This window comes from Phascolarctos cinereus, unplaced genomic scaffold (assembly GCF_003287225.1).
Source record: "Phascolarctos cinereus isolate Bilbo 61053 unplaced genomic scaffold, phaCin_HiC Scaffold_5;HRSCAF=322, whole genome shotgun sequence".
Lineage (NCBI taxonomy): Eukaryota > Metazoa > Chordata > Mammalia > Diprotodontia > Phascolarctidae > Phascolarctos > Phascolarctos cinereus.
In genome coordinates, this window is record NW_027555958.1 from 253,282,931 (window position 1) to 253,392,511 (window position 109,581).

At 43.7% G+C, this 109,581-nt stretch overlaps 5 protein-coding genes, 1 non-coding gene and 1 pseudogene across 15 annotated transcripts; 3 read left to right on the forward strand and 4 right to left on the reverse strand.

Annotated features, from left to right (window-relative positions):
• Nucleotides 1-5,453: 5,453 nt before the first annotated feature.
• CHD3 (chromodomain helicase DNA binding protein 3) lies at nucleotides 5,454-36,158 on the forward strand. Its single transcript, XM_078155648.1, is given in 41 exon segments — nucleotides 5,454-5,749; nucleotides 8,804-8,866; nucleotides 12,405-12,517; nucleotides 12,829-12,999; nucleotides 13,230-13,351; nucleotides 13,993-14,264; nucleotides 14,521-14,651; nucleotides 14,820-14,970; nucleotides 15,151-15,344; nucleotides 15,707-15,940; nucleotides 16,277-16,480; nucleotides 17,217-17,428; nucleotides 17,917-18,048; nucleotides 18,431-18,530; nucleotides 19,226-19,417; nucleotides 19,735-19,935; nucleotides 20,361-20,498; nucleotides 20,775-20,896; nucleotides 21,252-21,425; nucleotides 21,541-21,682; nucleotides 22,093-22,224; nucleotides 23,113-23,230; nucleotides 23,690-23,814; nucleotides 23,978-24,209; nucleotides 25,395-25,561; nucleotides 26,313-26,490; nucleotides 27,031-27,096; nucleotides 27,567-27,637; nucleotides 27,639-27,653; nucleotides 27,809-27,942; nucleotides 28,512-28,656; nucleotides 28,912-29,074; nucleotides 29,228-29,349; nucleotides 29,461-29,587; nucleotides 29,991-30,119; nucleotides 31,221-31,329; nucleotides 31,591-31,723; nucleotides 32,111-32,352; nucleotides 33,461-33,624; nucleotides 33,871-34,000; nucleotides 34,793-36,158. Coding segments are annotated over 41 exon segments (6,270 nt in total). The 5' UTR covers nucleotides 5,454-5,484; the 3' UTR covers nucleotides 35,028-36,158.
• On the forward strand, nucleotides 28,090-28,242 carry LOC144458129 (small Cajal body-specific RNA 21). The gene has a single exon (XR_013487681.1).
• Nucleotides 36,159-37,571: 1,413 nt separating the features above from the next.
• Nucleotides 37,572-39,653, reverse strand: RNF227 (ring finger protein 227). Its single transcript, XM_078155653.1, has 2 exons — nucleotides 38,998-39,653; nucleotides 37,572-38,020 (listed from the first exon to the last, which is right to left on the reverse strand). Exons 1-2 carry the CDS (start codon nucleotides 39,485-39,487, stop codon nucleotides 37,968-37,970), a joined length of 543 nt encoding a protein of 180 aa, XP_078011779.1. The 5' UTR covers nucleotides 39,488-39,653; the 3' UTR covers nucleotides 37,572-37,967.
• A 1,549-nt stretch (nucleotides 39,654-41,202) lies between these two features.
• LOC110194366 (large ribosomal subunit protein eL21 pseudogene) lies at nucleotides 41,203-43,638 on the reverse strand (annotated as a pseudogene).
• Nucleotides 43,639-48,945: 5,307 nt separating this feature from the next.
• On the reverse strand, nucleotides 48,946-58,415 carry KCNAB3 (potassium voltage-gated channel subfamily A regulatory beta subunit 3). 3 transcript variants are annotated; one of them, XM_020966499.2, is made up of 15 exons: nucleotides 58,013-58,415; nucleotides 57,601-57,851; nucleotides 55,860-55,903; nucleotides 55,719-55,756; nucleotides 55,275-55,354; nucleotides 54,288-54,332; nucleotides 54,136-54,180; nucleotides 53,536-53,579; nucleotides 53,173-53,259; nucleotides 52,747-52,832; nucleotides 52,429-52,549; nucleotides 52,145-52,239; nucleotides 51,870-51,990; nucleotides 51,002-51,090; nucleotides 48,946-50,873 (listed from the first exon to the last, which is right to left on the reverse strand). In XM_020966499.2, exons 1-15 carry the CDS (start codon nucleotides 58,124-58,126, stop codon nucleotides 50,796-50,798), a joined length of 1,338 nt encoding a protein of 445 aa, XP_020822158.1. In that variant the 5' UTR covers nucleotides 58,127-58,415; the 3' UTR covers nucleotides 48,946-50,795. The 3 variants fall into 3 exon arrangements, with proteins under 3 accessions (XP_020822158.1, XP_078011777.1, XP_078011778.1); XM_078155651.1 differs by lacking the exon at nucleotides 58,013-58,415 and having other exon boundaries at nucleotides 57,601-57,983; XM_078155652.1 differs by lacking the exons at nucleotides 54,288-54,332; nucleotides 58,013-58,415 and having other exon boundaries at nucleotides 57,601-57,983.
• Nucleotides 58,416-58,721: 306 nt separating this feature from the next.
• Nucleotides 58,722-64,621, reverse strand: TRAPPC1 (trafficking protein particle complex subunit 1). Of its 3 annotated transcripts, XM_020966502.2 has the most exons (6): nucleotides 64,491-64,620; nucleotides 64,235-64,333; nucleotides 63,806-63,876; nucleotides 63,143-63,281; nucleotides 61,194-61,222; nucleotides 59,001-59,113 (listed from the first exon to the last, which is right to left on the reverse strand). In XM_020966502.2, the coding sequence occupies exons 2-6, from the start codon at nucleotides 64,331-64,333 to the stop codon at nucleotides 59,092-59,094; spliced, it is 360 nt and encodes a 119-aa protein (XP_020822161.1). In that variant the 5' UTR covers nucleotides 64,491-64,620; the 3' UTR covers nucleotides 59,001-59,091. The 3 variants fall into 3 exon arrangements, with proteins under 3 accessions (XP_020822160.1, XP_020822159.1, XP_020822161.1); XM_020966501.2 differs by lacking the exon at nucleotides 61,194-61,222 and having other exon boundaries at nucleotides 58,722-59,113; nucleotides 64,523-64,621; XM_020966500.2 differs by lacking the exon at nucleotides 61,194-61,222 and having other exon boundaries at nucleotides 58,722-59,113; nucleotides 64,491-64,605.
• Nucleotides 64,622-64,786: 165 nt separating this feature from the next.
• On the forward strand, nucleotides 64,787-94,567 carry CNTROB (centrobin, centriole duplication and spindle assembly protein). 6 transcript variants are annotated; one of them, XM_020966491.2, is made up of 20 exons: nucleotides 64,788-65,789; nucleotides 65,954-66,234; nucleotides 68,524-68,608; nucleotides 68,797-68,878; nucleotides 69,294-69,450; nucleotides 70,715-70,831; nucleotides 71,297-71,413; nucleotides 73,799-73,897; nucleotides 74,568-74,804; nucleotides 75,126-75,272; nucleotides 80,085-80,218; nucleotides 80,471-80,596; nucleotides 80,744-80,897; nucleotides 91,062-91,320; nucleotides 91,708-91,838; nucleotides 92,090-92,153; nucleotides 92,308-92,478; nucleotides 92,642-92,773; nucleotides 93,212-93,284; nucleotides 94,379-94,567. In XM_020966491.2, the coding sequence occupies exons 1-20, from the start codon at nucleotides 65,759-65,761 to the stop codon at nucleotides 94,518-94,520; spliced, it is 2,739 nt and encodes a 912-aa protein (XP_020822150.1). In that variant the 5' UTR covers nucleotides 64,788-65,758; the 3' UTR covers nucleotides 94,521-94,567. The 6 variants fall into 6 exon arrangements, with proteins under 6 accessions (XP_078011775.1, XP_020822150.1, XP_020822151.2 ...); XM_020966492.2 differs by having other exon boundaries at nucleotides 68,815-68,878; XM_020966493.2 differs by having other exon boundaries at nucleotides 92,642-92,777; nucleotides 94,379-94,492.
• The last annotated feature ends 15,014 nt before the right edge of the window (nucleotides 94,568-109,581 follow it).

Sequence of the window (109,581 nt, forward strand, 5' to 3'; positions counted from 1 at the left end):
TGAACAAAGTTTGGTATATGAATCTAATAGAATATTGTGTCATGAGAAATGATGAAAGGGAACAGTTTTAGAGAAATATGGTAAATCTGCATGAACTGATGTAGAGTAAAATAAGCAGAACCAGGAAAACTATTTATACAATAATATTGTAAAGAAAAACAACTGAAGCACTTAAGAACTCTTAAGTAGTGCAATTAACAACTACAATTCTAGAGGACTGATGAAGGATGGTACTTGCTTCCTGAAGAAAGGTGATGGCCTCAAGGTGCAGAAAGAAAACTACATTTTTGGACACAGATGATGTGTCAAAATACAATTTGTTTTGCTTGTTATACATACTTGTTAAAAGGAGTTCCCCTCCCCAATTGGAAGACAGGTATAAGGGAGAGGGAGCTATTGATAGGATCACAGAAAATAAAGTAACTCAAGGACTTTTAAAAATGCACAGAAGAAAAGCCAGAAGGAAATGCAGAAAAAACAGTTCTGAATGCTTCTCAAAAGGAAAATCACCTTCAAAATAAACTGCAGCCAAAACAGACATGGTACAATAGTAAATAATAATTAAGACTTGCAGTTCCGTGTACAATCCTTTTTCTGTTTTCCTTTGTATATAGAAATGCTCATTTTATTTATCATGTATTAAGTTCAGAATAAAAAATATACAATTGTTATGTGTTACATAAAGATAAGGAACACATATATGTGTAGATATAGGGCACCTTTTCTTTTTTTACTTCCTGGGGGGGGTATATGCCCATTAGTGGAATTGCTAGGTTCAACTGTATGGACAGTTTAGTAACTTCTCTTTTATAATTACAAATTATTTTTTAGATGGTTGGATAAATTCATAGCCCCCAAAGAAGTATATTGGTGTGTCCGACTTCCTAAAACCTCTCCAGCATTGACTATTTCCATCTTTTATCATCTTCACTAATTTGATAGGAGGTGATGCCTCAGTTTTAATTTCAACATTTTTGTTATTGTTCATCTTTAGGACCAATTTTTGTATCACCACCATCAAGCAGTTTCACTGATTCTCTAGATGATTTTCCTATCTTTGATTTAAATTAGCTTTTACTATTAGCATTGTAATCCCATCGAAGATAATTGTCCAATTTCTAGTTTCTACTCACTGTTATACTTGTGGGCTTCCCTTTTCTCTTCAGTTGGGCTATTTTCCCATTTTTGATAGAGATTAATTTCCCCCGTCATAGCTTTTGTCACGTAGATTTTGGGAGAAGCACTGACAAACATATAGAGGCAGGTGATACTGACAGAGAAACTGGCAGCCAGGTAAAGAGAGATAAGAAATGGGCCCATGGGTAGACAGAATAGAGGGACAGATGACAGAAATACTATCTCTAGCCACTTACATGGAAAGAGAGCAGGAGAAAATTGTAGAAAACAGAGAAGTAGAGACTACAAGAAACAATAGAAAATACGACTGTCAGAGGCAAGCAGACAGACACTGAGAAAGTGAGACAGACAGATGGACTGACATACTAGATAGGCAAAGTGACAAGCAGCCACACAGAGAGACTATAAGGGAAGAGCAGAAAAGAAATGAGAGATACAGGAAAACTAAACAAGACAGGCAGGCAGAGATAAACAACAGAGATAGCAGGTAAGCAGAGAGATTAAAAGATTGAAAGAGACAGAGGCAGGTACTCAGGAGAGGCAAATCCAAAGTCAAATGAATAGACTGAACAGAAGAAAGCAGAGAGAAAGAGAGGCAGGTGAGCAGACAGGTGGGCAGAGAAAGTGACAGACAGAGCCAAGGACATCAGAAATTATATACCAAAAGAAAGGCAGACAGACAGATGGAGAAGGCAGATGCAGAGAGGCAGCAGGGAGAGGGCAAGCAGATGGGGGTGGTTGGAGGGATAGGCAGAGGATTAAAACAGAAATGGGGGACATGGACTGGATGAAGAAGACAGGCAAGTGATGGGGAAACTGATAGGAAAGGTAGGAGGGAAAGGGAAGAGAAGACAGATAGCCAGACAGGTGAGGGAGAAAGACTGAAGAGAAGCAGATAAATGGGAAAAGCAGATATAGAATGGGGAGGAAGAAGCAGGCTGATGCTAAGAAAACACAGACCAAAAGGCAAGGCTGAAAGGCACAGAGTAAGAGAAACAGAAAAGTAAAGCAAAGGAAAGGAAAATAGTCAAGCAGAGAGAGATGTTTGCTGACTAAAAAAACCTAATGAGGAATTCTGGTAAAAAAAAAAGACACTGAGAATTATAAGAAATAGGTAGTCAGACAGACTAAGAGATGCAGGCAAGCAGACAGTAGCTAAATGAGGGCAGGAAACAGACAGTGGGATGCTAGCAGGCAGGTGGGGAGACAGAATGAGAGAGAGGCTGACAGACAATAGACACAGACAGACACAGATTGACAATAAGAGTTTATCAGGCAGAAAGAGAGACACAGAAGCAAGTGGATAGGCAAGCAGAGGAGAACAACCAGAGGCAAGGCAGAAGAGAGACCAAGAGATGCAGGCCAAGAGGCAGACAAGACAGCCAGGGAGAGGAAGGCAGGCTATATAGTCACAGGAAGAGAAAGAGGCAGCCAGACATGATAATAGAAGCAAACAGGAAAGTAGGCAGGCAAATAGAAGGATAGAAACAGGCAGAGATCAAAAAGACCAGGAAGCAGACCTATTGGTGGAAGGGAAGAAACATGTAAAAGAACAGAGCCTACTCACAGATCTGTAAGTACAGACCTACATATAAAGATGCGTATATTCACAGAAGTGTTCCCACAGAAACACCCTGAGACATACACTCTTAAGCACCCATACCCAGAGATCTTGACATTTCACCCCAGACACACAGGGACAAGTAAATATACATGAACACACTTAAAACCAGATGCATACATGCAAAGGCAAAGGAGACAGAATATAGTATACACACATGCTTTTGTGCACACTATGACCCATATGCACATACACACAGCCAGAGCAAAATGGTAAACAGATAGTGAATCCAAGAATCACTGAAAGATAACAGTTGAAGAGTTACTGAGACAAGAGACAGCATGTGAGACAACCCATGAATGAAATAGAAACAAAGGGATAGAAGCCCACACAGAGAGACAAAAAATGAGGGATAGAAACTCCCCACACTGAGAAAAAGTGAGAAACACATATATTTTACACAGATATACAAAAATAAACAGAAACAGAGAGCTCGAGACATAAAGAGAATAGGAAGAAAATAAAACCAAGAGGCTAGAATGGAGAATAGGACTGAGGCTAGCAGAGAGGGAGACAAAAGACATTGAAACCCAGATTAAGAAAAAAAGAAAAATTAAGGCCCATAAAGTGAAGGACAGAACCCTAAAATAACACATTCTTGGCCCTCAAGCAAAATTATGCAAAAGTCCATCCTAGTACCCCTGGGAACATTTTTTATGTTCATCTAAAGGGAAGCTGCTATCTTAGGTTTACAGGGGTTGCCTGAGATGGAAAGTTACGCACGCTTCAGGAAAAGGTGCAGAAAAGACAATCCATAAGGAAGGGGGTAAAGTGAGGTCTCAGGGAAAGAAGAGAACTAAGATTGGAAAGGGGTGACTTGGGAAGTTGAAGTAATTACTAGTCTCATTCCTTCCTCTATACCTCCATAATGGCAGTCCCTCTACCAGCAAACATTTCAGAGGAAGTACTTCTCTTCTTTTACTGATATCCCAAGGATAGAGATGCTTAGTGCTTCCTCCTACCTGAGTCCAGGGCTCCCTTCCTACCCCAATTGACAAGCTTTTTTGAAATTTAACTTAGCTTCCTTGTTTGATTCACTTAGGTAGTCCATAAAAGAGAGGTCTCTCCTGACCCCTTTCCAATTTCCCCCATCAGTATCTCATTCCCATTTTAAGGGGACATTGAGGTTGAAGAATTGGATGAGAAAATCAGATACAAAGGTCTGATTGCATCCTCTTCTCTTTCATTTTTTCTTCACCTTAGCTAATTTCCTCTCACCTACAGTACTTCAATTTCTCCCACTTTGATGGAACTGGAAATGGGGGTGAATGAAAGAAAAAGGAGTCTGTATTGGAAAGGAGCAAATAATTTTTTTTTCTTTTTCAGATCTTGGTGCTCCCCATCCACAGCAAAATCCATTCTCTGTATCAAGATTTCATAATCAAGTTTATCTGGGAGAAAAGGAAAATGAAATGAAAATATAATTTAAAACAATTGTAAATTACTGAAATGATTCAATAAAGAATAATCAAACATAAAACTCTGAATGAAAAAACTCAGATTGCTTTCAATTCTCCACCCCCAAAGGGTTTCTATCATTAAAAAAGAAAAAAAATCTTATAAAATACATAAAGTTAAATGCATTTCAACTTTAACAAGGTGTATGTATATGTATATGTATGTATTTGGCCAGATATACATATATAAATATATGTATTTCATCTTTTTCCTTGACAATGCCTGAAGGGAGAAAAAAAAACCCTTCACATCAAACCACTCCCTTTCTGAAGTACTTAGGGAAAAAAAGCTTTTCTTTTGAGGAGGGAGGTGGAGAGTGAAGAGACTAGTATAGAAAAGAAAATTTTAAAATCTAGTTGGACTAGTATCTAACTAGTTAACCTTTAACAATTTATGCTGATGTCAGACTGAGCATGAGTACTGATTAATGCCCCCCCCAAATATTTTTATAGGTGTGTGTTGGGGGGGAGGTTAGTCAGCAGCCATTTTTGTTTTATGCAGAAATCCTTCATGTTTCTTCCCCCCCTTCAATACACAAGGAAAATATCTATTAATCTGTTTACTAATCAGCTATGAAAAAAGGGAGACTTTTGTGGGTTTCTGGGTATAGAGGGTTTTAGAGATGAGAAGGGGGGAACTGGAAGCATTTCTGTTGGTGGGGGTGTTAGGGGATGGGGGGTGAAAAATGAAATATTAAGCCAGCCATTTTGTTTTAAAAGCAGATTTTTTTTCCTCTCTCTTTCTTCTTGGAGGGGGTGGCGATGCTGGAGGGGGGTTGTTTTAAAAATAATTTCAGGGCGGCCATCTTAGTGCTTCAGCTCTAGGAAATATTTCTCAGCGCCCCCCTCAGAATTTAAATATATTTAAAACAACGGAGAGGGGAGTAAGGGGGGGAAGAGTAGAAAAACTTTTATTTATAATATATATATATATATATATTTACCCCCCTTTCTCTGTCTTTTGGTCTCCCAGGGAAGGGGAGGAGAAAGTCCCCCCCCTTTAATTTTTCTCAATAGTAAATTGTTTTTGGGAGGTGGTTTCGCCCCCTCCTTAGACAGAGGGGTGGGGGTAGGGGGTGGCCCGGGGTTTGGGGGGCTGGGGGAGGAGGTGAGTTGGAGGAGGAGGACGACGACGACGAGGAGGAGGAGGAGGAGGAGGAGGAGGAGGAGGAGGTGGTGGTGGTGGTGGTGGTGGTGGTGGTGGTGGTAGTGGTGGGGGAGGCAGGCGGGCGGTGGGTGGGGGGGTGGTGGGGGGGCCAGAGCTACAGGATGGCTTCCCCTCTGAGGGACGAGGAGGAGGAGGAGGAGGAGATGGTAGTGTCTGAGGAGGAAGAAGAGGAGGAGGAAGAAGAGGGCGAAGAGGAGGTGGAGGCGGCGGATGAGGACGACGAAGAGGAAGACGACGAGGGAGTAGTCGGACGCGGGCCGCCGGGGCACGACCGGGGCCGCGGCCGCCACAGTCCCCCCAGCTGCCACCTCTTCCCGCCACCGCCCCCGCCCCCGCCGCCCCCGCCGCCCCCGCCCCCACCGCCAGGTAAAGACGCGAACGGAGGACACCCGCCGAACCCCCCCCCTTTTGCTCCTTATCGCCGCGAGCCCAAAGTTCCGAAACCGTTGGGCGCGAGAAGGGGCTCGGGGGGGGGGTGCCGGGCAGGCGCGCGCGGAGGAGCTGGGGGTGGGGGTGGAGAGAGGAGGGCAGGGGAGGGAGCGCGAAAGGCACCCACCGCGCGGACGGAGAGGAGTCGAGTCCGGGGGCGCGCGGACGACGGAACAGCCGGCCCGCCTGCTTGCCGGCCCCCCCACTCCCTCCCTCCCCTCCCGCCCCGGGCCTGAGGCCGGGAAGCTTTCCGGGCCGGTGGGCCGACCTGCTGGCCGAGCGGGCCTCGCCTCCCCTCCCCCCGGCCAGCCCCCTCCCCCCGCTCTGGGGGGAGCCTTGGGCCGCGGCCGCGGCGGAACGCCGGGCGCCAGCTGAGCGGGCGCGCGGACCGAGGAGCCAACTCTTGGTCGCAGTCGTAGGGGGAGGGGAGGGTTGGTGGTGTGTGTGTGTGGGGGTTCCCCTCTTTTTTTCGTCCCTTCTTTTTTCTTCTTCGGGGGATTAGGAGCGATCGAACCCGAGACAACTCCCCCCCCAACTCCCGCCGCGCTTCGGGCCCGCTTGAGCTCCAGACGTCTCCCCCCCCCCCCGGCTGGCGGGAGGCGGGGGAGGCGGCGGTGGAGAGTAGCGAAGGTGGCTGTGGTTCTGGGATTTCAAGCCCATTTGGGCTCTGACTCAATGTAAAACTAGATGGTGTCTGTGTATGCATTGGTGAGGGTCGGCGTGATCCTAGTCCTCCTCCTCGGGGCATGGGATGGGGGAGGGGTCCCTGCTGACCACCTGGGGACGGACACGCTGCTCGCACGGGAGCTCCTGTCCGTGAGGGAACGGGGCTTGTTTTGCGGGTGGCGATGGGACTTTGTACACAGACCTGCCTGGCAAATAAATCACCCCCCCCTCCAAGATCTTAGAAGTGGAGGTGGGCAGGATGCCTAAAGGGGAAACCAGATATACTCGCCGACAACTCCACCTCTTTCTATTCCTTCCGTTTTTCCCCCCTGCATGTGATGCTAGGCCCCTCTGTAGCAAAAGGGTGTGTATTCACCCCGGGACTCCCCCCTTCTACCCTGTGAGCCATTGACCCTCTTTTGTCCCTGAGTGACCCCACTGCTGTGGTCCTGGGGCCCCAGTGGTTGTGATTTCCTTGATTGCCCCCACCACAACCACCTCTGTGAGGGGGTGACTGAGGGGATGTGGAACACCTTGCCTCCTGTGGTGTTTGTTACAAGAGGTCCAGCACTCCCCTCCCCGGTTTTCTCACACGGGCAGCTTTAATAACTGTAGCCACTGTTGCGAGATAACAGTTGCCTCGTCAGGGACCCAGTAGCCATCCCACCTCAGATAGCCTTGTGTGACTAGTTCTAGAAATGTAAAAAAATAACGTAAACTTTACATGTATTCATACCTTATATGTAGAAAATGACAGATGGGACACTTTCATCCCCATGCCTGGTAGCAGACTTCAATAGCCTTATAGATTTAAAGTTGGAAGGGAACTTAAAGGTCATGGAGTCTAACCCCTTCATTTTAAAGATGAGGAAACTGAGTCAAAGAGAGGTTAAATGACTTGTCCAAAGTTGCGAAGGTTGTAAAGGGGTCTAGCTGGGCTTCTAACTCCAAGTCCTCTTCACTACACCTTGCTGCCTTACTTGTGTTTTTTCCAGCCCCTATTGATGAGATATGCCCAGTGTTCTTAATACTGAAATATAGATTAGTGCCATCCATGTATGGCAGATGTGCCTGTATATACACTTCAGTTGAACAACAAAAGAAGTGTGTGCCATAGGAAGGAAGAGGGTCCAAAAGAGAGAGAGGAAGGGAGTGTCTTAATGAAAATGAAATAATTATTTTCCCCTAGGGTCTGTGAAATAGGAAACAAGTAGAAAAAATTACCTTGAGGGGAACACATTTTTTTTTAGTGCAAATGGGAGAATTTGGGAGACAGGTGTCAATTAAACATTTATTAGACACCTACAATATATCTGCAAAGTGAGCAAGAAAGGAGGAGGAAAGAGGGATTAGGGGATGGATTCTTTCCTTGTCTTCAGAGTTCTCAGGTTAGGTAATCCTCTTTGGTCATTTTCAAAACTAGGCTAATAAAAGAGGGGATTGCTGGGAAAAAAAGAAACCGTCAGAGATTGAGGTGTGTCTTTGTTTGGCTCCCATTGCTCCCCTCTTCTGTAGCATATTTCTCTAATAAATAAGCAGACATTTGAAGATAACTTGTTTCATTTTGGATTTGAAATTAAAAATACTCCTTATTCCCCTTCTACTTAGGGCAGTTTTGCCTCTGCCTAAACCCTCCAAGTTTGAGTGATTAAAACATCCTTGTTGGGTAATTTTCTGATATTAAAAAAACTTTGGGGAAATATGTATTAGCTCTCCCTCCTTCTTTGTCTCCCCAGGTATGAGGAAGGCAAATACCAATCCCAAGAAGTTTGCCTCATGTATTTAACTCTCCCCTTCTGGCCCAAACTCCCAAGTGGAATATGGATTTGTATATTCTGCAGCTCTCTATTGTTTTTCACCCTGACTGATTTTCCCTCATCCCCATTTTGTTTCACATTCTTAACTGGGTCCAACTTTACCTCTTTCTCCTCCCACCAACCTCTGTACATTGTTCAGTATTTCAAATCCAAAGACTCCTGCAGGGGGAGGGGAAAGAAGGGAGCCAAAACTGAATTTCTTTCCCGTCCCCCTTCTGGCAAGTATAAAGAAATAATATAATATTTAGATGTGATTGCTTAGGGTGGGGGGGGGTAGGATATGGGTGGTGTGGAAAATTCTAGTAGTTTCTTCGCAAAAGGCTTGAAAATAAAAACCCACCCTCTCCTTGCAGTACGCATGTGCAGGGGCCCTATTATGGTGGTTCGTTGTGGGGGGAGGGAAGGGAATTTGAGAAAAAATAAATATATGTGTGTGAGAGATTGATGGTGAGATAGAAAGGAAAGGGGAGGGCAGGCCTTTTTCTGAGACTCCTCCTCCTTTTTCTAGCTTGCCAGCCCCCTCAGGGATCAGAGCCAGAGAAGTGGGAGAGCCTGGGCTTCAAGCCAGCGGGTGAGACAAGAGTTGAGACTTAGTCTCTCATTTCTTTACCTCTCCCCTTCTATCCTTGATTTTCTTCCCCAATCCAGCTTTTCCCAGGATCAGGTGGAGGTTAGCTGGATCTTCACCTGTAGCTGGAAAGGGTCAAACAGATTAGAGTTGCTCAGGCCTATGTCCTGTCCCTCTTGCCCTCCCCAACTAATTCATGCTGTTCCCCTAATCCTAAACCAGCTGGCCTGTCCTTACCATTAACCCCTTTCCACTTTCATATTAATGAAGCCTCTGGGTTTAGAGAAAACCAGTCAAAGGACTTCCAGCAACAGTCCTCACTCTATTCTCAGTATTCAGGCAGGCATTCTGTTACTCTGTCCCCACACTTTCCCCTTTCCTGCCCCAAACATAAATTAAGAACTTTCATGTAAAAGGACAAGGCCTTAGTACCTTGATCTTTGAAGGAAGCGGGAATTATGGGGAAGAAGAAAGAAGTAGTGGGTTTCTGGGACAGAAAAATTTTGGTATTTTGGTGCTAGTTGTTGCTATTTGCCTTTGGTTATGGAAGGTAGAAAAGTGTGACCTTAAAGTAAGGGGGTTGGGCTGAGCTGGGTTTCACTAAGTTGTCCCCTCCGCCTCTGCCCAAGCATGACAGGTCTGGCTGGTTGGACTGGTACTAGAGGGCTGAAGAAAGCAAATTAGAGAATGATGTTCTTGTGGCATCAGTGCTTCCCAAAATTTATGGTGAACAACTTCTCACTGAAAAAAGGAGGAATGGAGACTAGGTAAGGGAACACCAGAGCTAGTCTCATTCTTCCCAAATAGGCTTTTGGTGCAAAAGCCATGGTTTTTACCTTGATACTGGCAGGTACTACATTTATATTCATGAGGGTGTGGGTGGGGCTGTTGATGGAGTATGCTTGTTACTATATATGTAGCTTTAAGTAGATGTAAGCAGCTTTATTTATTGTGTATGTAATAAATATGTCAGCCTTTGTCTGAGAATTTCTTTATGTTTCGAATATCACTGAGCATGTGTTGGGGCGTATGTGGAGTCAGAAAACCTGTATCCCAAGATGGAAAGACTACAGGACTCAAAGTCAGACCTGAATTTATTTGTCAGATCCAATGCCTATACTTTCCTAGTGTAAGCGAAAGTCATTTAACCTATTATCTCAAATGGGTATTTGTAAAAAGTGCTTAGTATAGGGCCTGGCACGTAGCACTTTGTAAATGCTTATTCCCTTCCCTTCTACCTAGCTTCAGTTTTCCAGTCTATAAAATGGGGATAACAATGTACCACCTACCTGGTAGGGTTTATTATAAAAACTTTGCAGACTAGGAAAAATATTGACTCAGGGACAGAATGTCTACATTCCCTAAGGGAAGCAGGAACATGTAAGACTGTGATGCCAGATAGCCTAATTTGGAGAGAATACCTTGGAGCAGAAAGTGGTGGGAGAACCTGTGAGTTGTGGATAGAGTGCTAAACCTGGAGTCAGGAAGACCTGAGTTCAAATCCTGGTTTAGATATTTCCTAACTGTATGTGACTTTGGGCAAGTCATTTAACCTCTCTTAGTCTGAGTTTCTTATAATAGCACCTACCTCCCAAGGTGGTTATGAGGATAAAATATGTGTAAAGTGCTTCTTAAAGTACTACATAAATGCTAGCTATTATTATTATTAATTATTACTATGACTAAGATCAAATTTATGGTAGAAACAGGCAATTGTGATAGAAATGGGATTTTAAAAAATATTCGTTTTTAGTTTTCAACATTCACTTCCATAAGATTTTGAGTTCCAAATTTTCTCCCCCTCTCTCCCCTCCCCCCCCAAGACAGCGTGCAGTTTGAGATAGGCTGTACATATACTTTAAGATTGAACCTATTTTCACATTAGTCATATTGTGAAGAAGAATTAGAACCAATGGAAGAAACCACAAGAAAGAAAAAGAGCGAGCAGATAATATGCTTTGATCTGCATTCAGACTCCACAGTTCTTTTTCTGAATGTGGACAGCATTTTCTGTCATGAGTCCTTTGGAGTTGTCTTGGATCCTTGCATTGCTAAGAAGAGATGAGTCTATCAAAGTAATAGAATATTGTGGCTGTTACTGTGTACAGTATTCTCCTGATTCTGCTCAGTTCACTCAGTATCAGTTCATTCAAGTCTTTGCAGGTTTTTCTGAAGTCTGCCTGCTCATCATTTCTTATAGCACATTCCATTACATTCATATACCACAATTGTTCAGCCTTTCCTCAGTTGATGGGCATCCCTTCAATTTCCAATTCTTTGCCACCACAGAAAGAGCTATTATAAATATTTTTGTGCATGTTGGTCTTTTCCCATTTATATGATCTCTTTGAGATACAGACCTAGAAATGATATCGCTGGGTCAAAGAGTATGTACATTTATATAGCCCACTGGGCATAGTTCCAAATTGCTCTCCAGAATGGTTGGATCAGTTCACAACTCCACCAACAATGCATTTTCCCACATCTTCTCCAGCATTTATAATTTTCCTGTTTTTCATGTTAGCCAATCTGAAAGGTATGATGTGGTACTTCGTAGTTGTTTTGATTTGCATTTCTCTAATTAATCATGATTTAGAGCATTTTTTCATATAACTATATATAGCTTTAATTTCTTCATCTGAAAACTACCTGTTCATATCCTTTGACCATTTATCAATTGGGGAGTGACTTGTATTACAAGTTTGACTCAGTTCCCTATATATTTTAGAAATGAGGCCTTTATCAGAGACACTGATTGTAAAAATTCTTTCCCAGTTTTTTGCTTCCCTCCTAACCTTGGTTGCTTTGGCTTTGTTTGTGCAAAAACTAGAAACAGGACTTTTTAGATAGGGCCAAACACTTAGGGTCTCATGGGTAGGAAGTGAAAGTGATCAATCATTTCCCAACAGGGACTATAGTTCGGAGTAACAATAGGCTTAGTGAATTGTAGGAGAAATAGAAATAGATGCCTAGCATTTTTTAACCTTGTATCTCCCAGACAGATAACCAAAACTTCCTTGATTAATCATAAAATTCTATTTTTCTAGCTATTGACTCTCCCTTCTCAGCATCTGACTGAGGGACCTGCCTGCTTGTATTTCCCCCCAAGCCTTGGGATTATGCCAAGCAGGCAACTGGGCATGGCTTCCCCGGCTTCCAGGCAGAGGGCCAACTGGCTGGTTTGGGGACTGTGGTTGGGGCTGGGTCACAGGTGAGGGCAGGAGGAAAGAGCCCTGTCATGGTCTTGTGAATCAAGGCCTATAACCTGGAACCTAATCCTTGACTGGGGGCATGTTAATACTATGATTTGTCTACACTTTCCTTCTGACCTCTCTCCTCATTTTCAGAACAACCCTGTACTCAGTGTCTCTTAAGTATTTGAAAAAAAACTAAGTTTTGCATTCAGTGATGGGAGACAGGGCTGGGATAGGTCAAATGCCTCAGTCCCTGGAGAAAGTGGGAACTGGGTCTCTGGGAGGCATAAAATCTAGAGGACTAGATGTTTAAGTTCTTTAGTATGACTTTGTTCTTTGTCCCAAAGATGAAGATGAGATTGCGCTCCCACCTTCAGCTCTTGGAGTGAAGAAGAGAAAACGAGGACCCAGAAAACAGAAGGAGAACAAGCCAGGGAAACCACGAAAACGAAAGAAGCTTGTGAGTATAGAGGAACCTGCAGCAGAGCCCATAAGTGCCATCTTTTTCTTTAATTCCCCTATCCCTAAAACTCTAAGACAAGATGTCAGGAGAAGCTTTGTTCTCTCTCTGGACCCCAAGAGGAGTACCACATATCTAACTCTGAAACCTGGGCCCTCAGGAGAGCCCCAAAACCCTGTCTCCTATCTTGTTGATGACTTGTAATCCCTCCTCCTCTTAGCAAGTTCTAGCTTTCCTTGCTGTTGCCTCCTATTGCTTATTATGAAAAGAGGCACTCAGATTTTTAGGTATTATTTTCTTTCTCCACTTAGGACAGTGAAGAAGAATTTGGCTCTGAACGTGATGAATATCGAGAAAAGTCAGAGAGTGGAGGCAGCGAGTATGGGACTGGACCAGGCCGGAAACGACGTCGGAAGCACCGTGAAAAGAAGGAAAAGAAGACAAAACGGCGGAAAAAGGGGGAGGGAGATGGAGGCCAGAAGGTAGGTAAAGTCATATAGAGGACTAGGAGTGGGACAGTGTAATGGAGATGTTGGTACGAAAATTGGTACCAGATTGGTACCAAAAACAAATTTTGGAATGGTACAGAAAGAAAGAGAGAGACAAGATAAGCTGGTTGGGAAGGTGGAAAGGGAGACAGCAGGAGTATTTCCAGGAAATGCTAATAAGGGTGAGTCCCTTTCTTCACTCTTATACCTCCATCCCTAACTAGGTTGAACAGAAGTCATCAGCCACACTGCTCCTAACGTGGGGTTTGGAGGATGTAGAACATGTATTCTCTGAGGAGGATTACCATACATTAACCAACTACAAGGCCTTCAGCCAGTTCATGAGGTGGGAAGGGATAGTGGGATATTTCACAAGTGGTCACCAGGGATTTCATTAAAACTGTTCCCAAACTCTGGTGCTAAGGGGGAATCTCCCTAGCAACAGAGCAGAGTCCTCTCAGAGTCCTACCCTCTCCAAAATGGATTTTCTCTATTAATTATGACAGAAAGCACTTCATTTAGTGGATCCCTCCACTCCTTCCCAGGGTTTTTGCTTTTCCCTGATCCTTTCCCTAGCCTTGGGTGAAGAAAATGAATGGCATTTTTACGGGGCAAACAGTGCCACCTTCTGGTTAGAAATAGAGGCCCCTGATAAATGCTGGCAGGGATACCTCTTAAGTCATGAGATGTTCATATCTCTTTGAATAGAGCAGAAATATCCTTTTCACCTCAGCTACTCCAGTGCTCACTTTGAGACCTGGGTTCCTTCTGTCTCTCAAGGTTCTTATCTCCTATTCCAGACTAGAACTTCAGTATCTTACATCCCTAAAGCCCTGGTTGGCACCCTTCCTGTATGCCCACAGTTCCCATCATTAACCCGAGGAAGCCTTGCTGTGACCTAGCATTGGATTATCTTGGTCGCTGTCACTTTGTGGCTACGGATTGTACCAGATGGAGTGTCTGAGTCTCTGACATCCTTCCCTACAGACCCCTGATTGCCAAGAAGAACCCCAAGATTCCAATGTCTAAGATGATGACAATCCTAGGGGCCAAGTGGCGAGAATTCAGTGCCAACAACCCTTTTAAGGGTTCAGCTGCAGCTGTGGCAGCCGCAGCCGCAGCAGCAGCAGCAGCTGTAGCCGAACAGGTGTCATCTGCTGTTTCATCTGTCACTAGTACAGTTCCCCCTGGGCCTCTACCACCTCCTGCTGATGTCCAGCCCCCACCTATCCGAAGAGCCAAAACCAAAGAAGGCAAAGGTAAAGTACTCCTTCAGACTTCCTTCTCTAAACCTTTGGGACTTGAGGGGTAAAGAGAGGCATAAGGTAGTTTGTTGTAGAAAGATAGACTGGGAGGTTATCATAAAAATTAGTCAGCATTATATGGCACAGAAATACTGTTCCCTTCTAGTCCTGAGTGGTAGTATGAAACACTGCCTAGAAATGGATTTTGGTAAAGTCCTGGCCTCCAGAAAAAATTTCAGAAATTTCATCTTTGTCCTTTCTGTCCATCTAGGGCCTGGCCACAAGAGGCGAAGTAAGAGCCCCAGAGTGCCTGATGGCCGGAAGAAACTTCGGGGAAAGAAGATGGCACCACTCAAAATCAAACTTGGGTTGCTGGGTGGCAAGCGGAAGAAGGGAGGCTCGGTGAGTATCCCTGTCTTGTCCCCTGGTAGGGAGTAGGAGACCACTTGGAAAAAAACTGACATCCAAATGCTGGGGTCTTGTAGAGGAACAGAAACTGTGAAACAGTTGTGTAGGGTGGGAGTTTGGCTAGGTACTGTTCTGGCTGACGGGCCATGGGGCTATGGGCAGTATGTTTTCCAGAGTGATGAAGGCCCTGAGCCTGAAGCTGAGGAGTCTGACCTAGAGAGTGGCAGTATTCACAGTGCCTCAGGCCGGCCTGATGGCACCACCCGAACCAAGAAACTGAAGCGAGGCCGGCCAGGGAGGAAGAAAAAGAAGGGTGAGAAAATGGAAAGGGAATGTTAAGGGCATGTATGCTGTTAAGGGCATGCATGCCTTTGTATTTGTCTTTTTCTCAATATCTTGCTGTCTTTCTTACCATCTCTTGTGGTCTCCCTGTACTTTGTCCCTCTTTCTGTTTTTGTCTCTGTTTCTTTGTCTTCAATGGGGTGTTTGACAGTTCTGGGCTGTCCTGCAGTGGCTGGGGAGGAGGAAGTTGATGGCTATGAGACGGATCACCAGGATTACTGTGAGGTGTGCCAGCAGGGCGGGGAGATCATTCTGTGTGACACCTGCCCTCGTGCTTACCACCTTGTCTGCCTTGATCCTGAGCTCGACAGGGCTCCTGAGGGCAAGTGGAGCTGCCCCCATTGTGTGAGTAAAATTAGCACCCAGGCATTCCTTTACCCCAGGGACCTAAACATTTCCTTCCTTTTGGGACCCAAGTTCCCTGGTTCCTATCCTCAACTTCCTTCCTGTACCCATAAATCTGGTCTCCTTAGTCTCAAAAAAATGAGTACCTAGAATCCTTTTTTAATTACTCCTGCCCTCTATACCCTTGTATTATCCCTACCTGTAACATCACCTTCTCTCAGGGATCCAGGTGTCCTGTTTCTTAAATATTCCCTCCTTTGCCTCCACGCTCAAAAACCCAGGTGACCCTCTTCGATAAACAGTTTCTCTCCCTTTCTATTTGTCCTGGTGTATTTCTATGTCTGTCTGTCCTTGACACTCAGGAAAAGGAGGGAGTGCAGTGGGAAGCCAAGGAAGAAGAAGAGGAATATGAAGAGGAAGGAGAGGAGGAAGGGGAAAAAGAGGAAGAAGATGATCACATGGAGTATTGCAGAGTATGCAAGGATGGAGGGGAGCTACTGTGCTGTGATGCCTGTATCTCCTCTTATCATATCCATTGCCTGAATCCTCCACTGCCAGACATTCCCAATGGTGAATGGCTATGTCCTCGATGCACGGTAAGCATTGTTGTATCCATAAAAGCTAGTCACTTGTCTCAGCTCTCCCTTTTTATTCCATACTTCCCAGAAAAGTCCAAGCATCTAGCCCAGAGGTAGGGAACCTGTAGCCATATGTGTCCTCGAGGCCGCAGGTTCCCTGCCCTTGATCTAGCCCTTAGTATCTGTTTTCCACTGTTTTCCTGGTCTCTGGTCTCCTACTTTCCCATTTCTCACCCTTTCCTCCACCACCACTTCACTTGCAAGCCCCAGATTGTCTTTTTCTCCCCTGAGTCACTTCCTTTATAAAATGTCCTAGTGATATATTTTCTGTCTCTGTCATTGTTTGCTGTGAAGTGCCCTGTGCTGAAGGGCCGAGTGCAGAAGATCTTGTACTGGAGGTGGGGAGAGCCCCCTGTGGCAGCTCCAGCCCCTCAACTAGCTGAGGGGTCACCTGACATCCAAGTTCCCCGTCCTCTGCAAGGCCGCTCTGAGCGAGAGTTCTTTGTCAAGTGGGTCGGACTGTCCTACTGGCACTGCTCTTGGGCCAAGGAGCTTCAGGTAATGACTTTCATCCTCTCATTCCAGTGGCTTATATCCTTTGCTATTTACATAATATTTCACATTCTTGTCACCTAGCCCTCAAGCTCAATTTCTTTAATTTGTAACTATTGTTTCTAATTTAGTTTCTTCCTTTAGCCCCCTCTCTATCACCATCATTTCCACACTTTTCTCTTATATCATGTACCTATCACCCTGTGCTCCCAGACATTTGGGAAGCAGCTTGGTGTAGTGAAAAGAATGATGGACTTGGAGCAAAATGACATGGGTTTAAATCTTGGCACTGTACTCCCTGTGTGATTTTGAGCAAATCACTTCTTTAAGTATCCATTTTTCTCATCTGCAAAATGAGGAATTTGGGCTTAGATGACCTCTAAATTTCCTTCCAATACTGTCTCCTAACTTCAACACCCCTTCTTTCCAACATACTCTATTCATTTCCTCATTCTTTTTTTTTTTTTTGGTGGTAAAGCAATCAGGGTTAAGTGACTTGCGCAGGGTGACACAGCTAGTGAATGTCATGTGTCTGAGACTGGATTTGAACTCAGGTCCTTCTGACTCCAAGGCCAGAGCTCTATGCACTGCGCCACCTAGCTTACCCACATTTCCCTATTCTTAACTCCTACTTCACATGCCCCTTGAGCCATCTCTTTTTCCTTTTTCTGTCCTCTCCTATTCCCTACCTCCTTCCCTCTCTGTTCTTACCTAAGCTTGTTTGTCCTCCTACCCTTACCAGCTGGAGATTTTTCATCTGGTGATGTATCGAAACTATCAGCGAAAGAATGATATGGATGAGCCTCCACCACTGGACTATGGCTCTGGTGAAGATGATGGGAAGAGTGACAAGCGAAAGAGCAAGGACCCACACTATGCTGAGATGGAGGAAAAGTTCTACCGATTTGGCATCAAACCGGAGTGGATGACCGTTCACAGAATCATCAATCACAGGTAAATGTAGGAATCATAGGATGACCCTTCAGGATTGTCCTCTATATTGTTGTAGTAATGACCCCTTGTTATTAAGAATTCTTTTTAAAAGGAAAATACTGGATTCAATATTGAATAATTAACTGATGAACAAGACAGTTTAGTCATTGATGAGGAGTAAGATCAGAGAGTATCCGAGCCCAGTTCACCCTGTATGCACCCTTATTCCTGTTCATTCATAAAAATATAAGGCATACTGTAGTTCAGTTAATTGACCAAAAAGTTGACCCATGAGATATTTCATGTCTTTGAGGGTGTCAGCAACAAAAGTTTTGAGATATACTTAGAGTATTTCAACTTGTTTATGAATTGTTTGCATTTTCTGCCTATGTCACCTCCTGGGCCATTAAGTTATATATGTCTACTGCTTACTATGTAAGACTCTTTTCATTTATATCCCATTCCATTCCTTCTTATCCTTATCCCCCCTTCCCCCGAATCCCTCAAAGCATGGACAAAAAGGGAAACTACCATTACTTGGTAAAATGGAGAGACCTGCCATATGACCAGTCAACTTGGGAGGAAGATGAAATGAACATTCCTGAATATGATGCCCACAAAAACAGCTACTGGAGGCACCGGTCAGGGGGAAAAGGGGGTATAAGGATTGGGAAATAGAAAAATGGCCAATTATAGCTGGAGGGTAGGGAGGAGGAAGAGAGATAGAATCAACTAAAAGAAGGTGTGATTATATGGAAAAGGCATAAAGAAAAGGTTTGTAAAACAAGGAGTAAGGCCTAGGTTGGGAATAATGAAAGGGGATCCGTGGATGTAGAGAAATAGGATATAGAGATGGGATATTGGTTGGGAGATAGTGAGGGGGCCTTGGTGGTGGAAAATAGAAACAGAGTCCAAAGCTGTGGGAGATTAAAAAAAAGGGCCTGTGGTAGAAAGAGGAGATCAGGCTGTGGAATATGCCTTCAGGGTCCAAGCCTAAGGCATATACATTCTTCTGTCTCCTAGGGAGCTAATCATGGGGGAGGATCCTGCTCAGCCCCGAAAGTATAAGAAAAAGAAAAAGGAGCTGCAGGGAGATGGCCCTCCTACTTCTCCCACCAATGATGTGAGTCCCTTTCTTATCACAATCTGTGGCCTCAGAAAGTAAGAAGAGAAGGCAAATGTAGACTCTGACTTCTTGAGCAGTCAGTTCTCCAGCAATTATCCCTGACCCTGAGGCTGTTAGGAATTAACCTAGAGAAGGAGTTGTTTGTTCATTTCAGTCAGGGCCAACTCTTTGTGACTCCATTTGGGATTTTCTTTTCTTGGCAAAGGTACTGGAGTGGTTTGCCATTTCCTTCTTCAGCCCATTTTAGAGATGAGAAACTGAAGCAAACAAGGTTAAATGATTTGCCCAGGGTAACACAACTAAAAAGTGTCTGAGGGCAGATTTAAACTCAGGAAGATGAGTCTTCCTGTTTCTAAGCCCATGCTTTATGCACTTCACCAGCTAGCTGCCCTGTTCTAGGAGAAGAGGGGAGGGGTAAAAGAACTAGTGACCATAATTCCCATTAGCCTAAAGGTGGTACATTTTGATCTCTTCAGCTCTGCCCCATGATATTTTTGAGAGCTGTTTGAATAAAAAAAAGACAAAAGAACTAAATTGTAATTTTCAGGAGTTCACTTTGAAATAAAAAAAACGTGTTTTATATGCTACTGAGAGATACAGTCAACTTGAAATTATAACTGGAGAGGGAGGAGACAGTGGCCAAAGGACTAACTCTGACCATTTTTCTGACTTCTGACCTCTTTATCTCACAGCCTACAGTGAAGTATGAGAACCAGCCACGGTTTATCACAGCCACAGGGGGCACGCTGCACTTATACCAACTGGAGGGGCTAAATTGGCTACGATTCTCATGGGCACAGGGGACTGACACCATTCTTGCTGATGAGATGGGCCTGGGCAAGACCATTCAAACCATCGTCTTCCTTTACTCCCTTTATAAGGAGGTGCCAGACATCAGGGTCCCTGAGGGGAACAGACATTGGCCCTCGAGCCCATATTCCACCCCAGGACTTGCTGCCAGTTCTCCACCTTCCCTATCCCTACGGCCACCACTGATTTACAAATTGTTTTCTCTTACTCCTCCCAAATCAGGGCTCTCTGTAGTATTCCCCCTGATTCCCAGTTGCCTTTTCCTTTAAATCTTTGAACTAAACCAGGGCTGATTGTGGTAGAGGAGGGAGGAATAACTGGATGCCTGAGGGAGTATAAACTAAGAGGCTGAATTAATGAGTTGTGACCCAGTCTTCCTTTTATCCTCCAGGGCCACACAAAAGGTCCATTCCTGGTGAGTGCTCCGCTCTCAACCATCATTAATTGGGAACGAGAGTTCCAGATGTGGGCCCCCAAGTTCTATGTGGTGACATACACTGGGGACAAGGATAGCCGTGCCATTATCCGAGAGAATGAATTCTCCTTTGAAGATAATGCTATCAAGGGTGGCAAAAAGGCCTTTAAGATGAGGGTAGGTCCCTCAACATCATACCTCATTCCCTCCCATGCTGCTAAACCTTCACTATTCCTCCTTTACCCCATTAATATGATGCCCCTTTCCTGTCTAGTTCCTTCATGTCTTCCCTCCCTTTTTTCTCTCCCTTCCTCCATCAAAGAATATTTTATACTATAGCCTTGGAACACAGCAGGCACTCCCAGAGAATTCTTTTTGTTTTAAATCTTTGTATATGTGGGACTTCACATTTGAGTCCCTAATAAGGAATAGAAGCATTAAGAACTGTATTTATGGGTCTTTATGAGCTTCGAATTTAAGACTGTAGGATAACATACCTCATTCATTTTAGAGATTTGAAGGGAGGAAAAAAACCTAGGTCTTGGGCAGGGAGTTGGGGCTGTTCAGGCAGCATTTGGATGGATCAATTATTATGTTGGCAGAGGGAGGCACAGGTGAAGTTCCATGTTTTGCTGACATCATACGAATTGATCACCATCGATCAAGCAGCACTTGGCTCCATTCGCTGGGCCTGCCTTGTGGTAGATGAGGCCCACCGGCTCAAGAATAACCAATCCAAGGTGAGGATGATGACAAGATACCAAGGGACTTAAGCCTTCTTATTTCTTTCCTACTAAGAATCTGACAGCCTTTTGGGGGGGGCTAGAGGCAAGATACCTGGATCCCTGAGGAGAAAAAATATAGTAAAGGTGGGAAAGAGGTAAGGGGTGTGGGGGCAAAATAATTGTGTCTCTGAAGAAATGAACTAGAGAGTGAGAAAAGGTAGGTGTTAAAGGACCAGATACACTAGCTTGCTGATATACTTTCCTTGTTCTTTACCCTGGCCCTACTCCCAGTTCTTTAGGGTGCTGAATGGTTACAAGATTGATCATAAGTTGCTGCTGACAGGGACTCCTCTTCAGAACAATCTGGAGGAGCTCTTCCATCTGCTTAACTTCCTTACCCCAGAAAGATTTAAGTAAGTATCCCTTTTCTTCCCCACCCTACCTTACACCCAACATTCTAGCCCAGCTCCTTGGTTCTTATCCTCTAAACACTTAAACATCTTTGTCTACCCATCACCATTTCTAATTTCACCTCTCATTTTTCCCTTCTTGTTTTAATCCTAGGTAAGGGGGAGAATTATAAGGAACAATTTGGTTGGTATAATGAGGAAAGTTAGGGGTACAGAAAAGACTGTGGGTGATCTGGAAAAACAGTAATAAATCTATGGAGAACAGACTTGGGGTAAGGGATGGAATTAGTCCTGGAACCCTGAAGACTATAGGCCTTGAAGTTATGGATTTTCTCCTTTCTCTTCTTTCTCCTTCCAGCAACTTGGAAGGTTTTCTGGAGGAGTTTGCTGATATTTCCAAAGAGGACCAAATTAAAAAACTGCATGACCTACTGGGGCCACATATGCTTCGGAGGCTCAAGGCTGATGTCTTCAAGAACATGCCAGCCAAGACAGAGCTCATTGTTAGGGTGGAGCTCAGCCCCATGCAGAAGTGAGGCTGGGGGGCTAAACACCTGGGTCCCTGAGATGGGGGTAGGTGGGGATTTATTGGGGGTGGGCTGGTTTGTGACCAAATGCCTCATTCTAATCTTTCCCCCTCCTACCAGGAAATACTACAAATATATCCTAACTCGAAATTTTGAGGCATTGAATTCTCGAGGTGGTGGAAACCAAGTGTCACTACTCAACATTATGATGGATCTGAAGAAGTGCTGCAATCACCCCTACCTCTTCCCTGTGGCTGCTATGGTGTGGGACCTGTGGGGCTAGTAGGGAGGGAAGAGTTGGGAACCGAATTGGGGCTAGTAATGTAGGACATTTCTTTCCAAGGGAAAGAAAATCTGGGATGGGGGGGTGGGGAAGAAGGGTTATAGGGGATGCCTAATTCCATGTCTAATCCTACTTCTGACCCTAACTCTACCTTCATTTCTAACCTTAACCCTAATTCTGTTTCCCTTTCTAACCCTAATTCCATTTTGCTTTCTGGCCCTAATTCCATTTCTAACCCTACTTCTAATGCTAACCCTAAACAATGATTAGGTATCTGAGAACTGTGGGGATTAGGTTAAATTAGGCATTATCTTTTGGATTCAGTAGAGACTGGAGGATTTTAACATTATTCCTGACTCCTATCTCCTTTTTTCCTTTCTGCATTTTAGGAGTCCCCAAAACTCCCCAGTGGGGCATATGAAGGTGGGGCTCTTATCAAGTCATCAGGGAAGCTGATGCTGTTACAAAAGATGCTTCGAAAACTGAAGGAACAAGGCCACCGGGTGCTCATTTTCTCCCAGGTAACTCATCCCTTTTGATTGTTTCCTACCACAGCTCTCTTTCTGCTTGCTGTACTTGTGACTTCTCAAAGACTCTGAAATCTTTGGCATTGGGAACTCTTTCAATTAACATTTTTATGAATTTCTGTGTTATCCAGTTCATGTCTGGCCCATCAAGATCCTTACTCTAAGGGGTGTTGGAAATACCCCTTCTAAAATTGAATGTGGGGGTTAGAAGAGGAGGCAGAGATGGGACAAAGTAAGGCATTTCTGTGTTCTGTGTTCCAGCAAGACCTGGAAATTTAATCTTCCATTGTGCCCACAAGAAGGCTTGAGTGTTTCATTGTAATGCACACAATTTATCACAAAATACACATTAACATACAATAGAGAACAGAATTTTATGATACCAAATCATGTAAAAATTAATATTATAGAGAAAATTGATATTTAAAGGAGTCCATTCCATGCAGATTGTGTCCTAGATGGCTGCCTACCTTGCTTGGGATCTGTAAAGGGGTGACCTTTGCCTAATCTCTAGAAAAGGCATTTGGTGCCTCTTTGGAAGGAATAATCTAAGGGTGAGCAAAGGGAAACAACCATAAAGGAAGAACTAGTGTGTTTTGGAAGTCAAGTGGAGTTTTAGAAAGTGGAGATTATTTCAGAGGCCAAAATAGGACAACAATGGGTTGAAAACTAATGACAGATACTTTTCAGTGGAAGTTAAAATAAAATTTAGATTTTTTTTTTAAAAGAAAGAAAACAGGAGGAGGACTAGGACTCCTACAGAGGAGTAGGGTACACTAAGAATAGGTAGGTTCCTGTGACCCTTGTATTTCCTTACTATGTCAGACAACCCCTCCATTCTTCCCTTTTCCCCTTCCAAAAAAATCCTCCTTCCTTTTCCAGATGACCAAGATGTTGGATTTGTTAGAGGACTTCTTAGATTATGAGGGTTACAAGTATGAACGTATTGATGGAGGCATCACTGGAGCACTAAGGCAGGAGGCTATTGACCGATTCAATGGTGAGGGCACCAGAGGCTCAAGGGATGAATTTAATTAAGAGTGTCTAAGGGAAACAGTATCTTAGAGATGGGCTCATGGGTCCCTAAGAGTATCAGTGACTTGAGGGGATGGACACCTGGGATCACAGGATCACAGAATAAGAGACTTCAGAGCCCTTCTAACTCATACCTGAACAACAATCCCTGTTACAAGAGCCCCAAACTTTCTATGAAGACCTCTAGTGAGTGGAAATCTACTCTTTCCCAAGGCATCCCATTCTATTTGTGAATTGTTCTAATTGTTAGGATCAGTACCTGAGAGACGAACACTTTAGTTCCTGAGGAGTTATCTTGGTCCTTGACAAGAGTTGATTGCCTGAGTTTCTGAGGGGGTATAGGTTTGGATAAGAGAAGAGTCAGGGGCTTGGGAAATGAATTGCCTCTAGGTGGGTCTGATTTTCCAATTCTGTCCCCACCTAGCTCCTGGGGCCCAGCAGTTCTGCTTTCTTCTGTCCACTCGAGCTGGGGGCTTAGGCATCAATCTAGCCACAGCTGATACTGTCATTATCTTCGACTCAGACTGGAATCCCCACAATGATATTCAGGTGAGAATTTGAACTCATAGAGCAGGGGAGATAAAGGGGAGGATGACCTGGAGTTAGAGAAAGATCACCGTAGTGGTACTTTCTCTTCCACACTGTCCCTTCTCTGAGGATGTATGTTCTCTGTTGTTCCCCTGACTGGGCTTATTTCCTTTTGCCATTGTAGGCCTTCAGCCGAGCTCATAGGATTGGTCAAGCCAACAAAGTGATGATTTACCGGTTTGTGACACGAGCTTCAGTAGAGGAGCGGATTACTCAGGTGGCCAAAAGGAAGATGATGTTGACACACCTGGTTGTAAGGCCTGGGTTAGGCTCTAAGGCAGGTTCAATGTCCAAGCAGGAGCTTGATGATATCCTCAAATTTGGCACAGAGGAGCTGTTTAAGGATGAAAATGAAGGTGAAAATCTTTTCTCCTGCCCCTTTTGTAGCAAGAGCCTTCTTTTCTGAAGTGTTTTCCTTGTCTCTCTATTCACATAGCTACCACCCTGGTTCAGGATGGTATCACACATCCAGTAAAGATGGAGGTACTGAGGCAGACAGAGGTTAAGCAATTTGCCTAGGGTCACCCTAGTTAGTGTTTGAGATAGGATTTAAATTCAGGTCTTCCTGACTCCAGGTCAGCACTATCCACTGCACCACTTAACTGACAGTCTAAACTATTCAATAGATTTTTTTTTTTAATATGAGGCAATTGGGGGTTAAGTGACTTGCCCAGAGTCACACAGCTAGTGAGTGTTATATGGCTGAGGCTGGATTTGAACTCCTGATTCCAGGGCTGGTGCTGTATCTACTGTGACACCTAGCTGCCCCTCAATAGACTCTTAATTGGTCTCCTCATCTTCTATATCTCTTATTTTCAACCTCCTGAACTGCTCAACTGATACTCATGAAGCACACATCTTACTATGTTGTTGTCCTGTTCAATAAACTCTGAGTGGTTCCCTATTACCTATAGGATCAAATACAGATTCTTCTATGTGTCATTTAAAATCCTTCATAACCTGGCTCCAATCTCCTTTTCCAGTATTATTATATATGTTACTCCTCTTCAAGACTCTATAGAAGACTCCCATCTCCCCATCCATACCTTAAATACAGTCCCTCTTTTTTTCCACTCTTATTTTCCTTAGTTTTCTTCAAAGCTCAGTTCACATGCTGCCTCCTACCTGAAACCTTTCCTGATCTCTCCAGATATTATTGCCTTCCCCTAAAATTTCTTTTACATGTAGTTATTTCATACCTTGGTATGTAGATGCTGTCTACTTTAATAGGTTATAAGCTCCTGGAGGTCAGGAGCTGTTTCATTTTCATATCCCCAGTTACCTAGCATGGTGCCTGATACATAGTAGACACTTGATAAATGCTTATTGATTAATTGAAAAGCTTTATAGTTTTTGGGAGCCAAAGCATTTTGGGCCCAAGTCCCCAGGAGGAAAAGCATCTCCTGGATACCTCCCCAGAGGAGAAAGAAAGTCTTTTCTTCATTTTCCCTGTTCTCTAATCATTATAAGATCCTGCCTCTTGTTCATAGTTGTGGATGGTGTGTCAAACCCCATAAATCCATGTATCCCATTTACCTCAGGAGAAAACAAAGAAGAAGATAGTAGTGTGATCCACTATGACAATGAGGCCATTGCCCGACTGCTAGATCGGAACCAGGATGCAACTGAAGACACTGATGTGCAAAACATGAATGAGTATCTCAGCTCCTTCAAAGTGGCACAGTATGTGGTTCGTGAAGAAGACAAGGTGAGGGACTGGGAGCCAGACACTGGGGTCCCCTAGTTCTGCTTCTCTAGAATTATCAGTTCCCATAAACTTACTAGGTGGTGAAGTGAGACATAAATGGAAAGAACATTCTTCCCCTCAGGAAGATTTCAGTCTAATGCGGAAGGGAAAAAATGGGAATGACCATTTATTAACTGTTTACTATCTGCCATACTCAGCATTTTACAAATATTATCTCATCTGATCCTCACAACAACCCTGGGAGATAGATTATTATCCCCTTTTAAACTGAGGAAACTTAGGCAGACAGAAGTTAAGTGACTTGCCCAGAGTCACACAGCTGGTGAGTATCTGAAGTGGATTTGAATTCAAGTCTTTCTGACTCCAGGCCATGTGCTTTATCTATCCCACTTTACCACCAAGCTGCCTAATGGGAAAAAAACTAGCAATCTAATGTATTAGACAGGCCTTGCAAAGAGACTCAGATGTAGAGTGCATAATCAGTGCAGGGAGGGCATATGAATTCATAGGGCTACTGGAAAAGTAGAGAATGAAGGTGGGCTGGAAAAGAGTGGAGAGAAAGTGAGAAAGTGAGGCAAGTGACATGTTGAAGTTTTGGACCCAGGAGAAGGAAAAGATTTGTATACATCAGTAGTAGAGTGATGGGATGATGAGGAATGGTCACATGGAAACCAGGAGCTATGAGACAAGAATCATAGCATTAGGTAGGGAGACTAGGAAGCTGCTGATGTTCACTCTGCCTTCCCCTCAGATTGAGGAGATAGAGCGAGAGATCATCAAGCAGGAGGAAAATGTGGACCCTGATTACTGGGAAAAGTTGCTTCGACATCATTATGAGCAGCAGCAGGAAGACCTAGCCCGAAACCTTGGCAAGGGTAAACGTGTTCGGAAACAAGTCAACTATAATGATGCTGCACAAGAAGACCAAGGTGAGGATTAAGGATCACACTGCCCTTGTCTTGGTGAAGATTAGGGGATAGAAGGGAAGGAACATAGTAGGACATAGGGAGCCTGAGAGATCTAGGTACTGGTAGAAAGGGAGAAGAAAGAACACTTCCTTATGAAAGCTCAAGGGTTTGGGAATATCTAATAGGGAATAGAAGCTATATAGAAGTCATCCAGAGGTCATGGTGGGTCATCTGGGGATCACTACTTTAAGCAGATTGATCAAGAGTCAGGAGTCATGGGATAGAAGATCCCCCAAGAAGTCTCGTGTGTGTGTGTGTGTTGAATGGGGAGAGCTTCAGCATACTTAACATTGAAAATCAGATCAGGAGGGAGGGGGAGAGAGGGAGAAAAATCATCCATAGTTTGGGAGGAGACATAACTTGATATAGTTTTTAGTACTTAGGAGAACAAAGGCTAGGTTGGAAGTAGAAAGTTTTCTAGAGCTGGAGATTCAGGTGAGAGGAGCCTAGCACAGGCTTGGTGAGGAACTAGCTGACTTCACATACTTGTTACTTTCACAGACAACCAATCTGAATATTCAGTGGGGTCAGAGGAAGAGGATGAGGACTTTGATGAACGACCTGAAGGTGGGAGCTATCTATCTAATCCTCTAACTCAAGTTTGTTTTATCTTGCTTCCCAATTCCCTTCAAACCTACCATGTATTTTCTGTGATTTAATTAGGATATTAAACCTTGGGCCCACAGACCACTGAGAGGTTCATGCATTGATTTTATGGGGCTCATGAACTTGGATGGGCTAAAAAATTACATGTTTATTTTCATTAACTTCTATCTGAAATTTAGCATTTCTTCAGTGTAGGCATCAAACATTATTCTGAGAAGGGATCCATAGGTTTCACGGGACTGCCAAAAGAGCCCATGACAGAAAAAAAGGTTAAGAACCCCTTATTTGGGCTTATTTCATTTAGATCCACATAGCTTTGAAAAGTCAGAAGTACCACAGATAGTTCATAATCCCACTTTCTTTTGTGTCTTGGAATATCAATACTGAGGGGTGGAAAAGGTGGGCCTGCTAATCAAGTTCTCTCCTACCAGGACGTCGTCAGTCAAAGAGGCAACTACGTAATGAGAAAGATAAACCCCTTCCTCCACTGTTAGCTCGAGTTGGGGGGCAACATTGAGGTGAGAACTTAGGAACCCATATTCACTGAAATCCTTTTTGGACCAGAGGTTGAGGAGAAAGCCTAGCAGTGGGATCTCAGAAATTAGTCACTGAGAGACCCAGGAATGAGGGTTCATATGGGTCTTTGGTTACATTCCATCCCACTATCCGTTAGGTGCTGGGGTTCAATACCCGTCAGCGCAAGGCCTTCCTGAATGCAGTAATGCGCTGGGGGATGCCACCACAGGATGCCTTCACGTCTCAGTGGCTGGTACGGGACCTAAGAGGCAAAACCGAAAAGGAGTTCAAGTAAGTATGAGTTATAGAGGAATGGAGACTACTAGGATGGAGGTGGGATAGGGCTATCAACTTTGGGGTAGTTAGTATTTATTCTCCTTGGCCTCCATGTGATGTGACCTTACTCAACTGACCACCACTGCCTTTCCTCTCTTCCTCAGGACCCTATTTCCTGGGGGGTGAGCTCAGCCTACCTCCACCCCCCCTCAGTGGGTCCCAGAATAGAGAGCCAGGGTGGGTTTCACTGTGACCCCATGAGCAGAGAGGAGTGTGAGACAGACACCTGCTCTGGCTAGTACTGGCAACACATCTCATAATCATATTGTAGTAGGAGTGGGCAGAGGAAGATGAAGAGTCTAACTGATGGGGCCTGGGGAAGAGGGAGAGACTGAGGAGGCAGGTTTGGATTGGGGAACCTGGTGGTGACGTGATTAAGTGAGTTAAGTAGAATGCTCAGAGGACTGAAGGGAAGGACTGTATGAGGGGGTTGTGGCTCAGGGGGTTCAGTAACCCCTATGCCTCCCTCATTGCCCTGTATCCCCTCAAGATTCTCTAACCCTATCCAACCCTTTATTCTTTAGGGCCTATGTTTCTTTGTTCATGAGACATCTCTGTGAGCCTGGGGCAGATGGTTCTGAGACCTTTGCTGATGGTGTTCCTCGGGAGGGGCTGAGCCGACAGCAGGTGTTGACCCGAATTGGAGTCATGTCTCTTGTTAAGAAGAAGGTATAGACAACTCCCCGTCCTTCTGCCCTTTTGCTCAGGAATAAATATGGCCCAAATTTCATTTTCTTCTTTTGCTTCATGTTCTTCAGTCCCATACCTGGGGTAGTAAGAGAATATAGGGGATGAACATGGCTAGTTGCCAAGCACCTGGAGCCACACCCTCCCACCCCAAATCCTAATGGAAATAAACTCTCTGTCTCTCTCTCTCTCTCTCTCTCTCTCTCTCTCTCCTCATTCTCTCATTCTGCTTCTTAGGTGCAGGAGTTTGAACATATCAATGGGCGATGGTCAATGCCAGAGTTGATGCCCGACCCTAGTGCTGATTCTAAGCGTTCATCAAGAGCATCCTCTCCCACTAAGACATCTCCTACCACCCCTGAGGCTTCTGCAGCCAACAGTCCCTGCACATCCAAACCTGGTAATCCAACAAGATTCAATTTTTGGAAGGAGAAGTGGGAGGAAAATGTGTAGGAGAATTAAGACAAACTGAGAGTGTTAGCTAAATAGAGAGGAACAAAAATTCAATGGCAGTCTCAGTAATGATCTACTCACTTCCTGATCTCTTGTACAGCCACCCCAACCCCAAGTGAGAAAGGGGATGAGACAAGGATGCCTCCTGAAAAGGATGAAGCTGACAACTCAGAAGAGAAGCCAGATAAAGACAAAATAGGAGGGGAGAAAATGGAGACAGAGGTGTGTGTGTGTGTGCTTGGATCCCATAGAGGGAGAAGAGCAACAAAAGATTTGAAGACCAAATTACCTAAGTGCTTTATTTTACCTCCTAACCTTCTATATCCCCTCCAGCCTGATGCTCCCAGCCCAGCCCCTTCACCAGTAGAATCAAGGAGGATAATTCTAGGGGATGAGGAGTCTGGAGTCCCTGGAGAGTTGGAAGCTGAACCAGGGAGTCGAGGGGACAAGGAAAAACCAGGTAGGTGTTGGGCTTTAGAGTATTGGAGGAGAAATGATTCCTGAGTTCTCCTCCTTAAATCAGAAAGACAGGGTAATATCCTTTCTTCCTCACAGCTAGAGAGTCACCACCAGGAGAAAGGGGGGAGGAGAACTTCAGTTGGATGGACAGGAATATGGGGAGAGGCCAAAGGGGTAAATAGGAGATTTAGGCAAGACAGGTAATGGGTGGAAGGACTGGATGCTTGAGTCTATGAGGGAAGCAAGAATGGAATTGATGGGGTTGGTGATGGCTGTGGAGCCAGTTGCCTGGGTCCTGGAAGCGTAATTCTTTGAGCAAGGAGTATAGAAAGCAGTCCTTGGATTATTGGAAGGGTGTCTGGCTTGAGAGCTATCAGTATTCTCCAGACCTTTTCCCCTCACAGAAGAGCATAAAGGGGAGAGGGAACCAAGATTAGGATCATCCCGAGATGAGCCCCGGTCCAATGGACGTCGAGAAGAGAAAACAGAGAAACCACGGTTCATGTTTAACATTGCAGATGGTGGCTTTACAGGTATGGAATATCCTCACTGCCAGCAAAAGTTGTCATGTAGATTATTTTTTACCTGCATTTCCTTTGCCTAGAACTCCTATGGTGAACTCTTCTCTTCAAGGGGTTCCCTAAGATACTTTACTTTAGACTATACATACCTATGTTTATATATATATATGTGTATATATGTGTGTGTGTGTGTGTGTGTATGTATGTATATATTTGCCACATCCACTGTCTCCTGTATAACCGTTAAATGGCCTGCTCTGATTCTCATCCCACCCTAAGCTTACTTTAACTCAAACTTTTTCTGTCTTGAATTTCATTTATTACCTTAATCCTTAATTCTAAACAAACACTAACCTAATCTCTATCCTCAATTCTAATTTCATCATTGACCTTTCATTCTAGCTTCAGATCTACATAGAATATTCTAAGTGGACACTATTGTTAACATATATATGCTGTTTCACTTTTTGACATCTCTGATTTTTAGAAAGGTTTACCTTGTGTCAACCCCAACTAGCCTGTCTGTGAATTTGTCTTGTTTTGGGCCTACTTCTTTCCTTTGGAACCGAGTAGAACAATTCTAAGATGTCATAATAAGCATTTCGTCTTCTGTCTCCGTGCCTTTGTACAATCTATCCCCCATGCCTGGAATGTATTCCTTCCTTCCTTCTTCAAATCATTAACTTCCTTAAAAGCTTAATTCAAATGCCACTTCCTACATGAGACATTTCCCAGTCTTTCCCAGTGCCTCTCTACCAAAACTGCCTTGTATTTTACTTGGTATGTACATGTTAATTTCCTTAATAGAGTATGAGTTCCTTGAGGGTAGAATGTGTTTCATTTTTGTCTCTGTATCTCCAACACTTAGCACAGTGCCTAGCTTATAACATGGCATTTAATAAATGCTTATTGATTGATTGATTACCCTAATTCATCCTGTAACTAACCTATGTATTACTAAGCCTAACTCCTTTCCTTCCATCACTGATCTTTCCCATCTCCTAGAGTAGGGAGGTAGGGGAAGACATAGGGCTGCTGGAGTATGGTAAGGTGATCGTTACAGGAAGCCTAATGCTTCCTTCCTTTGTTTCCCCTGCCTGCCTCCCTTTCCAGAGTTGCATACACTGTGGCAGAATGAGGAACGGGCAGCTATCTCCTCTGGTAAACTCAATGAGATTTGGCACCGGAGACATGACTATTGGCTGCTGGCTGGGATTGTCCTGTATCCTTCATTACATGAAAAAAAACTCACACCCCAGGGAGAAAAGCTAGGGAAAAGGGGCTAAAATGAAGGAGGTTCTCACATAATGGGAAGAAGGGGCACATATTCTGGGGACAACTGTGGGAGAGAATGCTCTTACACCCTAGGAAAGGAAGTCAAGGGACAGTGGAGTGACAGAGAGTGCAAAGGAGGAGCTACTGTTTCACAGGCCATCCTCATTGGGTTCCTTGACAGAAATCTCCCTTTTCCCTCTACCGGTAGCCATGGCTATGCTCGGTGGCAGGACATCCAAAATGATGCCCAGTTTGCCATCATTAATGAGCCATTTAAAACTGAGGCCAACAAGGGAAACTTCCTGGAAATGAAAAACAAGTTCCTAGCCCGGAGGTTCAAGGTGGGTCATTGAAGTCAAGGTTTGAATAGTAAGGCAGTTGAGATCATTTTCAGCATCAGGATTGTTAAGGTTTTAGAAAGGGTTAGTGGTGAGAGCTGAGCCAAATTCTCTGTTTAGTTTGGGGGAGGGATTAATGCTGTTAAGACTGGAACCAAGATTTCAAAGTAAATTCTTAGAGGTGGAATTATTAATTAGGGTGTCAAAGTTAGGATCAAGGTTAGGTTGAATTTTTAGATATTAGACTGAGGTATAGATTCAGGTCATTTAAGTTCAGGTAATTTGTGTACTTTGGCACTCACATTCATTCATGAACACATTTAGTGAGGACTTACTTTGGCATCTCCTTGTACTTCTCATTTCTGTGCATTCATCCTGCCATGCCTGCAGCTCCTGGAGCAGGCGCTGGTGATCGAGGAGCAGCTTCGGCGGGCGGCCTACCTGAACCTGTCGCAGGAGCCGGCGCACCCCGCCATGGCCCTCCACGCCCGCTTCGCCGAGGCCGAGTGCCTGGCCGAGAGCCACCAGCACCTCTCCAAGGAGTCGCTGGCAGGGAACAAGCCGGCCAACGCAGTCCTGCACAAGGGTAAGGGCCGCGGCGGCCCCGCGCGGGGGAGGGCCCACAACGCTGCGTAAGTCTGCACCCTGCATCCCGCGGAACACCCTCTCCCACCCTTCTGACCCCTGTACCCTCCTTTTTAAAATTAAATTTAGTTTTTTCCAATTAACAAGAATCTATTTTCTCTCTTTCCTACCTTCCCTAATTGAAAAAAGAAAAACAAAACCCTTGTAACAAATATGCAGTCAAGCAAAACAACCCTTTACCCTCTTAAACCCCTGCCCCTTTAGCCTCTAACATTCTAACCTTGCTGCCCAACCCACATGGAACCTTTATCTTAAATATAAACTATATACTCTACCATGCACCATATCCTCAATACTAAATTTATTAGAACTTCCTTTAGCACTTTTGATTTCCAAACTCCTGATATTGTATCCCAGTGGATCTCCCTCCTCCACTCCTGTATACTGTGCACATCTTTCCTTAACTGTTATATCCCATGTAATCTTTACACTATTCCCTGTCCCTACCACCTACCTAACTCACCCCCCATGAACCTAATATTACTTTGACTTCTCCCCAAAACTATCATTCAAAAATTCTTTCACCTTTTTTGTACTTCAAATTCAAGAATCCTTGATTTGTGGACTGATTTCCTGAACCTGTAATCCTTTGCACCTCTGACCCCAATCTCTGAATTTCTAATTTTGACCCCCTAACACTCTTTCCCTTCTCCTCTCATCCACTGGATCTTATGCTCCCCAAGCTTACTTAATTCTTCTCCTATTTCCTTCTCATTACCCCCATCCTAAAATATGCCTTCCTCTCATCTGGGATCCTCTGGCCCCCCATGTCCTCCTATGACTTTTCCTACCTCCCTTTTCTTTACTTCCCTACTTCCTCCTTCCTTCTCAGTCCTTTCCATCTGTCCTCTATGGTAGTCTGACCTTCTTTTTCTCATTCTCTCTGAGTCCTTTGAACTATCTTTTTTTTTTTTCTGTGTCTTTTTCACTATTTTGGTCTCTCATTCTCTGTCTTTGTTGCAGTCTCTCTGTCATTCTCTGACACTGCCTTTCTCTCTCTGTCTCTCCTGGCCTCCATCTCTCCTGGTGACGGCCCGGTCTCTTTGTCCTTGTCTCTCTCTCTTGCTCTTTCTTTCTGTGCGGCCCGGGCCCCAGTTCTGAACCAGCTGGAGGAGCTGCTGAGCGACATGAAGGCAGATGTGACCCGCCTTCCAGCCACCCTGTCCCGAATCCCACCCATCGCAGCCCGCCTACAGATGTCCGAGCGAAGTATTCTCAGCCGTCTGGCCAGCAAGGGCACAGAGCCCTATCCCACACCGGTAATCCTCTATCCTCTTTACCTCAGAACCAGGTTCATCCCCTTTGCCCCATTTTTCATCAGAGACCCATGAAATAGAATATAATTACAACTCTCTGGGTCACTGTGGCCAGAGGTATAGCATGTTCATTCCTCTCTTTTCCCAGATCTTTCCTCTAGGGACCCAAGAGTCTAGCCGTGGTTTTTTTTTTCCTTCAACTTCTTCCTAATTCAAGGACATGGACATTTTACCTCCTTTCTATTCCAGGCCTTCCCTCCGGGTCCCTACGCCACACCACTGGGGTACGGAGCAGCCTTCAGCTCAGCTGCACCCGCCGGGGTCCTGGCCGCCGGCGGCGCCAATTACAGCCAGATGCCCGCAGGGTCCTTCATCACAGGTCAGCCTGGGGATAGGCATAGGGACTGGACCTTTGATTTCATTGATATAGGGAAGTCCCAGATAGGGAAACTCCCTCTACCAATGGAGATTGACATCTCTGCAACCTACAGCCTTACAAAATTGCCTAGAGCATTGAAAAGCTAAATGATTTTCCCTGGGTCACAGAATTATATGTGTCAGTCAGGACTTGAGTCAAAGTCTTCCTGGTTCTAAAGTCAGCTCTCTTACTATTCCCAAGCTTTCTGAGGTTGCCCTCATTAACGTCTTTCCTTCCCTACTTCTTCCTAATTTCCCCTATTCTGCTGTCCCCTTTTACCTATATTCTTTTCTTCCCATCTCCCTCTACTCCACTTTACTCTTTTCTTGTTCATCTCATAGGGGGAGCATCCTGTCTCTTCTGTACCCATCCATACCCAAAATTCTTTCCTTGTCTCAGTTTTCCTGGGCCTTGCCTATCTTCTCACCCTTTCTTAACTGAACTGAAGCTCTATTACTCCCTCACTCAGTGAAACCTCAGTAGCCTATCTCCTCATTTTCATAGCTAACCTCCTGTGACTAATTCCTTGCCTTGTTTTGGGGAAGGGAGATAAGAAGTCAGTGGTTCCATTGTGGAAACTGGATATAGACATAGTTGTGTGGCACAAGAGAGTCTTAGGAAATGGAGATCTCCACCCCTAACCCTCAGTACTGCAAGTGACAATCTGGATGTGGGTATGTGCCAAGTTCAAAATATGAAGCTTGGATGTCACTTGGGGTATTAATGGTATCTCAATAATCCTTCCCAAAACAGCCGCAGCCAACGGCCCTCCCGTATTGGTGAAGAAGGAGAAGGAGGGGGCAGTGGTGTCCGACGGTCAGGATCGGAAGGAGCCCAGGGCTGGGGAGGTGATCTGTATAGACGACTGAAAGGGCCCCAGCCCTGCCACTCACCTCGTCCCAGGGGCCGTCCTCCAGCCCACGTCCCACCCCTGGGGCTTGCTGCCAATCCTCCACCTTCCCCACCCCTTGGGCCACCATCAGGATAGGAGCCCCTTTCTCCTCCACCCCTTTTTTCCAAACCAGGGCTTTCTCCCCCTGTATTCCCCCATCCCTTTGCCCCAGGTGCCTTCTCCATTGATGCTTTGAATGAAGGTGCTGTGGTTGGGGAGGGGTGTGGGGAGTTGCTCTTCCAAAGTAGCCCCAACCTTAATACATACAACTCTCCAGCAAATGGTTTGGGGTAAGAGGGGAGGAAAAGGGGTAGGGCTTCCCCAATTTCCCCTTTCCCCCTGCAGTATTAAGCTCAATCCTCAGTAACCAAGGAGGGGAATTTGCCCTGCCTGGCCCTTGTGGACCCACATGGGGAATGGAAGAACTCTTAAGAAAGGGAGGGAAAATCTGAGGTGGGATGGAAAATGACCCCTAGGGGGAAGAGAGGGGAGGCATGGCTGCATGTTGCTCTCCTCTACCTCTCCCAAGATTGAGGGTGGGAAGTTGGAGGGAGGGAGGGCAATCCATGTTCAGCCTCAGAATAAAGGCGCCATTCACTGGCTGAGTCACCTTCCCGTGTACTGGCTCCTTGTGTTAGGGGGATTCCCTCCCTTTCCCCTCAAGGGACCAAGTATCACCTCCCTCTAAGAAAAATGTCAGGGATGGAGGATACTCTCTCAGGCCAAAGAGGAGCCTCCCTCTCCCCCACCCCCAACTTCAGCAACCCAGGTATTGTAGAGAAGATGAGAAGAAATACAAAGGGCCAGAACCGGGGAACAGGCCCTTTTGTGCCCCAGCTCTGGTAACTCAGGTGTCCTAAGAGTGCTCTATCGACCCCCCTCCTTCCTTTGTCCTCACCCCTCTTCCCCCAGCTCCAAGCTTGGACCAAGGGGCTGGATTTGACTGGATAAGGTGGGGTGTACTAGCTAGGGGAACCTTGCCTCCATGCCTCTGAGACCATTAACAGAGAACTTGGGGGTGAAGGAAGATGGGGAAGTATTCCCCCCATGGGGACCAAGGGAAAGTAACATTTTGCATGGTGAACCCCCAGCTACCACAGCCCTCTTTGCTATCCCCTCTACCTTTTCCTTACTCCAACCCTTCTGCTTTCACACCTGCTCCTCACCTATCCCACTCCCTTCTGTATCGGGTTTCTTGGTTGTACATATAAATTATACTTTCCTTTCTGTGTGCTCTGTTATTTTGGGGGTAGGGTTCTTTGGTTATGGAGGGTGGGGATTGATGAAGGGAGGTGGGTATCAGGCTCCTGGTGCTGTTCCATATGTCATTCTCTATATTTTATGATTTCTCTTTCTCTTTTTTTTCCATCTCAGTCAGTCAGTAACTCATATGATATAATAATATGGTGAGTAAACTCACCATACTAAGAGGATATAAAGAAAGACAAAAGACAGTCCCCGCTGTGCAGGAGCTCACAGTCTAATGGGGGAGACAACATGCTAACAACTGTGTACAAACAAGAAATAGACAGGATCATATTATCACAGGCTTTCCTGTTCCATTCCCAGAGGCTCTACTGTGTTAGGCTCAGTGAAAATATGGTTAGGCAAAACTTAGCCAGGTGGGAGGAAATAGCTAAACTGCCTCAAGGTGAAACTGAGGGTAGAGTGCTGAGTCAGAAGGGTTTGAAGAAGGCCATCTATTTCAACTGCCTTGTATTTTACAGATGAGGAAACTGAGGCCCACGAAGGGTAACTTGCCCAAGATCATATGGGTAGCACAGGTAATTCTCAAACACAGTACTCTGTCTACAAAGCCTTTCTACTGTACTACGAAGTACTCTTTCTGTTGTACTAGGAAACCTAAGGTGGGAGAGGGGCCTGGATTTATGGGTTTTGATAAGTAGGAGTGTTCACATAGATGCCAAGTTTTTCTGTTACTCATCCATCTCTTTCTGTAGCCCACCACAATCACCAAGTTGTTCAATTAAGCAATTAATTTGTGGTGGGGGGATAACTGCAGGGATTATTAAACCCCAGGTGAAGTTTAGGATAATTTAAGAGGTGAATGGAACCACTGGGCAGTTAAGAGTGAAGAAATAGATATGGGCCATAAAAATGATTTGGAGGCCTCTGCCACTTCACAGGATCTATTGTGAAAGTAAGGATACCAAGAGAATTGGGGCAAAGAATCAGAGCTGGGTTCTTCATCTGCTCTCTTCATTGTTCACCATATTTTGTGACATAATACCCCCACCAGACTTCCTACCACAGGAAGGGACGAAGACATGTCACTTATCCCCAAAATTGGGGAAGAATGAGCAGTTATCAGTAACAGGAGCAGTCAAGGACAGTTGAAGAATGGTGGGAAATGAAAAATAAGAGGGAAATTCTATTAAATTTAACAAATGTTTATTAGGAACTGGGGATACGGTTAAAATGATGTCCTGTCCTTGATGGGCTTATAGTCTAGGAGGAGAAGTAGGAAATACACACAAATGAGCAAGTTCGAGAGAAAGGTCCATATAAAGTACAATTAGAGGTTGAAGAGGAAGAAGTGGTGACATTAAGTGAAGGTACTTGACTTCCTTGACTCAATGCCAGGGATATAGAATTCATTCCCTTGTAATTAAAGTAGGCTTTTCCCATTGTGTCATTTATTCTTTTCCATCTCAAACCATTTTAAAGAAATGCTAACATGGCAGTTGCTCCAGCAGACAGGCCAAAGGAACCATCATGGATTTGTCCTATCACAAGTGCAGACTCTAGGCTGTTAGGGTCAGCTCCCAGTCCACTGTGTCCTGGAATAATGGAGGAGGATTGAAGCGGGAGCCCAAGTTAAGGCAGCTGCTGTACCACCTCAGGAGTTTTAAATTCCATCCTCTCACACAAACACCGCGCCGCGCCCCGCCCCGCCCCGCCCCTCCCCCAACCTGGCAGGGAGGAACACTGGCCCTAGTCCATTCTCATGGGTGGACAGCAAAAGGAGGCAGCAGCTGTTTTCCACCTTCATGGTTACAGCCCAGGTATTCTCAATTACAGCATGTAGCAAGCTGCAAGGGTCTTGCTCTCCGGACAGCAGTAAAGCACTGAGGGGAGTAAGCAGACAGGTCAGAAGGGAGGAGGAGGAGGATGCAGTCTTCCTCTACATACATCACAATCCACATCTAGCACCCTAGCTCAGGCTTTGTTATCCTACAAACATTCCTTCAGGAGAATTTGACTTCAAGTGCATGCCACAGCTCACATTTATATTGCATGAGGCAGCTGGTGCAGCAGTGGCTAGCCCTCAGGGCCTGGAATCAGGAAAACCTGCGCTCAAGTCCTGCCTCAAGACACCAGCAAATCACTTGTATTTGCCTCAGTTCCCCTCAACTGTCAAGAGATGATAATAATGGTAGTTAACCTCGAAGGGTTGTGAGGATCAAATGAGATAATATTTATTAAAAAAAAACCTGCGCTCAAGTCCTGCCTCAAGACACCAGCAAATCACTTGTATTTGCCTCAGTTCCCCTCAACTGTCAAGAGATGATAATAATGGTAGTTAACCTCGAAGGGTTGTGAGGATCAAATGAGATAATATTTATTAAAAAAAAAAAACAACTTGACAAACAGTAAGTACCCTATAAGCATTTATGGGCAGCTAAGGTGCCAGACGTAGCGTTAGAAAGAGTTTATCTTCCAGAGTTCAAACCTGGCCTCAGGCACTTAGCCGTGTAACCCTAGGCAAGTCACTTAAGAAATGGCAAACTACTCCATTATCTTTGTTAAGAAAACCCCCAAGAGGGTCTCGAAGAGTCGGACAATGAGTAAAATTACTATATAAGCATTTTATAAATGCTTTTTCCCTTCCCCTTCCCAGAGTGACATCTTCACAACCACTCAAGTAATGTAATTAACCTAGTTTTACAGATGAGTAAACTGAAGTCAACTAGACTTGAAAAGTCCGGTCTTCTAACTAGGCTCTTTTTTTTGCTTTTCAACCTGATGCTGAGTGACCCAATCTAGCTCCAAATTTCGCTGAACCAAAGGCTTCCATTTAGCCATAAACCCATCAATCACTCACCGGTGCTAGGTAACGGACGCCGACGCCGACTCACAGCTTTGTCCCAGAACCCAAGGAGCATTCGCCAGGCTGTGCCCCAGGGTCCCGCCCCTTGTTCGTCTCCGTCTTCGCTCCCGATTTCCGAAATGTCACTGCGCTCTCCCCCCGCGTTCCCGGCATCGTCTTGCTCTTTCTCCTTCAGGAGAGACCACAAGTGCGGGTCCAAAGGCACTTGCGTGACGCCGCCGCGCGGCAGCAATGAAGGCGCGCGGCAGAAAGGGCAAGTGACCGTCCGGCGCAGGCGCACTACCCGGGCGGCGGCGCAGCTTCCGTCGCCACGGGCCGCCAGCTCTTGTAGGCAGGCAGTACAGAGTGTATGGCCGCAAAGCTGTCGTGCCGTCCCGGGCAGGCGGCGTGGCGCCCGGCCTTGCAGATTGTAGGGCCGGTAGCAGATGTTGCAGTCCATCTCGCCCCGTTCTGGAACTGAAGGGATCCTCAAAAGCAGTTGCATCTTCCTCCACTCGGCGAGTTGTAGGAGGTCGCTGCGTCGGAGTCTGGCAAAGCAAGACCCGGGGTGTTAGACCCGCGGTTCTCTTACGCCCCGTTTCTGGTCCTTCCCCTTATCAGTGGCCATCCTGGGGCCCGGCACCGCGGCTTCCTGCCCCTTTTATAGGGGAGAGGCTGGGCGGTGACGTCACGGGCGCGCGGGTGAATCCTAGCCCCAGGGGCTAGCACGTGGGTAGGGGTGGTTGAAGCTTGAGGCCAGAGAATGCTAGGGACCTTGGTGGAGGAGGGGAGTCCGCTGGGTTACCAAGCGTTTCTGTCTAAGGCAGATTTACCCAGCTTCCCTCTCCCTATCTCCCGTAGCTTTCCATTTTGAGGTTAGCCCCCAAATCCTAGCAGTTCAGCACTATTTTCCTCAAGTTCCTTCCTTTCTAACCACAAATCTCCAGACCAGAATTCTAACAGTTTAGTCCAGCTCCAGAACAGAACATAACTAAGTGGTCATCCATTCTTTATTCAAAGATCTCCAGTAAGGCAGAGCCTTAGGATTTCCTGAGGCACCTCATTCCACTTTTGGAGAGCTCTAATTCAATCAACAAAACATTTATTAAATGCCTACTATGTCCAGTCATTGTGCTAAGGGGAAGGGATACAAAAAGAGATAAAAATCAGTTCCTGGCCCTGAGAAGCTTTCCATCTAAAAGGAGAGGCAACATGCCAACAAGCATATACGAAGTATATATACATATATTTGTATATACAAATACATACAAAGCAAATATATACAGGATAAATAGGAAATAAAAGAAAGGGAAGATGCTGGAATTAAAATGGCTTGGTGAAGGCTTTCCTCCAAAAGGTAAGATTTTTGTGGGGTTTTAAAGGAAGCCAGAGAAATTAGATAAGGAGGAGGAAGAGCATTCCAGGCATGGAGGACAACCAAAGAGAATGGCAGGAGCATTTTTGCTTGTATAGACTCTAAATCTATCTCTGGGCAACTTCCATTTATTGCTCTTAATTCTGCTTTCCAAAACAAATACATCCCCTCTTCTACATTATAGCTTTTCAAATACTCTCTTTAGAAAGGTATCCTCTCCTAAGTTGTCTCTAAGCTAAATCTCTCCACTTTTTTCGATATTCTGGTTGCCCTTCTCTGAACACTCTAGCTTGTCAATGACCATCTTAAAATGTGGTGTCCATAATAATTTGGTACTCTAGATATGGTCTGAGCAGAACACAGTACAGTGGGACTTCACTTCCCTAATCCAGGATACCATGACTTTCTTAATGTAGCCTATTCCTTTTGTTGGTTTTCTGCCTTGTTAGGCCCCTATATCAAGAACAACTTTGGTTGTACCTGACCCTTGAGAGGCTTCCCTTCCTCCTGAAATATGACTATGACTAAATATGGTCCCTAAGTTCTGAAATCCTACCTATCCCAACCCAACCCTGCCACCTCCCTGGACAAGCTCAGACCTCACCATTCTCAGCCCTTTTAGTATTCTGACTATGAGTTCTTCTCAAAGCTACACACTTCTTTACTATCCTCTTACATATGTTCTCATGACCACTCACAGCAAGATGGTGCTATTCATCCCCTTTTTTTTTTTTGCCTCCCTTGGGATCAGTGTTTATCAGGACATTGATTAAACTCCTATATCCTTCTGTCTTATTCTTTTTTTTTACCCAAGAATTTTTTTATTGTTTTTATTTTACAGCCATTTATGCCATGAATTAGTAGGGGATCGGTTCCAGCAGCTCAGGTTCCTTGCCATTGGTTCTCACAAAGTATGCTTCTCTGGGTAGAGTAGGCTGGTGCTTCAGTTGGACCCAAGTGCCTTTTTCTTTGGCTTCCTTCTTCTTCTGATCATTTTCCTTTACCTGCTTCAGGAAGCTATCTCTGCTCTTAAAATGCTTAATATGCTCAATATGCTCATTAATTCTCTTGGGTAGAATGTTGCCCTTAACCTGTTTGTTTACAACAATGCCTACAGCATGTTGAGTAACATTATAGACCCATCCAGTCTTGCTATGGTAACATTTGTGGGGCATTCCTTGCTCAACCGTGCCCATACCCTAGATATCTACAATATCACTTTTCTTGTATATTCGCATATATGTAGCCAGAGGGACAACACCATGTTTTTGAAAGGGCCCAGAAAACATGCATTGTGTCCCTCTCCTTTTTTCTTTTGTGTTTGTCATTTTGGCAACTCATTGGAATATGGCGGAGCCAGCGGAAAAGCCTATCTTATTCTTAGACCCAACCTTCAGCTTGACTCTTTTCAGTACCACAGTACTACCCCCTTTTTGTCACTGCCACAAAAGCTCTCTCTTCCAGTATGCCCAGGTTCCAGCTCTCATCCCAGCCTGAGGTGGGTTGGACTGGAAGTATGAATCCAGATTCCAGGACCATGGCCTCAAGAATGCCAGAAATGAATCCCTTCCGGAGTAGCAGGACCTGTACACCCACACACCATCCTTCATGCTAACACAGCCCAGAACAATTTATGACTCAGGGTTCCAGCTTCCTCCATAGGTAAACAGGACATGGCTCTCTTGGCCTACATTCCCCACTGGGGCCCTACCATCAAATTTAGAATAGAGGGGGGCAACACCTAAGGCTTTATTTAGCTTTAGCTGCCTGCTACCTTTATCTCTTAGGTTCCTCTAATCTTAAGAATCTTTTTCCTTATCTCTTTGTCTTTCCCATTCTAGCTTTCATCTAGTCCCCAGTCCCCTCATCGTCTCTGGATATTCTAGAATTTGTCAATGTCTTTCCTAAAATATGATGCCAATACTTTAAGCTGTGAATTATCCAAGGAAGAGTATAACCCCCTCTCTTCTGAGTATTTATTCTTAGTTTAGACTTGTGATTCCATAAGTGTTGGACACTCCTAGTGAAGAAGCTTCCTCTACCACAGCAATTGTTCTATAAAATAGAGTCTTAGAGAATTGCCTTGGAAGAACTGAACAGTTGGGTGACCATTCCAGAATAGGTATCAGAGGTGGGTCTTGAACAACCCAGGTTTTCCTGACTCCAAGGCCTGTTCTCTAACCACCATGCCATGTTCTCTTCTGGACACTGTACCTTAAGCATATCTTAGGGTTTTTACTGATTCATATTGAGCCTGAAAGTGAGGCTCAGAGAATCAGATTTTGAACCCAGGCCTTCTGACTCCAAATCCAGTGTTATTTGGCTATACCACACTGCTTCCATTTAAAAACTAAAAACCAAAAAGAGTAAGTTGTTTTTTGTGGCACAAACTCAGACCCTTCAGATTACAACTGACAGTGCCTATTTCATGAAGAAGACTCTGTGTGTGTGTGTGTGTGTGTGTGTGTGTGTGTATGAGACAGAGAGAGACAGAGATCTGTGCCCAGGCCATGCATTCTTAATCTTCCAATTATTACTTACTTCTGGGCCCAAAGTTAATGATAAATAAAAGAATAGGGGAGGGGGAGAAGACAGATAAGTACAGAAACATTCCTTCACTGGTAGTCTTGGGGAGCATGCTTTTGAAATGGGCAGGAAGTCACATGGTGGGAAAGAAGAAGGCATAAGCTCTATATATTGGTGTTCAGGTTTGGGATCATCTTCCTCCCATTTGGACTTCCTAGTTACCGTGGAGAACTAAGGCAATTAGGGGCTGCTGTCAGAGCTGGAATTGCTGATTGTCACATGTGGGCCAATGCAAGCAAGGGGAGCATGGAGGCCCATTGTGGTAACAACTGTTAATTGTCATGGTCCTGGACTGTGCTGGCCAACAATTGTGGCTGTCAGAGACTGGCATGAAGAGTTGACCCAGACCCTGGAAAAGTGGAGATGAGCAGAAGAAGACCACCAATCTTGCAGCATCCACTGAAAATCTTGTCAGTTGGTAAACAAGGTGGAAAGGACTTTTCTTTCACTACTCTCCTGGCATTCTATATAGAAAAGATGGAAATTAGACCATGTAACAGAATGAATATGAATGTAGCACAGTCCTGTTATTAGGAATGCAAAAACTTAGAATGTGGTAAGCCTGGCGAGGTAATCCAGAAGTCTCAAAAAGTCTTAGTGCAATTTTAAGCTCTAATAGCTTAAAAGTCCCAGGGTGTCCCAAAAGTCTTAGTGCAGTTTAAAACTACTGGAGCTTAAATTTGCACTAAGACTTTTGGGACACACTGTATTGGGATTTTTGAAAGTACCGAAGAAGGAATCAGACTTCTGCTTGGGGTGGATATGAAGGTGATTACTGACAACAGAGAGAAGGCAGAACTGCTCATTTTTTAGTTTGTTTCTGTTTTCTTTGCAGAGGAAGATGGTCTTTACATAGGAAATGACAGGGGAAAATGATTGATAAGGAGTTACTATCCAAACTAAGTGATAGATAGAGAGCATCTAGCTGCACATGATGAAATCAAGTCCCCTGTCCCAAATGACCTTATATCTTTGGGTTCTAAAAGAACTTGTAGATGTGATTGCTTGATGTCACTTGTATTTGGAAGATCACAGAAAACAGGAGAGATGGACCACAAGACTAGAGAAGGGCAAATATTACTAATTTCCCCCCACAGAAGGGAGAACAGTCTGCAAACAAAAGATCAATAAGCTTTACTTGGATTCCCATGAAAATTCTAGAATAGATAATTTAAAGAGATGTTTGGCAAGCATCTAGAAGAAGAAACTCTGATTATAAAGAACTGGTATGACTTCTTCAAGAACAGGTTGTGTCAGACTAACCTCATTTCATTTTTGGACAGGATTACTAAAGTAATAGAGGAAGGGAGAACTGCAGAAACCTAGAGTTTGACCAAACTTTTCATAAAGTATCTTAAACTCTTCTTGTGGAGAAGATGGAGCAATGTGGACTAGATGATCATCTAGTCAGATGGATTCAGCATGGGTTGTATGGCCATTCTCAAAGAGTAGTAGTTAATCTTAATGTTAATCTAGTTAATTTAATTTTAATGTGGCAGAACATCTCCAGTGGAGTAACCCAATATATAACCCAGTGCCTCTGTGTTAGAGGTAGATTTCACTGAAGACGTGGCATGTGTGCGTACACACCCACCCACACACACACACACACACACACACACACACACACACACGGATGGACTGTATTCAGGAAGACCTGAGTTTAAATATGGCCTCAAAAGTTATTGCTATATGACCCTGAGCTAGTCACTTAACCTGTTTGTCTCAGTTTCCTCAACTGTGAAATGGGCATACTAATAACACCTATTTCACAGCACTGTTGTGAAGCTGTGATAATAATATTCATAAAAACGACCTGCCACAGTGTCTGACATATAGTAGGTGCTATATAAATGTGTATTCCCTTCTCTCTCTCCTCCCCATTTAATATTTTTATCAGTGACTTGGTTAAAGTCACAGATGATGTACTTATCAAATTTGCAAATTACATCAAGCTGGGAGGGAGAGCTAAAACACTGAATGACAGATTAAGGATCTTGACAGGCAAGAACACTAGGCTGAACCTATTAAGATGAAATTCAATAGGGATAAATATAAATGTTGCACTTAACATACCAAAAGAAAACCAAACCCAGCCACACAAATATAAGATGTGGAGACATATGGAATTTTCATTGACTGCAAACTTAATCAGAATTAGTAATATGATAGGGCAGCCAATAAAAGCTAACGTGATCTTGGGTTGTATCATAAGGGATTCTAGGATTATGGAGTCCCAGGATACTTTGCCCTTGTCAGCCCTCAGTTTAGGAAGAACATTGATAAGCTGGAAAGTGTTAGGGGAGGGCACCCGGAATAGTGAAGGACATTGAATCTATAACATGAAGATTGGTTGAATGAACTGGGTATATTTATTCTGGAGAAAAAGACTCAGGGTGACATGATAGCTGTATTTGAAGGGTTGACATGTGGAGGAGGAATCAGAATTCTTTTGTCTCCAGACGGTAGAACCAGGAGTATTGATTGGGCAGAAATTTCCAAGAGGCCAGTTTAGGCTTGATGTTGGGGAAAACTTCCTAACAATCAGAGTGTCCCAAAGTGGAACAGGCAGCCTGGAGAGGGTGTGATTTCCCCCTCCTTGGTAATCTTTAAGCAGAGGGTGGATGACCACTTGTCAGGTGTATCATAGTGGAGATTCCTTTGATAAATGAGTTCAGCTAGCTGACTGCCGGAATCCCTTACGCCTCTCAAATCCTACTTGAGAATCAATCTCTATTTTGGATTCACTCTCCATCTTATGCTCTCTATAATCTATCGGTGCCTGTGATTGACATACCTGAAGAACTGGGAAGGCTTCTATAGGAAGGTTTTGGAAAATGGCTAAAGGTGAATGATTCCTTGAAGGAGTGCTTTATATTTTTATTTCCATTTCTACTACTTTCAGTAAGTTTTGAGGCCACAGTGTATTGAATATATCAGTCTTGTGAATGATAGTGGCCCTGGGTTGTGACCACAGAAGAGTCTAGGTGGAGGCAGGGGTTCTAGAGCAGTAGACTTTCAAGTTTTGCTATTTTGAATAACAAAATATTGTTGAGTAACGTGCCCAAGCTAAGCCTAGGCACTTTCTGGTAGTGGCCAGACAGAACACTGCTGCCTTTTGGGGGCTTGTCCCCACATGCCTCATTGAAGAATTGAGGTAGCTATTGGGCAGAGAGACACCTCCTGGTAGGGAATTAAGATGTTACAGTCACTTGATGGACTTGATGACTGACAATCATCCTCTGCCTTCCTTCAGGAAGGCAGCACACTGCCACCATTACTGCAGTGCCCCATGTGTCACATGAGAGTCAACAAGGTGTCCTATATGTAAATCTTGTTCCCAACTAATGTGCTAACTCTTAGAGAGCAAGGATTATTTCTTATGAGGTATACATACATACATACATACATATATATATGTATATGGGTTGTTTTTTTTTTTGGTGAGGTGTTATGTGTCTGATGCCAGATTTGAACTCAGGTCCTCCTGATTCCAGGGTCAGTGCTCTATCCACTGTGCCACCTAGCTGCCCCTAGGTATATAATTCTTATATGAGGCATATAACTATAAGATAATGAGACATTTTTAGACAAACCATAAGTTATATGTGCAAATAAATACTGCCCCTTTTAAAGTTGTCATCTTGGAAGACCACATTTATCGTAGCTGTTTAAAGCATTCCTAGAATTTCTCTCTCTGAGAATTGGTTTCCTGGTCATTAAAATGGACTAAATAATCTCTAATGTCCTTTTCAGATCCAGTGATTGCCTTCAGAACCTTCGATAATCTTGTGATCATCCTTAGTGGTGGCAGATATTTTCCCTTGAATTAAAAACAGTCAATTAAAGCCAAGAAAAGTGTGTGATCAAGCCATTAACTATGGTTTGCCTGGGATGGGGGTGAGAGTGGGAAATGTGTGTCATACAAATATGGAGTTGATTATTCATAGGGGCCATAAGTTGGCTCAGGTGATTACCAAAAAGCAAACAGCTTAGGACACAGGATGGCCTGAGTGGTGGCAGCATCACTGAATAGCTTCTCAACAGAACAGTTTTGAATGTAACAACACTCATTTAGATAGGCAAGCTCTAGGATATGAACTTAGAAAAAAGCTCGGGTTGTGTTTTGTGTCTTTACAGTGAGTGAGGCAATGGATGGTAGGAATAACAAGGGGCTGGAATGTCAGCAACTCTTTCTTCATTGATTGCCTGCTGGGTGTCTAGCCAAGCAATTACTCTTTTCTGCTGGATGTGAAGGTTAGATGCACCTATCTTCCAGATTTAGGGAGGGAAAATGGTGGTGATGGGAGGCAGTGTGGTGGGAGAGTAGGGCTGGAGGGACAGCAGAAATGACATTCTGATTGTAGTCTCATTCCACATCCCTAGTGATGTAACATTCCTGAAAGACCTTAGCAAACCTTCATTCATCTCTAGTACCATGGAACCTGTCTTCTTTGGGGAGGATGCCCACTATCCCCATTTGTTGGTTTTCCACCTTTCTCAGTCACTTTATGGGCAGTTAGGTGACCCACTGGATAGAGTGCTGGGCCAGGAGTCAGAAAGACTTATCTTTCTGAATTCAAACCTGTCCTTGGACACTTACTAGCTGTGTGACCCTGGGCAAGTCATTTAGCCCTGTTTGTCACCGTTTGCTTATCTGTAAAATGAGCTAGAGAAGAAAACAGCAAACCATTCCAGTATCTTTGCCAAGAAAACCCCCAATGGGGTCATGACGAATCGGACATGACTGAAAACAGCTGAACAACAACATCTTTGTGGATCTCTGTGTCCACCTGTAATCCAGTTTTTCTACCTATTTTATTTTCTTTTATCTTTGTGGGATTATCTCTCTGAATATTTCTGTTTTGCTTCTGCATGTCTCTGTACCAGCATCCTGTGTCCTAAGCTGTTTGTAAATCATCCAGCCCTTTGGAATAGGCTACAATGTGGGATCAAGCAGAACAAGTCTAATATCCCTCATCCAAGTAACAGCTTGAAGACAGTTATCATGCCACCTTTCCCCATGACTTCTCTCTAGGTTAAATCTACCTAGTTTCTTCAACCAATCCTCATATATCATGAATTTGAGGTCTTTCACTTTCCTTGTTACTGGGTATTTTCCAGCTTACCAACATCTCCCAAGCTGCCTCAGGCTCAACAGTATTCACTGTTCAAAGCTGGAAGGATGTGTTGAGATCTTTAAGTCCAACTTTATCATATAAGAAATGGGGAAACTGAGTCCCACAGAGAAGGGATATAAAAGTCTTCCACCACTATATTTATAGCTCAAAGGTAGCTAGAGATTATTGGAACCAAGCTGCTCATTTGACAGACGAGGAAGATAAAGTGGTTTGCCCAGAATCATGTAACAAGTCAGTGGCACAGTGGATCACAGGATTTGGAGCTTGAAGATCAACATATCCATTTTCCTCATTTTTGTAGATAAGTAAACTGAGGCTTTGAGACAGTAATTACTCAAGGTCAGGAAATAATTGAGTATTGTGGCTGCTACTCAAATATAGGCCCTCTGACTCCAAATCCAGGGCTCAGTATTACCTCTTCAGAAGGGAGAGAGGGAATGAATACTTATGGACAGGATCTTGGAATGTAAGAATCTTAGGACCTCAGTTCCTCATCTCCAAAATAAGGAGGGGGCATAATGGTCTAGATTATATCTAAAGTCCCTTTTGAGATTTAATTTCTACAATCATTTTATAGTTTCTGAGGGAGAGAATGTAGAGTCTGAGGAATAGAGTCCTTAGGACTGAGCCTTGGAGAACATCTGTAATTACAGGTCAGTGAGAAGCAGTAGGGTATAGTGAAAAAAGCATTGGACTTAAATATCAAGATTAGACTTGGCTCTGAATCCTGCTTCTGATACTTACTTTGACTGTGACCTTGAGTAAGCTAATCTCCCTTGGCCTGTTTCTTCATCTTCACGTACCTCACAATGTTGGTAGGAGGAGCAAATAAAACAATGCATGTAAAGCACTTTGCAGACCTTAAAGCATTACATAAATATCAATTATTATCAGGAGAGGAGGCAGAAAAAGAACAATAAAAGAAGTAGAATAGGGGGAAGAAAACACGGGAGCCAGAAATTGAGGTACAGAAGAGCGTGGTACAGTGGAAAGAGCACTGAATCTGGAGAGGACCTAAGTTCAACTATCACTTCAGACTTACTAGCTGTTACCTTGGCCCAATCAATTAGCCTCCCTGGGACGGATTACTCATAAAATGATGGAACTCAGGGATTGTCTCTGAGGTCCTTTCCAGCATTAGTTATGATCTTATGATCAGTGGCATTGGGGAGTGGACAAAAGATGGAAGAGAAGTCCTTTGGATATTATTAGGTACCCTAAATGTAGCTATGTCCAAAAAGTAACTAAAGGGGTGAAAAGATTGAACAGTGAAGATGATCCCTTCCATCTCTGAATAGTGTGATCCTATGGAACCAGTTGTCTGACTCCCTGAGGAATGCAGGGACAAGGGAGTGGGGAAGGATCCAGAGCTGGTGTGTCAGTCAGCCTGGGCCTTTCATAGAAACTGGCTGCAGGGGTCCCTGAGACAAGTTTCAATGGTAGGGAAAACCAGGAGATGTTATGGCACATCAGGGCCCCCAGAAAGATTGGAAAAGACAACCTAGGGATATCAGGTTGAGGTGTCTGAGTACTGGGACTTTACCCCTTCCCCTCAAAGACTCTGTGAGGAAGAAGCTAAGTCTTTTATTTTCCCTGGGAAGGCCCATTATTATTGCTTTAGGATTACTGCCGGGGGTAGAGAGTGGGCTTTCCTCTGCTGCTACCCCAGCAGCACTTTCCTTTTCTGAAAACCCATCACTCAGGGGCCATTCTGTGAGGATCCCACTCCTCAGCCTGGGAATTAAAGGATGCCATGTTTATCCATGCCAAAGGATGTCAGCTTCCACCCTTGTGTCCCACATAACATCACCGTCCACTTCCCTGCCAGCTGCTGAACATGGCATCCTATTCAAATCCACCCGTAAAGTCTGTGGGGGCCTGACTACCGCCCCCGCGCCGCCCCCCCCCCCGGCGACCAAGGTCTTAGTTATGCGCTGCATAACTTCACACCTGAGTAAAGGGAGCCCTTGGCGTCCCTAACATAGTGGACGCTCAGTGGGGTGTTGGGGTTTTCTCGGTGCCCTCTGACGACATCCTGTGAACATCTCTAATGACGTTCCAAAGTGATGTCACCACTCGATTCCAGCGTGGGCTCTCTGGACAAATCAAGTGACTGTCAGCGCTCGCTTCGACCAACGCATCAAGGATTCAAGTCCACTCCTCCGCCCCAGTCTCCCCTGGAATCGGTTCTTGTTTATGCTGCCTTTTGCCCCACTGGTTAGTTCTTCCGGTCTCGGAAAACGTCACGCAGTCTTTTCATTACCTGACAGATGGATTCTCTCGAGACCTCCGCGCATTGGGGGGGTGGGAGGGCAGGAGAACAAAGGAGGCAAAGTGCGGGGCGGAAAAGAGAGACAGCCCCCCAGTTCCAGCTCATGCCCGGGGGAAGCTATACGCCGGGAAGAGACAGCCAAGGACTGGGCAGGAGGGTAGGGAGTTGGAGAACTACTTTCCTTCCCCAGCCATGCTGCGGCAGGATATGGCTTATAAGATCATGCGTGTAGCCGGGACTCCTTGGTGGGCGGGATCATCGGGGGCCTCCCGCCGGAGCCTGGGAAGCGTTAGTTCGCGTTAGGGCCGCTTGGCTTCTGGGAGAGCCGGAGGAGGCTGGTTGTGCTGCTGCTGCTGCTGGCGCTGCTGCGGCAGCGGGGTGGGGAAGAGCGCGGTGCTGGCTGTGAAGGGGGCGGCGCCTGCGCCTGGCGTGAGGGACACTACTTTTTGGAGTGGGGTTTGTTTCCCAGGAGACCGTTGATCTCCAGCACCTTCTGGGGCGTCAGCTGGCTCAGCACCTGGGAAGGAAGGAAGGGAAGGCGCCGGGAGTCAGGCCCGGGAGATTCGGGAGGACAGAGTGGGGCTCGGCCCCGAGGGAGGAGCTGAGACCTGGGAGCGCGCGACGCTGTCACCCCGCCCCTTTCACCTGCAGCGCTCCCAGGTTTTCCATCAGCTGTTCCGTGTTGGACACCTCTAGCAGGACGGAGCTGACAGCCTCGCTGCGGAGACACCAGGCTGGGATAGAAAGAAGAGGGGCAGGGGGAAGACAGCCTAAGAGAGGGCCTAGAGCCCCCCTCAATGGAGCCTTCTCTTGGGCACGTGAACTTTTTCTGATATACTTAAGTTATCATAGGCAGTTCTCTAAGATTAAATTTCAGATCACTAACAAGTGTGTATAGGTTAGAAGACGGGGTTTGTTAGCTGCAGATCCCCCACACCAGAAATCACAAGTTTGGTTCCCCCTCTCCCCCAAACTACATAAACTAACACAGTTGAGAAGTCTGGTGTAGCTAATAGAATGCTAGCTAGCCTTATAGTTAGAAAGACGGGTTAAAATTCTGCTTCTCAGCGTCTTATGCAACTCACTACAATTAAAACTTTACAGACCAGGTGCCCATCTGCATAGGTGGAGAGAGTTTCCACACCAGAAGTTCCCTAAAAGAATGAAATCCAGCTTGACCAAAATGGAAAGTAGATGGAGTATTTCTTGTAAGGACCAAATGACATCACTTAAATAAAGCTATTTTAAAATCTTAAAGTGCTATTTAAATTTAGCCATTATAATTACATATATTTCTATGTTTCCTTTTTTTATCCCATCCCAAACTAAATAAAATCCTGTGATAAATTATGATAAACTCTTTGAAGGCAGGGAGGATATGGGGTTTTTGTTGTTTTTTTTTTCCTCTCCCCTGTCAGCTCTGATTTTGAGAATTGAATGAGGAAAATATCTAACATAGGCAAGTCTATTTTAGGGTAAGGATTAAGGGTTTGTAGGAGGAGAGCCTCCTCACCAATAGAAAGCTGAGCCACTGTGCAACCTAGTTGGTGAGCAATGGGGAGCAGGTCCATGACCTTGGCCTGTTGCTTCTTGCCGTCTTCACTCTGTACCTTGTCCTTGAGCCACTGGTAGCCCTGGAAGAGAAAGGGAGGTGGGGAGTGGGGTGGGGTGAGAATAACTAACAGACTCCTCCATCTTTTTCCTTCCCAAATAGCTCAGAACAGCTGAATATCCCCAGTCCTTGCTCTCTTCAGGTGCCCAGGGATCTAAGTCCTAACACTCGTTTACCTTGATGGTCCCCCTGTAAGTTTCTGGGATTCTTCCTTCGTGCTGGGTAGTAATGACGCCACAGGCCAAAGGGGACCAGGTCACTGAACCAACACCTGTGAGCAGGAGGAGAGAAGACTATGGGAAAGAGGAATAAGGAGAGGATAAGGGCCAATTTTAATGGTGAGCAGAAGGAAGGAATCTAGAGAACAGTATATAAAGAAAGAGATGGCATATGTGAGGAAGAAGGGCTGAGGAGGCTGAGGCTAGAGATGTCAGGCAGGGTAGGGAGAGTAGTCTCTAACCTATCTTGTGGTAGAGCTCAGGCAGCTGTGTCTCCACCTTATCCCTCTGAAACAGGTGGTACTCGGCTTGTTCACATGCGGGGGGAATCAGGTTGAATTGTCGGGCCACTGAGTAGGCCTCCTGGATTAGGTGTTTGGAGGAAGTAAGCATCGGAATACCCCACCCAGTTACCTTTCAGCTCTTCACCGCTCCCCCTCCAACCCAATTACTTGGTAAGCATGTATTCTGAGGATTAGAGGTTATAGTGTTGTTAAGGAAATGTATAGTGTATAGTATTTGTACATATTTAAGGAAATGTATAGTATAGTATCACATACCATGATTTCTGCAGCTCCCCATCGGGATGTCCCCCAGTACAGTGCTAGTCCCTGGTTAATTACAAAGGTCATGGCCCGGACAATCTCTGGGTGTGTAAGGGTGATGAAATCCTGACAGTTAGACCCCTGGGATTCAGGCATCCAGTCTCCCAGATGGATGAACCCTCTTCCCTATAGCCATATCCCTCCAAGAATCCAAATACCTCTATGTGAGATTGAAGGGTTAATGCTTGAGTTCTGCCCAGTCCCCTCCCCCCCCCCAATCCGCTTCCCCTACCCTCTTCTGGAATCCCTGATGGGGGAGGTGGGAAACCTGGGAGCACTCTGAGGTCCTTGGGGTTGGAAAACCTTGGGGTCAGTGTTGGGGAGGTGATCCCCAGATTTATGGGCATCTCTACGTTTGGGCATTCTTAGGGTTATTTTCACCCTCCATGGGACTGTTGGGGTCCGAGCGATTGGCGAAGACTATGTCTACATATCCCAGTTGAAGCCGTTCCAAGGAGCCCCACAAGCCTGGGGGAGGGGGAAGAGAAGATAAAGTGACCTCAGTCTCCTCAGATATGGCCCCCTAAGTTCTAGGTCCCTGATTTTCTGCCTCTTGAAGTTCAACTGTTCGGATCTCATCCTCTCTAATATGACATCCCCTTCCCCCTCCCCCCAGCCCTATAATCCCTGGACCCTGAATCCTCCAACTCCTCTGGTTTGCTTTCCTGTATTCTTGGTTCCCTCCCCAGCCCCCCCCACAACATCCTTTGATTTTCCCCCCACTCCCCATTCCTAGTGCCTCACCCTCAATGATGTGTTTTCGGCTCAAGCCTCTTTCAGTCTCTGCCCTGTGGGAAAAGTTGAGTTTACACTGGATGATGCTGCAGATAGATGGTAATAATTATAACCCAATGGATCCCCACATCTCTTGAGTAAGGCTCAACTGGAATGATAGGTATGAGGATCTTCCCTTGGAAAGGACTTCAGAGTCCAAGAATCCTTTTTACAATGTTTAATCAATCAACAAACATTTATTAAGCACCTACTATGTGCCAAGCACTGTGCTAGGTGCTAGGGGTGTGGAGACAAAAATCAAACAGTCCATTGCCTTCAGTAGATTATCTCTCAAATGCCTTTGCTTGAAAATCTCAAGTGAGGGAAAACCCACTATCTCCTGAGGCAGTTCGCTTCATTTTGGAACAGTTCTCATTATTAGGAAGGTATTCCTGACATTGAGCTTAAATCTGCCTCTCTGCAACTTTTACCCATTGCTCCTTTCCCCCTCACTAAGGATAAACAGAACAAGTTTTCTACATAACAGCCTTTCAAATATTTGGACAGCTATCATGCACCCACTCCAAATGGTCATCCCTAGTGGAGGCTATGGGGAAAGGAGATACTCACTGTCCTCCCCAAAAGATTTTGGTAGTGATGATATAGCTGGATCTCCTAAAAAAAAAAAAGAGAGAAGTGGGAGTGGGGTCAGCAGGAACAAGGTCATTGTGGACTCCCCTCCCCACCCAAACATCCCCTCCCTTGTACCCCAACAGCCTCACCTCCAACCCTTGCTCTTAAGGATATTGCCCAGTGTTCGTTCTGCCCTAGAAAAGGGGAAATAATAAGGGAGCAGGGGGCTCTTCCCTCTAGTGATAGCCCCCCACAACTTATTTCTAGTTTCTGTTCCAGCAGAGTATGAATAGCATCCATCAGTCCCTAGGCCCTATATTACATTGAAAAGAACAGAGAAGTTGTAGCTCTGTAGTCTGGTAGAAACAGAAATACAGCTTTTTTTTTTTTCATTTGTCCTAACCCATTCTTCAAATTCCACAATTCCACATCCTTGGCAGTTTTGTTTGACCATCTCAGTTTGAAATGCTTTTGAACTTAATAACGATATACAACTTACATTTATGTGGCACTTAAAGGTGTACAAGTGCTTCACCCCCCCACCCCACCCCCCCTCCGCAACAGCCTTACAAGATAGGTAGTGCAAGTATTATCCCTATTTTTTGAATGAGGAAACAGATTTGGTGGTTAAATGCTTTGACTAGGGTCACACAGCTAAGCAAGTGTCTGGAACCGAGGTCCTCTCACAGACCAGGTTTCTATTTACTATGCCACACATAAATTATTGCCTTGTACCTTTCCTTCTGTTGCTGGTGTTAAAAGTTTATAAATCTTGTTTGTTAACTACATTTTCTGTCTTGTCTCTCCGATAGGATTGTAAACTTCTTGAGGGCAGGGATGTATTTCTTTGTAGTCCCCATGATGCCTCCTTGTTGCCCTCTCACAGAGTTGGTGCTCGATAAATATGTATTGTTTTTATTTTATTTCACCTACATATCCTGTTCATTCTACTGTTGGGGTTTCAACATCCATGTTTCTCTAAGTCCCTTCAAAGACCCAACATGATGGGAAAGGCAAATGTTCACTGAAGCCAGGGACTATCTGAAGCAAAGATGAGAGACCCTCTTTTCCTCTCCACTCCCAACCTTTTCCCCACTAATTGAACTCATACCCTTCCCCTTTTCCCTGGTTCATACTTTCCTGCTGCATACACTTCAGCTGTGTCAAACAGATTTACTCCATGCTCATATGCCACAGTCATCAGATTCTCTGCGGTCTAGGGATAAGTATGTTGGGGTAGATAGAATTAAGACTACCTTTCCAATGGTTTTCTTTACCACCCTCAGCCCTCCAAATCCCAAGAGACTTGTAAGTGTTGTGAGTCTTCAAACATAATACTACCATCCCATTCCTGCCCCCTGTATCTTTTCCACCTTCCCCTTTTCCTAACTTCAGTTTCATTAATCCCCACCCTTGTTTCCCATGCTCTATTTCCCATATCCATTATACTCCCTTCTCTAGCCCACCCTTCCACAATCCCCCTATTGCCCCATCTCTCTATTTCCTCCACCCTTATCCCTCTATTCTCTACATCCCTCCCATTATTCCCATCTGTCTTTTGGGATCAGAGACATTTATACCTCATCTGTGATCTGAGACCCAAATGTGACCCAGGTACCTGCAGAAAGAAGATCCAGGGACATGGGGGCTATGAGAGACAAGTCTCTGAAAACCTTGACCCTTAACAGCCTCCTCATCTTTTCATTTCCCATTAGACTCACCAAGGCCAAGACAGGATACTCGAAGACCAGACTTGCCCAAATTCCTGTGGGATAAAGAAAATTCAGTAGAAGGATCTTCACCTTCAGTTCCCCTTGGAGATGTAAATAAAGAGAAGTTCTCTAGTTCTTTCCCTCCTTGAATGTGTTCTTACCCTCCCCCCATACAAAACCCCAGGCAAACTCATCCGTGAGGGCAGCACAGTGCTATCAGTGTAGGCTATAGACACTCAAATATTTGTTGAATGAATTAATTAACTTTCCTTTGGGGCCTGCTGCGCAATTTCTATTTTCCCTACTGTCATTAAAATCTGCTGCCTGATTTCTCTTGACTTGTGTCTCTTCTCACAGTCATAATCCATGGATTTCCCTATATAGGACATGGTTAGGTTGTCACAGTTTCTTGGGTTTGGGAAGGATAAAAGGATAGTTAATTTGGAAGGTAAAGGGGTAAGAAGATGGCCCCGTGGGAAGTGAGTTATCTCCAGAAGATTAAATAGCAAATTGGGATTTTGGTTGGTGGAAAATAAAGAAGGGACCACTGAGATCTTTCCCATCCCTATCAACCCCCAAAGCTTGTGAAAATAGGGGGATGTAAACTTGATGAATGATTAATTCCCTTCAGTCCTTTGGCAGATGGTTGTCTATCATAAGGAATCTTTATTAAATCATCTAGACTGGTACTACAAAGGGAACAGGGAACAAGGAAGCCCAGCCCCTCTCCTCATGGTTCTCCACCCCCCATTCCTATTGGCTAGTGAAACTCCTTCCCAGAGTCATCTGCACCCTCTCCCCCCTACCCCAAAAGTTTCGGAATGATTTAGTTCTCAGAATGAGAAAGGATGGGAGTGGGGGACAGGATGGGGTGAGATATATGGTTTCTTAGGTGACAAAACCCTTTCAGATGAATAGCCTCACCACCCCACGGCAGGACAGGGTAGAATGCCTTTTGCAATATCAGAACACGGCTGTTTACCAAAAAAATCCCATCAATTTCTTCTGCAGTGGAGGGGGGAGGGGAAGGGGAAGAGCTCCATGCTATGGGGTGGGGTTATGGGCTCCTTACTGTACCTCACGTATAATATCAATCCCTCCCTACTACTCCTTCCAAATCCCCCTTTGCTCTCCCCACAGTTCTGCAAATCCCCTTGGGACCCAAAGTTTTTTTCCCTTGGCTAGGATCATTTCATCTATCTGAAAAAAGTAGAGGACCCTGAAGTTGGGGTCAGGAGAGTGGGAACTGATGGTGAAAGTAGGTCAAATCCATTATTGCTTTAATGACAACCAGGAGCTTAGTGAGCCCCACTGCCAATTCTAGAGATATAGTGGCTGGAAAGCAACGGGGTAGGGGAGATAGGGAACAGACCCAGAAGACACTCCCTAAGTAGCATGAGGGGACTTTAAACACCCCCTGAGCCCAATCTCAGAATACTTTTTTTTTTTGCACTCCTGCCTTAGGGATGGGAGGGAAGCTACAAGACAGAACACAGCGAACCCTAACAACTTACTCTGATTCTCAAAAAAGAGTCAGGAGGTGGAGATGGAGAGCAAGACAGCCAAGGAGAGAGAATGTGAAAGAGATGGAGACAGATATAAGTAAGGAATTGGGATGTTGCTGGTGAAATTTGAGGAGTCTAGAAAAATGAATGTAGGACACTTGGGAGGCATGAGGAGGGGTCGCCGAAGCGGGGGAAGGGTAGGGACACGGCTAAAGAGAGGCTATTCTGGCCCCCTCCTCCGGTACCTGTACTTCATGCTGGTGCCGCGGCCGGTGCTCTCTCGTAGGGGCCCAGAGAGGGTCACAGCTGCAGGACCCAGGGGTCGTGCAACTGGCACAGCCCGGGCCTTGGGGCCAGGTCCCCCTCCCCCAGAAGGATTCCCGTGACTGCTGGTCACTCCACTGCCATTCCCGCCCCCAGGGACAGGTCGGGGTCCACACAGACGGTCCTCACTGCTCCTGCTGCGGAGGTTTTGCTCAGTGCAAGCGATGGACACCTGCATCCCGGCTCAGGAGGGAAGGAAAACGGGATCCTTGAGGAATCGGGGTGATTCCGAGAAGGTAGGAAGGAAGGACTAGGGACGAGGTAGGAGAAAGAGGAGGTGGAGGTATGACAGGACGTGGCTGAGGGTTAGGGCAAGTCGGGGTAGGGGCAAACCAAAGGAGGCGAAGGTCCTCTAGATTCAGTGTTCTGCGAAGACTGGGGGACGAGGTGAGGCCAGGCGGACCGGAGACGGAGTGGTGGCTGGAGCAGACCCGGGGAGGGGAACATGGAGGGCAGAGTGAGAACAGGAGTGGCCCAGGAGTTAGGCTGGTGGAAGCGGGTTCCGGGGATGGGGAGACAAGTGAGGATGCGCTAGAAGTGGGGAGAATTCTTTTGGGGAGCCAGACAACTGGCACAGGGGCTAAAGGAGGGGTCAGGGATTGGGGTTCCAAGTCTCCAAGGAGGTCCTCGGAGGACAAGGAACCCTAGGGAGGGAGGAGGGGAAGGAGGGCAGAGGTGTAGCCGCAGCAGCCCAAACCGCAACCCGAGGGGGTTCTGCTTCCAGCCTGCAGCTGCTCTTAGGTCATCTGCATATCCCCCACCCCTCATCTGCATAGCTTTATCTCCACCTCTCCAGTCTGAACACAAGCTCCACCTCCCCAGTCTGCACAAGCTCCACCTTCCCAGGCTGCAGACAGGGGGTAGTAGAAGCTTTATCTGCGTGACCCGGCTCCCTCAATGGAGAGGGAATAAGGAGGCACCGTCCTTCTCTCTCACCAGCCACCCACTCAAGACCCGTGTTTGGTACTGGCTCCAGGACTTCCACCTCTCCCTTCTGGCTTCCCAAAACACCCTCCCTTTAGCAAAGACGCTCCCAGGGACATCAGACAGGTGAAAGCTTTATTGTCCATTCTCAATACAGCAGCAAGGGGACTGGCGGGAGGTGGGCATTGACTAGGTGGGATCAGAGCATCAGAAGCAAAGGACAACTGGAGCTGGAAGAGTCTGGAGGGGAATTCAGTCCTGGGTTTCATCAAGTAGACACTCTGGAACAGCGCTGGGGCGGACTGGAAGGCTCTTCGGGTGACCAAAGCAAAAAGGGAGATGTAGAATGAATACAGATGTAGTTCTGGAAGAATGCTGTTCTCAGCCAGCCCGGGCAGAGAAGAAGGGCAGCGATCGAACGTAGGCATCAAGCCGACTGCGAAAAAGTTCACTTTGTACGGTTTGACCCAGTGGGCACAGTGGATTCTTCACCACCAACTCCACATACAGCTATGGAAGAAGAGAGGAGGGGATGGAGAGACAAGTCAGGGGGGACAGGGAGGGAAGGAAAAGGCTAAGGTTCTTTTTCTCCCTTAAATCCCCATTCTTTCTAGATGCTCTTTTTCTCTTCTCCCTCTCAACCTTCACCTCTCCCTAAATCGTGGAGATATGAAGTGAAATATCACTCTCCATGATACTAGCTAGCATTTATAAAGAACTTTAAGTTTGCAAAGCACTTTACAAATATTATCTCATTTGATCCCATAACATCCCTGGGAATGTAGGTACTATTATTATCCTCATTTTATAGATGAGGAAACTGAGGCTTTACATGACTTGCCCAGGGTCAGAGATAGTAAATGTTTGAGGGAGGATTTGAATTCAGTTTCAAATACAATAAAGTTAGAGACCCTGAGAACTTGGAGAAAGTATGTGTGCTGGAGGCACACAATGGACTCTGAGGGACTGTGGGGAGACTTGGTGAACCACTGACTCCAATACAGATATTATCATTAGTACTATATGAATGAAGTTATTTCATTACTTTGAAGACATCCTCTACTTCTCACTATCTCAAGTCCTCACATCCAATTAGTTGACATCTTACCCATTCCAACTTCCATAATATCTCTTCAATGCATTCTTTTCTCTCCACTAACATAGCTGTAGTCCAGGCCCTCCTCACCTCTCAAGTCCTGACTATTTTGTTAGGCTCTTAATTGGCCTCCTTATCTCCTATCAGAGCAGCTGGGTGTCCCAGTAGATACACTGCCAGGCCTGTAGTCAGGGAGACCTGAGTTCAGATCCAGCCTCAACTGAACAACAATCTTGTATTTCTCTCCCCTCCAATCTATCCTCCACACAGGTCTGACCAAACTCTGCAATTCACATTCTGGTTTTGATCTATCTTTCCAGATTGATTCTACATGACTTCCCTTCATGAACTCTGCGGTCTGGCCACTCTAGGCTGTTTCTCATGACATTGCATCTCTCATCTCCCTTTGCACAGGCTGTCCCCCAAGCATGGTATACACTGCCTCATCACCTCTGCTCAAAGGAATTTCTCCTACATCAGATCCTAATCCCCCCACCCTACCCCAGATGCTAGGACTCCTTCACTGAAATTACCTTGCATTTACTTTGCAAATATTCTGTATCTACTTACACATGTATGAACGTATGGTGTCCTTAAGGGCAGACTATATCTTTTTAATATCTTAATTCCCAGCACCTTGCACAGTGCTTGGTACATGTCATTGTTCAGTCGTGTCCAACTCTTCATGACCCCATTTGGGGTTTTCTTGGCAAAGATACTGAATTGGTTTGCCATTTTCTTCTCCAGCTCATTTTACAGAGAGAAACCTGAGGCAAAAAGGGTTAAGTGACCTGCCCAGGGTCACCTAGCTAGTAAGTATCTAAGGCCAGATTTGAACTCAGGAAGATGAGTCTTCTTGACTCTAGGCCCCTGACTCTATCCACTTAGCTGCCCCTTGGCACATAGCAGGCACCTAATAAGTATTTGTTGACTGAAGGTAAATAGACTATCTCAGGAATTGATGTTAGGGGTCAAGTACTAGCTCATATCATTGAGATCTGCATGCAACATCATAGGGTTTTGCATACAGGCTGCAATACTTCAAACGACGATCTATATGCAAAAAATGGCATAAGAGATGTTATAAAACAATGTATTCTCCTAACCCCATTATCTGTCCTCACTGCAACCTCCCAACTCTTTTGGGCATGGTGGGTTTCAGATGTCTATGGGAATAAAGAATGACATCTGGGTTGCAAGGTTCCAGGTGACTGTAAGAATGGCAATTTTCTCAACAGAAATATGGAAGTTAGGAGGAGGTTTAGGGGGAAAGATAATGAGTTGTTTTATTCATATTGAGTTTAAATGCTTATGGAATATCCAGGTGTAAGTGTCCAGTAGGCAACTGGTAACGTGAGCCTGGAACTCAGAGAGGGATGAAAGCTGAATATATAGATTTTTGGAGTAAAGAGATGATAGTTGATAGGGAGCTGACATGACCAACAAAAGTGTATTGAAGAGAGAGCTCAAGTCAGAGCACTGGAGCATACTCACGCATAAGAAGCAGGATATGGATGATAACTCTGCAGAGGAAACCAAGAAACATTGGTCCAACAGGCAGGAAAGGAACCACAATAGGACAGTGTCATGAATATTAGGGGGGAAAAGTATCCAGAATGAATGGGTCATTAGCAGAATCAAATACTGCAGAGATCAAGACAAATGAGGACTGAAAAAAAAAGCCAAAGGATTTAGCAATAAAGAAGTCTGGAATACAACTGCTTGCTGGGCATCTTTAGCTAGATGTCATACAGGCATTTCAAATTCAAAAACAGAATTCATTATCTTTCCATCTAAATGCACCCCTCCTCTTCACATCCCAGTTTCTGTGGAAGGTATCACCACTGTTCCAACCACCCAGGTTTACCACCCAACAGTCACCTTCAATTCTTCAGTCTCATTTACCCCATCTATATCCAATTAGTTGCCAAGCCTTGCTATTCCCTCCTCGACATCTTCTAATTTCTAATTCATTCTCTACACAGCTGCCAAAATGATATTCCTAAAGTCTGATCATATCAGACATCCTCTGCTCCAGAAATCGGAACGGCTCCACACTGCCTTAAAGCTAAATACAGACTCCTCTGTTTAGCCCTTTACAATCTGACTCCAGCCTCTCTTTCCTGGCTGATTACATACATATTAGTCTCACTCACATACTCTGTGTTCTGGTCAAACACCTGCTTGCTACTCCCTGTATACAATATTCTATCCTTTGCCTCCATGCCTTTGGACAGGCTGTTCCCCTGTTCCTGGAGTGCCTTTCCTCATCCCCACATCTTGGAACTCCCATTCCTGCCCCTACCACTCACTGTATATTTACTTTGTAAAAGTAAATATGTTCCTTATATCCTTATCTGTGAATGGGTTATATCCACCTAGTATAATGTAAAAGTGCAGAGACTCTCACTATTACATTTATATACCCAACACATAAGGCAGTGTCTGGCCCTTAATGAATACTTGTTGATTGATGGATTGGAATGGGACATGGACTGGTCATGTAGGGATAGGAATAATATATGGACAGCACAAAGGCTATCGGGTACCAACAACATGTAAAAACAATCGATCAACAAAGCATTAGGTCAGGAACTGTATATGGTACAAAGACAAAAATTGGAACAGTCCTTGTTTTCAATCAATCAGCAACTTCCAACCAACCTTGACCAACATTTTGTAATTATGTCATTAATATATTATCAACCTCCACTAAAGTCCTACTCTGAGGCCTCATTTCTGGAAGTCATGCCAGTAGAACACACGGTCTGCTAGGTCCTACCAAATTGGAAAGGTTTTGAGTAGCAGTCTAGACTATACGCCTGAGATCTGAGGACAAACCTCACTAATTCTGGAGTGGTTTGGCTACTAAATGATAACTCTCTTTGGCTATAGCAGTTCATGAAAAAAAATCTACTAAAGTGTGGACATGTGACAATTTGTAGAGGGAGTAAGTACCCATACCAACAAAATCTCATAATTTCAAAGCACGTTATGAGCAAACCCTGTCATACTTCAATATTTCACTGTATTGCAGCACTTGGGGGTCTCACTGATGTGGGGATTCCTTCCGCTGGTTCAAGCTTACAATTCTATCCCATAGAAATCCTATGCTTTCTAATTCTGTGCTATGCTTACCCAATATCTCCTTTACATATCCTTTATGGGTGATCTGCCTAACTTGCTGGAGATCTTTCTCTAGATAGATTGTAAGCTCTTTTGAAGGCAAGGACCATTTCATTTTTGTCTTTGTACTGTGTGTGCACAGTTCCTGGCACATGGTAGATGCTTAATAAATGTTCTGTTGATTGATCATTTTTTCAGATGTTTTTGCCACAGAGAACCAACAGAATTTTGAGATTTTGGAGAATCTTGAGCTGAGCCCACAAGAGCATGAGGGAACTTAGAGATGCTGACAGAGGAAGGAGGGAGAGAAGACTGACCCCGCTGTAGATATGGTGTAAGACATCCCGAATAGGTCCTACACCCAGGTCTGTATTCATTACAACCTTGACCCCAGTGGGCGTCTCATAGTAATGAAGCTTGTAGCGGCTTGTCTGGAAGGCAAGGAATCCATCTTTCCTGCAGAATGGATGTTAAGGAATACATTTGCTCTAGACCTATGATTTTATTGCTATAGGTACATCTCATGTAGAAATTCCCTCCATTGATGAAAATCTGTAATTAGCCTGTAACTTATTATCTTAGAGAGTTGCCTGGGTACTAAGAGATTACGAGACTTCCTCATGGTCACAAAGCTATAGCATGTCTGAGGCAGAACTTGAATCCAAATCTTCCAAAAAATACCCACTTTTGCAAGAACTTTGGAGAACAGGGTAGAAATATCTTACTTTCTCTCCCATCTTTGACTCTCGCTACACTCATCCAAAAAAAAAATACCCTTCATCCTAGTGAAGGGCTTTAGAATCCTATACCCTTTCTCTCCCAGCTCTAACACTTTTTTCCCATTTGGTCCCATCCACTAAGTCCTATCCCCATTCCCGGATCATATTATCTCAAAACCTTATGGTCAGCCAACTTCCTCTCCAGGGTCCTTTTCTCTGTAGGTCCAAGAAGCCCAAACCCCATTCCCACCCTTAGGATACATGTCCACAGGTGACATCTTGCTGACAAAAGATCGGATGGAGAAGAGCATTCCATACATCAGCTTGTACTCCTGACAGGAGCCGGGAATAACAACAAACATTTCACATTTATGCATACTTATCAAGTGCTTTCCTCACCGCATCGCAGCAAGGGTGGGGGCTGGGAAGGGGACTGTACTATGCCCATATCACAGAGAAGGGGACTGAGGCCCTGAACAATTAAATTATCTCATAAAAGGAAAATGAGGCAGGGAATGGGAGAAATGACTTGGCCAAGGTCGGCACAGCGAGTTAAACCCTGGGTTCTTTTCCCTAGGCCACCCTGCCCAGAGTGGGAAGGGATGGGGAAGTGCTGGGGGCCAGCATAAGGGTCCAGGAGAGCACGCCGTGGTGCAGCATTCCCCCCCCTTCCCTGATCGTGCGTGTCACCTCCTCCTTGGGGATCCCCGCCTGCTTCTTGCGGTGCCACTCGCTGTAGTGCAGGCAAACCCCATCTCGGTCAAACAAATACAGGTTGTGGACAGTCATCTGTGGGCGGGGTGGGGGCTCCGAGTTAGTCTGGGGAGCACCCACTTCTCGCTCCCGCCTGAAGCCTCTTCCTTCCAACCTGGGATCTCCCCACTTCCCCAGCACCCATTCTGCCCCCTTCCCGAGCCGATTCCAGAACACGGCTCCCGAGACTCACCAGAAATACACCCCAGCCGTGCGCGTGCGTACCTGGGAACCACGGGGGGGGGAGTGTCCTCTGTCACCTACCACTTCCGGTTCCTGCTGCGACCCAACTCCGTTTTCACGGAGACGCGCGGGGACGCGTAAGACAGTCCCGCCCCCTCCGAATGGCTCCGCCTCTCCTAGCGCCGCCACACCGAGCGTCCTCTGCCCGCTTCCCCCACAGCCAATCCTCTGTGGCGCTGGAAAGGCGTACGCTGCCCCCTCCCAGCGCCTCCAACCCCATTCAAGTCCACGCCCCTCAGCCCGCCCCTTTCCCGGGCTCTTTGAGCAGCCCTAGTTCAAACGGGCGATTTGGGCCTCGCGTGCGGCCAGAACCCTACCGGGGCGGATGGATGCAGTGGTGCGCGGGCGGGAGGCCAGGAAAACGGGCAGGTGGCATCCAACTGTTCTTGGAGGGGGAAGGGAAAAGGATCACCCACCCCCAGGAGGTGGGGGGGGTCTGCGGAGGGAGCGACCCCCACACACACATGTCTTTTCTATATTAACGTGGTTAAGGATGCAAGGGCCCAAGTGGAGGGGAAAGCAAAGCTGGGGGAGTGGCCTGGACTCCAGAACTAGGGGAGGATGGCGGCCAAGGGCAGCTAGGGAAGGACCTCTCCACTGGCGTTGACTGAGGAGGTGGATGGCCCAGAAAAGCCAGGTGATGAAATTCTTCCCAGGAAGGACTGGAGGGTATGCTCAGGGGCCTTGGTTCTCTCTGGGGAGGACACAGGGCCCCTAAAGGATTTGACCCCCCCAGGAGATTGATCAGGTAGGAGTCTGAAGGAAGTGGAGCCATATTTGGGGCCCTCTTGGGGGTCCCACCCTTGGTTTGCATCTCTACCCCTCTAGGGATGCTTAGAGCTAAAGTGGGGCATCTGCTGCAAAGTAGGCTGATCTTCCTGCTACCACCCACACCCTGTTGGACAGGAGGAACTGCAGGGTAACTCTAGCTATCCTCTTCCTCCTTTTCTCTCTTTTCCTTTTCCTCCTCCCTCTCCCCCAACCCTGAAACAGGTAAGCTTCCCTCACTTTGCCTACTATCTTTACTCTCAAGAGCTATAGAAGAGAAGTTTCTTGCCACATTCTGTGGCCTCTAGACTCAGGAGAATCCGACAGGCTTGGTCTGGGAGCCATGGTGACTTGGAACAATGAAGTATTCTTGGACTAGAGTCCTGATCCAGAGGGAGACATTGGAGTGCATGCACTCAGGGCCGATGGAAGCAGCAGTGATTTAAGCCTATGGAGATGTCTCAGCAAGCTGACCCTCTGGGTATGAGCCCAATCTGTTTTGGGGAGATTTCCTCCTGCTACTCCTTCCTGGACCCCATCTCAGCAAGCCCTTTTCCTATGCTGTTTTCTTTTTCTCCTGGGCACCTTTTGAATGGAGCCAAGAGATTTCTCGTTCCCCCTGCCTTTAGCTCTCTTCCCCTCTAGCCTCCATGGCAGCTCAAGCTCCAAGCCCCAACTCACCCCTCCGGCCAGAGGACCTCCTGAGTGATGCAGCAGGTCCCCCTGGACGGAGCCAAGGAACGTTCTCAGAGGTGACGTCTCAGCTTTATGCTTCTTTGCGGCAAAGCCGAAAGGCAGAAGCCACTGCCAGGAACAGTCTGTACCTGGCCTCCAACTCAACACCTCCTCCTGAAGAACTTGAGGGCCTTGCCCGAGAGCTGAGCCGAAGCCTGTCAACTGGGGTAGAGACCAGTTCTCAGAGAAAGGTGGGGCTGGGCACTTGGGGTGATGGATACTCAGGTCATTGGATGAATATAGAAACAAGATAGGTTTTGTAAAGGGTTGAATTTGGATTGCATGCTTTAATTCAACAAATATTTATTAAGAACCTACTCTGTAGCTGTGTGATCCTGGGCAAGTCATTTAACCCCGATTGCCCCACTAAAAAAAAAAAAAGAACCTACCCTGAGGAAGCATGGTGCCAGACAAAAAAGAAACACTCCCTTGTCTTACATTTTAACATGTGCATGGATAAGCAAATTTGGGGTGGGGACCAGGAATCAAGAAAGATTCCTATGGGAGGTAGAGAAAATAAGAATTCTAAGAAGTAGTAAGGTGGGGGGTGAATTCCAGGTATAAGTGACAGCCTATAAGTGTGAAGATAGACAATAAAATGCTAGGTTTGATGAACATCTAGTAGTCTAGTTTGGCTTGAACAGGGAATTTGTCAACAGAAATTAATATAAAATAAGTCAGATTGGAGCCAGATGGTAGAAGGTTTTAGATGGTAGCTCAAAGACTTTACGTTTTTTCCTAGAGGCATCAGGAAGATGTTGAATAATTTTGAGCAGGGGAGTGACATTTTTAGGTATGGACTTTAGGAAGGTTATTTTGGCAGTTTTGTGGAGTTAGGTTTGGAAAGGGCAGAAAATTGGAATCAGAAACAGAATTAGAAAGCCATGAACAATGACATCTTAGGCCCGATGGTATGTAGTAGGGCATATTCCTGTGTAGAAGGAGGGAGGTGTGAAGATAGAAACAGTATTCTAGCAGCTGAGTGGATGTGGGAGGTGAGGGAGAAGGAATCATTGCTGGCTCAAAACCTACAAACCTGCATAACTGGAAGGATGGTATTGTCCTCAAAAGAAATAGGGAAGTCTAGAGGAGTGGTTTTAGGAGGAAAGAGGATTCCATTTTGGACATACTGAGTTTGAGGTTTAGTGGGAAATTCAGGTGGAAATGTCCAGCGGGCAGTTAGCAATTTGGGACTTGGAATTCAGGGTAGAGACTAGGGCTAAATGTATAGATTTGAGAGTCATCCTCCCAGAGAATATTTCATCCTTGGGAACTAATGAGATTGTGGGAGAGAGGAAAGCCCAGGATAAAAGGCAAGAACTATATGATTATTCATTGAAAGAAGTGAACAATCACAGATGCTAAAGGAGTGGAAGACGAAGGTAGTCAACACTGACAAAAATTTTAGAGAGATTAGGTAATTTGAGGACTGAGAAAATGTAGATTTAGCAGTTAAGAGTTGAGGTAACCTTAGAATTTAATACCTTGGAAGCTACCATTGCAATAATAGCTAGCATATATGCTATATATATGACCCTGAGCAAGTCATTTAACCCTGTTTGCCTCAGTTTGCTCATCTGTAAAATGAACTGGAGAAGGAGATGACAAACTACTGAAGTATCTTTGCCAAGAAAACCTTGAATGGGGTCATGAAGAGTCAGACACGATTGAAATATTTTTTAAATTTTTGACTTTTAATTTAATTTAATTTTAAGATTTGCAATAAATTATTCATTTTTTTCATTCAAATTCTTCATAAATTATCTCATTTAATCGTTACAACCACCATGCGAGGTAGTTGCTATTCTTATCAACCCTATTTTATAGATGAGGAAACAGACTGAGAAAGGTGACTTACCCAGGGTGACAAGCTAATAAAAGTCTAAGGCAGGATTCAAATTCAGTTCTTCCTGATTCTAAGTAAAGCCCCTTTATTTCATTGCGTCACATTATAGTGTGGAGCCAATCACACTTGTTATTAGTAACTGGTATTTGTGAGAGGGAGAAAGGACCAGAATAACTGAGTTTGGCATACTGGAAGAGCCTCCCCAACCTGTTACACAAATAATACTTTTAGGAAGGGATGGGGATGTGTTGGGGACTTAGACCCTAGGAAGATCTAGAGTCATATCTACACTGGGAAATAGGGGTAAAATGCCTGGTTACAACATATGACCAGGAAATTAAAGATAGTAGCAAAGTAACAAGATTTAACATTAGCACTTTGAATTTTGAATCTAGTGAGTTAATCATAAAACATAGTATTCTAGTTGAACATACCATCAAGAAGGTTGTTATTTCTTAGAGAGAAAAAGCTAGTGGTTCTCAGTGGGATCACTTCATTTATACCCATTTGGGAGACACTAAAGTACCTAGGTCCTAGAGTTGGGGGTGGGATGGGGAAAAGGGAAGACGATAATGTCTTCCTTGACAGGAAACAGAGTGTAGGATTAAACAGGCTCTGGGTCTCTGTCCTTCAGGGAGGCTCTCAGCATATCTTGGAGATGGAAAGTGTACGGGGTCACCTACAAAGCATGCTTCAAGCTTCTCGGGACACTGCTTCTCGTAAGTGAGCCTGCTCCCCTGGGGCCATGGAAGGAATATGTAGCCAAGAGGGCTGGAAGAGCATGGAAGGGAAGTAGCAGGGAAGAAGGTGAGGTAGAAAGGACTGTTTGTTACCTTTCATCTTCAAATGGGCCCTGCCCCTCTCCGTACCTTACCCCTAGCCGTTTGATTCCTCTGGCTGCTTGCAGGGGATAACCTTATTCCAGGTACTGTCCCAGAGAGGCGAGAAGAGGACTCTTTTGACAGTGATAGCACATCCACCCTGCTAACGTAAGTTATCCTTACACCCTTGTGAGTCATATAGGTGTCCTGTGCTATGGGATTTAAGTTCTTAAACCATCTGTCCTTTCTTCTGTAAGCTCTGCTTTGTTTTGGAATGCAGGCGTTCAGGTTCCCAACTTCTCTCATTTCTTTACTCAGAATTTTCCTCCCCTTACTGTTAACTTCTCTGCTTATAGTGGTATAGCATTTTAATGGTATAGCAAGGTATAGTGGACAGGGCACTGGGCTATGAATCATGAGAGTTGGACTCTTGGCTCAATCTACCATTAATTAGTTAAGGGACTTTGGGTATGGTTCTTCACCTCTGTGAGCTTCAATTTCTTCATCAGTTATAGGAGGGGACTGGATTAATCTGATTTAATCTAAGGTCCTTGCTAGCTCTAAGTTTCTGTGATTTGCTCAGTATGCGGCCCCTCCAAGAGCTATCTCTACCCAGCTCAGCTCCAGCCTTGGAAGAGTTGTTTCCTCGATATACTAGTGTCCGGCCTGGAACTCCACACTACTTTCCTGATCTGCAGGGACTGAGAGAAGCCTTGGATACTGAACATACTCGACGTAGGGTAAGTTGAGGAATTGAAGGAGGAAAGTGTAGTTGAATCATTCCCAGGGGAGTGAAAAGAACCAATAGTGTGGGACCAATTACATAGGTCTTGGACCTGAAGGAATAAACTATAAACTACTTGATGTCCGCTATCTTACATCCTCTACACAAGCTGTATTGGAGAGGGAGAAGGGGCATGAAAATAAAGTAAACATTGCCCTTAATTTATTCCCTTCTAGGGAACATAATTGTCCACAAGCCCTAATCTCCTAGATGGAGGGAAGGTGTGGGGAATCTTTCTTAACACCTGCCCTGTTCAGCGGATGTGTACAGTAGGCTTCTTCGGTGGGAGTTACTTGCCATCTTTGTTATTACTTAGGTCTCCAAGACCCTTTCCCAGGGAGCTGGGAAAAGAGGAAACTCAAGAGAAGGGTTGCATTTAAGTCTGGTTCTTGAAGGCTAAGAAGAACATGTTAGGGAGATATTTGAAGCTCAGTCCTCAACCTGCCTTCCCTTTTGTGACTCAGATTCATGCTCCATGGTCACCAGTTGTCCCTTTTTTAGCCCAAACTGCGCCACTTGGGACCTAAACAAACTGTTTTGAAGCCTTCATTTTTCTGTACCAGAAGGCTCTGGTAGTACTGTGGCTTGGGCCAGAATAGGTAAAAAAATGAATGCTATTCCTTGCTTTTTTTGCTTTTTTTCCCTAAATTAATTTATTTTGAATTATCAACAGTCACTTCCATAAGCTTTTGAATTTAAAATTTTTCTCTTTCTGTCTCTCCACCAAGACGGCATGCAATCTGATATAGGCTATACATACACATTCCTGTTAAACATATTTTCACATTAGGAATGTTGTAAGTAAGAATTAGAACCAATAGGAGGAATCACTAGAAAGAGGAAACAAAACACAACAGAAGAAAAAAAAATAGCAAATGGTATGCTTCAATCTGCATTCAAACTCCGTTGTTCTTTCTTTGGATGTGGATAGCATTTTCAATCATGAGACCTTTGGAGATGTCTTAGATCTTTGTATTGCTGAGAAGGGTTAAGTCTAAAAATATTAGTCATCGCACAAGGTGGCTGTTACTGTGTACAACATTCTCCTGGTTCTGCTCACTTCACTCAGCATCAGTCCATAAAAGTCTTTCCAGGTTTTTCTGAAGTCAGCCTGTTCATCATTTCTTATGGCACAGTAGTATTCCATTACATTCACATACTACAACTTGTTCAGCCATTACCCAATTGATGGGCACCTTGCTTTTTTTTTTTCCCCTTAGCACTGTGAGCGTCACATCCAGAATCTACAAACCCGGGTGTTAGAACTGCAGCAGCAGTTAGCTGTAGCTGTGGCTGCAGACCGAAAGAAGGATCTTATGATTGAGCAACTGGACAAGGTGCCAGGGGAACAAGGGAAGCTGGGCCTGGAGTATAGTATCACCTGCCCAAACAAACAGGGAAGCAAGAGATTGGATTTAGCCATATTGGAATTGTGGAACAATGAATGAGAAAATTCTATTTATTTAGTATTTTAATTTTTCCCCAATTATATGTAAAAACAATTTTTAACATTCATTTTTAAAAATTTTGTGTTCCAAATTCTCTCCCTTCCCACTCATTGAGAAGGCAAGCACTTTGATACGGGTTATATTATGTGCATTATGCAAAACGTTTCCGTATTAGTCATGTTATGGAGAATGAAAGAATTATAGACACAGGTTTTCTGACTATTTGTTTATTCTCATACATATGCTAGGAGATGGAGGTGGTCACCAATCCAGTCAGAAGACAGAGACGCAACTGAAAAATTGTATAGGATCTCACCAAACCTTCCCTTCCTCCTCCTCCCCTATCCTATCTAGACCTTGGCCCGAGTGGTAGAGGGCTGGAACCGACATGAGGCTGAGCGGACAGAAGTACTTCGGGGGCTGCAAGAGGAGCAAAAGGCTGTTGAGCTTACTCGAAGCCAACAGCAAGAGGTACATACCTAGGGATCAGAAGACAAGGTAGCTTCCATAAGGTAGAAAGGATTAGGGAAGGTAGAACTTTAGTCATAAGAAACGTGACACTAGATTTAGTTCTTTTTTTTTAAAATTTATTAATTTATTTTGAGTTATCAACAATCATTTCCATAAGCTTTTGAGTTTTAAATTTCTTCCCGTCCCTCCCTACCTCCGTCCCCAAGATGGTATGCAATCTGACATAGGCTCTACGTATACATTCCTATTAAGCATATTTTCACATTAGTCATGTAGTAAAGAAATTTGAACTAATAGGAGGAACCCCAAGAAAGAAGAAACAAAACAAAACAAGAAAAAAAAAGCAAATAGTAAGCTTCCATCTGCATTCAAACCTCATAGTTCTTTCTCTGGATGTGGATAGCATTTTCCGCCTTAAGATTTTTGGAGATATCTTATATTTTTGCATTGCTGAGAAGAGCTAAGTCTTATCAAATTTTTCTCACCATATGGCTGTTACTGTGTACAGTGTTCTCCTGGTTCTGCTCATTTCACTTAGCATCAGTCCATACAGGTCTTTCCAAGTTCTTCTGAAGTCTGCCTGCTCATCATTTCTTATAGCACAATGGTATTCCATTACATTCATATACCACAACTTGTGCAGCCATTTCCCAGTTGATGGGCATTCCCTCAGTTTCCAGTTCTTTGAGCTGCTATAAATATTTTTGTACATGTGGGTCCTTTTCCCATTTTTATGATCTCTTTGGGATACAGCCCTAGAAGTTCTATTGCTGGGTCAAAGGGTATGCACATTTTTATAGCCCTTTGTATGTAGTTCCAAATTGCTCTCCAGAATGGTTAGATCAGTTCACAACTCCACCAACAATGCATTAATGTTCCAATTTTCCCACATCTCCTCCAGCATTTATTATTTTCCTGTTTTATCATGTTGGCCAATCTGATAGGTGTGATGTGGTACTTCAGAGTTGTTTTGATTTGCATTCTCTAATCAGTAGTGATTTAGGGCATTTTTTTTTCATATGATTATAGATAGCTTTAATTTCTCCTATATTTGGGTTCTTAACCTGCAGTTTTTGAACTGTTTTAAAAAAATATTTTGATAAACTTTTCCAGTATGATTGATTTCCATTGTCATTTTATGCATTTTAAAACATTCTGAGAAGGAATCCAGAATAGGGTACCTTTAATCTAGACTTCACCAAATTGCTAAAGGGATCCATGACACAAAAAAAGTTAAGAGAGAGGAGATTCTGAGGTTGAACATGGTCTTTTGAACAATATAACTGATGCCCTTTGTGTTTTACACCAGTCAGCTATATCCTGATATTGCATTCTCCTTACCCCATAACAAAAATAAACAGTTAAGCAAAACCACCCAACACGGAGACCTCATTTATTAGCATGCAGCGTCCATTGTGTTCCATCAGTCCAAACTCAAAAAAGTCCTGTCGTCTCTCTGTATTCAGTATTGGTTGTTCAGTATAATCTGAGTTCGGCTGCTTTTTAGTGTTGTTTTCATTAGTGTCATTATGCACATTGTTCCCTTTATTCTGCTTTCTACACTGCATTAGTTCACACAGATCTTCCCTTGTTTCTTTAAATTCTTTATGATCATCATAATCTTTTACTACGTTCACATGCCACAATTTTTTCAGCCCTTCTTTAGCTGATGGGCACTCACTCTGTTTCCAGCTTTATGCTACCAAAGTAGTCCTGCTATATATATATATATATATATATATATATATATATATATATATATATATATATTGTTATATGACAATGAGATTGTCTATCTTAAGGAACATACCCAGTATTGGGATTACTAGGTCAAAGGTTATAAAAAACTTAATCACTTTTTTTTGCATAATTCCAAAGTTATCCAGATCAGTTAGACCGATTTATAACTCCACAAACAGTCCATTATTGTGCCTATCCAATGGTGACTTTCTGTCTTTTTATCATCTTTTCCAATTTGATGGGCAATTTGAAGTCAAATCTCAGAGTGTTTAATTTTTGCTTCTTTTATTAATGATTTGGAACATTTATTTAAATTGTTTTGGTTGGTTTGTAATTCTTTTGAAAACTTCCCATGCTTTGACCATTGAACATGATCATGAAGCCTCACTTGGTAGGTCTGCCACTCCACCCCCAAAATTAGTACCATTACCCCTCTAATCTCTCCCTTTACCCCATTTGACATTCAAAAAAAAAAAGATTTAGTACCATATTTGGGGAAATTGGATGCCCCTGCCCAGTTAGCCCCTGGATCACTAAGAGCTAACTTTAGTTTGGAGTATGTATATTTTGTGTATTCTGGTAGGGACGACTTGGGTCCTCATTCTCCCTGAATTCTATCCTCTCTTCCTTCCTCCCTGCCTTTAGACCATAACTCGCCTAGAACAGAGTCTAAAGCAGACCAAGGACGCCCTGAGTAGGGAGCGGGAAGGGGCCACCCAACAGCAACAGGAGCAAGAGACATTGGTGAGAGAGCCAGACTGATTTCACTTATCCTGGGACTCTGATACCTGGCATGCAAGGAGCTAGTGTCCTGCTTCTGGGTTCTGACTGAAGAGTTGAGATGTGAATCAAGTGTATGGGTAGAGAGAATGAGGTGATTACTAATATGTGCTAGGAGCTAAGTGTGGAATTTGCTACGTATTGTACTAAAGGACTTGTCTTGATGACAATAGTCCAGTTTTAGTGGTAAGGAATGTTGAGCCAGAATTCCAATCTTAGGTCTTTCTATCATTGCCTGCTGAGATTTATTTGACTTATAACTTGTGATTCATAATAATAATAACACATTTTTATGTTTAGAAATAGAAATGTTTAGAAATCACTTTCCTCACAACAATCCTATGATGTAGATAGTGTTTAGTGTTATTATCTCCATTTTACAAATAACTTCTGTGAGCCACAGTTTCCCTGAGTGAGTTGTCAAAGGTTATATGGTTAATAAAGGACAGAGCTGGTACTTAAATCCAAGATGTCTGGACTCGAATATACCATACACTATGAATACACCATGTATGAGTGGTGTCTGTTGGCTTGCTGGGAAGGCATAGGTTTAAAGAGGTTATTTCCCAAGTATGGGAGATGAGGTTTGTCACTGGGCCTCGGTGGTTATCCTGGTTGTCTGTTGCGGTTGTAGAAGGAAGCACGACAAGCTTTAGCTCGTAGCTTAGAGCGGGAACAGCAGCGGTGTCGGACTCTGCAGGAGGAGCGGGATGAGGCACGGACAGAGCAGCTGAATCAGCATAGAGAGCTAGAAGCACTCCAGGCTGCCTTGGAGGAAAAGCACCAGGCCTGGACCCTGCGTGAACGCCAGCTAGAAGAGCGCTGTAAGAGTCTACAAGAGGAGGGCCGGATCCAGCTGGAGAGGGAGCAGGTGAGGAAAGGAGAGGTGTTGGAATGAAGCCTGGGGTAGAGAGGGGAGAATGAGCAGAAAGTGGGGCATCAATGGGGAAGGACTTAAGGCAAAGAGACTGAAGTACAGAAATAGAGTTTACTAGGGATGATGGTGGCAAATGAGGGAAGGAATTTGGAAGACAAGGCCGAGAGGACATGGTTCTAGCAGGAGGGACAGGTTGCTAAGGAGAGTTATGGATGTATAGTAGTTTGGCTTAGGCTGGAGAGTAGAGTGTAGAGACTGGGCTAGAAATAGCCTTTGAGGAGGGTATAAAGTACTTTGATTTTCCTTTCTCCTTAGGCAAACTCTCAGCGGGAGGTACAAGCAGCCCGAGAGGCTCAGCAGCTCCTGGCCTCTGTTCAGTCGGATGTGCAGAGATTAGAAGAGGAATTAGACACAGCACGGCGAGAAAGAGATGCTGTACAGCTGGAAACCAGCCTGGTGCAGGTCAGGGGGTAGGGAGAGTATTGGGATTCATTGACTTTTTCCCTGGTTGAGAAAGGTTTGTCCAAGATCCTTGAGTGTCAAAAAAGAGACTTGATTTTAGGTTGCTAAGTGTTTATTTCTACTACATTACCAATGTTGGTAGAGCTAGTACACATTATTCCTTGCTTTTCCTCCAAACTCATTTCACTTGAGGACACCATTGTGCCAGTTGTCCAAACTTTCTCCCTTGCCCCTGACATCCAGTCATTTCTCAGATCACATAATTTCTACCTCCAAAACATCTTTCTTCTGTTGCTTCTCCATACATATCAACAACAAGCATTTATTAAGTGTCTACTATGTGGCAAACACTGTGATAAGCTCTGGGGATACAAAGAAAGGCAAAAACAGCCTTGATGGCAGCATCAGGAAAGTCCCAATCAAATGAGGGAGACAGTATGCAAACAGCTTAGTTACGAATAAGATATATACAGGATAAATTGGAGATAAAGAGAGAAGGTACTAGCATTAAGGAGGATTATGGAAGGCTTCTTGTAGAAGATAGGATTTTAGCTATTTTAGCTGAGACCTAAAGAAAGCCAGAAAGGCAGGAGGCAGAATTGATGAGGGAAAGAGTTCTAGGCATGGAGGAGACGCCAGTGAAAAGGCACAGTCAAGAGATGGAATATCTCAGCAAGATGACACAAATGGAATATAACAGCCAGGAGGCCAGTAGAGTGGAGTAAAGTATAAGAAGACCGGAAAAGTAGGAAGGTGCCAAGTTTATAAAGGGCTTTAAAAGACAAACATAATTTTATATTTTATCGTGGAGGTAATAATGAGCCATTGGAGTTGATTGAAAAGGGGGTGATGTTATGGTTACACCTGTGCTTTAGGACTATCACTGACTGATAGCGGAGTAGAGAGGATGGACTGGGGTAAGGAGAGACTTGTGGCAGGCAGACCCACCAGCAAGCTACCTCAGTAATCCAGGTGTGAGGCAATGAGAAACTGTATCAGAATGGTGACAGTTGCAGAGGAGAGAAGAAGCATGTATGAAAGATGTTATATACATAAAATCAACAGGCCTTTGCAATAGATTGAATATGGAGGTGAGGGCATGAGAGAGAGTCAGGAGCTGAGAATGACTCCTAGGTTGGGAGCATGGGTAAATGGGAGTATGATGGTGCCCTAGACAGTAATAAGAAAGTTAGGAAGAGAAGTTACAGGGTTTTAGCCCCCTATCACCTCTTTTTTAAAAGGCATTTTTCTGACCTCTTACCTGGACCTTTGAATAACCTTTGAATTAACCCCTGTGTTTTCAGTCCCAAACTGTTCTCCACACTACTGCCAAAATAGTCTCTATAAGGAACAAGTCTGAATATCACCCTTCTGTTCAGTAACCTTCAAAGGCTTCTCATTGCCTTGGGGAAAAAATATGAACTTCTTATTTAATAAGACCTTCCACGGTCTGCCTCCTAGCTCTGCCTTTCCAATCTTATTTCATACAACTTCTCTTCTAATCAATTAAACATTCATTAAGTACCTTTTACATGCCAGGCCTTGTGCTAATTTGCTGCGGGTACAAAAAGAGGCAGAAGACAGCCCCGGCCTTCAACGAATTTACAGTCTGATAAGAGCAATGACAAGCAAAGATGTATACAGGCAAGCTGTGTACAAGATAAGTAGGAAAAAACAGAGAGAAAGTACTAGAATTAATAGGGGTTAGGAAAGGGTTCCTGTGGAAGGGGGGTGATTTTAGTTGGAACTTGAAAGGAAGCCAGAAAGGTCAGTAGTTGAGAGATTAGAGTGAGAATGTTAAAGGCATGGGGGACAGCCAGAGAAAAAGCCCAGAGCTAAGAGATGGAATCTCTTGTTCGTGGAACAGCAAAGAGGCCAGGGTCACCAGATTGAAGAGTACATGTTGAAGAGTAAGGTATAGAAAGACTTAGACCAAAGAAAGGGTAGGTAGGGGTTAGGTTATAAAAGGCTTTGACATATGATTTTGAATTTGACCCTGGAGACAATAGGGAGCCACTGGAGTTTATTGAGTAGGGAGGTGATGTTATCAGTCCTGAGCTGAAGGAAAATCATTTTAATGTCTGAATGAAGGGTAGATTGGAGGCAGAAGAGACTCGAGGCAGGCAGTCTCACCAGCAGGCTGTTGCAGTAATCTGAATGTGAAGTGATGAAGACCTGCACCAGGGTCAGAGGAGAGAAGGGGACATAACCAATTCTATGTCTCAACCAAACGTGAGGCTTGTTCCCTGAGCTCTATAGTACAATACGTCTCTTACAATCCAGATGTGCATTTCTCCACACCTTATTCTATTTGCTCCTTATCTGCATCTTTTAGAGAATTCTTTCCAAGAGCAACTTGGATGCCACCTCTGTGAAACCTCTTCTCACTCCCTCCCCCACCTTTAGTCTTCTCTCTCTCTCTCTCTCTCTCTCTCTCTCTTTTTTCTTTCTGTGTCTCCCTCTCTTAAATTACCTCAAGTCGTATTTCATTGTATACACATATTTTCCTTTCCTCTCAGTAGGATGTTGAAAAGGGCAGAGCTTATTTTATCTTTATCTTTGTGTCCCAAGCACCTAGTACGGTACCTTATACTTGTTGTTATATATATATTACATATATTGTATGTAATATATATTAGTGTTTTTGTTCAGTCGAGTCCATCTCTTCATGACCCTGTGAAAACCACAGCATACCAAGCCCTTCTGTCCTCTACTGTCTTCCAGTCTGTCCAAGTTCACGTTAATTGCTTTGATAACACTATCTATCCATTTCATCCTCTGCTGTCTCCTCCTTTTGCCTTCAATCTTTCCCAGCATCAGAATCTTTTCCAGTAATTCCATATTTTCATTATATTTAAGCTTCAGTATTTGGCTTTCCAATGAATAGTTATTTAATTTCTTTAAATATTGACTGATTTGATCTTGCTGTCCAAAGAACTCTCAAAAGCCTTCAACAGCTCCACAGTTCAAAAGCGTTGATTCTGCCATGCTCGGCTTTCCTTATAGTCCAACTCTGATAGCCATTCGTTACTACTGGAAAAACCATAGCTTTGACTGTATGGACCTTTGTTGGCAAGGTGTTGTCTCTGCTTTTTAGTACGCTGTCCAGATTTCCCATACTTTTCCTTCCAAGGAACAAGTGTCTTTTAATTTCGTGGCTGCTGTCAGTGTCTGCAATGAGAATGTAAATATAAATAGAATATAAATAAAAATGAAATAAAAAAATAAAATAAGTAAAATAAACTAAAAAATAAATAAATAAATATAAATAGAAGATAAAATCTGACACTGCTTCCATTTCTTCTCCCAGGAAATAATGGGACCAAATACCATGGTCTTAATTTTTTTTTAATGTTAAGCTTCAGGCCAGCTTTTACAATCTCCTCTTTCACCCTCAGCAAGAGGTTTCTTAATTCTTCACTTTCTGCCATCAAGAGTTTGCGTATCAGGTTGTTGCTATTTCTCCCAGCAGCCTTAATTCTAGCTTTTGATTCGTCCAGCCTGGCTTTTTGCATGATGTACTGTGAACATAAGTTAAAAATAAGGTGATAATAATATGCAGCCCTATCATGCTCCTTTCCCAGTCTTGAACCAATCAGTTATTCCATGTTCACTTCTGTCATTTCTGGACTCGAATACTCCCCTCCTGTGGGAGTCCCATAAGGACTTGCCACAATAGTAGATATTTCATGTTTGTTCAATTTAATGGAATTGAAAGTAAGTACACAATAAAGTATGTACCTTTATACAAGTTTAAATCATGATCTTAGTATATTTTCTGTTAATAAGTTGGTGCATACTTCATTCCTTGTAGAATTATTTTATTTTTTAATTAAAGTTTTGTTTTTTCAACCATTAAGTATTTATTTTTTTTTCCTCCTCTGGATGAGGAATGAAAAACAAAACCCTTGTTGCAAAATAAACGTAATTAAGCAAAATACATTCCCATGTTGGCTGTGTCCAAAATGTACCTCATTTTATTCATTACATTGTGTCAGGAGGTGAGCTGCATTCTTCACTGCTTGTCTGGAATTCTAATTGATCATTGTGTTGATCAGTTAAGTGTTTCAAATTTGTTTCTACGATGTTAATGTTATAGTGTAAATTCATCTGCTCACTTCACTCTGCATCCATACAAGTCTTCCTAAGTTTCTCTGAAATTCTCCCTTTCTTAATTTCTTATAGCATAATAATATTCCATTACATTTGTATACCATAATTTGTTCAGCCATTCTTCAATTGATGGGCACCCCTCCTCCTTAGTTTCTAGTTCTTTGCACCATAAAATATTTTTGAACACATAGATCCTTTTCCTCTTTCTTTGATCTCCTTGGAGTATAGGCCTAATAGTGGTATTGTTGGGTCAAAAGATGTATCCAGTTTAGTAACATTTTCGGGCAAAGTTCTGATTTGCTTTTCAGAATAGCAGTACTCATTTACCGCTCCCCCAACAGTGTATCAGTGTGCCTGCTTTCTCAAGTTAGCTAATTTTAGAAGGGGATAGTCTTTCTCCTTTGAAAGAAGAATAATTTGATTTTATCTTTTGAAAGATGATTAATTCACAGACTGGTAGGAGGAAGGGGTTAGCTCCTTGTTCCTTGATTGAAAGAAACTCTTTGCTTTGCCTCCCTTCTGCTTGTGAATGGGTGTGTGTGTGTGCGCACATGTGCATGTGTGCATGTAAATAAGAGAGAGAGTGATATTAGGCAGATTTGTTCTGTATTCTGGCTTTAGCTTCTTTAAACCTCATTAGGGAGCAGAGACTGGGTTCCTAGGCCAGCCTGACTGTCCTCTGCTTCTCCTCACAACCAGGCCCGGTTTGAAGCCCAGAGAGTACAGATGGAGTCAGAGCTTGCTATTTTGCTAGAGCAGAGAGTAACTGAGCGACTAGCCCAGGTGCAAGAGAGCGGCCTTCGCCAAGTGAGCAGTCTTCGGGAACAACACAGGTACCTAGGATGATCCACGGTTTGGCCCTTTCCTGGCTGTCTCGTCACTCCAGCCCTATGTATACTTGTCATGGGCAGGCCTAGCTTTTCTTTCTTTGACTCCATTTCCCCTTCTCTTGTTTTCCCTTTTCATCCCCAGACTCAGACCTCTCTCATCTCTGGCCCCTGCCTAATTAGGAGCCTTTGTGAAATCTAAAATGCTCCATAGAAGTTGTTTTTATTGCTAATGAATTGGAATTTAATGGTTATTAGGAAGCAGTTACAGGAGTTGAGTGAGCAGCATCAGCAGGAACTGTCCAGTCAGTTGGATCAGTTCCAGGTGGAGTTATCAGAGAGAGAAGATCGGCACCAGCAGGTGGCTCAAGACTATGAGCTCAGGTACTGGCCTCTAGAATCTCCTCAGACTTCTCTGCTGGGCTTGGGTGGCCCAGGATTCTGATTCTCTCAAGATTTCAAGTGTCACACTCCCTAAGCCCTAGCTTGTCTCGTCACCAAGTTATGAGTGATTTCCCCTTGTTTTCCCAGATTGGCACATGAGCAGGCCCGAGGACGGGAGTTACGGATGGCACACCAGCAGCTAGAAGAGCAGCGGGTAGAGCTGGTAGAGAGATTCCAGTCCATGCTTCGGGCTCACTGGGATGAGGCACACCAGCTGCTCAGCACCACGGCCCCTTCTCAGGTAGGCCTCATCCCTTGGACACGCACAGTGAGCTGAGATCAGGTGAAATCAGGTGGAAAATGCTAAGACTTACAAGAAGACAGGAGTTTTTTTAAAGCTGTTTCTGGAGAAATTAGATCAGACAAGAAATAGAACTTGACACTCAGAGTAGATAAGATTATAACCAGTGTCAGAGAAAAGGCAGAGCTGCTCATCTTTTACTTTTGCTTGTTTTTTTTCTTCCAAGGAGAGCGATCTTAGTATTGAAAAGTACAGAATAGAAATGGCTAATAGGGAGTTAATATCCAAGATAGAGAGAGATAATTAAAGAACACCCATGTGCCCTCAATAAATTCTAGTCTAGTATATATTTAGGGTACAAAACAAAACTGATGGATGTGATTACTGAGTCATTGCCAGTGATCTTTGGCAGTAGACAAAGTGCCACAGGATTGGAGAGGGCAAATGTAGTCTTGATTTTAAAAAAGAGAAGAGAATGTAAAGTAATTCAACCATATGCCAGTGAGCTTTGCTTGGATTTCTGGCAAAATTCTAGCACTCTTTTTGTTTGTTTGTTTGTTTGTTTTGACAGGAATCTTTATTTCTTTTTTTAAAAATAATTTATTTGTTTTTAGTTTTCAACATTCACTTCCATAAGATTTGGAGTTTTAAATTTTCTCCCTTTCTCTCTTCTCTCCCCTCCCCAAGACAGTGTGTAATCTTATATAGGCTCTACTTATACATTCATATTAAGCATATTTTCACATTAGTCATGATGTATAGAAGAATTAGAACTAATGGAAGGAACCACAAGGAAGAAGAAATAAAACAAAACAACTAAAGAAAAGGAGAGCAAGTAGTATGTTGCCATCTGCATTCAGACTCTGTGGTTCTTTTTCTGGGTGTGGATAGCATTTTCTATCATGAGTCTTTTGGAGTTGTCTTAGATCCTTGCATTGCTGAGAAGAATTAAGTCTATCAAATTAGTTATCCCACCATGTGGCTGTTACTGTGTACAGTGCTTTCCTGGTTCCGCTCATTTCACTCAACATCAGTTCATATAAGTCTTTCCAGGTTTTTCTGGAGTCTGCCTGCTCATCATTTCTTATAGCACAATAGCATTCCATTACATTCACATACCATAACTTGTTCAGCCATTCCCCAGTTGATGGGCATCCCTTCAATTTCCAATTCTTTGCTATCACACAAAGAGCTGCTATAAATATTTTTGTATATGTGGGACCTTTTCCCATTTTTATGATCTCTTTGGGATACAGACCTAGAAGTGGTATTGCTGGTTCAAAGGGTTAGTACTTATTATTAAAAGTAAGTTTTGCAGACATTTAGAAAAAGAAGTAGTGATCACAAAGGGTTAGTAAGGCTTTGTCAAGAGCAGCTCATGCCAGGGGCGGCTAGGTGGGGCAGCAGATAGAGCACTGGCCCTGAAGTCAGGAGGACCTGAGTTCAAATTTGGCCTCAGACCAAACACTTGACACTTATGAGCTGTGTGACCGTGGGCAAGTCACTTAACCCCAAATGCCTAAAAAGTTAAAAAAAAAAAAGATCATGCCAGTTCAGTCATTCATTCATATCCAACTCTTCCTGATGCCATGGATACTCCAGGCCCTTCTGTCCTCCACTGTCTCTCAAAGTCTGTCCAAGTTCATGTTTATTGTTTCCATGACACTATCTATCCATTTCATCCTCTGCTGTCCCTTTTACCTTTGCCTTCAGTCTTTCCCAGCATCTCAGTCATTTCCAGTGAGTCCCGTCTTCACATCATGTGGCCAGAGTACTTAAGCTTCAGTTTCAGTATCTGATCTTCCAGTGAATTTATTAATTAAAGCCTGAATTAATTTCTTTAAATATTGACTGATTTGCTCTCCTTGCTGTCCAAGAGACTCTCAAAAGTCATCTCTAGCACCACAATTTGAACTGTATTTCCTTTTTTGATAGGGTTTTGAAACTGGTAGATTTGGGGAATTCTGTAGATAGTTAATGTAGATTTTAGCAAGATATTTGATAATATCAGCCATACCATAGTTGTTCAAGAAATGTGTGTTTGATTAGTGAGATAAAAATTACCTGAGGGTCCATTGATGAGGTACTGCTGTCAATCATCAAAGGGATAGTTAACTGCAGTTTTATTACATTCAGAGTATAGTCTTCACTGAACACAAAGTTAGTGAGCCCAGAGCATCAGTTTCATAACTGTATATAGAATGTGAATACATAAGCAGAATGAGCACGGTGGAATTTTATAAGAAGCAAGAGGGGAAAATAAGGATACATACATCAAGAAACAAGTAACAGAGGAGAAAAATAAGGATTTCTGCATCAGGAAGGTCAGGTCTAGTTGATCAAAATTGAAGCTGAAGTTTATGTCCCAGCCTTGATTTTTTTATGTTGATTTTAAATCTAAAAAAATAAGGAAAATGTCTGTGGTTCAAAACTTCAGAGTATAATGATTTAATAAGCAAGGTGGACTGTTGCTGATCAAATCAGATAATCTGACTTCTCAGTAGTCAGAGACAAAGGAATGATTTATAGAGTTTATTTATATAAGAAAAGAGGAATTAAAAGTTGCAGCAATCTTAGGAAACTTGTTTTGAACATAATTCAGTTGGACAAGGCAGGTCATTTGACTTGTGGTCAGGCTAGGTACATCCTGAAGCACATTGAATACAGCTTGATGTTATCGCCAGCCTTTGGAGTAAGGGCATATCAGGGGTGTAACAGGGGCTTTCTAGGATGGAACATCTATTAAATCTCATATTCTGTTGGATTAGGGCCTGTGTCTATCAGCCTGTCAAAGTGAGATTGCCTTAGAAATCTTTTCCCTACAGCTGTAGCATTTTTCAATTAAAAGTGTTACTTTTTAAAGGACTCGTACATTGACTAACATAGTTTTTCAGCTTACTTCAGGTTGTTCAAGATTAGGGGAACTTATCCGTTAAGACTAAAAAAGGAATTTATAGTCAGTAAGCTAGAAGTCAACCCTGGAGCTGTCAGAAGGGTAACTTAACACTTAGGAAAGAGTCCTATAATATCTAACTTAATCCTGTGCTTACTTTATTATATAAGGATCTATGTATACTCTAAATTACCTATCAATAAATGATAACTGCTAATAGAACCTTATCAATCAATTAATTCCTTCATGCAAATGTCAGCAGGTGGTATGATCTTTTAGCTTCCATTGACACTGTCTGGAAATTCTAGGTAGAGACTGGGGCAATGTTTTTCTTAGCATGGTAGTAATAGAGCCAGAAATTCTCTTGTTACATTAGGTACAATTAGGTAGAGTCAGAACTAGTTTAATGTTTGGACACAAAGTTGTCCAACTTTGGAAGGAGTTTCCAATAGAATACCCCAGGGATATGTGTTTGGCCTTGGGCTATTTAACATTTTTATTAATGACTGGAGTAAAAGCATTATCGGCATGCTTCTCAGGCTTGCAGGTGACACATAGTTGGGAGGGATGGCTAACAAGGTAGATGTCAAAATTGAGATTCAAAAAGGTTTTGTCAGGCTAGAACATTGGACCACACTTCATCAGATTAAATTTATGATACATTTTTTATCATAATTCTTTTTTTCAATCAGCAAAAATCTGGCTTTTTACCCTTCTCCAACCCTTCCCCCCAGTTGAGGACAAAAGAAAACAAAACCCTTTACAGACATGTATAATCAAAACCACATTTCCACATATCCAAAAACAAATGTGTTTCATTCTCACTCTTGAGTCCTTCACCTCTGTATCGGGAGAGGAGAAGCATGTTTCATTATAGTCCTCTAAAATTGTGTTTGGTCATGACATTGATAATTGTTCCAATTTTTTCAAAGTTTATTTTGACCATTTTGTTGTCATTCTGTAAATTATTCTTTTGATTCTGTTCTCTTCACTCCCTTTCAGTTCATACAAGTCATCCTAGATTTTTCTGAAACCTTCATCATCTCTTACAGCACAAATTCCATCACATTTATATACCATAACTTGTTCATGCATACCCCAATTGATAGTTGTCATATCAGATTCTTATTCTTTGCCACAACAGAAAAGCTATAAATATTTTTTACTTATTTAAAAAATTGTATTTTTAATTTATAGAATAAAACAGAGCTATAAATATTTTTGTACATTCTTAGAGTTTGTTTTTATTAGGACTGTATCCTCCCTTAATCTACCCTCTTTCCAATTCCCCTACTTCCTCTCTAATTCTGTCTCCCCGTTATTCCCTTTTCCTTCTATTTCCCTTTTCAGGGAAATGTATTATTCCTTCCTTTAAGTAGGTCACATGAGAGGGAGGTTGAAGTGTCAGGTGCTCCCCCAGACCTCCCTTGTTTGTATAGATGTTTTCTTGTGCACCCTGATTATGTGAGATAATTTTCCCTAATCTTCCTTTCCTTCACCCCCAATGTATTCCTCTTTCACTCTTTTTTCATTCTTAAGATCGTCAAGATATAATAGAACCACTTACAGACCTTTCTAATTAGAAGACGACTTCTGTGACCTTAGAAGATGTTAGAGGTCAGAGTGGACACATGTATCATCTCCCCATTTTTGAATTAAGTAGTTTATCCTTGTTTAGTTCCTTATCATTATTCATTTATCTTTACCTTTTTATGTTTCTTAAGTTTTGTCTTTCAACTTAAAGAGTTTCTGTGCAGCTCAGGTCTTTGCTTCAAGAATGCTTGAAAGTCCTCTATTTCTTTAAAGATCCATTTTTTCCCCTTGTAGCATTATACCCAGTTTCACTGGGTAAGTTATTCTTAAGGATATGGGTAAGCCCATATCCTTTGCCTTCTGGAATTCTGTATTTCTAGTGGTGGATGCTAAATTGTATATGATCCTGACTGTGGCTCTTTGGTATTTGAATTCTTTCTTTCTGGCTTGCTTGTATTTTTTTTCTTTGACCTGGAAGCTCAGGATTTGGGCTATGGTGTTCCTAGGAGTTTTCATTTTGAGCTTTCAGAAGGTGACGGTGACTGGTAGATTCTTTCTGTTTTCACTTTGCTATCTGGTTCTGAGAAATCTGGGCAGTTTTCTTTTTAATATTTCTTGAAATAGGATGTCTAAACTCTTGTTTTGGTAATGGCAGTTATTCTTTTTTATGTAAATTTTTAAAATGTTAAACTTAAATACAAAATCAGAGGAAAAAAAACCATTGCCATATACACAGCAGACCATAAGAGAGGATTCAATATAAAACAGTAAATTTATGCAACTCCTTCCATTCGCTCAGATAAATTTATCTTCTAGGTTTCTCTTGACTCTTGTGTTTGTATTTTAAAGTTCCTGCTCAGATCTTGTCTTTTCATCATAAATATCTGCAAATCTTTTATTACCTTAAAGATCGATTTTTTTTAGCCTTGTAAGATTATACTCACTTAGTTTTGCAGGGTAAATTGTTCTTAATTGTAAACCTATGTCTTTTGGAATATTGTATTTCAGTCGCCTGTCCTTAGTAGTAGAATCTTCTCAGTCCTGTCTGTGCCCTGCCTGCTTTCGTGGTATTTGAGCTCTTTCTTTCTGGCTGCTTGCAATATTTTTCATTTCACTTAGAAACTTTGGATTTCAGTTCTGACATTCCTGAAATACTTCCTGTTGAGATTTTTCATTAGGTGATAGTGGGTTCTTTCTGTCTTCAAATTTCATTCTGGCTCTAATCTGGGCAATTTTAATTTATAATTTCTTGACATAGAATATCCATGCTTTTTTGTTTTGTTTTGTTGTTTGGTGAGGCAATTGGGGTTAAGTGACTTGCCCAGAGTCACACAGCTAGTAAGTATTATGTGTCTGAGGCCAGATTTGAAATATCCATGCTTTTTTAAAAAAATCGTAGTTTTGAGGACTCCCAATGATTTTTACATTGTTTGTCCTTGATCTATTTTTGGTCAACTGTTGGTCAACTGTTTTTGTTATTAGCTCTCTTAACATTTTCTTATATTTTTCTAATATTTTATAAAATTTTCTTGCTGTTTCATGGAGTTGGTCTATTCTAGTTTTCAGGGAGTCTGTTGCTTAGGCAAGATTTACCACTTTCTCTTCCAATCCATTTATTCTTCTTCCAGTTTCTTCCTCTAGAGTTTTTATTCCGTTTTTTGTCTTTTGCTTCGTTTCTCATGTAGGTATTCATGAAGTTGTTGTGGAAATCCTTTTTTTCCCCTTTGAGTCTCTCCTTATAGTTGTAACAGAGTTACTTGCCCCTTCATGTTGGGCACCTTTAGAGCTATACTTTTTGATAGTGGTTGGTGTTGTCTTTGGTTATTTATGCATCCCTCCAGCTTTAGTTCCTGAATTGAGGATTTGTGCCAGGCTTGGCTCTGCCTTATGCTATGCTTTTGGCTGGAATGGTTGCCCTACTTTGTCTTGCCCTGCATCAGTTGTGTTTCTGGGATGACCTTTACCTCTCAATATTACCCCCAACCCCAGATTCTTGAGATTCAGAGCATTGTATCTTCAGGAGCCTCTCTGGCATCTCAGAGCAGAATGTTGGGGACCTCAGAATCCCTCATCTGAGTGCTCCTCTGCCGCTCTGGTCATTGCCATTCCCCAAAGTTTTCAAGCTCCCTACCCTGGGCTTTCTGCCCTCCCTTTCTTGCAAGACCCTCTGCTTTTGCTGCCTTTGGACACAAAGGCTTGCAGGCTCCATGTGTCTCTTGCCTATCTCTGGCTGCTGAGATACTGCTGGTTTGTTTATTTTTACTGGTGCCATCTTTCTGGTAGTCCCCTTTTCTTCCAGCTTTTGGCTGACTTTTTCTGCAGTTCTGGAGCAGAAGAACCCTATTTTCTTGGCCAGAACTTCATAATGTGATTATAGGCTATAAATTCATTGTGTTTACACATTGAAACATTTCCCAACGTAAGGAATAGAACTCCTTCCCTGACACATATCCTGGAGAGGCATGCTAAAAAAATTTTTATTCACTGGAGTACATAATCAAAAAAGTTTCACTGTTCTAAGAGTATGAGTTGGGTAGTTGTCAATTTATGTGATAGAAGTTTTTTCTGGACTAGGCATGTGGAAGTCCACCATGGTTCATTCGGGAAGTCCTGAGGCTGAAGTCCTCACTGATACCTGCCTTTAAAGGGAGGTTCATTGTTAGTGACAGAGGAGATAAATCCTTATTTTGATACCTATAATTTCAGTTTTTCAATTGGATGTTGAGATTATTTCGATTATTTTTGGCCAGCTTCGTCAGATTTGATTATAGTGTCATTGTCAAGTGATGACAGAGAGCTTTTGCTGAGAGTAGAAGCACCAGCTCTGCCATTTTTCTTGTTTGCTTGTGCTTGCGTTATTACTATTATCTTCAGTCTGTAGTTTCTCTGCAAGAATCTTTTTAAGCCACTGGTCTGGTTTGTGGTGGTTAAAGATAGATGTTGTAATCCATAAATCCACTTAACTCACAGTACACTGAAACAAGTGAGGGATTCATTGTCAGTCCTCCCTCTGTCCTCAGGATACTTTGAGAACAATTGGGATATTTGAGAACAATAGGCCACTTGAGGATGTATAGTAAATATTATTTAAAGATAGTTAATATTATTCGAGACTAATTTCTTTTTTATACATAAATAAGGGTTCTAATCGTTTCCTCTGGCACCACAGTGAATTGTCTTGCACACCCCATTTTGTAGATTTTGTCGTAGGGTAATACCCCTACTGGATGCATATTGCTTAGAAAGTCACAAATTAACATTATGTTTTATTGTATTTTTATTTATTTTGTGAAACATTTCCCTATTACGTTTTAATATGATTAAATGATACCTCTGCTGAGATTTGCCTGAGACACAGAGAGATTAAATGACTTGGGTTTGGGGGAGAAGAGGATGGGGAATCACATATCTAGTTTGTGTAAGAGGAAGGGTTTGAACCCAGAAGCCTATCCCCAGTTCCTTATCCACTGTACCACATGCTGCCTCTTATTATTTCTTACTATATAATAATATTCCATTCTATTCATATGCTTCAGTTTTTTCAGCCATTCCCTGATTAATTGGTGCACACTTGAGCAGTTCTCTGCTATGCCACAAAGAGTGCTGCTATTTTGGATTGGACCTTGTTTCTGCCTTTGGCTTCCTTGGAATAGATGCTAACAGTGACATTGTTTCGGTCAAAGAGTATAAATAGTTCAGTTAATTTTCTTGTGTAATTCCAAATTAATATCCAGAACAGCTGGATCAGTTTACAGCCCCAACAACAGTGTATCAGTGCACCCCTCTTCCCATAGCCCCTCTAGCAGTGACTGTTCCTGTTTTTGTCATCTTTGCCCATTTACAGGGCATGAGGTGAAACCTTAGTTATTTTTAATATTCATGATTTGGAGCATGTCTTCAAATAATCATTTATAGTTTGCAATTCATCTTTTGAACTCTATCTTTTTGACTTATGATGAAAACTGCTATCTATCTCCAGAGAAAGAACTGATGGAGTCTTACTGCAGATCAAAACATACTTTTTCTTCACTTCCTTTATTTTTCTGGCTTGTTTTTGTTTTTGTTTATTGGGCTGTGCTTTCTTTTACAACATTACTGATGTGGAAATATGTTTTACGTAATTGTGTATGTATAACCTATATCAAATTGCTTGCCTTCTCAATGAGGGAGGAAGAAAGGGAGGGAGAGAATTTGGAACTCAAAAATTTAAAAAAAAAAGAATGTTAAAAAAAACCTCTATCCTTTGACCACTTATCTCATGGGGAATTATTCTACTCGTTATTATCTCACCTGGTTTGTTATTCGTTTCTTTTTTCCCCTTTCTTTTCAAGCTTAGGATAATTGTTGGTTGCACAGAAGTCTTAAGAAATTGTTACATTTTGGGACAGCTAGGTGGCACAGTGCATAGAGCACTGGCCCTGAAGTCAGGAGGACCTGAGTTCAAATCTGGCCTCAGACCAAACACTTGACACTTACTATCTGTGTGACCCTGGGCAAGTCACTTAACCCCAATTGCCTAAAAATAAAAAAAAGAAAAAAATTAAAAAAAAAAGAAATTGCTATCTTCTGTTTTAGAATAGTATCGATTTCTACCTTGTTGAAAATATGACCCTGGATCATTTTCACAAAGGCTATCCCTTTCACTGATTCTTCTCCAGCCTCCTCTTCACTTGGCTCTGATCTTCTTCTTCTCTCTCCCCTTCTCCCCATTTCTTTTTTTTTTAATTTTTAAAAAAATTTTATTAATTTATTTTAATTTATCAGTAATCACTTCCATATGCTTTTGAGTTTAAAATTTTTCTCCCCCTTCCTCCCCCATACCCTCCCCAAGACGGTGCACAATCTGATATAGGCTTTACATTTACATACCCATTAAACCTATTTTCACATTAGTGAAGTTGTAAGTAAAAATTAAAACCAATAGGAGGAACCATCAGAAAGATGAAACAAAACTCAACAGAAGGTAAAAATAAGTGATAGCGATTCGACTTCCATAGTTCTTTCTTTGGATGTAGACAGCATTTTCCATCCTGAGGCCTCTGGAGAGGTCTTAGATCCTCGTAATGCTGAGAAGGGTTCAGTTTAACAATCTTAGTCATTGCATAACGTGGCTGCTATTGTGTACAAAGTCCTCCTGGTTCTGCTCACTTCACTCAGCATCAGACCATATCAGTCTTTCCAGGTTTTTCTGAAGTCAGCCTGTTCATCATTTCTTATAGCACAATAGTATTCCATTACATTCGTATACCACAACTTGCTCAGCCATTCCCCAATTGATGGGCATCCTCTCAATTTCCAATTCTTTGCCACCACAAAAAGAGCTGCTATGAATATTTTTGTACATATGGGTCCTTTTCCCATTTGTTTGATCTCTTTGGGATATAGCCCTAGAAGTGCTATTGCTGGATCAAAGGGTATGCACATTTTTGTAACCCTTTGGGCATAGTTCCAAATTGTTCTCCAAAATGGTTGGATCATTTCACAACTCCACCAACAATGTATTAGTGTTCCAATTTTCCCACATCTCCAACATTTATCATTTTCCTGTTTTGTCATGTTGGCTGATCTGATAAGTGTCATGTGGTACCTCAGAGTTGTTTTGATTTGCATTTCTCTAACCAATAGTGATTTAGAGCATTTTTTCATATGACTATAGATGGCTTTAATTTCTTCATCTGAGAACTGTCTGTTCACATCTTTGACCATTTATCAATTGCCTTCTCCCCATTTCTTCACAGGTCCTTCCCCCTGGTACTCCCAGCTCCTTGACCTCGGGTCCCAGAGAAGCAGAGAAAGAGGAAAGGAGGGCTTGGAGTATGCCCCCTGCAGCAGTGGCTCTGAAGCCAGTATTGCAGCAGAATCGGGAGCCAAGGGAAGAGCTACCTGCAGGCCCTTGTACCCCCTCACCTGATCTCACCCTTCTGCTAGGCCCTAATTTCCAGAGCCAGCATAGCTTTCAGCCTTTGGAGCCTAAACCTGATATTACTCCACCCTCAGGTAACTAGGGATGACCATCACTGGGGTTCCTTCAATGTCAGTTCTCTAGATCTTCCTTGACTCCAGTTCTTTCCCCCTAGAATTTGAATATTTGCTTTTCTAGCCCTGGACTAGTCTCCCTTGTAACAGCCCTCCTCTAAACTTCTCTTCCTGTCCTCTCTCCTTAACCTCACTTCTATCTCTAGACGTTTTCATCTAGTTTTGTGTCTTATCATCTTGTATCTTGTCTCTAATAGGCCCCACCTGAATTATTATCCTCAGCCTTCTCTTTCAAACTCTCTTCCACACCTCCCAAGATTTAGCCTTTCTGCTTTATCTTTGATTTTTACTGCCGTGTGTGTGCCCCTTATGACCCTCGCCACCAACTCATTTTCTTCCCCTCCCCAGCTGGAGGCTTTCCTCCTGAGCACCGAGCAGAGCGGCCATTCCCTGAGGTTCTTGGAGCTAGAGGAGAAGGGCCCCTGGAACAAAGCTTGCCCCCTCCACAGTTGGAAGAGCTGAAGCAGTATCTGCACCAGGTATGGGACTTGCTGAATTATCTCAGGGCTCTTCCCCAGGAATTCAGGAGTCATTGCTCCCTTTCCGGGCCCCCTGTTTCTCCTTGTTTCCGGCTCTCTTTACTGGTACCTTCTTGGAGACACTCCCAGGCTTTAGGTTACTCAGCCCCATCTGATATTTCCATTCCCTTCCCCAGACCACACCCCTCACAGGGACCAAGAAGCCCAATCTGCTGTCTCTTCTAGGGTCCTCTGCCACTTTCTTTCCACAGCTCTTGGAACCAGTGCCCCAGAGCTGTGTGAATCCCACCATTGACCTGCTGCCCCCTAAACCTGGTAAGTCCTGCACTAAGAAGGGCTCCATAGAGCCCAGGGAGGGTAGAACTTCGTTATCGAAAGTGAACAGTGAGGTGCTGAGCAAAGTCATAGAGTTTCTTACTGGAGAATGGCTTTTCCTTGCCTAATCAGCAAAGTTTTAACCCTTGTCCAGGTCCCCTAATGGTCCCCCCTTGGGAGGAAGCCCCTCCACTACCACAGCCCCCACCTCCTGTCCACAAAACTAAAGTGCCACTGGCCAAGGCATCCTGTCTTTTCCGGGTATGTGAGCCCCCTGCAACTCCTCCACAAAGCTGCAGCCATGAAGGTCGCTCCCCAGAAAGAGGTGAGTGGGGTGGGGGGGAGAAGAGGTGAGGTTGAGTGTGGAGTGTGGGGAGACTGAAGTTGGGAGAGGTAGAGACCTTCAGAGAGAGACACATTTGGGGGCAGTGAGAAAACTTGGATTAAGGGTACAGGAGTTACTGGAATAATGATCATGTTTTCCTAAGGTGGAGAGGGGAGACCAATATCCCCCCAGCAACTGGCAGAGCTGTCACGGCTGCTTCGACAGTACCAGGCCCGAGGCAATGGGGGCCCACCTACTGAAGATCTATTACTGTACTTAAGGGGGTCGGAGCATAGTGGGTAAAAGGACTAGATGGGGAAAGGAGGGATAAGACTGTGGGGGACAGGGAGGGACGAGAAGCAGTGGGGCTTTGCTATCTCAGGTCTTGGGTGGTTTGGTCTGTTCAAGGTTGAAAAGCAAGGAGGCAGGCCTGCAAGTTTTTCCCACTGCCCTTCCATATTTCTTCTTGCTCTCTATGCTTCCTCCCTATTCCCTCCTTTCTTCCCAATCTCCCCCACTCCATACCCCTCCCACTCCAAGGCTTTGTCATCCTGACTGCTCAGTTCCCATCATTTCTTTATTCCATTGTCCTCTCCCTCCTGTAATCATTCCTTCCTGCCTCTTGGGATAAGAGGATGTTACTACATCTGTTCTGAGCTGCTGGGGAGCATTCCTCCCTAGGCTGGGGCAGTGTTGAATGTCTCACTGCATTGCTTCTCAATTTGTATGACAGAGTTGAAAGTCGAGGGGATGGCATCCCCAGAAGGAATGCAGACACACGCTTGGGAGAGGTTCTCCGGAAAGAGGTGAGAGAAGAGTAGGGACTAGAGACATTGAGAGGACTCCTGCTAGCTCCAGTCATCCCAAGTCCCACCTTATTGCTTGGCTGACCTTTTCTGTTTGACCATGGTTCTGTTGTGATCTGAGAGGTTGAGACCCCTCAAAGACCAAAGTCCAAGACAGGGTCATCTGGAATGAATTCATGAACTCAAACATTCTTTAAGTCAAGTTGGCAAAAGTTTATTGTTAATGCTATTCAGCAGGCAAAAGTTCTTAGGGAACCTGCAACCTTAGAGGGGTACAGTTGAAGTTTATATAGGATAAACTATAGTAAAACATGTGACAAATATGCTAATTAGGTGATTCAGGGTGGGATTAGGGAGTGGTTAGGGAGTGGTCAATTTTTAAAGGAACATGCACTTTTGTATCTACTATGCTGGTGTTTTCCCCAGAGTTCACCAGGAAAAAGCCCAGTGGCGGGTTGGGGGAAGAGAGGGGGGGACTGGGACATGGAGATGTGGTTTTAGGCCTGCTACATCACTAAGTTAACTAGCAGTCAGGGTGACTGAGAGTTGCCCATTCTGCCACTGATCAGTGTCTTTTTTGACAAGGTAGATGTAGGGAGTGTACATATATGTCTTAGGTCTAGAATGCATATAATGAGGATTCCAGGATGTAGATAATGAGGTAAGGCGGTGGTATAGATAGTCCATTGGGCATATAATAAGGATTCCAGGATGTAGATAATGAGGTAAGGCGGTGGTATAGATAGTCCATTGGGTATGAATGTCTTTATGACCCAGTACAAAGCCATTCAAGTTAATAATTCCTTCAGGTGCCGTTTGTAACTGCACCAGGGAGAGAGATAAGTGTCTTGCTGGGGCACACTCATGAGTAATTGCTAGGCACAGTGTCCTTGGGCTAGGGGAAAGCTGCCAGGGATAGTGTTTCTGAGGCTAGGGAGAAATTGGGGTCCAAGCACAGGCACCCAAGCACCCCATAAGTTCCTCCGTCCCCTACCTCTCCTTTGACTTTTAGTGGGGATTGGGAGGTCAAGGGTGTGTAAAATACCTAAAACTGACATTTGTCTTTTTCCTTCAATTCATGGCTTCCTTCTCAGGCTTCATCTCGTCGACCTACCAGTACTCATAAGGCTGAGAAACCAGTGGGCAGGAAGAAAAGTGGCCATCCTGCACCAGGCAGTGCTAGGAGTCGAAGTGGAATCTGGAGATAGCCCCTGTATTCTACTCCCGGTCCCTTAACATTTTTTAAAAGAATTGTTTTATTTAATAAAAACTGATTGGTTGTATATGAATCATTTGGGAATTGGGAAAGTGGGTAGATTAAGTATAACTCCGTGAAAAAGACAACAGTCTCTGTGTGAAAGAGCAGTCTTTGTCAGTATTAGGCTGGGCCACTGTCTCGGTTTTGATGTTGCAAGAAAATCAAGACCTGCAGGTCAGTCCGTAGTTAAACAAAAGGAAGTTTCCTTAGGTATAGAACTGAAGGGATCATCAAGGATACTCCAGTACTTAGCTTGGTTAGAAAGAGCTTGCCTTGCTTTGCCTCATCTCCAGCTGGAAAGGAGTCTGGTCAGCCCAGCAGGATGTGGCGATTTCTCCATCTTGAGTGAAGGGCCCCATCTCCTTGTGGGTGGGTCTTAAGTAATCAGGAAGCTACTTCAGTGTGACTCGAGGCTTCTAGGAAGCCGGCACTGGAGATGTAGGTTAAGCCTTAGCCCACTGAACCAGCTGGGTCCCAGGCACAGCTTCACAGCCTGTCAGGTCGTGGTAAGGCAAGGGTGGGGTTAGCACATTGTTCCCATGCCGAGAACAGGTTTTAAGAGGTTTAGTGGAGCTTCAGGATTAGCATTCAAAGAATTTTGTGTATAGTTCTAGCTTAATGGAAAGGAAGGTTTTTCTCTTACAGGAGGGAAAAGGTATTTCTGATTAAAAAAAAAGGATCTTAAATATTCAGTGTAGCGTCTGTAACTAGTGTGGGGGCAACTGGGGCTTGGCGGCAAGGTGACAAAATTGAGACTGTTAACAGCACTTGTGTTTATGCACCTCGGAATTGAGTTTAGCACCCAGCAGACTGGCAGCTTAAAATGGCTAGAGTTTGGGACTTGGAATAAGGAACACGTGATTTTAAATTCCATTCTCATCTGTATTTTGTGACCATGGTCGAGTCAATTACTTGATCTCTCATCCTCAGGGTCCTCAGTAAAATGGGGAATAATACCTGTAGTGCCTCTCTTGAGTAGTTGTGAGGCCCGAATAAGCTATAGTACTTTGCAAATCATAAAATGCCTTCTAATTGAGTAGTTAAAACTAGGACTCTACCAAATAGTACCTTTCCCTCCCTGCTTCCTGAAAATTCTTTTAGAGCAAAGATGCTTTCAGTACTCTGTGCAAGCTCTTAGGACAGGGCCTATTACACAGTAGGTGTTTTATAAATACTAAGTAACTGCCTGCTGAATCACTCCTCAGCCAGCTTAATCCCCTAAGCCCTTTCAGCAGCCCTGAGTCTCCTTTGTTTCCCCAGTTTCCTTGAGAGCTAAAGTTGCCAGTTATAGCTCTGTTAATTGGTATTCATATGGCACTTAAAGGTTTTAAAAATGTGTGATGCACATTATACACAGAGCTATGATCTTTTTGGTTGTTAGTGTTTAGTTTCATGACTTTAAGCCACAAGGATTGTTGTTTTTCCTTTGTTCTTGAAGATCAAAGACATCAGTGATGTCTTGACTTGCAAGGGAGTTGGATTTAAGTGAGGCAGAGCTGTACAAAGTCATCAGCCTCACACTTTCCTCCAGGCATCTGAGTCTAGTGCCAAGATATAGGTCATGACTACTGGAGGTGGCCCAGGATGGGTCAGGTGTTCCTCCCAGGTGGGAGACCTTGGCCTTTTTAGCTAAGGTCTTTCCCAGATCTGTTTGAGGCAACAAGGAAAATGGAAAAGGTGCAGGGAAGGGGTCCATAAACCTTAACCAGCACGAATTAAACACATGCTAAGTACCAGGCCTTGTGCTAGACGCAAAGGAGACAAAACAAAAGTGCCCTTAGGGAGCTTCCTTTCAGGAGACATAAGTATACCAGCCAAACACGGGATAGTAGGGGAAGGCAGTTTCAGAGTAGATAGGTTAAGGGGAGGTGTACTAGTCCAGAGGCCTTTTGAAATAGTTGAAAGAAATTCGAACAAGCAAAACCCTGAAGTTCTCATCAGACCAACTAACTATTAAGAAATCCAATGAAAAACAAGTGATTTCTTCTACCAATAGAATTGCATAAGGAGGAAGAAAAAGGATCTGTGAAAAGATAGGATCTGTCCTTGGGGAAGTTGGGAAGATAACTGACAGCAGAGAAAGCAGAACAACTTGATTCTAATTTTGGAAATGACAGGACAAAAAAAATGACACCATTCAAGATCAGTAAGGAGGTAGTAAGAAAGCAGCCACCTGCCCATGACTAGTAGCAAGCATCCCACATTTCTGAGTGCCATTATCGGAAAGCCACAGCCCACCGGAGTCTGAGAGAAAGTGGTGGGATGGAGAGACGCCAGGGAATAGGCATTTAAGAGTTGGGCACAACCTCCTAGACTGTCCTTCCCCCACCTTTCTCCAACATGGGTAAAATGAAATGTCCCTTCTGGCTTCTCTTTTTCACAAATACCGTCAAGTTTGAAAAGAAAAGTCATCACAGTCATAAACTTTGTGACTGACCATTTTTAGAGTCTGACATCTCTCGGGCAGTGTTCTTCAGCCCAGGAGTTGTATGTTCATACATAGAAATCTTGCAAAAATCAGGGTGTATTGAAATTTGCAATTATACAACAAACATAAAAAGAAACATCAACACTCTAAAATAACAAAGGTGAATGCTGTGCCTTATTTTCGTTCTTTTAGATTCACAAGTTTATCATTGTGTCGACTGAAGTTCAAAAATCTTTCAAAATGTTTTCTTTGTAATGTTACCATTGTATAGCTTGTTCTAGTTGTGCTCACTGCACTCTGCATCATTTCATATAGGTCTTCCAGTTTTCTCTGAAGTTATCTGTGTCACCATTTCTTATGGCACAATAATATTCCATTACTTTCACATACTACAATTTGTTTCGCCATTCCCCAATAGGAAGACAGACCTATTGCCAATTTTTGACTACCATGAAAAGAGCTGCTACAAACATTTTTTGTGTATATAAATCCTTTTCTTCTTTCTTTGGGAGTAGAGGCCTAATAGTAGCCTGCTTAACATGTTACCTTTCACAGTTTCTGCCTCGGTCATAGGGAACTCTGGCAAAGAAGTTATATGCAATACAAAGAAATATTTGACCCACGACATCTCGGCAACTCTAAAAGCTTTCTATTTAAGTCCCTGTGCCCCTTGGGTGAAGTGATTATCACTAAAATCTTGCTTATGTTTTTCCTTTCTCATTCAAGATATAAGAAATCTATAGCCAAACTCCAAGCATAGCTTTTACTCTAGCTTGATTAGGGAAGAGTCCTTGGAAGCCTATAAATTGTGGATTGAGCTAAGTTATTTCTAAATACCATAAAGAGAGGAGTAGCTAACCAGAACACTTTGTTAAGGGGTCAAGGATGCTATATGCAGATGCACAATCAGACCCAAAGAAGGGAAGAGTAGTTTGCCCTGGGATCAATCAATCAATCCACAAGTATTTACTAAGCTTCTACTATGTGCCAAACACTGAGATGAGCACTGGGAAAATGAAATAGTCTCTCAAGGGATTTACATCTAATAGGAGGAGTTATGTCTACACATAAGTATATGTACATGTGATTATAGAAGAGGCATTACTTGCAGTGCTCACTGTGCAGTGACCCATCCTAAAGACCCAAGGACATGGGACCTAGCCATCCGACTTGTAGCTAAAACCTTCCATAGGCGTTGTCTCCCTGATTAGAGTAGGGACTGTCTTACTTTTTGTATCTCCAGGGCTTGCACACAGCAAGTGCTTAATAAATGCTTTATTCATTCAAGTATATCATAATTATATAAAAATGAACATAAGGTATTGGGGGAGGCACCAACAGTCAGGAGTTTTAAAGGAAGTGACCCTTGGGTCCCTTTGAAGGACACCTGAGGTTCTAAGAGGGGACACGAGAGGAGGTGTCATATGTGAGGAGCAGCCAAGTCAGTTTCACTGGCCTGGGGAGTGTGTGATATAATGAGGCTGGAAGGGGAGGTTAGAGCTAGGAAGGAAAACACTTTAAATGACAAACAGAGTTGGTATGTGATCCCAGAGGGAGTAGGGAGCCACTGGACCTTTTGGAGCTGGCTATTGATATGATCAGACCTATGCTTTAGGAATAACCTGGGTGATCACGTGGAAGTGATTGGAGTGGGTAGAGACTTAAGGCAGGGAGATCAATTAGGAGGCTATTTCAATAGCCCAGGGGAGAGGTGATGAGCTCCTGAGCTGATGCTGGATATCTTCAGCTGTCATTATTTCCCACCTAGGTTCCTTTGCAGAGGTCATGATTCTTCCAAACATTCCCTCTTCACCTCTTCTTTTAGAATCTTCTTTCAGCTGATCAATTCAGGTGACACCTCCTCCAGGAAGCCTTTCTTGATCCATTAGTGTTCTCTCCCTCCTCATCACCCTGCATTTTTCCCCCCACTTATTTACAGTTAAGTGACTTGCCAAGGGTCACATAACTAGTAAGGCAGGATTTGAACTCCGGTTTTCTTTTTCCAGGCCTTAGCTACTGTACTGCCTAGCTGTCCAGAAGGTGAGGTAGAGTTGAAAAAAAAAAGCGGGGGAGGGCAGCTAGGTGGTACAATGGGTAGAGTACTAGCTCTGGAGTCAGGAGTGCCTGAGTTCAAATCCAGCCTCAGACACTTGACACTGTGTGACCCTGGGCAAGTCACCTAACCCTGATCACCTAACCCTGATCACCTGGCCCAACATAAAAAGGGTTTTGAAAGCTACACCTTTGTATATACAGCAGGGCTACAGGCCTAACGTTGAAAACGTATTGATTGGCCCCAGATTTTTTGGCTGGACAAAAATCGTAAAAGAATAACATTTCTGTTGAAGAAGAACTCAAATCTTGCTCTCCCTCCTCCTTGCCCCCTCTTTTCACCTTATGTCCAGCAGATGGCGACAGAAGCTTGGTCCAAAAAGCAGCCTGTACCAGGGTCATAGAAGAGGAATAGTCCCTGTGGAGGGAGGGGGAGGGGGAGCAGCAGTGAGGCCAGTGGCTACAACATAAGCGTTGTAAAGTAATGTTTTCAGTAGGGAAGTTGTCCTAGGAATAGGAGTTCCCTAGGGAGTGTTCACTTTCTTATAGCTTGCGTATTCAGTGAGAGATTGTACCCCTTTGTATGAGGGTGATATTTTCCCCTTTTTATTTGCTTTGTTAATCTATCCCGATTAGATTTGATTTCTGGTTGCTCTTCTGTTGGAAGAGAATTGCAGCGTTTGGGGCTTGAGCCATAGTTATGTAACAGGGGACTGGCCAATAAGCCTAGTCCTTGGGAAACTATGCAGAATGCTTGGTTGATAGGATTCTCATGTGGACTTTGGACACTGAACTTTGGAGGACAGGGTCTGCTGGACATATGGTAAAGAGGAACTTTTGGGTTGGCTATAGTGAAATACAATTGTGGAGAGACCACTGGGCTTGGAATCAGGAAGACTCATCTTCCTGAGTTCAAATCCAGCCTCAGACCTTTACTAGCTATGTGACCCTAGGTGAGTCACTTGGCCCTGTTTTCCTCAGATTCCTCATTTGTAAAATGAATTGGAAAAGGAAATGGTAAACCACTTCATTATCTTTGCCAGATAATCCAAAATGAGATCCCGAATAGTCGGACACAAATGAAAATTAACTGAACAACAAAAATAGCCAAATAGCCGGAACTAGGGTGCTTTCAAAAGGCACTAGTCCAACAGAACCTGATCTTTCTTTCTGTCTTAGTTCTTTCTGTCTTAGTCCTTCCTGCTTGATGATGTTCCAATATGAGAAGAGGCATAATGCTGTAAGGTCATTTAACAGTTAACAAAAGGAGATTTATTTAGCTATAGCAGGATAATAATATTCAACAGGGTTACGCATTACGGGCATGTGAAGTTGATTCAGCTCCCTTGTCTGGGTTGCTCATCCTTTCCCACCAGCTAAAGCATCACAGAGTGGGCCTAGAGTACCTTGGGTCTGTTTTGTCCACAGGAAACCAGGAAGTGATATCAACAGTCTGAGCTTTTAATCCCCTGAGCAAACCAAGTCTTGAGAATGGTCATGCCTTTTAAGGAAAAACTAACCTAACTTACATGGGGGCAGGGGTTAGGATATCGCTCCTATTATACTTGATCAAACTTCATAATTTTTCTTGCATCTTTCCAAATGGTAGGACCAATTTCACAGCTCCTCCATCAGGGCAACAGTATATCTTCCTCTTCCCTCCTCCCCTACAACCTTGCCAACATTGAATTTTAAAAATATTTTATCATCTTTTCAATTGTATGGGTATGAAGTGATATCTCAGTACTGTTTTCATGTGTGTTTTCCCCATTATTACTAATTTGAGCACTCTTTTTGAGGGGATGAGGAAATTAAGGTTAAGTGACTTGTCCAGAGTCACACAGCTAGTGAGTGTTATGTGTCTGAGGCTGAATTTGAACTCAGGTCCTCCTGACTCCAGGCCCGGTGCTCTATCCACTGAGTCACCTACCTGCCCTTCAAGCACTTTTAAGGTGGTTGTTGATAAATTTTATTTCTTCTTTTGAGAATCATTTCCCGCCCCCCACAAAAAAATTCTTTGACTACTTATCTACTGGGAATAACTCTTTAATTTCACAAATTTGTGTAAATTTTCTATAGATTTTTCATTTTAGACTTTTTTTCAGAGATATTTTATTCAAAGATCAAATGTACATCTCAAGCTCCAACCTTTCTTCTCTGTTCCAGACATATCTATCATCTAGGTATCCCAACTGCACCTAGAACTAAATATATCTAAACCTAACCTCACTTTTTTTGGTCAGACTTGTGATTTCAGCATTGTCTAGCTTCCATTCTATGCACCCTGTCCATGGATGCAGACCAGTAACTCTTCTGTAACTTCTAGTATTACTGAGTTGCCTGTAGTACTTGAAAGGGTAAGTAATATGTTGAAAATTCCACAGATATTATATATCAAAAGCAAAACTTGAACCCAGGCCTCCTTGAATTGAAGGCTAACTCATTTGTCACTTTGCCATGCTACCTCTTGAAAATATCATCTTACTTCAAAAGCCCTTTTCCTAAACCTCCATATTTCTGTTAATGGCTATCCATTAATCAAATAGTCAATTGTCATTATTTGACAAAACTTCTGGAAAGAAGTAGATAGCAATAAAATAGACTGCCAGAAAAAACGGAAAAGAAAAACTAGATAGCAGTCTGACATAAATCTCTGAAGGACTCCAAGCATCCCTTTGTGGATTCCTGGGTTGGGCAAGTGAGTCTAATGGTGATTCTTTCTGTCTTTTAGTAGTGATTCATCTCTACCAAGCCCCAAATCTACGTATGGCAGAGATCTAGTCAGAGTCATGGCACCATCTTCCCACAATCCACACAAGTTATTTCTTATGCTGGCAATACCCTCTACTTCTCCATCTCCACTTGTAGACATCCTTCCCGTACTTAAGGACTAGTTCCAATCCCCATCCTTCCCAAAGCCTTTCTGTATCCCTGCAATCAATCATTTGCTTATTTATTTAGGCGAGGCAATGGGGTGAAGTGACTTGCCCAGGGTCACACAGCTGGTAAGTGTTATGTGTCTGAGGCTGGATTTGAACTCAGGTCCTCCTGACTCCAGGGCCGGTGCTCTATCCACTGCATCACCTAGCTACCCCTCAATCAAGCATTTATTAAGCACCTTCTGTGGATGTGCCGGGCATTATGCTAGGCACTGGGAATACAAGACAGAAATGAAATTGTCCCTGACCTCAAGAGAGACAATAGGGAGATAAATATGTATGTATGTAGGTGTGTGTATTTGTGTGATATATATGTATATCCATACATACATATATATATATATATATATATATATATCCATATTTGCAATCAAGTTTATTTATGTATTGTTCCCCTTTATTAGAGCAGGAGCTCCCTGTGAGCGGAAAATGTCTTAAATTTTCTATTTGTACACCCAGCACTTAGTATAGTAAGCACTTAAGTGGTTTTCCAATCATCTTATAGTGCAGTAATATTGTTGCATTCATTTAACAGAATTTGTTTAGCCATTTCCCAATGGATAATCTAGTTTATTTATAATTCTTTAGTACTATGATGGGGATCCAGAACCCCGAGCATGCGCAGAGGTATCTGCCTATTACTAACCTACATGAGGAGTCTGGAAAAGAAGTATGTGATGATGTATGTTGGAGGGTTCCTGCCTTATTCAGAGCACGTGTAGGTGCTTACTCCATGGTAAGGAAATGCTCTTTAACTGGCTGATAAGCCGGAACTGAGTATATACAAAAGGCTCTGATGGCGAAACATCACTTTCTCTTCCCTGGGAGTGATCAAGGCAATTTACACTCAAAGCTTCTAGGTTGGGAGAGAGGCCTTGGGCCCTTCTGTGTCCTGTGAACCCATGGCTTGCTGTTCCTTCTGCCCTTGTTTCCTGATCTTAGATGGAGTATGGAGACCCAAGGTTCCTTCAATCTTGTGAGCCTTGAAGAGCTGGAAGGAACCAACCCTGAGGAGTGACCTGTTTGACCCCACCCAGACTGGATCAGCCCAGCAACCAAGACCTGGTAGCCTGTAAACAAGGGAGGAACTCCATTGGCTATACTGAACCTGGAAGTAAATTTGGTGGTGGGAGGGATATTTGTATTACCTTTTTTTAAGTTTGAATCCATTCTCCCCAACGGTGAAAGTAGGGGAGGATGTGCCCCCAATTCACACTAAGTTTGAATCCATTCTCCCCAACGGTGAAAGTAGGGGAGGATGTGCCCCCAATTCACACTTCGTTTTTATCTTCTATTCTAAGCTAAGCCTGACTCAACCCTGGTATTTTAGGTTCAATATTGGAACAAAACGAGAGAATGGTACACAGCAGGCACTTAATAAATGTTTATTGCCCAACTGATGGTACGTCATTTAACAGTTAGCAGAAGGAGGTATACTTAGCCATAACGAGAGGAGATTCAATGAAGAAGGCATCTAGAACCCCTTGAGTTAATTCAGCTGAGTGAAGCTCCCTTGTCTGTATCGTCCATTGTAATCCAATAACCAAATCTCTGAGCACCCCTGGAGTGCCTTGTGCTACTTCACAACCAGGCAACTAGGAAATTATGTCAACAGATTGAGCCCTTAGTTCCCTGAGCCAACCAAATTCTGTGGGGGTGTCTTAATACCATTTAGCAGTAAAATAGACTGCCAGAAAAAACGGAAAAGAAAAACTAGATAGCAGTCTGACATAAATCTCTGAAGGACTCCAAGCATCCCTTTGTGGATTCCTGGGTTGGGCAAGTGAGTCTAATGGTGATTCTTTCTGTCTTTTAGTAGTGATTCATCTCTACTAGCCTGGCCTGCAATGGGGGTGAGGTGAGGTGTTTAAGATATTGCTCCTGGGGGCAGCTAGGTGGGGCCCTAGATTCAGGAGGACCTGAGTTCAAATCCCGCCTCAGACACATAACACTTACTAGCTGTGTGACCCTGGGCAAGTCACTTAACCCCCATTGCCCAACTCGCCCCCCCCAAAAAGATATTGCTCCTACTCTATCTTCTCAGTAAAAAATCCTTTTAATTCATGTTAGCTGGTTATTAATTATATTGAAAAGATATCATCATAGTGAATGATAACTGAGGTGCTAATCACTAGTGATGATAATGGGAGGAACACACTGGATGGAGGCTTAAGCCAATACCATTACAAGATCCTGTTTCCCCCCCCCCCCCAGGGTTACCCCTAGTAGTCTGAGGGGGAAATGCAGCCAGATGCACTGTAGAGACCCAGCTTGCTAATGTACATATGGTTTGGGAGTGGAAGTCCAGAATCTTACTATATTACCACGAGGAATATTTTCAACCTGAGCCCTTACTACATAATCACAGCTCTTTCTACTATGCCATGAGGCCTTTATCCCTCAGAGCTTAAAGATCACATAAGGTCTTTCTCCTGGTTGATCTGAAGTACAAAGGAATCCCAGATCTGATGCAATTTTCTTAGGGCTATGTGCTCAGCTAGGAAGAGCTGTGACACTAGGGTATCCAGAGACAATAGTGGACTCCCTAAGTGACTAGCAGAGGATGCTTAGGGGGATACATTCTGTGAGAGATGGTCAGCTGATGATTGGCCTCTTCTGCAAGTCACTTCCCTTAGTTTTCTTCATTGGTTAAATAAAGAGATTGGACTAAATTTTAAGACCCCTTTCAGTTTCAAATCCTATGAATATTCAGTTTGGGGCCTGAGGTTTAAGTCTTCTTTCTCTATTAAAAAAATCTCCTTTTTGAAATATTAGGGGGGCAGCTAGGTGGCACAGTGGATAGAGCACCGGCCCTGAAGTCAGGAGGACCAGAGTTCAAATCTGGTCTCAGACCAAACACTTAACACTTACTAGCTGTGTGACCCTGGGCAAGTCACTTAACCCCAATTGCCTTAAAAAAAAAAAAAGAAATATTAGGGCCTTTGTGCTGAGTGAAATTGATGCCAGGACATAGAGTTGCTTAGTTCTGAGAATTCCCACAAGTTTTTCAGGTGACAGCTTGAACCCAAACAAGTAGATACCCTTCAACATTAACCTTTTTCTCTTCAAGACATCCCTTGGCACAAGGGTGACATTTCATTTGTATTTTCTACAGTGATAGCTGTATACACAGTATACTGTAAGTCAATGAATCAACCAGTATTAATTAAGTACCTAAGATGTGTCAGGCACTGTGCTAGGCATTTGAAAAATAAACACAGAAGTCAAATAGTCCTTACATTTGAGAAGGGAATGGTCGAAAGAGTTAATAGGATACTTAAAACCTCCCTTGCTAAATTCTCTGAGGGGCTAGGTATCCTCTGGCCCAAAGCCCTTCCTTTAGCCCTGCTCAGCCTTAGTTCTAGACCAGGGGTGGGGAACCTGCAGCCTCGAGGCCACTTGTGGCCCTCTAGGTCCTCAAGTGCAGCCCTTGACTGAATCCAAACTTCAAGGAACAAATCCCCTTAACAAAAGGATTTGTTCTGTAAAACTTGGACTCAGTCAAAAGGCTGCACCCAGGGACCTAGAAGGCCACATGTGGCCTCAGTGCCAATGATTCCCCACCCCTGTTCTAGACCATTTGGTTCCCATAAGCTCAGTCCCTGTGAGATAGTAACAGGATGCCCAATGCCACTGTGTCCATGGGGGAAGCATAACAATCAAAGCTCCTACAATGCTATGTTGGATTGGCTTAGAAAATATCACAGACTTACCAACTTGTCAGTTCCATTCTTTAGAAATTGCAACCAAAACTCAGCCCCTGATCCAACTCTAAGACTGAGTCTATTGAAAACGTCATCTCTGAAAACACTCCTTGGAGCCACGGTGGAAAGGGTCCTTTGAAGTCCTGCTCACCACCCCCACTTCAGCCAAACCCCGGGGAGTGGAGTCCTGGATCCAGCTGTCTGTATCTCAAAAGGGCAGTACCGCCTACCTGGAATACGGTACCCACAAGCGACCTGACCCTGATGATTGAACAAGGTCTGAAGCAGCTGACATCTGATGTGGACAGCTGTTCCCAAGACCTCAGGATGAGAAGAAGACGACATCTGATGCAGACCACTGACCCCAAGGAACGGAATGTGGGCTAAAATTTGCAGTTACTCCCTCTATGAACTAAGCCTTTTTTTCTCCTTGCTACCTACCATCCCTTCCATCTCTCAATGTTCATGGAAGTAACAGGTTCTTTTTCCTTTCACTTTTATGTTATACTTATCGTCCTAAGTTGTAATTAATGAAAACTTTGCTACATAAGGTAAACACTCCTGGGACTGTAACTTGTTTTGAGCTTTGATTGCAGAGATATTTGTCCGAATGTTCACAAAGACAGTAATAGAAAATGGTATTTGTGGCAGTCTGAGGACTGCTAAGGTGGATGTGCCTAGGAAAGGTTGTGGGGACGACCTAGGACATGGCCTAGGTAGGATCCTTCTGACTTTATTTCTTCCATTGTGTTATTTCCTTTCTGGAAAAGGAAAATTCACAAATGGTTAATCTTGAGCCTTGCCTTTGACCCTCTGTAACTATATGATTGGCTGTCAGATACAACTCATGCCTGGAATCAAACAGAGCTAAGGGAGTTTCCCCCCTGTTATATGATAACTATGTGCTTCTTTTTCCTTTTATAGCAAATTTCTATAATCAAGAAATTTTTCAAAGTCATGCTTCACATGAATGTTCCTTGTAGGCCTTTAAGGGTTGTGCTGACCTTTATGGCTAAAAGGAGAGCATGAGAAGGGAATTATGATTTTTATATTAATCTATACAATTTCTGTAATGAATATGCTAATAATTTAGAATTTTAGAATTCTCAAGAATTGCTTTTTCCAGCTTGTGAATCAGAATTAACAATGCAGCTTGAAATAATCAATCAAACCTTTGACAATCACTGGCATCTTTGTGCCTGTGTACCTTAAGTGAAGCGAATCAAAGATTGTAGAACTTGTTCCCATCACAGAACTCCAGTTCTGTTCCCTGGGGAGAGGGTCACTACTCCCAAAGACTTGACTCCAGAATTATTGTTGTATTGTGGACTTGTGGGCTAGTTGTGGGAAACCACTCTGGCCCTAGAAATGATTGTTTGTAATCTACCTTCCCCCCTCTCTTCCCATTTGTGATTTATGTATATAATCTCTGTCTTCACTACAGCAAGGTGGAATTCTGATCAGGAGAATTCCTGCTTTACAAATCTGTTCCTCATAATGAAACTAATTAAATGGCTACCTGATTACTGGCACTTTGTCTCTGGCCTGCTGTTTCGTCATTCTCAGGTTAGAGACTGGTTCAGTAAAAATCCTGTTGATACTCTCAAGGAGATCACATTCAGTTAGGGAAAACAATATGTATGCACATAGGTAAGATATAAAAGATAGACAAATTAACTTTGGTGGGTTGGCACTAGCAGATTGTAGGGAAGGAATCAAAAACATCCCACATGTAGAAGGGGAATAATTGATTTCATCTTCCAAGGAAACTAGGGAATCTAAGCAGCAGAGTTGTGGACAAAGTGCATTCCAAGAATGGGAAATGTATTACAATCCTGTGCAAAAACACAGACATGGGAAAAGAATGTTTCATCTGAGACTCAACAAGAAAGCCCACCTGACTGGACTAAAGACATCTAATCTGTTGGAAAGACAAGTCGGAGCCAGGTATTGTAGGGCTTTAAATACCAGGCAGAGGAGTTTGTATTGCATCCTAAAATCAAGAGAGCTTTTCTGGGGCAGGAACATGACATACCTGTGCTTTAGAAATATCGCATTGGGTCCATACCCTTTGACCCAGCAATAGCACTTCTAGGGCTGTATCCCAAAGAGATCATAAAAATGGGGAAAGGATCCACATGTACAAAAATATTTATAGCTGCTCTTTCTGTGGTGGCAAAGAATTGGAAATTGAGGAGACACCCATCAATTGGGGAATGGCTGAACGAGTTGTGGCATATGAACGTAATGGAGTACTATTGTGTTATAAGAAATGATGAACAGGCTGACTTCAGAAAAACCTGGAAAGACTTATATGGTCTGATGCTGAGTGAAGTGAGCAGAGCCAAGAGAACATTGTACATAATAACAGCCACGTTGTGCGATGACTAACTTTGATAGACTTAGCCCTTCTTAGCAGTGCAAGGATCTAAGATGTCTCCAAAGGTCTCATGATGGAAAATGCTATCCACATCCAAAGAAAGAACTATGGAGTTTGAATGCAGATCAAAGCATACTATTTGCTAATTTTTTCTTCTGTTGTGTTTTGTTTTCTCTTTCTTGTGGCTCCTCCTGTTGGTTCTAATTCTTCCTTACATCACTAATGTGAAAACATGTTCAATAGGAATGTAAAAAAAAAATCACATTGGTAGCTATGTGGAGGATAGTTGGAGGGGAGAGACTTGAGGCAGGAAGACCTATTAGAGGGCTATAGCAATAACACAGGTAAGAGGCAATGACAGTCTGAACCAGGGTATCCAGGTGAGTGGACAAAAAGAGTCTTATGAGGGGTAGCTAGGTGGCACAGTGGATACAGCACCGGCCCTGAAGTCAGGAGGACCTGAGTTCGAATCCAGCCTCAGACCAAACACTTAACACTTACTAGCTGTGTGACCCTGGACAAGTCACTTAACCCCAACTACCTAAAAAAAAAAAGTTAAAAAAAGAGGCATATGAGAGATGTTGTGGAGGTAGAATGGATAAGCCTTGGCAACTGAGTCAATATGTGGGGTGAGGGAGAGTGAGGAGCTGCAGGCAACTCAGAAGTTGCAAACCTGAGAGGGTGGTGGAGTCCTTAGCAGAAATAGGAACTTTTGGAAGAGAGGTGGATTTGCATGGAAAGATAATAAATGCTCTTTTGGAAATGTTGATTTTGAGATAACTACAGAGCATCTTTGGGTGCTAGGTGGCTCAGTGAATAGAGTGCCGGGCCTGGAGTCAGGAAGACTCATCTTTCTGAGTTCAAATCTGGCCTCAGACACTTACTAGCTGTGTAAGTCTGGGCAAGTCACAGACCCTGTTTGCCTCAGTTTTTTCATCTGTAAAATGAGCTAGAGAAGGAAATTGCAAACTACTCCAGTATCTTTGCCAAGAAAACTTTCAGATGGGGTCACAGTTGGACACGACTAAAAGACGACTGAACGACACCACAGAGCTTCCAGTGAGGATGTTTGCTAGGTTGCTGGGGATGCAGAACAGGAGCTCAGGAGAAGAATGTGGGCCTACAAGATGTTGCACTGGGAGCCATCCATGTTGAGATGATACTGGAATTGACGTGATGATCTCACAGAGAGGGCAGAGAGGTAGAATAGAAGTTCCTGGTTAGCAAAAGGAGACTGGGAAAGGAGCAGCTGGACAGGTAAGAGAAGAGTGACTAGGGAATGATATACATAAAAATCAGAGAGAAGAGAGTATTCAGGAGGTGTCAAATGGTGCAGAGGGGTCAAAAAAGATGAGAACACCATATTTAGCAATTAAGAGATCATTGATAACTTTGGAATGGAAGATTTCAGTTAAGCAGTGAGGTAGGGAGACATTACAAAGTGAGAGCAAATGGAGTGAAAGCAATCAGAGTATATTTTTTTTTAGGAGTTTGGCTGTGAAAGGAAGGACTAAAGGATGACAACTTGAGGGGATG

Bases quoted from the DNA above. Each gene is read 5' to 3' on its own strand.
- KCNAB3 (XM_020966499.2), bottom strand. From the start codon at position 58,126: ATGTTCCCCTCCCCGGGTCTGCTCCAGCCACCACTCCGTCTCCGGTCC. The intron at 57,852-58,012 runs GTTTGCCCCTAC...GCCGGGATGCAG, and splicing joins GAGGACCTTCGCCTCCTTTG to GTGTCCATCGCTTGCACTGA. The intron at 54,181-54,287 runs GTGAGGCTGTTG...TTTTTTTTTTAG, and splicing joins CTTAAGAGCAAGGGTTGGAG to GAGATCCAGCTATATCATCA.
- CNTROB (XM_020966491.2), top strand. From the start codon at position 65,759: ATGGAGATGTCTCAGCAAGCTGACCCTCTGG. The intron at 71,414-73,798 runs GTACATACCTAG...CCCTGCCTTTAG, and splicing joins CTCGAAGCCAACAGCAAGAG to ACCATAACTCGCCTAGAACA. The intron at 75,273-80,084 runs GTCAGGGGGTAG...CCTCACAACCAG, and splicing joins TGGAAACCAGCCTGGTGCAG to GCCCGGTTTGAAGCCCAGAG.
- RNF227 (XM_078155653.1), bottom strand. From the start codon at position 39,487: ATGCAACTGCTTTTGAGGATCCCTTCAGTTCCAGAACGGGGCGAGATG. The intron at 38,021-38,997 runs GTGAGTGATTGA...TACTCCCCTCAG, and splicing joins GCGTCCGTTACCTAGCACCG to TGCTTTACTGCTGTCCGGAG.
- TRAPPC1 (XM_020966501.2), bottom strand. From the start codon at position 64,333: ATGACTGTCCACAACCTGTATTTGTTTGACCGAGATGGGGTTTGCCTG. The intron at 63,877-64,234 runs GTGACACGCACG...GGCTCCTGTCAG, and splicing joins CGGGGATCCCCAAGGAGGAG to GAGTACAAGCTGATGTATGG. The intron at 59,114-63,142 runs GTCAGTCTTCTC...CTTCTTCCATAG, and splicing joins TACACCATATCTACAGCGGG to CTGTATGTGGAGTTGGTGGT.